Source organism: Oryctolagus cuniculus, chromosome 5 (assembly GCF_051225735.1).
Source record: "Oryctolagus cuniculus isolate XC-2025 breed Fujian yellow rabbit chromosome 5, ASM5122573v1, whole genome shotgun sequence".
NCBI classification, from domain to species: domain Eukaryota; kingdom Metazoa; phylum Chordata; class Mammalia; order Lagomorpha; family Leporidae; genus Oryctolagus; species Oryctolagus cuniculus.
Window position 1 is genome coordinate 47,289,951 of NC_142871.1, and position 144,179 is coordinate 47,434,129.

The 144,179-nt window shown below is 38.8% G+C and overlaps 1 protein-coding gene across 6 annotated transcripts; it reads right to left on the minus strand.

Moving 5' to 3' along the window:
* Positions 1-5,286: 5,286 nt before the first annotated feature.
* PKIB (cAMP-dependent protein kinase inhibitor beta) lies at positions 5,287-101,891 on the minus strand. Of its 6 annotated transcripts, none has more exons than XM_070073643.2 (5): positions 101,793-101,891; positions 59,499-59,568; positions 41,416-41,520; positions 13,248-13,424; positions 5,287-6,542 (listed from the first exon to the last, which is right to left on the minus strand). In XM_070073643.2, the coding sequence occupies exons 3-5, from the start codon at positions 41,498-41,500 to the stop codon at positions 6,475-6,477; spliced, it is 330 nt and encodes a 109-aa protein (XP_069929744.1). In that variant the 5' UTR covers positions 41,501-41,520; positions 59,499-59,568; positions 101,793-101,891; the 3' UTR covers positions 5,287-6,474. The 6 variants fall into 6 exon arrangements, with proteins under 6 accessions (XP_069929744.1, XP_017200831.1, XP_069929748.1 ...); XM_017345342.4 differs by having other exon boundaries at positions 41,356-41,520; XM_070073647.2 differs by lacking the exons at positions 41,416-41,520; positions 101,793-101,891 and adding exons at positions 59,193-59,248; positions 88,795-89,091.
* Positions 101,892-144,179: the final 42,288 nt, after the last annotated feature.

The window sequence follows — 144,179 nt, forward strand, 5'->3', positions numbered from 1 at the left end:
TACACCTGCTTTTTTTTTGGTTTTTGTTGGCATGGAATATCTTTTTCCAACCTTTCACTTTCAGTCTGCATGCATCTTTGTTAGAGAGATGTGTTTCTTGTAGGCAACAAATAGTTGGGTGTTGTTCCTTAAGCCAGTCAGCCAGTCTGTGTCTTTTAACTGGACAGTTCAGGCCATTCACCTTTAATGTGACTATTGATACATAGTGACTTTGCCCTGCCATTTTCCTGGAGATATTTTCTAGTATATGTTTTGAGCTTCCCATGCTCTTTTACTGGTAGGTGTTCTTCCTTTCCCTTCTTTCATATTTATGGCCGTGTTTCTGTGTTTCTGAGTGTAGTACATCTTTAAGTATCTTTTGCAGGGCCAGACGAGTGGCCACAAAATCTTTCAATTTCTGTTTGCTATGAAAGGTCTTTATTTCACCTTCATTCACAAATGAGAGCTTAGCAGGATATAATATTCTGGGCTGGCAATTTTTCTCTCTTAGTACCTGTGCTATGTCTCGCCATTCCCTCTTAGCCTGTAGTGTTTCTGATGAGAAGTCTGCTGTGAGTCTGATTGGAGATCCTCTGAGAGTAATCTGACGTTTCTCTCTTGCACATTTTAGGATCTTTTCTTTATGTTTCACTGTGGTGAGTTTAATTACAACGTGTCGTGGTGAGGATCTCTTTTGGTCATGTTTACTGGGTGTTCTGTGAGCTTCCTGTACAAGGATGTCTCTGTCCTTCTCCAGACCCGGAAAGTTCTCTGCTAGTATCTCACTAAAAAGGCCTTCTAATCCTTTCTCTCTCTCCATGCCTTCAGGAACTCCTAGAACCCGAATGTTGGTTTTTTTAATAGTATCCTGTAGATTCCCAACAATATTTTCTAGATTTCTAATTTCCTCTTCTTTTCTTTGGTGTGACTGTATCCTTTCCTGTTCTCTGTCTTCTAAGTCTGATATTCTCTCTTCTGCTTCACCCATTCTGTTTTTAAGGCTCTCTAATGTGTTTGTCATTTGATCTATTGAGCTCTTCATTTCATTTTGATTTCTCTTCACTATCACACTTTCCTGCTCTACTAGTTTCTGCGTTTCATTTTGATTCTTCCTTAAAATTTCATTTTCACGAGAGAGATTCTCAATCCTGTCCAATAAGGATTTCTGTAGTTCAAGGATTTGCTTTTGAAAACTTCTAAATGTTCTTATAAATTTTTTGAAATCCATATCTTGCATTTCTTCTATCTCATCATCTTCATAATCTTGGCTTGGGGTGTTTTGTTTATTTGGAGGCATCATAATGTCATCGTTGATCTTGTTCCCTCGATTTCTGTGTTTATTGCTTGGCATGGTTAATTCTGTTTCCCTCACTGTGAGTTTTTTTTTTTTTTTTTATTATACTATGTCCGTGTTAAGTGTACTGCCTGCTGATGGAGGAGCCTTGGAGGCTTGAGATGGGTGTGGCCTGAGAGCTCTACTTGGTTCTTCAGGGTTACAGGTGTGCAAAGGTGACACCCTCAGGTTATGCGTGGTAAATCTCTCTTTATTTATTTATTTATTCATTTATTTATTTTATTTTATTTTATTTTTTGTTCAGGAGGTAAGTAATACTGCAAGGCTGAGCAGAATGGATGGTATTTAGCTTCGCTGGCTTCTACCCAAAGAGTCCTGCGGACTCCCACTGGGTTGCCTAGGCTACTGAATTGTAGTCTTAACTCTCCCCTTTTATTATGTATATCCCAGCTCTTTGTCTCTTGCTTGCCTTTGCAAGGTTGGCGGAGAGTGGAACTTGTCTGTACCAGTGTGCCCCCACCTATTTATTTATTTATTTATTTATTTTTCCTTCTCTCCCGTAGTCTGTTGGACTTTCCCGCTTCAAAACCCGCGTCCCTCTAAAATTCTGTCCGCCGTTTCCCCGCCCATGTCTCCGGTTACTAAGCTCACCTCCGCTTCCAGCGCCGATGTGTGGACTCGGAGCCCTGGGCGTCTCTCCTCTCCCCGCTGGTGTCTTTGTCACGTAGACTCCCCTTCCCGCACTGGCACTCAGACTTTGAGGCTTCCTTGGTTCGGCTTCCACGTGGTGGGCGACCCTGCTCTCCCAGTAGGTCCTTTGACTCACAGCAAATAGCTCCGGAAGAGTTTCCTCTGCAATTTTTTGCTGATCCTTTTTCTGAGGCTACCGTAACTCCGCTTTTATTAAACTAAATTTTCCCGGACTATCGGTGCGCGCCCTCACTATTCCGCCATCTATGGAGACATTCTTTAATGAGACCCAACTACATATCTTGTTGAAAGTGTCTGCTTGATATAACAAAAATACCATAGGTTACCTAAAATAGCTGGATTTTTTTAAAAAGTTGGTAGGCAAATCCGGTTCTGCTTTTACTACTGATTCTGACCTCTCATTCTCCTTTGGGCTCCTCAGAAATAACTTTTTAATTACTTTGCTAGAAAATAGTTTATACTAAGTAAAGAGTTCAACAAATAGAATGAAAAAAAAAACCTGTTCCTCAACATTCGAAACAAGGGCTGTTTAAAGTCATTGCCTTCAAAGTGTCAATTTCATTTCTATAGATTAATATTTAGGTGCCCTATTAGTTGCCACAGATCAGGAAGAACATATGGCATTTGTTTTTTTGGAACTGGCTCTTAGTGTAATCTTATGTGTATAAAGTTAACTCTTAGTGTAATCTTATGTGTATAAAGTTAATTGAAAATAGATCTTAGTAAAAATGAATCTCAATGAAGAATGGGATGGGAGAGGGAGTAAGAGATAGGATGGTTTGTGGGTGGGATGGTGGTTATGGGGCAAAAAAACTCTACAATCCAAAAGTTGTACTTTTGAAATTTATATTTATTAAATAAACATTTTAAAAAAGAAAATAGATCTTAGTAAAAAATGAGAATGAGAAGAAGGAAGAAGGGTGGGAGTGCTGGTGGGAAGGCTGGTACAGTGGGAAGAATCACTCTGCTCCTAAAGTTGCATTTATGAAATGCATGAAGTTTGTCTATCTCGAATAAAGGGTTTCTGGGGGAAAAAGCAGAAAGAGAGAGAGAGAAAGGGAGGAAGGGAGGAAGGGAGGAAGGGAGGAAGGGAGGAAGGGAGGAAGGAAGGAAGGGGGAGGGAGGGAGGGAGGGAGGGAGGGAGGGAGGGAGGGAAGGAGGTAGAGAGAGAGGGAGGGAGAGAGAAAGGAAGAGAGAGAGAGAAAAGATGCCTACATCGCACAATGGAATGCCCTGTGTTTGATACTTGGCTGCTACTGCTGATTCCATTTTCTTGTTAATGAAGAACCGGGAGTTAGGAGTTAGCGGTGATAGTTCAATCAACTGGGCTCCTGCCACCCATAGGAGACCTAGATCGCCTTCCTGGCTCCTGGCTTTGGGGATGAGGATATCCTAAGGAAAGATTTAACTACTATGCCAAACCCTGGCCCAGAGGTACCTCAATTTAAAATTGTATATATAAATGTGCTCTCTGGATGCATCCAAATTATTCCTTTATGTGTGTAGCTAGTTGTTCTATGTGCAATTAGCTGTTCTTTGTGTGTAGTTAGTTATTCTTTGTGTGTATAGCTAGTTGCTCTTGTTTATTTGTTTTTATTCTTCTAGAGCCGAACTAAGAAGGGTAGGTAAAGAGGCATTTGTCTCCATGTTCATGTGGGGAGGAATTTTCATTAGAGGAGCAACTGAGCTTCTTGCTCCCTCCTCCACTGAGGAAGAAGAGTGACTCTGTAGAATTTGGAAGAAATAACTGGGGGCATGTGGATTAGTCATGCCTGTGCATTTTGGACCTGCCTGCTGGCGCAGAGGATCCTGTTATCAAGTCATTGCCATGCTGTGACCTTGAAGAACATGCTCTAGACTTGAGGGTGATGTCTGTACCTGTTTAGTGCTGGCCATGACTGGGGAGGTAAATCTAACTGGTTTAACAACTACTAGCAAGTCCACTTGGTTGTACATCTTTCAAATTAGCTTTGACCAGAAATAAAGAACATTTAAAAAAATAGTCAACAAATTTAATTTTTGTGTCATATAGAATACCTTTATTATATAAATCATTTTGTGCATTATGATGGATAAATGATTTAGGATAGACTTCATTCAGCATGTATGCCACTACCAGCAATAGAGGAAAGAAATAGCTTCACTTTTGTTCTTCTAAATGAGACAACATACCATGTAATACTATTGTCCAAGAGCTGTATTACAACTGACTCAGAATATGTTATGTTGCAGTAACTGTCATAAGACACATCTGTGAGATGACTCACTATTAAAAGGTAGTACTCATCACTTGTCAGCCACTTGTTAGCATTACTGATGTAGTGCTAATGTTGTAATGACCAAAAATTATCCCTTTCCATCAGTCTTTTCTCAGCATTAAGAATTAGTGATGGGGCTGGTGCTATGGCATAGCGGGTAAAGCTGCCACCTGCAATGCTGGCATCCCATTTGGGCACCAGTTCAAGTCCTGGCTGCAACACTTCCAATCCAGCTCTCTCTTATGGCCTGGGAAAGCAGTGGAAGATGGCCCAAGTCCTTGGGCCCCTGCACCTGTGTGGGAGACCCAGAAGAAGTTCCTGGCTCCTGCCTTCGGATTGGCGCAGCTCTGGCCATTGTGACCATTTGGGGAGTAAACCAGTGGATGGAAGACTTTCTTTCTCTCTCTCTCTCTCTCTGGCTCTGCTTTTCAAATAAATATTATTAAAAAAAAAAAGCAGAATTAATGATAGTTGTGCAATCATAGAAGAAGGCAAAAGACATCCAAATTAATAAAATCATCTGTCCACCACTTCTACTACCAGAGAAAAATGGTAAGAGTATCTAAAATAAAAAATTGTGATAAAAGCTTATATTTATTGGGTAATTATTTTGTAGGCTTTATTTAAATGTTTTACATGCATTGGCTCATTTATTACCTCCCCTCATCCTTATAAAGTATGTATGTACCATAATTAATACCATTCCACAGCATAGGAAAATGAAAATTACAGACATGATATAAAGATCATGATATAAAGACTACAGGGCTAGTGAGTAGAAGAGCTAGAATCCAGATTCAGTTCACTTGAATCCAAACTCAGTGACTTCAACAGCACAACCCTACCTGGGATTTCTTAACCCCAGCACTACTGACATACAGGTCAGGTTATTCTTTGTTGTGGGGCTACTTTATAGGGTTTATAGGATGCTTAGGAGCTTAGCAAAATCCCTGGTCTCTGTATAGATTGTTACCTTCATCTTTTAAAATATGTCACCATTTCTCACCTAATACATTTGAGAAGATAAAATGAAGGAGACTTGTATTGATAACAAATTTCTTTAATAGTGAATGACTTTACTTGGCTGCTGTATACAGACATGGCCTAAGTCAACAATTAAGTACAATATAACTTCATGCATATATCTGAAAATGAAAATAAATTCATGATTCAATTTTTAAAAAAATTTAGAATCCTATTATTTTCCTAAAATTTCTAATAAAACAAAATGTACTAAAGCTTTGGTTCTGTTTTTGTTCCTTTTAAAATATATACTTAAATATATATTAAAAGCATATATTTTGATATTTTTGTTGACTATTTGAATGCTTATAGCTGTTATTACTGTAGGAAAGATAAAAAAAAATTAAGATCTGCATTCCTGAGAAGATTATTTTAAAAACAAGTTGTACATACACAAGTGCCCTAAAAATAAGAAAAGACAGTGTAGAGCAGCTAGTAAAATATTTTGTATAATTCACATTAAGGTAAAACATACACACATACATACACACACCAAAGTTAAGGAAGATAGTGAAATTCATTTAATTGGTATGTCCCATATAAACACTTTTTCATAAATTTCACATTTAAGATTCCACAGGAAAAATCACATTATGCACAGACCAGAAGCAAAATATTTCACACAAAACATCCTACAGATTTTATGCTGTCCAAGTTACAACTTTTTCAAATCATTTTTAGGGCTTGGGAAAAAAAGCTAATGTATTTTTGGTTAAAAACAAACACATTACCCATGTAATTTTTCACTATATTACTATTCCTTCTCGCCAAATCTCAATATCCTACAAATTCTATAAAGTTTCAAATTAATGGTGTTTAGTTCACATTTACAAAAAAAAAAAAAAAATGGTTTGCTCGTCACCATAGAAATGGAATGACAAATACATCTAACTAAACAAATCTAAAAAAGAACAGTGGATTTTGTTGAGTGTATACACAATGATATGCATTTAAGTGACCACACATTCTTAACCTTTCTCTTGGATGCAGTTTGTGAGTAACCTTCCTTCTAATAGTCTACATAGGACATTGTGGTTACATTGTTGTTACCTTCCAATAGGTGGCTTTGCAACAAAATTATCCAGTACACCTATGTTGCTGAGGCTTCAATGTTACCATAGTTACCACCAAATCAAACATCTCAGGAAAGCAGAACCATTAGGTCATTTGCTGTGCATACATTCAGTACTCTAGATAAATTATGAATCTTCATTTTTCTTCATTTTGGGGGTTTTTCAGTTGGTCTTGTGTTGCTTCTTCATCTTTCTTTTTTACATCTGAAAAAAAAAACCAAAAATTTTCATTCCATTCATATGTGGAATATATTGAAATATATTTGCTACTACATTGGAATGAAACATTTGGGATTTTTCATTTATCCAACTCAGTCAATTTCTTCATAACTACAAGATAGCCCTCCGTTCAAATATGGAAACTATGCAAAGAAGAGAGAGATGATCAGGTCTAGAAAACTTCATTCTCCTGACCAACTTTCCTATGCTGCAGAGTTGCTAAGCGCCTGGTATTCTTCTGAGGTGCTGTTACAATCTCCAGTTAGAGATGAGTAAACTAAAGCACACACCAGTGAGTGACTGGCCCAAAGGCAGAGGGCTTGTCAGTGACAGGCAAGCCTGGACCCCAGCTGTCTGGGTTTCTTAACCATTTCCTATGCTGGGTCACACTCTCTTCAGATTCTACACCCTTTGTATGTCCTTTGCTGTGAGGCAATTATCTCACCTTCTACTTCACAGGGAAAAAAGTAAAGCTGTCAGATCGGAGTTCCCGCAACTTCCTGCCATTAAATGTCTAAATCCCGTGATCTGTGCTTATGCTTTTTGCCCTCCCGCCTATTACCATGGAAGATGTGTTCCTCAGCGCTGGCTACATAATTTGTTGGCAACCAGCAAAAAAATGAAAACGCAGCACCCTTTGTTCATAAATTATTTAAAGAGCTCAAGGTGGCTATTATCAAGCATTACACTAAGTGCGAGTCTTTTTTGAGCAGGAAGCCCCATGCACGTTTCCTGGTTGCACACCTTTGGAGCTGCACCTCCTGCTGCTCCTAAAACCAAGTCTAATGCTTTCATGATCCTAGATCTTAGCCATTTATATCACATCAGGAAGCTATCTCAACTGATCATCCCCCTTCTTTCTGTATTTCATCTGATTTTCCCTTTCTCCTGGCTCCTTCATTTCCTCAATCACTACCTTACTAACAACAACTCTCTTGCAATAGCAGTTCTACCAAAAACTATTCCCTATTTCATCCTTTAAAATGTACCATCATTAAATATCTGCACTTTTAAATAAAACTATTTAAGCCTCAATGGGTCTCACAAAATTCTTCCTATCCAAGTATCTCTCCTTGGATTCTACTCTTCAGTTTTTTTTTTCTTTTTTGTTGAATTATGATGTACAGTGCAACATTTTCAGAGTGCCTCACAGGAAAGTCATTCTTTAAGATACTTCTTCATCAAGTAAATGAAATAAAGAAATGCTGTATGTCCCATCCACAGAGGATTGTAGGCACAAAAGCATGTTAACATCTCTGTAATAAGGCTATGAGCCATCTTGGTTTGAAAAAAGAAAACTTATTATAAGAAGCATAAACAGCTGATTTAATTTAAATCACTAACTCTAAACTTACTTTATGACAGTGACCTTTTTGTATTGACACACACAAGACACATACACATACCACAAAAGTTGCTGTAGTGAGAAAGATGAAAGCATTGGACCTAGAGGTTCTATCATCAACTAATTTCGTGAGCTTAGGCAAGTCACATAACCTGCTTGAGGCTTAGTTATGATATATCATAAATAAACATCAAAAGCATGAACTTTCTAAGGTTCCTCTTCTGTTTATAATCTCTGCTTCCATGTGTACTGAATAGCTAATCTACTTATGTGGCTGAAAGATACAGTACAATTGCATTTGCACTGGTTTCTCCTTTATCATATAAAATACATTTTGAAAATATACATTCAAATATTCAGAATTATACATCTCTCAAAGTTTTTCCACCACTCTGGTCCCTCAGACCTATATATTGAACAGTTAAAAGAACATGCCCATTTAGATGCTTTGTGGGAATCTCAATGGAATATGGAGGAAACAGAAATCTTCACTCTCTCTTGAAGCTGGCGCTGTAACATAGTAGGTTAAGCCTTCACTTGCAGTGCCGGCATCCCATATGGGTGATGGTTCGAGTCCCGGCTGCTCCACTTCCAATCCAGCTCCCTGCTAATGGCCTGGGAAAGCAGTGGAAGATGGCCCAAGTGCTTGGGCCCCTGAACCCACGTAGGAGTCCCAGAAGGAGCTGCTGGCTCTTGGCTTCAATCAGTCCATTCCTAGTCCTTGCAACCATTTAGGGAGTGAACCAATGGATGGAAGATTTCTGTGTTTCTCTTTCCTTCTCTCTGTCTGTAACTCTGCCTCTCAAATAAGTAAGTAAGTAAATAAATAAATAAATAATTTTTTTAAAGATTTTAGTTATTTATTTGAAAGGTAGAGTTACAGACAGTGAGAGGGAGAGACAGAGAGAAAGGTTTTCCTTCTTTGGTTCACTCCCCAAATGACTGATCCGAAGCCAGGAGCTAGGTGCTTCTTCCTGGTCTCCCATGCCGGTGCAGGGGCCCAAGCATTTGGGCCATCTTCTACTGCTTTCCCAGGCCACAGCAGAAAGCTGGATTGGAAGAAGAGCAGCCAGATCTCAAACCAGTGCCCATATGGGATGCTGGCACTGTAGCCTGAGGATTACCTTAGTGCCACTGCACCAGCCCCTAAACATTTTTAAAAAAGAAAAGATATCTTCACTTTAACTCTCAAAATTACCCCTCCTTCAAGACTAGTCTTCCTTGGTTTTTGGCATCACCATCCACCCATTTGATATAAAAGATATAATCAGTCATTTCTCTTCTGTCTTACCACATCCAATTCATCAGCCAGCTCTATTGACTCTGCCTACAAAACATATCCATAATCCAACTACTTATTTGAAGAAACCATCACTCACTCCAGCACTCTCCACTGATAAAGGCTAACACCTTTCTCCTTCTATTAAGGCAAATTTGACTTGGGTTTAATTTTCCATTATTAGAAACTACATTAAAATGGAATGTTAGCCTAGTTCTAAGCTTATGGTAAATACAATCAAAATGGTAAAATACATCACTACTGACAGAAACTAGATATGAACTATAAATAATCTGTAGGAAACCATAGCATTGGACTTCCTTATAGACTATGAATCTTGTAACTGAACAAGTCTCACACAGGGAAGATAAGGGGCAGTGTCCAAGGACTTGTCACAAAGTATCAGGTCATCTAGGAGATGGGGCTTCTAACCTATTACCCTCATTGGTAAAACTCTTACTCTTTGTAGCTGGGTTCTCAATTGGTGGTGTGGGGAGAAGAGGAGCAACACAGAGACCAAGCCCCAGGTTTGCCATATAAGTTTCTATAAGGCTCTCAGAGATTATATGATGCTGCCCTCCTTGCCTGCTTTGCTTCATCGTGTGTATACTTCTGAGTAGACTGGAATCACATGCATTTTTGTGAGCCTGAATGCTTAATCTGGCTCCAAAAGATTTCCTAGTGATGGTCGTGCCTCCTAATCTATTTCCATTATTGCTCTCCTGAAATGCACTTTCCACATAACAGACTGTGAATGTTTTAAATATAAATGATATCTCACTACACTATCCTGCTGGAAATCCTCCCACTCAGAAGTCTATTTCTTCACCCCAGTTTCTGAAACCCACAAGATTTAGCTCTTGCTTACATCTCCAAAGTCATCTTGTGTCACTCTTCATCTCTCCCCATTGTCTTGAGTCCATGGGTGTCAGCATTTAAACTTCTTGACAGTGTCCCTTGTGTTCTACCCTAAGAATTTTTTACTAGCTGCTCCTTCTGCAAATATGCTCTTATATTTGAAGTAAAAAGTTGTGGCTGGAATATTTAGTTATTCAAAATATATGGTTGTCATTCATATTTCACTTAGAGTTTCCCTAATTTCACAACCTAAAATAGTCTTCGGTAAAATTATCTGATAAAACATACCACTACTGACTTACTTGTTTAGAATCTATCTCCTCCACTGCAGTATGAGATCCATGCAAACGGCAGTTTACATCTGCCTTAGGGGCCACTACATGGCTAGTTTTTAGACTGGTACCTAGCACTTGGTGTGCACTAAATTGAATGACAGATCACATAAGTGGTAATGATGAAGTTAAGAAAAGTCACTTTGTGACCTGTAGAATATTTGGGGATGCATTTTATTTGGCTCTTGCTGATACATGTTATAAGGCATCATGATCCTCCCTTTTACAGTTATCAATTTGTAAGGGACAAATTAATACCGACAATGAACTAGGCAAAACTCAGGTTAATTTCAACATGGCATACAAGATTATCTAAGATTTTACATTTGGTTTTACCTAAGTAGAAACATTTCATGGAAAATGTGTACTATGTATGTTGTGAATCAGTTTCAAAAAAAGTTTTGGACCAAGATAAGCATATTTTCACTAACTTTTTGAAGTATTTACACTTATCACTAAAGAAACTAAACTTAAAAACAAAGAGCTAGGCCTGAGGAAAAGCTGCAGATATTTGTGATAATTTGTTTCTTAATGTTTTAATTGAAAGGCATAGGGACTTATAGGCAAAAGGAGAAAGATCTCCTATCTATTAGTTCACTCTCCACATGCCCACAAAGCGAAGGCTGGGGCAGATAGAAGCCATACAGGGTGGAAGGGATCCAAGTACTTGAGCCCATCTGCTTCCTCCCAGGAAGAGGATCAGCAAGAAGTCTGGATTCAAACCAAGGTCCTGAATTCCAGTTTTGGATACCCCAAAGCAGCAATTTCATCATAGAGACAAATGCCAACTCCTAGAATTTGTATTTTTAAATGAAACCATAATTTATAAGACACACCCCAGCTTTCACTTTGTAGTTAACAATTGGTAACCATTCCTTTTTAAATTCTAAATAGTGCTTGTGCTTAGGGCTGGTGCTGTGACATAGAGGGTAAAGCCGCTGCCTGCAGTGCCAGCATCCCATATGGGCACCGGTTCGAGTCCCAGCTGCTTTACTTCTGATCCAGCTCTCTGCACTGGCCTGGGAAAGCAGCAGAAGATGGCCCCAGTCCTTGGGCCCCTGCACCCACATGGGAGACCCAGAAGAAGCTCTTGGCTCCTTGCTTTGGATTGGTGCAGCTCCAGCCGTTGTGGCCATTTGGGGAGTGAACCAGCAGATGGAAGACCCCCCTCCCGCATGTAACTCTGACTTTCAAAAAAATAAATAAATCTTTGAAAAAAAATGCTTGCCCTTAGCTAATAAGAAAAAAAGTAGACCTTAAAACAACTTATTTACAGTTATGCTAAGAAAGCACTACTTATGCCATTTACTTTCAGAGTTCTAAGTCCTTCTGTTTAGTCTTTAACAGCTACTGTCATATGTAGATTCCTTTTTAACATTTTGAATTTCTTAATTGATGCCTTTGACTTTATTTCAAAATTATGTAAAGAAAATGATTAAACAAAAGGAACAGTAGTCTTCCAGGAAAGGATCTCTCTAGTGAGCAAAAAAAAAAAAAAAAAAAAAGGACAGGACTACTAACTCTGTCACAGCAAACTTGTTCCTTTTTCTTTGACTACTGCAGTAAGCATAAAGTTTTGTGCGTGTGCTTCAAGTTATATAAACGCTAATTAGACTTGTTTTTTTTTATATAAAAATGGAATGATTATCTTCTCTACTTCCCTAATCTAATATGGGCCCTTCTACTACAGTATGGTGTTATGAGCATTGTATTATATTTTTCAACTTAAAAGTAAAAAAAACCCATATGTTTTATTAATTTTCTTCATTTTATATTTTTCTCTTTCTTTTCCTAATGCTTTATGTGTATGTGTGTGCTTTTCTATTTACTTGCAGTGTTCCAAATAAGAAACATAATGACCTTAGGAAAAATGTCAGGTAAGCATGTAGCTTCAAGATCTGTCCACAGTTTCTGGCCTAACAAGGATATAAATATTTCATAGAGATCAAACCAGGATTATTTGCAACTTTACCAGGTGGTGAATAACTTTCTGAGGCTAAAAACCAAAGTGTCTCTCTACTTGGATTCCCATGAATAGAGTCGACATGTAGCAACTTCTAGCATTCTCTTGTCTCAATGTCATCATTAATAAATTTCTAAGCAAACACACACACACACACACACAAAGTCTAGAGTAAAAAAACATAGCATAAGGCAAGGGCATTTTGGTAATGGCTTGGAATTAAAATTCCCTTTCATCTTTTCATGTGTTTTAAGGGAAAAACTCTTTTAGCACTTTATTCAATGTATCTTTGTATTTGTTCTCAGAAAACTGCACTCTGGCAGCTACCTAATTGTATGTAGGCAATGGTGAGAAAGACACAAGGCCTTCATTAGTTTGAAAAGTATCCTTTTTCTTATTTTGAATTAGTCTACTACTTGAAGAAGAATCACATTTCACACAATAAGCTACTTAAAAAGCCTCATCCATAATTGTAAAAATCTTCCTCAACACAAGTGGGAGGGCATGGCAGAATATGACTGTGAAGTAAAAGTTTCCAAGGCAAGTTGTCAGCGGATGGCAGTAGGAAAATTATTTCATTTCTGGGTGCTTCTCAAAAATTTCATACGCTCATTGAGGAAAGGATTATTTTTAGTCACCTTTATACTCTCGGTTACTCGTCCTGTGCATGATCGCACACATTTAGGAAATAAATAAAGCTTCAGTTTCCACATCCACTCTGCGACACAGATAGATAAATCATCGACTTCAGAAAGGCTGAAAAGGCTACTTAGCCTTAAGCAAGAGCTGAGCGGTTTTACTAAACAGGAAAAAAGAGCACTTAACTTTTACTTAAAAGAAAAACCGTTTCAGAGAAGAGGATTGATTAAGAAGAGAGAAACGCTGCTGATTTTCAGAGCATTTTGAGTATTACCTTCCTTCACAGAGAGGTCCGCCAGTTTGAGGGGTAATTCTGAGCTTCCCGCCGTAGCAGCTGAACTCTGGATGTCCGGTAAGGCATTCCGGCGGCCTGCTCTCGCTGAAGTTGCAAAATTAGTGACCATAGACTCCACATCAGTCATGCTTGATGAATCTGTCTTCATAGCAACATCTACAAATAGAACGCGCACATGAAGAAAAGGGTGAGCCTCATCAGAGGTAAAGAATCACCAATGGGCATGAGAATCTCTCAGTGACTACCATCTTCATCTCCGTCTACTGCAATGCTCCTGGACCTTCCATTTTCACATTTGCTGAATAGAACAGGAAGTCCTCTGCGGGAGCCAGATTGTTATAAATAACCCCTGAGCTGAACTAGCCACTCGGATGTTTTAGGAGGCAGTAGTCCCTTGCCTCTTGTTCTGCTTTTCTATGTATAAATCAGCCAAACCAGGGCTTGGAAGGAAATGAGCACTGACTTGCTTGACCACTCCTGTAGAGACTCTGCCTGCCAGAATTTGCTTATGGTGCTCGGTCAAGCTGCAATCAAATCACTGTAATTCGTAGGGACTACACAGATCAATCTCTGTTCTTATTCTTTAGAAATGAGAAATTCAACCTATCTCAAAGGCTTTTTCCCCATGGAAAGCTGCGTCTTTTGATCTGTTCTGGTCCCCAAAGCAATTTTCAGTAGATGCACGTTCATGTTAGGAAAGTTAAGACCCATTTTTATCTTTCCTTGCCTTTGAGTAGATGCGGTAAATAATGATGCTTTCTGAATCATCGCTGCTTTCCTAGCAATTGTCTCTCTAAGAAAGAATTCTCAAGAGATCAAGCACTGTCCTGGGGGGTAGGTAGCAGTTATTTATTCTAAAGCTGATCCTTCTTCTTCATATGATGTTTTCCAATGAATCTTTCCTAAGTTCAGTATTTTAAAAGCTTCAGTATTTTAAAAGCAGCTGCAGGAGCCAGTGTTGCCTCCACCTGAGGCAACCCATCTGATCCAACTCTCTGCTAAGGGTCTGGGACAGCAGTAGAAGATGGTCGAAGTGCTTGGGCCCCTGCACCCATGTGGGAGATCTGGAAGAAGCTCCTGGCTCTTGGCTTCTGATTGGCCCAGCTCCAACTGCTGCTGCCATTTGGGTAGTGAACCAGCAGATGGAAGACCTTTCTCTCTGTCTCTCCCTCTTTCTGTCTCTACCTCTCAAAATAAAATAAAATAAAATAAAATAAAATAAAATAAAATAAAATAAAAGAAGCTGCAGTGGTGGCAGCAGAAGCTGCAGCCAGCATTTATTCAAAAACTATTAGATGTCAGCCTCTCAGGCATTGAAAGTACAGCTGTAAGATACACCTAGAGTACTTGTATTCTCAAAGGGGAGACAAAGGTATTCATGAAAGGGGAGGAAACAGATAACACAGAATATGCTAAGGATCACCAAGGGATGGAAATAACAATTTGTGACACTTATAAGTACAGAAATATGTGAACCCTAGCTTATATACAAAGCCACCCAAATTTTTCATGGTTGTTACAATGTAGCCCTATCCAAATAGTTAATAAATTTTAAAAATGATAAAAATGAAGTGAAATTATAAATGTTACACACTTGATTCTAGAAAATCCTTCAGTCTATAGCATCCAAGAAATACATATTGAGCTTACTATGGTCCTTGGGAGTTCAGGAGTAGTCTGAAATTGACCAAGAAAGGAGGCACTCTTCTTCCAGATATTTTCATCTTTTCAAGAGTCACAGGAAATGTGAGCATTTAAACTTCCAAAACATTCTGTGAGGTAGTAAGGTATGACGCTCACTTTGTCAATGAGGATGGAAATTGGGACCCATAAAATTAAGTGACTCATTTAAAGTCGCACAGTTACTAATTTAATACCCAGGGGTACACAGTGTGTTGTGTGTGTGTGTGTGTGTGTGTGTGAGAGAGAGAGAGAGAGAGAGAGAGATTCTCCATCTTCTGATTCGCTCCCTAAATGGGCTCAACCTCAAAAACCAAGATTCAGGAACCCTATCTGGGTCTCCCATGTGGGTGGCAGCACTTGGGCATTCAACCAGTACTTTTCCAGGTGCATTAGCAAGAAGCTGGGTCAGAAGCAAAGAACTCTAATATGAGATGCCAGGGTCACAAGTTTTAGCTTAACCCACTGCACCATAATGCCAGTCCCAATGTTTGGTTCTTTTGTGAGCAATCCCACTATCCACGATATGCAACTTTCTTTTTTTTTTCTTTTCAACTTTTATTTAATAAATATAAATTTCAAAAGTACAACTTTTGAATTATAGCAACTTTTCCCCCCATAACCTCATTCCCACCTGCAACCATCCTATCTCCCACTCCCTCACTCATCCCATTCTTCATCACGATTCATTTTAAATTATCTTTATATACAGAAGATCAACTTAGTATATACTAAGTAAAGATTTCAATAGACTGCACCCACACAGACACACAAAGTATAGAGTACTGTTTGAGTAGTAGCTTTACTGTTAATTTGCATAGTACAACACATTAAAGACAGAGATCCTACAGGGGAGCAGGTGCACAGTGACTCTCATTGTTGATTTAACAATTGACACTCTTATTTATGATGTCAGTAATCACCCGAGGCTGTTATCATGAGCTGCCAAGGCTATGGAAGCCTCGTGAGTTCACCAAGGCCATATTCAAAGTGGAAGTTCTCTCTCCCTCCAGAGAAAGGTACTGCCTTCTTTGATGGCCAGTTCTTTCTGCTAGGATCTCACTCACAGAGATCTTTCATTTAGGTCATTTTTTTTTTAACAATGTCTTGGCTTCCCATGCCTGCGACCTGCGAAACTCTCATGGGCTTTTCAGCTGGATCCGAATGCCTTAAGGACTGATTCTGAGGCCAGAGCGCTGTTGAGGGCTTTTGCCATTCTAGGAGTCGGCTGTGTATCCTGCTTCCCATGTAGGATCATTCTCTCCTTTTTAATTCTATCAATTATTTACAGGAACTGGTCTTATTTATGTAATCTCTTTGACACTTAATCCTATCCTTCTGATGAATTATGAACTTAAACTGATCACTTTAGCTAGTAAGATGGCATTGGTACCTGCCACCTTGATGGGATTGAATTGGAATCCCCTGTCACATTTCTTTTTTTTTTTAATATTTTTTTAATTTGACATGTAGAGCTATAGACAGTGAGAGAGGAGAGAGAGAGAGAGAGAGAGAGAGAGAGCAAGGTCTTCCTTCTGCTGGTTCACTCCCCAAATAGGCTCTATGGCCAGCACTATGCCTATCTGAAGCCAGGAGCCAGGTGTTTCTTCCTGGTCTCCCATGTGGGTGCAGGGGCCCAAGAACTTGGGCCATCCTCCATTGCCTTCCTGGGCCACAGCAGAGAGTTGGAGTGGAAGAGGAGCAACTGGGACTAGAACGCAGCACCCATATGGGATGCCGGCGCTGCAGGCGGAGGATTAACCAAGTGACCCATGGCACCAGCCCCTCCCCTGGCATGTTTCTAGCTCTACCATTAGGAGTAAGTCCGAGTGAGCATGTGCTGAACTGTACATCTTCTCCCTCTCTTATTCCCACTCTTATATTTAACAGGGATCACTTTTCAGTTAAATTTAAATGACTAATAATAACTATAATTAAAGAGTTCAACCAATGGTATTAAGTAGAACAAAAAAAAAAAAAACACTAAAAGGAATAAAATAGTAAGTTGTTCCTCGACAGTCAGGGCAAGGGCTGATCAAGTCACTGTTTCTCATAGTGTCCATTTCACTTCAACAGGTTTCCTTTTAGGTGCTCAGTTAGTTGTCACCGATCAGGGAGAACATATGATATTTGTCTCTTTGGGACTGGCTTATTTTACTCAGCATGATGTCATCCACATTCCTCCATTTTGTTGCAAATGACCGGATTTCATTTTTTTTACTGCTGTATAGTATTCTATAGAATACATATCCCAAAATTTCTTTATCCAGTCTTCCACTGATGGGCATTTAGGATGATTCCATATCTTAGCTATTGTGAATTGAGCTGCAATAAACATTGAGGTATAGACAGCTCTTTTATTTGCCAATTTAATTTCCTTTGGGTAAATTCCAAGGAGTGGAATACCTAGGTTGTATGGTAGGTCTATATTCAGGTTTCTGAGCAATCATCTGCAAACTGACTTCCATAGTGGCTTTACCAGTTTGCATCCCCACAACTTTCAATTAAAGATCTGTTCTCTACAACTTGTGGAAGTGCTGACACAGTTTGTAACCACATCTTATTTCCAAGCCTTCATTCTGTCATTAATCATAACATCACATTAGAAGCAAGTGTTATGTATGGGATATGTCTTCCAGTGTAACTGCAAATTTAGTAGGCTAGGCTTTGAGGGGCAGTTTCACGAATACTTGCCTAGTAACCCAGAATCTTAAAATCAAAGATAAAAATACATATAAAATATTAAGATATATTATTTTAAGTATTTAAGTGCTATGCATGTTAAATAAAAAAGGTAAATTTCTTGAGCAAAATGGGATATGTTAAAAGAATACTTATATATTGAAAAAGAACTTCTAGGGGCCGGCGCTGTGGTGCAATGGGTTGAAGCACTGGCCTGAAGCACTGGCATCCCATATGGGTGCAGTCCTGGCTGCTCCTCTTCCAATCCAGCTCTCTGCTGTGTCCTGGGAAAGCAGTGGAAGATGGCCCAACTACGTGGGCCTCTGCACCCACGAGGGAGACCAGGAAGAAGCTCCTGGCTCCTGGCTTCGGATTGGCGCAGCTCCGGCCAGGAGTGAACGAGCAGAAGAAAGGCCTTTCTCTCTGTTTCTCCCTCTCACTGTCTGTTACCCTACCTCTCAAATAAATAAATAAAATCTTAAAAAAATAGAAAAAAGGAAAAGAACTTTTAAAAGGTGGCCTGAAGGAGCAGGCATTAAGCACAGCAGTTCAAATAGCTGCATCCCATATCAGAGCACTTAGGTTTGGTTCCTAGCTTATTACTGGCTTCAGCTCCTGACTCCAGCTTCCTGCTAATGCAGACTATGGGAGGCAGCACTGATGGCTCAAGTGGTTGGGTTGCTGCCTCCCACAGGGGAGATCTGGAATGAGTTTCTGGCTCCCCACTTTGGCCACTCAGAGTATTAAGGAGTGAAAGAGTAGATAGGCCTTTCTCTCCCTCTTTCTCTCTCTCTCCCTCTCTCTTTCTGGCTTTGCCTCTCAAATTAAAAAACAAATTCCATTAAATGTGGCTCACAGAATAGGCCATCAACATGAAAGAAAAAAATTCTGTGTCCTATCTTTATTTCAAAATTTATTTGTTTTATAAGTTTTTGATTTTGTCTATGTATTATTCTTTCAGGCATAGACTATAAATTAATCCTTTTGTAGACTGATGCTAGAAAATAAAATCATCACAAAACTTAAGTTTGTTGGTTATAATCATACTACTTAAACGGCAGAATTAGCTATACAAGGAGACTAAGCAGTAAGGCTGCTGTACTCTGAAGCTTTCCTGGTCATTTTTCAACTTGCACTCAGCTCCATTTCCCTTTAAGAACCCACCACTGATACTGAGTAGACAGGATGTAATGCTGCACCTCGGTAGACCAGATGCTTACCCAGCCCAGTCCTGCAGGGGTATGGGAAGATGGAGTTTTCTCAGTGAAAAGTCACCTTATCTTCCTGACTGAATGTGTTTACAGTTTACAGATGGTTGGCAGGAGCACTTGAATCCATAGGGGTGCTTCCTAACTGGGCTCTTTAACTTCCTGGCAAGACTTTTTTGCAGCATTGAAAACAATCTGAAACTCTAATCGAAAATGAATCTTGATGTGAATGGAAGGGGAGAGGGAGTGGGAAAGGGGAGGGTTGTGGGTGGGAGGGACGGTATTGGGGGGGAAGCCATTGTAACACATGAGTCGTACTTTGGAAATTTATATTCATTAAATAAAAGATAAAAAAAAAAAAAAAAAAGAAAACAATCTGAAACTCCATCAGGAAAAGAAAGTGACTCAAATATGTATAATATAGCATGAAATTTTACACAGTTTTTTTTTTAATTTCTGTATGTGAAATCATGTACATGATATATTGTGAAACAGACAAGTTTAATTTAAAAAAAAATTATTTATTTGAAAGGCAGCCTGTCAGATTTGGAGAGACAGAGATCTTCCTCTGGTTCATTCCCAGAATGACTACAACAACAAGGACTGAGCTGGGCTGCAGCCAGGAGCCAAGAACTACATCCAGGTCTCCTACATGAGTGTCAGAAGCCCAAGCATTTGGGCCATCATCTGCTACCTTCCCAGGCCACACTAGCAGGAAGCTGAATGGGAAGCAGGCTGGAACCATCACTCTTGGGATTGGAGCATCGCGAGTGGCAGCTTAACATACTGTGCCACAATACTTGCCTTTAAAGCAAGTTTTAAAAGTACTATCTACAGCATGGGGAAGAAAATGGGAACATCTAACATGATTTTGACTTTGTACAAAGAATAAAATTTCCATTATTAATAGTAAACAAAGATACTATTAACCTTTTTTCAGTACCTTTTTACATCTCTGACTTGTAATCATGGGCACATATTACCTTTTCAAAAAAGTAATTTCAAAAATTTGAAATTTCAAAAAATTGAAACATTTATCCAGGAAAATTATGAATAAACAGCTATTCTAACACATAGAGGCTCTAAAAGTAACAGTTTGACAATTTAACCAAACAATAGCATACATCTAGGTGAAAATTTCTCTCTTGCCCAAACAGCCACCTTGTTATTTTTCTATGTAACACTAATTATATATGCTTGATTTTTTAAAAGCAGTGACACATATATAAAGATAATTGCTCTCTAAAAGACTTTGTGATACTTTAGAATAATAACCCATAGAGAGATGAGAAAACATTATTAAGAAAAATGAAAGAGAATAATGTCAGGCTCTTAGAATTATCTATGTTTAAAAAACTAATTATATTTATGTTTCCTAACCAAAGTAGCTGAGTCATTATCAACTCTTCCCTTTTTTTCATATGGAATTAGCAGCAGAATCTGGATAAGTTCTGCTTTAACTGTAGTTTCAAGCAGGAGCTGAAACCATTTGGATATTGGAGATTCCAAGAAGTCCTTGCACTCCCACAGCAAAATAATGCAACTGGCATTTCCCAGGATCCACACAGGAAAATAGATGGTTTTCAGGATGCCTTAACAGAAGACTATTACCTAGATGAATATACACAAATGCCCAGCATTTGCACAATCTCCAAAATAACGAAGTTTCAAGACCATGCAACCCAAGAGAACAAAGATGTTCAACCTGGGTGACAGGCATTTGGCCTAATGGTGAAGATGCCAAATGGGATATCCCACATCCCATAAGGGTATACCTGAGCTTGCACTCAGCTCCCAATTCCTGTTTCCCGCTAATGCACACCTGGGGAAGCAGCCAGTGATGGTTCAAGTTCTTGGGTCCCTGTCACCTATGTGGAACGTCTGGTTTGAATTTGGGGTTCCTGGCTTTGGCCTGGCTCAGTCATGGTTGTTAAGGCATTTGGGAACCAGTGGATAGGATTTCTCTCTCTCAGACAAATATATATATATATTTTTTTATTTAAATATATATATTACATATATTATCTAATTATATATATATATATATATTATCTAAATCACGAGTCAGCTCCCAGTGGACTCAAAGGAACGTACTAAGAACACAGTATGCTAGTATGTTATAAGCCTAATTGTAAACAAAGAATGTTATAAGTATGACTGTAAACAAATACAGGATTTTGCAACCTCTTTCCCTCCTATGACAGGCCACCTCTTAGTTCACACACATTTCTTCAAACTTCCTTCCAGGAAAGACTGCTGGCAGATGGACACTTTCTTTTCTCATCTCTAGATTCATGTCACTCACCCCATCTTCCCCAGTGAAACCACGACTCATTCTGCATGCAAGACTTTAAATAAACTTCTTACTCACTAAATTAATTCTCTGGGGGTATGAGTCAGACTATCTAAAAAAGAAAAACACTTAGAATAACAAAACAAAGAAGGAAAAATACACACTTTGGAAAGTCAGAGTTTTTCCTACTTAAAAATAGAGAAAGAGACAGACAGACTCTGGTCTCAGCTTATAATCAAACGCTTTATCTCTCTCTAGTTCTCAACATCTTAATACTTTATGCTAGAATTCTTCAGTTCTCTGCTTACAGCTCATTATTTTGCAGAATTTTCTGCTTTGGAACATGCAAACCTCTATCAAACAATTGAAAGAACTAAAGCACTAAAGCAATTACCTCTTTACGTGCCAACAGAAACATAATTGTTTGTCCAGTCAACATTTAAATTATTGAGTCTAAGGCCCTGGGTTGGCCCACAAGCAAGAAAAAAAAAACACTATTTGGTGAGATGAGATACATACTCATCTTTCCAGATATCTTTTTGTTTTTTTTACTTCAAACCCTATTATTTGGAAATAAAGTAAAAGCATCCACATGTGAATCCTTTAACAAATCTATTCACCTAAGTATCAAAACCATTTCAGGTTAAAAGAGCTTATGTGAATTATATGCACATATAAATTTTTTAAGTTAGAAAAATTCCTTCTTTCAAAATTACTCCTCATGTGGTATTTCTGTGCCTCCCCCATAAGCCAAGGGAATTCTACATCATGTTTGTTGGCGCACATGATTTTTTTCATGCTTAAATGGTTGACAATAACTACACAATCTTTCAAGTGTACATTGGTAAGCACATAGAAGTTATTTTTACCACAGAGAATCTTTGACAGTTTAAACATGTAAAATCCAAAATGTAAAATCAAATTGATTTTTCTATAATATTCCAAATAAAACAATGCACGCATCTGAATACTTTTTAAGCACAGCAATACTTACTCAATTAAGATAGGGCTGCTTGAGAGAATAATACAGGCCGGCATGGATTAAGATAAACAAGATGAACTGCCATAAACCATGTAACCCTTTGTGTGTGTGTGTATGTGTGTGTGTGTGTGTGTGTATATGATGGGGGGTAGGGAATATCAAAATTTAATTGGTCATTTTATTCTTCTTAGTCTCTTACTACAAAAAAAATTTGCCCATAAAGGATTACAGAGGGTATTTGCAATGGGACTTTCCCCAATCCTTTGCAGCTTCCCAAATGACTACGAGAGCTCTTTAGTTACTTCAGGCTTTAAGAAAGGACAGTATGATCCAGCTTCCCAGATGCATTAAGTGATGCATCCACATAATACAGTCAGTCTGTATCAAAGTCCTTCCTTGGTTCCTACTTTACTCATAGTACCAATTACCAGAATTCCTCCTAGAAACATCACCTACTGGAGCAAAAATAAGAATGAGAATCACTGTGTGATATAAAGTCTTCCCCCTCCCACCAAAAAATAAGTCTCCTTTTTTAAAACAATCTATTTCTCAAGAGGCAGAAAGAGACAGGCAAACAGAGCTCCCATCAGCTGATTCACTCCTCAAATGCCTGCAAACAGCCAGAATGGACAGAAGCTGGCAGCTGGGAATCCACTCCATGCCACCTACATAGGTAGCAGGATGCCCAATTGAGGCATCACCAGTACTTCCTGAAGTGATCAACAGTGAGAAAACAAAAGTCAGGCTTCAGAGTGAGGGGAAGGAGTCCAGGCTTCTGATAGGAGGAAAGGGGAATTTTAACTGTTGGATCAAACAATTGCCCAGATTTCTTTTTAAATACTTTATCTTGAGTGGGTGTGTGTGTGTGTATGCGTGTGTGTTTGCGCATGATTTTCTTTATGTGCGTCATAAGTACGTAGTGGTTGGTATCCAGAACAAAGAATAATACTTTCACTTCTCTTTTATTTAAGTGTAGTTCTGGGTGGTTATAAACCACAGCAGAACATCTCTCCCATCTTACGTCTTACATAGTTGTGGACTTCCTCTCACCTTTTTATTTCTATATTTCTGAGTGATCAGAATTGAGAGGACTCAACATGGACTACAAGAAATTATTTTATTCATTTTTCCCCATCTTACCTCAAACCCTCCCATAATTTTCCACTTTCATTTATTTTGCATTATCCTTTATAACCAGATTAAATATATTATTAAGATTAATTATTAAGTATTATTGTGTTCCTGCTTTTTGAAGGGACTGGAGCCTGCTTAAAGAAGCATGGGTGTGTGGCGTTGTGCACAGTAGAGTCGGCCACGGCTTGCAATGCCAGCATCCCATATCAGAGGGCCACTTCGAGTTCTTCTGCTCTGCTTCCTATCCTCCTCCCTGCTAATGTGCTTGGGAAAGAAGCAAATGATGGCTCTGGGTCCCTGCCACCCATATGGGAGACCTAGATAGAGGTCCCAGCTCCTAACTTTGGTCTGGCCTAGCCTTGGTTGTTGAAGGCATTCAGAAAATGAACTCATTCTCTTTATCTCTCCCTTTCAACCTCTCTCTGTCACCCTGCCTTTCACATAAATGAATAAATCTTTACATAAAGTAGGATTTGGATTCAGTTCAAGATGTGTTTATTTACCACTAAGTGTATGCAAAGGGCTTAGGGATTTGGAGCAATGGGTAAGGACTTTCCAACTGGAGATATGAAGGCTGCATACAAAGTGGCTCCATCTGGTGGGCAAAGGAAAAGGAGTCAGCCTTCACAGGAAGCATAGCACTTGAATGGGGTCCCAGAAAATGAATAAACAAATTCCAGTGATAGGCTACCCTCACTCAACTGTCCATTTCTCATTTTTCCCTTTTGCAATTGCTTTTGGACAGAAAGTATTCCTAGACTTAAAAAAAAGAGAGAGCGCCAAAAGACATTCTGAGCACATAAAAGACCCAGAATTAAGTTTGCACTAATGAGAAAACAATACAATTTTTAAAGTTCTTGTGGTCTGCTTGCACTCCTGCCTCCTCAAAAGGAACATAGCCTGTCTGTATAGGGAAGTTTAAATGCAAGGACAGAAATCAGTTCCTCTTTTAATCAGATAGGTGGTTTTAAAATGTCAAATGACTGTGGATGACATCAGTAGCAAAGAAAGAAGAGGAAGTAAATTCTGATCAACATGGTCACAATATAAATGGCTTTATATCCCTCCACTTAGTACAGGGACAGGAACACAGTTGCTTAATGAGTTCAGTAAACAAACAGTGAATTAATAGCTGATACCTGACAATTATGAGTAAGCAAATATAATCAGTGAAGTTTCATTAATGTTTGTAATCATGACAAAAAATAAAAAAAAATCTGAAAGGTTAATTATTAAATTTTAAAATGGCTTTGTTACATTAACATGAAAATAGCTTTGGCTGTAAACTAATGGCAAATATGATGCCTTACAAGTATGGGTAGGAAACACGATTCACAGTCAGAGCAAAATTGTTAGAGCTTCAAATATTAAAACTGTCTAGGGTACCTCATAGTTACACTATTCTGAAAGAAGACCTTTGTGAAAGTGAATATAAATACGAAACTAAAAAAAAAATTGCCAACCTTAGGACAATTACACACAGTAAGTAAGCTTTTCCTGATTAGCTAGATGTCAGAAAGTTGGAAGAGTAGGGAGGGAGCTTACTGCTCTAGTCTAGGAGAATATAGTTTTTAAAAAGTGGAGAAAATGAAGTTTCAGGGAAGAGTTAAGGAGAAAATGGCATAGAAAACTCTATGCAAAATAGAGGGACACAGTGGACCTATGTGGAGAGTAGGAACACCCACATCTCAGGACCTCAGCAGCCAAGAGCCTCCACACCAGTGTTGGAGAGTGAGTAAGACCAGACTGCAGCAGCCCAAGCCACTGGCTATAAAGCTGCAGGAAGAGCCTAGCGGGACTCCTGCTCGTAGCCCCATGGGGGATAGTGTACCTGCCAAACTAGAGGAAAAAAAAAGGAGGGGCATGTTTCTCTCTCACCTGCATTGGCATCCTGTAACAAGCTGATAGAGAACGGGTGCCATTTTGGACATACGTACAGCTGAGCCAGCTCTTGTTGGTGCCAAGTTGAGACTCCCGAATCTGGTACAGAGAACTAACAGGGGCTTGGTGCTCTTGGTGCTCATGATTGTGAGAGGCTTGTGTGCTGGGACTGTGAAAAAACTGAGGATGTGTAGGAAGATTCATGGTGTGGCTGGGAATTTGGACAGTCACAGTGGAAGGGTCCATACCCTCAGGGCTTTCTGGTTGCCTGGTAAGGGACATTGCTGGGGAATCAGAGCTTACCCTGAAGACTGCACAGATCCTTTGTGTGGTCTTTGAGGCAGAGCAGATGAATATTATACCCACTGGGACTAGCGTTCAGGCACTGGTCTCCTTTGAGGAGAGGAGCTCAGCTGAGCAGAATAAACCTCACTTCTTATTAAAAAAAAAAAAAAATAAAGGAGATTTACCACACCAAACCTGGGTGTGTCACATTAGACATAAAATTCACCCTGGAGAACTGAACAGAGCTCCCTAGCCTCTAGATTTTCACTTAAAGCAGACACTCCACTAATCTACAGAGGCTTAGTACAAAGATAAAAGCTGCCACAAAGAAAAAACAAAGAAACCAATAAGTATCTCCACAAATGCCAAACAACAAATGCACCAATTCAAGAAACAATAAGGAAGAAAACATGACATCCCCAAAAGAACAAAACACATCAATACTAGATTGTAAAGATGATGAGATTGAAGAAATACCAGAAATGGAATTAAAAAAAAACTGATAAGATAGAAGTAATCAGAAGCAAATGCATTAACTAATGACATCCATACATGACATGAAAGAAAATTTCTCCCACAAAATTGAGATCTTAAAGAGAAATCAAACTGAAATGAAATGAGGAATTCATGGAACTAAATGGAAAAGAAAAATTCAATAAAACAAATAAAAAGGCAGTGGAAAGCTTTAACAACAGAATTGGTGAAACAGAAGAAGAAATATCTGATTAAGAAGACAAAGCACAGGAAATTATACAGTCAAACCAAAAAAAAAGAAGAGGAAATTAGAAAACTAAAAAACACTGATGGGAATCTACAGGATACTATCAAACGACCCAACATATGTTTTCTAGAAGTACCTAAAGGTGTGAAAGAGAGAAAAGATTAGAAGGCCTTTTTAGTGAAACAATAAAAGAAAACTTCCCTAATTTGGAGAAAGAAAGGGACATCCAAGCACAGGAAGCACACAGAACTCATAATAGACATGACCAGAAAAGATCTTCACCATGACACATTGTAATCAGACTCACCACAGTAAAACATAATGAAAATATTCTAAAATGTGCAGAAGAGAAATGCCAGATTATTTTCAGAGGATATCCAATTAAACTCACAGCAGACTTCTTATCAGAAATCCTGCAGGCTAGGAGAGAATGGTGAGATAAAGCCTAAGTCTTAAGAGGAAAAACTGTCAACCAAGAATACCATACCCTATAAAACTCTCATTTATGAATGAAGGTGAAATAAAGATCTTCCATAACAAACAGAAATGGAAAGAATTTGTCACCATCCATCCAGCCCTGCAAAAGATGCTTAATGATGTGCTGTACACAGAAACACAGAAACATGGTCATCACTATGAAAGAAGGTAAAGGAAGAAAATATCCCAGTAGAAGTACCAAGGAAATTCAAAGTAAAACATAGAAATACTTTCAGAAAAATGGCATCACAAAGTCATTTCTTATCAATAGTCACCTTGAATGTAAATGGCCTCGACTCTCCAGTTAAAAGACACAGAATGGCTAAATGGATTAAAAAATAAAACCCATATATTTGCTGCCTATAAGAAACACATCTCACCAACAAAGATGCATGCAAACTGAAAGTGAAAGGATGGAAAAAGATATTCCATACTAATAGAGCTGTTGTAGCCATCCTGTTATCAGACAAAATAGACTTTAACACAAAAACTCCTAAAAGAGACAAAGAAGGACACTATGTGATGATTAAGGGATCAATTCAACAGGAAGATATGACTATTATAAACATATATGCACCTAATTATAGGGCACCGAGCTATTTAAAAGATATGTTACTGAACTTAAAGGGAGACTCCAATACAATAGTAATGGGGGCCTTCAATACCCCACTTTTAGCAATGGACAGATGAACCAAACAAATCAGAAAGGAAACAGCAGAGTTAACCTACACTATAAACCAAATGGACTTAACAGATATCTACAGAACTTTTCACCCTATAATTGCAGAATACACATTCTTCTCACCAAGGCATGGAACTTTCACTAGGATTGACCACAAGCTAGGCAGTAAAGCAAGTCTCAGCAAATTCAAAACTATCGAAATCATACCAGGAAACTTCTCACACCACAATGGAATGAAGCTGGAAATCAGCAACTCAGGAATCTCTAGAACATATGCAAATACATGGAGACTGAACAACATGCTTCTGAATGAACAGTGGGTCATAGAAGAAATCAAAAGAGAAATAAAAAAAAATGTCCAGAAACAAATGAAGACAATAATACAACATATAAAAACTTATGGGATACAGCAAAAGCAGTGTTAAGAGGAAAGTTTACAACACCAAATAGAACTCCTGCACCCAGATATGGGTGCCTGGATTTGAATCCTGTCTCCATTCTCAGTCTAAGCTTCCTGCTGATGTGAACCCTGGGAGGCAGCAGTGATGACTCAAATGATTCCACTTATCACCCATGTCTTTGTATTATGAATGACTCCAAATTCTTTACAAATATTCCTTTGGTAATTTAAATTTGCACATAATCAAAAAATATACATGTCAAATGAAAATTTCAAAGCAAAGCTTTGATCAATAACAGCATTTCTTAACTACCTTAGCACAGCCTTGGGAGACTGCAGTTTAGTTAACATTTTTGTTTGCTAAGAAGTACGTACAGAGCCAGGGAAAGTTTGGTTGCCTAAAAGTGGACATTCCTGAAGTTGAATCCTGCATCCTTCTAAAAGACTTTTGGTTTCCACCTAGGCATTTAATTTCATTGTTAATTAACTTTGTACACTTACCAAAAGTGATATTAATATTACCTATTTTACTACCTTCAATCCAGACAACTGAATGGCTACAAATATGTTTGGTTAGGAACTACACAAGTGAAATTTGTTTTGTTATCAGTAATCTGAATTTATAGGTGCTATAATAGAGTATCCATTATATCAATTGTCCTGTTAAAACCATGTGTTGATGTGACTTTAGAGAGAGCCTCTGATTTTGTGAGTTATAAAGACAAAATAAGATCAACTCTGAGATGTTTCCAGAAACTTGGTGTTTAATAATAGGCATTAAAAATAATAATTTATATCTGTCCCTACCCCTACCAAACATACACACAATTTTCTCAAACTTGGCTGCATTTCTACATCATTTGAATGGGTAAAACACCTGTCACAAAAAACCACCTCTCTCTTAAACTGTCCATGAGAAGGTTTTTTTTTTCACTCAAAGTGAAATTCTGACATACTTTAAGCAACAAATTTGGCTTCTGTATTCTTCTCAATAACTAAAATAAAATCAAAATGCTCAATTTCCTTATGATGCCTGAAAAATAATTCCTATTCTGATATATATTATAGTGACATAATATTGTGGAAGAAGAGGGCTCAAAAATATGAGTATGTGAGAGGGCACTGCTTTCTCAGTGAGCTTGTCCTGTTCATGCATTTAAAACTGTATCTTTTCTCTGCAGCTCCTGGTACCCCTTAACTCGCTCTATTTCCCTCTAACACTTATTAGCTTCCAACATATTTTCTAGTCTACTTATAATTGCATTTGTTGTTTATTGTCTATCTCCCTCCACTAGAATGCAAAGCTACAGTTTGTTTCACTGATGTACTCATAGCACTAAAGGCCATGCCTAACATTAAGTACATAAATATTTGTTTATTAAAGAATGATTTATTCTGGTTTTTCAAAATAATTTTTATATATCACAAAAACATGTTCAGTATATGTTCATTAATGGGAAAAAGACAATTCTGAATGGCATAAAGAAGGATTAAACTAGATTGCCTTATATTCATTATCAAGTAATAGCCCTACTGTAATTTTAGTGTATAATCTTCCAGAATTTTTAAGTACTCACCATCACAAGCATATCACTTATATGTTACATACCATTTGGTTTAAAGCTAGATTATATGAATCAGATATCATCTTATTATATCAGCCCAACATAATTCTAAATTTTTGACAAAAAGTTTTGAAAAAAGGAAGTTTTCTTTGACATTAACATTTCAGGGCATATGCCAATTATGTAAAATAAACATATCCCAAAACTGGAATGTAGTATCAAAAGTAGGAGACATGGCTGAGGATTGAAATTATTCACAAACCTTTCCTTAGTTAAACTGGATAATGGTGATATATAAGGGTACTTCAAAAAATTTGTGGAAGGGAGAGTATTTGGCCTAGTGGCTAACTCACTCCCTGAGATACTGCATTCCATGTATAAGTATCTGGGTTGGAGTCCTGGCTCCACACCTGACTCCAGCTTCCCATTAATACACACACTATGGGACGTTAACAGGTGATAGCTCAACTAGTTGAGTGCTTGCTACCACTTTGGACCAAGATTGAGTTCTGTGCCCTTGGCCTCAACCTGGCCCAGCCCCTGCTGTTGTGGGCATTTGAGGAATGGATCAGCACGTGGATAATCTGTGTGTGTGTGTGTGTGTGTGTATGTGTTTGTATTCCTTCCTTTCAAACAAACAAAAATTAAAATGACTTGAAGGTTTTTTTTTTTTTTAATTTATTTGACAGGTAGAGTTATAGACAGTAAGAGAGAAAGACAGAGAGAAAGGTCTTCTTTCCGTTGGTTCACTCTTCACTCCCCAAATGGCCGCTATGGCCAGTGCTGCGCTGATCCAAAGCCAGGAGCCAGGTGCTTCTTCCGGGTCTCCTATGCGGGAGCAGGGGTCCAAGCACTTGGGCCATCCTCCACTGCCCTTCTGGACCACAGCAGACAGCTGGACTGGAAGAGGAGCAACCGGGACTAGAACCCGGTGCTCATATGGGATGCTGGTGCTGCAGATGGAGGATTAACCAAGTCAGCCATGGCACTGGCCCCAACTTGAAGATTGTTTTTTCAAATGTTCATGGAAAAATGGTATGAAGAGATTAGGTTTTTAGTACAAAAATACTGAAATCAATGCATATTTTTTCATAATACTCATTTCCATGAGCTTTTTTTTTAAAAAAAGATTTATTTATTTGAAACACAGAGTTACAGAGAGAGGCAGAGGCAGAGCGAGAGATCTTCCATCTACTGATTCACTCCCCAGATGGCCGCAACTGCTGGAGCTGTGCCGATCTGAAGCCAGAAGCCAGGAGCTTCTTCCAGGTCTCCCACGTGGGTACAGGGGCCCAAGGACTTGGGCCATCTTCTACTGCTTTCCCAGACAATAGCAGAGAGCTGGATCAGAAGAGGAGCAGCCGGGAGTAGAACCGGCACCCATATGGGATGCTGGCGCTTCAGGCCAGGGTTTTAACCTGCTACGCCACAGCGCCGGCCCCTCCATAAACTTTTAAAGATTTTTCCATTATAGTTTCTAAAAATTTTATACCACAAATAAATTTCTCTTTTAATTCCATTTTAAATGAACTTTTTGAAAGATGATTTTTTAAATGTAAAAACTTTAGAAATTCTAATAGTGATGCTTTATTCTATTTCATTAATTCAAGAAAAATATTTTGAGATGTCTCCTAGCACCTTTTTGAATAAATGTTTTCTTTATATTTCTTCCAACTGAGAAAAGCATAAAAATGATTGAACCTTTTCAAGTTCTGATTTGTTTTCTAAGTTCTTTTCAATACTTTGCTTTTCTTTATAGCAGAAGAAACCACTTTAGTGTTTCCTCAAGCAAAAAATCCAATCAAAATCACAGTAGCAAAAATTTAAAAGTTGTTTTGAGGATTTTCTAGGTCACAGAAGCATAAGAAAATCCCCAACTAAACAGTAAATAACTTCAGAATGAAAAATCATGCCACTGAAATTCCTCAAATTATAAATGTTTGTATTAATTAAAAAATAAAATAATAGAACCAAAATTACTTAAATGAATGTATTTAACTTGTTAAAAAACTGTTGGTAAAGGCAAAGTCAATTACTCTATGTTCTTAATATTATAGGGTATAATAGAAGCAAATAAGACTCCATAAAAATGAGACCTTAAATTTACTCAAAATGTGTAACAAAGAATAAGAAAGCTCAAAACCATTATATATAAATATTAATTAAAAACATATGTACAAAAAACACTGTAAGGGAAATACACTTAAATTATTAAAATAGTTCATCTGGATGGTGAATGAATTCTATGTTCTACTTTGAAGCTTACTGTTTTCTAAATTTTCCATAATGAATATTTTTAATATGAAAACAGGTATAAACTTGTGTTAAGCACACACACTGTTTTAGAACACTTCATTGAGAGTTCTCCTATATGATTCTTGCTGTGAGGTAGTCATTACTATTTGCATCTCAAAGGTATGAAAAATGAGGATCATAGACATGAATTGAGTTGTCTAAACATAGCAGGCACGTTACTGATAAAAGACCAGAACCTATTCCATCTGATACCTCATTCATTTCTCTTTCAGTTGTACTGCACATAAACATAAATATGGGTTAGTTTCTAGACACTCAATTCTATTCCACTGATCTTCTAATCGATCCTTAGCTAATGTCACACCATCTTAACAACTACATTTTTGTAGAAAGCTTTTCAATCAGAAAGTGTGAGTCTCCCAACATTATTCTTTCTCAAGATTGTTGTGATTGCTTTGTGATTCTACAAATCCAACTGAATGTTAGGATATATATGTCAATTTCTCAAAAAAGCAAGCATCTTAACCACATTAAGTCTTCAGATCCAATATCTATTTATAACCCCATCTTCCTTTCTTGAATGAACCTATTTTAAACTGAAGGAAAAACTCTAGTGATGTTCTTCTAGCACTCCTTTTAGTGGAGATCTCTTTAATACCAGAAAGCATTTCTGTCAACAGTGCTAATGACACAAGGCTGGAAAGGATAACATATGGTAGACTTGATACTTATCTCAGACCAGATGGATGAAATGAAAACAATATGAAATTTGTCAGCAATGAAAACAATATGAAATTTGTCAGCCTTAAAGATAAATTTAGGTTAAAAAGTTTAGCTGTTCTAGAATACTTTCCTTAAGGAGTTTTCAAAAATACCAAATCATCTATAGTCGATACTTATTTTATCTCTAGAAGGGAAGAAATAGGGTATGACAGCCAGTGTTTTAAATATTTGAAAATTCACCAATGGTTGATAAAGCAAAATGAATCAATGCAACAGGAAGATGTTGGGGCTGCCACATTCCCATATTGGAATGCTGCTTTGAGTCCCAGCTGCTCCATTCCAATTCAGCTCTTTGTTTATGTGCCTGGGAAAGCTGTGGATGGTGGCCCAAGTACTTGGATCTCAGCCTCCCATGTCAGACATTCAGATGGAGTTCTCAGTTCCTGGTTTCAACCTGACCCAGATCTGGCTGTAGCAGCCATTTGGGGAGCACAGAAGATGGAAGATGTCTCTCTCTCTCTCTCTCTCTCTCTCTCCCCCTCTCTCTCTGTTACTCCATCTCTCTATTACACTGCTTTTACATAAATATTTATCACTTTTCAGTTAAATTTAAACACCTAAGAATAATTGTGCGTTAATTAAATAGTTCAACCAATAGTATTAAGTGGAACAAAAAAACTACTAAAAGGAATAAAGTAGTAGTAAATTTAACTGAAAATTGATCCCTATTAAATATAAGAATGGGAATACGAGAGGGAGGAGATGTACAGTTCAGCACATGCTCACTTGGACTTACCCCTAATGGTAGAGCTAGAAATGTGCCAGGGGATTCCAATTAAATACTATCAAGGTGGCATGTACCAATGCCATCTCACTAGTCAAAGTGGTCAGTTTCAGTTCATAATTGATCATAATGATAGGATTAAGAGTCAAAGGGATCACATAAACAAGACTAGTGTCTGCTAATAATAAGTGATAGAATTAAAAAGGAGAGAAAGATGCAACATGGGAAGCTGGATACACAGCAGACTCATAGAATGGCAGATGTCCTAAACAGCACTCTGGCCTCAGAATCAGCCCTTAATGCATTTGGATCCGGCTGAAAAGCCCATGAGAGTATTTCAGGCATGGAAACCCAAGACACTGTGGCAAAAAAAAAAAAAAAAAAAAAAAAAAAAAAAAAAAACCACCACCTAAATGTAAGATCTCTGCGAGTGAGATCCCAGTGGAAAGAACGGGTCATCAAAGAAGGAGGTACCTTTCTCTGAAGGGAGGAGAGAACTTCCAATTTGACTATGGCCTTGTCTAAATAAGATTGGAGTTGGCGAACTCAAGAGGCTTCCATAGCCTTGGCAGCTCATCACAAGAGCCTCGGGTGATTAGTGACATCATAAATAAGAGTGTCAATTGTTAAATCAACAACAAACAGGAGTCACTGTGCACTTTCTCCCCATGTAGGATCTCTGTCCTTAATGTGTTGTACTATGTGAATCAATGGAATAACTAGTAATCAAACAGTACTTTACAATTTGTATGTCTGTGTGGGTGAAAACTGTTGAAATCATTACTTAATATATACTAAATTGATCTTCTGCATATAAAGATAATTGAAAATGAACCTTGATGTGAATGGGGTGGGAGACGGAACAGGAGATGGGATGGCTGCAGGTGGGAGGGAGATTATGGGGGAAAAAGCCACTATAATCCAAAAGTTGTACTTTGGAAATTTATATTTATTAAATAAAATTTAAAAAATAAATAAAATCTGTAAAAAACAGTTTTAATTAAAAAAATAGGAAGATGTTATAACAAGATAGATCTAGTACTATAAGCATGCCATATACATTGTAAAAGACTAGTATGATATACTTATTAAAGTATACTAAAATAATATCTTACTATTTGATGTTTAAAGATGGTGTAAAAATGGAAAAAGGCTTAATGATAAAAGATACAATATCTTCTACTTACCAAGCAAGTGAAATAAAACATTTAGATATATTCTTTTTTTTAATTTTTATTTATTTTTTTTTGACAGGCAGAGTGGACAGTGAGAGAGAGAGAGAGAGAGAAAGGTCTTCCTTTGCCGTTGGTTCACACTCCAATGGCCGCTGTGGCCAGCGAGCTGCGGCCAGCGCACCGCGCTGATCCAATGGCAGGAGCCAGGTACTTCTCCTGGTCTCCCATGGGGTGCAGGGCCCAAGCAATTGGGCCATCCTCCACTGTACTCCCTGGCCACAGCAGAGAGCTGGCCTGGAAGAGGGGCAACTGGGACAGAATCCGGTGCCCCGACCGGGACTAGAACCCGGTGTGCCAGTGCCACAAGGCGGAGGATTAGCCTAGTGAGCCATGGTGCCGGCCTAGATATATTCTTAAAAACAAAGTTTGCAATGGTTTTACTCTTTGCACTAGAGTAAAACTGTCCTATTATATATGGTCCATATGAAGGTATGGAAGTAATTTTTATGGTATTCATTATGGGTATTTTTTAAGAGTTCATCCATTTTGCAGTTAGCAAAGTTCACAAAAAGGAAATGCCAGAAAAGAAGAAATGGATAGAAAAATTGTTGATCATGAAAACAATAGATGGTGGGGCTGGCGCTGTGGCGCAGTGGGTTAATGCCCTGGCCTGAAGCTCTGTCATCCCATGTGGGTGCCAGTTCGAGATCCAGCTGCTCCACTTCTGATCCAGCTCTCTGCTATGGCCTGGGAAAGCAGAGGAAGATAGCCCAAGTCCTTGGGACCCTGCACCCATGTGGTAGACCCAGAGGAAGCTCCTGGCTTCTGGCTTTGGATCAGCCAACCTCCGGACATCGTGGCCAAATGGGGAGTGAGCCAATGGATGGAAGACCTCTCTCTCTCTTTCTGCCTCTCTTCTCTCTGTGTAACTTTGAATTTCAAATAAATAAATCAAAAAAAGAAAACAATAGATGGTGCTTATAAAAATTTATGACAAAATTCTATGATCATTGATCAGATAACTTCTAGTTTTACTGTTTTGTGGTAGATTTTTATCATTATTTTCTTTTTTTTAACTTTTATTTAATGAATATAAATTTCCAAAGTACAGCTTATGGATTACAATGGCTTCCCCCCCATAACATCCCTCCCACCCGCAACCCTCCCCTTTCCCATTCCCTCTCCCCTTCCATTCACATCAAGATTCATTTTCGATTCTCTTTATATACAGAAGATCAGTTTAGCATACATTAAGTAAAGATTTCAACAGTTTGCTCCCACACAGAAACATAAAGTGAAAAATGCTGTTTGAGTACTAGTTATAGCATTAAATCTCAATGTACAGCACACTAAGGACAGAGATCCTACATGAGGAGTAAGTGCATAGTGACTCCTGCTGTTGACTTAACAAATTGACACTTTTGTTTATGGCCTCAGTAATCAGCCTAGGCTCTTGTCATGAGCTGCCAAGGCTATGGAAGCCCCCTGAGTTCACTGACTCTGATCATTTTTAGACAAGGCCATAGTCAAAGTGGAAGTTCTCTCCTCCCTTCAGAGAAAGGTACCTCCTTCTTTGATGACCCGTTCTTTCCACTGGGATCTCACTCGCGGAGATCTTTCATTTAGGTTTTTTTTTTTTTTTTTCCCTAGAGTGTCTTGGCTTTCCATGCCTGAAATACTCTCATGGGCTTTTCAGCCAGATCCGCATGCCTTAAGGGCTGATTCTGAGGCCAGAGTGCTGTTAGGACATCTGCCCTTCTATGGGTCTGCTGTGTATCTCACGTCCCATGTTGGATCATTCTCTCCCTTTTTTATTCTATCAGCTAGTATTTGCAGACACTATTCTTGTTTATGCGATCCCTTTGGTTCTTAGTCCTATCATTATGATCAATTGTGAACAGAAATTGATCACTGGGAGTAGTGAGATGGCATTGGTACATGCCACCTTGAAGGGATTGAATTGGAATCCCCTGGTATGTTTCTAATTCTACCGTTTGAGGTAAGTCAGCTTGAGCATGTCCCGAATTGCACATCTCTTGCCTCTCTTATTCCCACTCTTGTATTTAACAGCGATCACTTTTCAGTTAAGTTTCAGCACTTAAGAAGAATTGTATATTGATTACAGTATTCAACCAAAAGTATTAAGTAGAACAAACAAAAAAAAATACTAAGAGGGATAACGTATTAAGTTGCTCATCAACAGTCAGGGTGAGGGCTGATCAAGTCACCGTTTCTCCTAGTGTTCATTTCACTTTAACAGGTTTCCTTTTTGGTGCTCAGTTATTTATTTTCATAGAGAGATTGAAAGAAGAATGTATAACTTTACATGTTTCAACAATTAATCGTTTGCTATGTTTAATCTCTCTAACACACACACTCACTTTTTGTTCCACTATTTGAAAACAATGTGTCTGTACCATAACATTGCATATGTAAATAGTTAAGCACAGATCTAAGTATTTAAGGATTATATTATACATATTCATAATACCATTGTATTTCTACAACACTCTTTTTTGCATGTTGCAATTTCTCTGAGATAATTCATCTATTTCCCAGATATACAGCCTTTGGGAATTCCTTTGATGACTACTGGTTTTTGGAAAAGATCTATGTTTATCTTTATCCTTACAAGAAAAATCCTTCTAGGCTGAAATTATTTTCTGCAAGTACCTTACATTTTAACCCACTTTAGTCCTTTTTTGCTGTTAAGAAGCTAACTTTGATAATTTTGATATTTGACAATTTGACTGAGCCACAAAGTGACCAGGTATTTGGTTAAAAATTACTCTGGAAGTGTATGTGAAAATGTTTCTAGATGAGATTAACATCTGAATTAGCAGACTGAGTAAAGCACATGGTCTTCCCTGATGCTGGGGGGCTTCAGGCAATTCAGTGAAGGTTTCACTAGAATGAAAAGATGGAATAAGGGAGAATTCCTTCTCTCTGCCTTTCAGATCTGACATCAATTTTTCTCTGCATTTGGATTCAGACTTGAAATGAAACTTCCAATATTGCCTCTTCTGCTTCTTGGACTAGGACTGGGGCTGCCATCATACTATTGGTTCTCCTGGGCTCTCAGTCTTAGGACTTCTTGTCTTCTGTATTTGTAAAATTTATATATTTATATATGTACAAATATATAGATAGATAGATAGATTATATCCATATATATCCTTATTGATTCTGACAAATACATTGTGGTGAAACCGTTATTCTTTGAGAAAAGGCTTTTCTTCTGGCTTACTTTGAGATTTATGTGTTTAATGTTATGTCATTATAAATGGCTTGGGTAAATTTTGTTTATTCTTAGGATTTAGGATTTATTAGGATTCTTTTCAGATTTTCATCAATTCTGGAAAATGATAACATATTATATCTTTCAATATTGCTTTTCATCCTTTATCATTTCCTTGAAGTCCAGTAACACACTGGAGACAGACACACTCATACCTTTTAGCCTTTCCTTCATATTTTCTATCTCTGTATTTCTGTGCTACATGCTGGATAATACCTTAAATCTATCTTCCTATTCTTCAGTTCTCTCTTCAGCTGTGTCTAATCTGGTGCATAAAATATTTACTGAATTTTTTTTCCAATGATTGTTTTCATTTGTAAACATTCTACTTAGATCTTTTTCAGTTTTGTTTGATTGTATTATAATCTTATTAGTAATTTACACTTATGTATTACTTTTTTCTCATAGCTGTGGGGAGCAACTCGGACTATACTGTTACTGGAATTAAGACTTATTCTATGCATCTGCTCTCCCACAATATGGCGCTGGGAGAGGAGAAAACAGCTTCTACACAGCTGCCTCCAGTTCAGCCAATAAACTGTAGGACTTGCTCCTGATTGGAGAGCAGCGTACTCGGCGTGTGGGCAGCCGAGTTAGGATTGGCGGAGGAGGACTATAAAGGAGGAGAGAGACGGCATGCACCAGGAACATCTAAGGGGAACATCTAAGGGGAACACCTGTGCAGCCCCCGAGAGAGCCGGCCGGCGGTGTGCCGCTCCCCTGCGGAAGTGGGGAATGTGGCCAGGGGGAACTGCCCTTCCACGGAGGTGGAAGGGACAGTAGCCAACCCGGGAAGAACCAGCAGCAAACCCGGGGAGGGCCGAGCAGACGAAAGAACAGCGCAGGGTCCTGTGTCGTTCCTCCATGAAGAGGGGGAGCGACATAATGGTGCCGTGACTCAGATAGGAAGCCTAGGCAGGGCTTAGTGTCGTTCCTCCATGAAGAGGGGGAGCAACACATAGCAAAAAAAAAAAAAGGTAACTGGACTAGTGCTGTGGCAAAGCAGGTAAAGCCACTGACTGAAGTGCTGGCACCCCATATGGGTGCCAGTTGGAGTCCTGGCAGCTTTACTTCTGATCCAGCTCTCTGCTATGGCCTGGGAAAGCAGCAGAAGATGGTCCAAGTCCTTGGGCCCCTGTATCCACGTGGGAGACCTGGAAGAAGCTTCTGGCTCGGATTGGCACAGCTCTGGCCATTGCAGCCTTTTGGGGAGTGAACCAATTGATGGAAAACCTCTCTCTCTCTCTTTCTGCATCTGCGTCTCTGTAACTCTGCCTTTCAAATAAATAAATAAATCTTTTTTAAAAAAAAGGAATGTAGCCCTAATTAATACAAAGCTATAATCCCATCTTATAAAAGAAATTGTTTATTTCCAGGTTTTTCTGTGGTATTTTTATTTTCATCATACTATAGTGTTGTCTGCTATTTGCTCAATATATGACAGAATTTTTCTCACTAAAATTCTGTGCACTGAAAGGAGATTTTTATACTATTTATTTATTTTTATTTTTTAAAATATTTATTTTTTATTTATTTGAAACACAGAGTTACAGAGAGAGGCAGAGACAGAGAGAGAGATCTTTCATCTGTTGATTCACTGCCCAGATGGCCGCAACAGCAGGAGCTGCGCCTGTCCAAGCCAGGAGCTTCTTCCAGGTCTCCCACGTGGGTGCAGGGGCCCAAGGACTAGGGCCATCTTCTACTGTTATCCCAGGCCAGAAGAGAGCTGGATCAGAAGAGAGGCAGCCAGGACTAGAACCGGCGCCCATATGTGATGCCAGCACTTCAGGCAAGGCCTTTAACCTGCTGTGCCACAGCACAGGCCCCAAGAGATTTTTTTTTTTTTTTTTCAAAAAAGCCCAAATTTATTCCTTTATATTTAGCCTTTTGAAAAATTCTCTGTTAATAATTCCATTATCTAAATTCTTTATAGTTTCTCTTGTTTATTGTTTTTATGGGATCTCTCGTGGTGGCTTATTTCTCTGCATGCACCGTGATTTAGAGTTCTGAGATCATAGTTTTAAAATTTTATTTCAAATTACTTCATACCCAGGTTAAATTGTTCTCCTCTACATAGATTCCGAATTTGCCTCTGCTGAGTGTCTGAGGACACTACCAAATTGGTTAGCTTTATATTCTCAGCTTGGCTTTTTTGAGACTACACAGTTGCAAATCTGTAAACCCGTGTGATTTTGTGCTTTTGTTGATAAATTAACAAGATACCTTTCTACCTCTTTCCATCCAAGGGAAGTCAGCCAAGAGAGGAAATGTTCCTCTCTGTCTTCCTTTGCAGGTTAGAGTTTTAGCATATTACTTTGTACTGATCATGTCACCCTTTTCCAGTCTGAGCTTATTCAGAGGACACAATCTAATCTCCCAATTTGAGTGAGCTCAACATTTTTTCCTTGTTTCTAGAACATTGTTCATTAGAACAGAAGTTCTGAGTCATCATGGAACCCAGGTCAGCCTTCAGATGTAGCACTAACCTGCCCCTCCTGCTTTGGATTTCTCATTGTTTTGGGCTTGTGAAAAATTCTCTTACTTATTTGCTAATACAGATATTAATTTAAAAATAATTTTGAAGTATTTATCCCACATTTTATAAGGTTGTATATAAGGGGAGTGTTCATTTGTTTGGATATTAAGACTCCTATACTGCTTAAGTTTCAATTTTTTCTTATCCAAGTAATGGCAATGCATTCATTCTGTTAGGTCACAAAATAGCAGATGTGCTAATATAACTGCACATTTAACAGAACTTATTTTAACTCACATGTTCCCATTTTACCTTCATAGTAGAAAAAGACATTGTAATTCAAAGTAACATCATTCTACATTAAAATTTGTTTACTCTGGGACAAATTTTCAAAGCAATTTGTGATCATCCTCAGGATCTATCCCCTCATGTAGTATAAGGCCTAAAATTAATGCTCAATATTAAGTGCTACCCTGGCATCTATTAAAATAGGGAGAGTCTTGATTGGTCTAATCACATCCCTCACTTGGCTTCAGTAAATAAGGTTTCCTGTCAAGCAACTCCTCTTATCAAAGGGAGCAGGCACAGTTCCCACTTAACCCTGCACAGCAGATTTCAAACAAGTCAATCACTCAGGTGCTCCATACCTTCTTGTTAATAACCTTTCACTCCTTGGTTGGTTGTTCTGTTCTTGATTACAAACCACATAACCATGCATGGGCTGCAATATTCTCCTTGGGCTCTGAGCATATGTGACAAACTGCTGTAGATCTCACCTGTCCAGTGTTGAGTGTTGTCTGTTTAGCCATATCTGAATCCCTAGGGCAGGAATCTCTCCTTCACCAATAGGATAAGTAAGGAGCAATAACAACCAATGGTGTCATAAACTATATGAAATGCCCAGCCATAACTGAGGACACCTGGTCAGGTAAAATTAAAGTCTTTGGTAACTGGTTCTGAGAATGGTGAAGGTTACCTGGGAAACAGCAGTTCAATGTTAAGCAGCTTGAGCTAAGATCTGTGCAGTACTGTGTTGTCTTTGTCAGGCACTGCCATCTCTTGCCATCCTATAATACTCTTGCTCCAAAATGAAAATTGATAACTATACCCTGGGGTGACATTCTGTCAGGCTGTCAGGTTCAGCCTGTTTGGCCAGTGGTCTATGATACTCTTGCCTATAAAGGTGGTGATGAAACAGTGCGTTAACCAGCCAGTACTTCCGTCCTGCTTACCACAAGTAAGCCCATAGCTCTCTGGCCTCTGTGTCTATTCTGGTGAGCATTACTGACTGTTTGGGGCAACTATCCATACAATGTAATCATGCATCTACAGCACAGGCCTAAGGATAGCGCTTTGTAGAATTTAGAAAGGAAATAAACCACTACCCTGCGGAGAATTAAGCATGGCATCCTGGTTGTCATTTTTGTTCATGCAAGGGTAGTGACCTTGCTGGTTTCCTGTGTTGTTGCTTGCCTTGCAGTTGCTGCTTGCGCTCTCCTTACCCCCAAGGGTATCAGGATGCACATCCATCGTGGCCCGTGGCCCAGGTGCTGACAAAAAAAAAAAAGAGGATGGAAGAGGAAGGACTATTTGGTTCTCAACTGATCTCCCAATACAAAACCCACAGCACTGCTGTCTATTAACATACCAAAGGGCTAATCTCAAATCATCAACCCCTCTCTGAGCCATAGAAAAATGATGTTATGGGACGTAGACTTCCACCCCAAGGACACTCACTATCTGGTATTCGCTGGAGGAATTGGCAGCCACTTACAAGGAAGGCCACCAAGCTCCCAAACATTTCCCTGGAACCACCCCTAAAGTATGAAGCACAAGAGATTACATGGAGACACAAACCAAAAGCTGTACCTTTACATGGCTAGAAACCCAAAACATTCTTATGGAATTTGTACAGAAAAAAAAAAAAAAAGAAAGGAAGAAAGAACAATGAAAAGAAAGAAGCTAAAGAGAGAGAGTGTAACTAAAAAAGTGAGACAATGGCAGAGGATGATCTGCCGTGACCCACGAAGTCTCAGTTGTTGGCCTGGCATTCTCCTCCTGCATCAGTCTGCTGACTGTGTCTGTGCTGCAAGAGAGATTTTAATCCCCACAGTTTTAGTGAAACACCCATGGCACCCTTGTGACACAGTGAGGAGGTTAGTTCAAACCCAACCTATGCCCAGGGTCTGTAACAACATAAATCAATCATTGCCACAGGGGAGACCCTCTGACCTTGATGAATGATTAGAGAATCTCAAAAAGAAAAAAACAGACATTATCAGGGTAAAGAGAACCCTCCACTACTACCACCAAACATGTTTAGTGACCACCACCAACAACAATAAAATAAACAGAAGAGAGGGTGATTTTTGTCCACAATAATCCATTAAACATTTTCTGAGCAAAAAAAATAGGAAAAGAGAGGAAAATGTTAATTACCCTGATTTGATCAGTATACATATACTGAAATATCATACTGTATTCCATAAACATTTACAATTACTGTTAACCACAAAGCTTTTTCAATGCTTTAAAAAGTAAATGAAGAAAAAAAAAAAACAGGAAAGAAAAAAACCTGAATAAAAAGAAAGGAAACCAGGGCCAGCTTTGTTGGCACAGTGGATTAAGCTGCTGTCGGTGACACAAGCATCCCATACAGGCACTGGTTTGAGTCCCAGCTGCTCTAGTTCCTATCTAGCTCCCTATTGATGTATCTGGAAAAGCAACAGAAAACGATCCAAGTGCATGGGCCCCTGTACCCATGTGGGAGACTTGAAAGAAGCTCCTGGCTTCTGGCTTTGGTATGGCTAAGCCCTAGCTATTGTGGCCATTTGGGGAGTGAACCAGTGAATGAAAAAAAATCTCCTCCTCTCCTCCCCCCCATCCCTTCCCCTCCCCTCCCCTCCCCTCTCCTCTCCTCTATAATTCTGCCTTTCAAATAAATAAATATTTTTTAAAAAAAGAAATCAATTAAAAAAAAAAAAAACAAAGGTTCAAAATTTGATACCACTAGAAATCCAGAATTTACTTAAAGAATTTACATAATAGATAACAGGGCTCTGATTGGCTTTTGTGCTTCTATAACATAGGTCCTGGGTCAAATTTGATATCTACTGAAAAATACCAATTGACAAACCTTCAAAGCTTTAGCCAATATTAAGGCTCAAATTACAATTATAGCTGAAGATTATCCTAAAGTAAATCATGGAACCCCCCCATAGTCTTAGAAAAGGAATAGATTCATATGTCTGAGCTTGACCATCAGAACTACTGTCTTACCTAAATTTCCCATGAGCATAACACATCTTGTCCTAAAATATCCCATGGTGTACCTCGATATTCTGACTCAATGAAAAATACATGAAAATTAAATTAACTCTTTGACACTTACAAATGACTTGACAAAATGGAAATCCATGATTTCTCTCCTCCCACTCCAAGTTAAAATAATTAACATAGTTCAATGTTATTTAAAACAGTGCTTTCAAGGATTAAAACTTGTTATATGATAGTTTATGAGTGAATGAGGTGATTATCCCCACTGCTTCTTCACTGAATAGCCCAGTTTGGCCTGTTTAGCTGGCTCTTAAACCTGAAGCAAAAGAATAGTGTTCCATAGTGGATTGCTGCAATTTTAATATCATGGTCCTCCACTATAAAGGTCCTTTACCCAACAAACCGATTACTGAAATTAAAGGCTTGATCCAATCAGCAACTGGTAGTTTTCTATGACAAATTTGGCTAATATGATCTGCTCAGTGCCCATTTTAACAGACTCTCAGTCACAGTGTGCTCTCACCTCCTGGTTTCCCAGGCTACCTGTGGAATACCTCAGCAGCTTTGACATCACACATTCTTTACAGGTAAGACCTTCACTACTTCAGCTTCTCTCTCGGAGTATAGGCATGACATTTGATGATATCCTCCTTTAGGGAGATCTATCTGGCACATTTATTAAGGATATAGGAAGGCACACTTCAAAAAATTCATGGAAAATATGATTAAAAGACAATTATATGCTGCCACCAAAAATTTTTTTTGAAATCCATGCATATGAAAGATCTTCAGAAAGTCCATCAAAAATGCATATTATGAAAAAAGTTTTCATAGATTTCAAAAGTTTTGCACCAAAATAAACTTATATTTGAATTCCAATTTTTAACAAACTTTTTCAAATGCCCTCATACAAATACTCACAAAACAGCTACAAAAAGGAAATGAATGGGCCATTACCTCATCCATAGTACAAAATATTGCCACCTCTACTAAATTCTTGAATACTACTTAGCAAACCAAGGGCTGCTCCATCCCTGACACTCAAGAAATAGATATTGACTCTCAGCATCCACAAGGCTAATGTAAATCCAATATCTTTTAGTCACTTTAGGGGACTAGGGGCAACATATTCATTTGCAAATTTTACTGAATTTTACTAATGCCATCAGTTACAAATGGGCCCATTTTGAAACAGAATCCCTCCAACACAAGGCAATAGATTCTGTCAAAATTGAAAGCAAGAGGCACCCCAGATAGTGCCCTCAAAGGCTTCAGTTACCTTACTTGATGTTTCCTGAAATCTCTGGGCCACCAATGACTGTTATAAGTTGCCTATGGGCTTCTCCTTCAAGAAATTGCCTCTCTTGGCCTTACACTGCACATCATTACAGCAGCAATCACTACCTACATAATGGGCTCTTCCAGAAATATGGGGTTCTGCAGATCTTGAGCCTGTGATGCTCTCTGTATCCAGCTACCCATTATGCGTTGGGCCACTAAAGCATCATACCCCTGACCTTGGCACAGCTACTGAGATCCTCTCACTGAAGGATGGAGTGAAACCTGGACCTTCTGGCATACTTCGTCAGCAGAAAGGCATGGCCTCCTATATCCTCATGCCTTTCTGTACATCACAGTGCTGAAGTCCCTCTCTTCAAAAGTCCCATATCCTTATAAACTTAGAAAAGATAAAAAAAAATAGAAATACTTCAAGTTTAAAGAAACTGCCTTTCTGAGAAGCAAAACTCACTGAGTACAGTGATCTACCACCACATACATGAAGCATTTCAACAGGACTATTTCCTGTTCTGAACCATATATCCTCCATACTATTTCACCGGACCCAAAATATTGAATATTGTTAAAGCAACTGATCTGATTTGAAAACTTTAGTTCATTTTTGAACCTTAGAAACTTAGGTCATGTGCTTGAGAAATATATATATAATTTTGAGTAAAAATTACTTTCATTCTCTATACTCATTAATTACTACATAATATATACAGTATAATATATCTATTGTAAAATTACATATAAAATATAATTATATATGGAAATATATATAGTGTAGATAGATTATAGATAATCTGAGAACACACATTCAGATGTCTTAATATTCTTTTCAGAATAAAATGGAAGCAAATTCTTATTTCTGGTTGTATAATCCTATCTATGATTCAACTGTTCTGTTGTGTTCAGTTGTGCTAAGTATTACCTTCCAATTTATCTTCCATGTCACCAGAACAATTGGCAGACTTAACTGAAAATAAGAGGTCAAAGAGCTTTTAAAAACAATCCCAAGATTTTTAAAAAATTTTTAATTTGTCATGTCATCTGTACAATTTTTTGGTAAAAGATGAAAAAAGAGTTCACATCTTTTGGAGAAATATTTTCTGGTTACAAAGGAGAGAAGGCCCAAAAGAATGAAGCAAAGGAAACTCCTATTAGATTCACTGAGGGTAATGACAATTGACTGCACTCTATTTACCAGTCCATTTTAGTAATTTCTACACAGTAAGACAAGTCAATATGCATCTTATGTAGAATCCTGACATTTCCCCTTGAAAGCTATATTAAACTTTGATGACCTTCTCCAAGAAATGTACACCTCAGTCTGCATATTCTTTTGGCTCAAAAGCTGCTAAAGATTAGGTACTCCACTGGTTCTTTTTTAAGCTTAGGATATTTGCTTTTTATAGCTTTGCCAACATAATCATATTACATCCTGATACCAGGCAGTGTGAATTAATTCCTCTACTTTCTCATGCAACATTCCACAAAGAACGAGATTTTCACTTTAACACCTGATTAAATTGTGGAAAGGCAAAGACATAACAAATGAGGTGTCTGGGAAAATTTCGTCTCACCTGTGCCAGCCTGGAGACTGATAGGGTGAATTTAAAGAAAATTAGCTCTTCTCAGGATTGTCTTAAAAACTTAATAGAGGAGACAATGAGAAATACAGGATAAGAGGAGGAGTAAGAATGGCTAAAAAACCTACTTATCAAAAATTAGTCTTATACCAGATGAACCAAGGTACTGTTTCTCAAACTTATGTGTCCACAAAACTCAGCTGAGAAGTCTATTAACTATTCAGGTTCCCAGTGCCTTCCCTAGAGTTTTCAATCCAATGTCTGACATCATACGCACTGCAAGCACCCTGGGCAACTGTGGCCGCGCAAGTTTGAGAATAGCTGAGTTGGAATAAAGGTTAGATCACATTCTGCTCCAAATTTCTCTGGTAATACATTGGAAAAATAAGTAAATCCATAGATTATGTTGCCTTAGGGGCTAACAGACGAAACTATAATATTTACTTTATTCTGTGTATATTGTATACATATAGCCTTGAAGACGTATGTATCAAATTCCATACCTTACTAAAAATTTCCTTGGAGTAAATTAAAAACTAAATGACATCACAAAACTACCTTTCTCTAGACCTGCTCTAGACAAACACGATGACCTTGGATATATTGGTTATCCCCTTAGCTCTTCTATCTTCCACTCTGATGACTAACCCTGAAGTTCACCACTAAATTAGCTTACTATGATGTGCAAGTTAAACATTCTGTGTGAGTGACTTGGTTTTCCCCCAGAAAACCATATCATGCTGAGAGGAAAGAACAAGGAGTATACAATGGATAGTTAGTGTTCAGCAGATGCTTTCTGATGAACTTCACCATGCCCTGATGCTGTTGTAGTCTGCATCATTTTCAGATCCCATCTGTGTGGGATAGTATGCTAAAGAACTTAGTTATTTTAAACATTGCCACATTTATATCCTACACAGCATGCTTGAGCCAAGAAACTCTTCTCAAGTCATCCTACCATTCCACTCATTTTACATCAGATTTTCATTGCTATCATTTAGCATTTGATTAAGGGTCCTGAAGAACTTTAGGACAAGAAAATTCCCTCAAATCCATAATAATTAAGAAAATATCCAAAAATTATCTCAATTTGTAGTAATCTGAAAATCAATGTAATTACAAACAGTTCTCACTGGCTAGGGAAAAGGAGAGGAAAGAAAACAGGATAGACTGAAAACAGCAATAAGAATTGCTCAGTGAATACATTTTGCCCTGAAGGGTCAGCCTGAACACTCTGGATGCTATTGACTAAGATTTCTCTGCATCTTGAGGAAGATTTCACTTAATTCAACCTTCTTAATAATTAAAAAAAAATTGTCAGAAGCAATCTGTGGAAATGTGGTGAATGTGAACAACCATAGGATAAGCAATGAGAAGAGATAGGTACAGTGGGTGAAGTAAGCAAGATGCTGGATGATCATTTCAGGACACGTTAGAACACAGTCTCACCCCGATCCATCATGATCACCATGCTTTACCAGTCACCAAACAACTGCTTTGCACCCCTTCATGATCTTCCTTCATTAATCTCCTCTGGCCTTGCATAGTGTCGGATCCTAACAGAGTACCACAATGTTCTCTTCACCCTAACTCAAATCAGCTCTTGGGAAGTATTGTGTGGTTCTAAGTGTGGTTCCCAACAAGGGAAACCCCAACAAAGCCTTAGACCAAAGAACCAAATCATTAATTGTAGCACTGCCACAGATTAGCTAATGGAAAAGCAGTATTGTTTTTGGGAAACAGGGAGGAAAGAACTTGCCTGAATTACCAGCATTTTATCCTCTGCCTATATATAAGGTTGGTGAGGGTTTTCTAGTCAACTGTGTTCTCATCACCATCAATTGCTTATGTTAAGCAGGCTTCTTAATCTCTTTAAACCTCAGTCTCCCTAGGCCCTGTCTTGTGACTTTCCCTCAGTAATTACAATATCCCTTTATTTTCTATTTGCACTATAGACAGGAGAATCTAATTCTTTTGTTTTGTTTTGTTTCTAGTAATTCAGTATTAGCTGTCAGGTCACCAACTCCTCTTATTTTACCCACAAACTTGGTTCAGTCAAACCAACCTAAACATCCTGACCATTCATCCAAAATACCTAAAAATTTTAGAGAAGCAGTGATTAAAGTATATTCTAATTTACTTCTAAGCATTTGGAAACTAATTTGTTTCATTTTTAAGACCCAGAGACAAGGTATAGTAATTGCAGTAACCTGAAAATTTGGAATTTTCTTTGAAGGATGAAATTTACTAAAAATATTTTTTTGGCTTGCACAAAATAGTGTGTTTAAAGTCAATCCAAATCAGTATGCATATTACAGCTGTTGCTTCATTTCAAAGAAGAGTGATCAGTCCAAGCTACTCTTATGCCACCAGGCAGCTGTCTCTAGGTATTTTGAGCTCAGAGATATTGACTCTTAAGTTCCAAGCTACAAACTCCACCCTAGGGTATAAAGGTTTTGGAGAAGCTTGAAGCTTTGCATGCTGGGATCTGCCAGACTCTGACAATAATCCTACATCACAGGGTTCAGAGAGAGGAATATTCTGGCATTTTCAGAAGCATATGTTGCAGGTGTGGAAATAATGAAAATCAATGTAAATTTTCATGGTTTTTGTTTTGTTTTACATACTTGGATATGTAACTTTCACCAGTAACTCTTCCATAAAGTAAGCAGAGGTATCTGCCTTCTGTTATTTTGAATAGTCATTGTAATTTAAAATATTGTTAATTGAAGGTGGAAATTCAACACCTGTTTCTTTGATGTATTTTGAATCTAAAACAATGTAGCCAGTTCATAGCAGGAACTCTCATTGAGGTTTTTTACAAGGCATCTTCTCAAAAGAGGCCAAGTAGGAGAGATATTTGTTGTGTTTATGTGTGATGTAAACTCTTTTGAAACTCTTCCTGTTAATCTTTTCAAAATCTGCCTCCAGATTTATCTGGAAAACGTAAATGGGTCATTCTTATCTCTATTCTCACATATACAGTAGTAATCACAAGTGTAAATATAATTTTTAGTCTTTATAAAACTGTAGTTTTTTTGTATGACCTTCACCTTTGCACAATCTCTCCCCTTTAATTTATTTCAATGTGACTGACTCCCATTTCTTAAATAAAGGAGAGAGATGGAAACATATGCTCCAGCTCCTAATTTGTCACTGTCTGTGACTGATGGCAAGCGGCTACCTTTTCATAACACATTTTTAATGACCTGTGATATTCAGCAGCTGAGGGAAGATTAATGTGGTGTGTTTTCTTAACTAGGAAATAAATAGAAATGTTTTAATAGGCTAATTTTGGGGATTGAGATGTACATTCTGTAAAAAAAGACTCACAAGTATATCTAATTTTGATCACATTTAGTTTTCTGCTTTACAATTTATGGAATTGATGCAAAGCCAAACCAATCAATGCTGTTAAACAGCAAAATAAAACAAAAAGAGAATCTATGACTAACTTGTAAATATCTGAGAGTTTTGGACCTAAGAAGGATTTTACTCCTTAAAAATAAAAACAAAACAAGAAGCCCACGAAAACTGCAACCCTGATTGCAATAATAAGGAAAGGAGAGCAGATGGCTGTTATGATCGAACGGCTGGTTAATTTCACAATCTAGTCTAAACTTCAGGTCATGAGATATTTGTGCCAGATTTATCCCATAGATTAGCAGTACTTTCTAATTTTTTAAAGAATAAAGACCAAAAGAAGAAGAAAAATTTGAACCACTTTTTAATATCTGATCACTTTTTAATATCTGATCTGCGTGTGGTGGGTGGAATTACAAAGGGAAGAGGTTCTGCCTCTGGAATGGGAGTTGGAGGTGGGGGTGGGGGCTAGAGAGGACATTTCCACAACTCTTCTTTGAAGAACAGGTCCTTATATGCTCAGGGGAACAGCTTCTCTTCCTTTTTTTTTTTTTTTTCAAATTTTACTTTATTGTGATAAAAACACAATATGAGACCTATGCTCTTAAATTTTTAAGTGCAAAACAGCATTGTTGATCACAGTTAAAACATTGCACAGCATATTTCTAGAACTTACATTGCTTGACTGACACTTTATGTCAGATTATTGTTAACTCCCCATTCCCCTTTCTCCCCAGACCCTGACAACTACCATTCCGCTCTTTGCTTCTAGGAATGTATTTTAGATACCTCATATAAGTAAAGTTATAAAGCATTTTTGTCTCTTGTTGACTAGTTTGTTTCACTTAGCATAACATTTTCAAGGTTTATCCATGTTGTCCCATATTGCATAATTGCCCTCTTTTTTGAAGGCTGAATAGCATTCCATTCTACATATATACATTTTATTTTCTTTATCCATTTGCAATGTCAATGGACAATTAGGACAATATGTTGGCTATTATGAATAGTACTACAATAAGCCAGGGAGTGCTAATACTTCTTTGATGTCCTGATTTCAGTTCTTTAGAATGAACATGTGGGAGTAGGATGACTGTATCATATAGTAGTCCTATTTTTAATTTAGGATAAATTTTTCTATTGTAATGTCTATTAGGGAGAGAGATATATTGCTTTCTTGACCTTGATTCTTGCCTAGAATTCAATCTGCTTTCTTCTAAAGCTGTATGAAAAAAACTTATCCACCTCACCCCTTCTGATTGGAAAAGCCTTCTTGCTTTGTTGGAATGGAAGAGACTCAATTAATGAGAATGGCACTCTGGAACAATGAAGTTCAGAACAACAAAACCTGTTGCTTGATGTGATTAGAAGTTATGTTCATGGGGCCTGTGTGTGGTGAAGTAGTCTAAGCCTCCACTTGCAGTGCCAGCATCCTATAAGGGAGCCGGTTCTTGTACTGGCTGCTCTTGTTCCAATCCAGCTCTTTGCTGTGGCCTGGGAAAGCAGTAGAAGATGGGCCAAGTGCTTGGGCCCCTGCACCACACAGGAGACCCAGAAGAAGCTCCTGGTTCCTGGCTTCAGATTAGTCCAGCTCTGGCCATTGAGGCCATCTGGGTTAACCAGCAGATGGAAGACCTTTCTGCTTCTCCCTCTCTCTGTCTGTAACTCTCTCTCTCAAATAAATAAATAAAATCTTTTAAAGAAAATTTATGTTCATTAGAATCTGAGTTGCAGAGCTACCAGAACATAACAGTATGTGCAGAGAGGAATTCCAGACTAGATTCCAGAGAGGCAGGTCATGATTGAAGGACTCTTGTTTATGGAATGCGGGCAGATACCCGAAACTGGTGAAAAGCTTAGAAAAAGGCTAACCAATGGAGATAACTAAGAACAGGCACAACTAATAAACTCTGGTAGTAATGATGCCAAGTATCCAATTCTATATTTTCTGCACTGTAATTCTGTCCTGTTATCTTCAAGGCTTTGGTAAAGTCTATGATGAACCATAAAGGTCCAAGTGATATCTATGCTTTGGGCCATAAAATGAGAACACTATGGCAATCCTAAAATGATGTAAACTTGATGCACCAGCATCAAAAAGCTTCATAAGGCAGTAGGATGTGGTGAACAGAGACCAGAGCAGCAAATCAAAAGTAATGGGCTGGGGCCGACACAGTGGCATAGCAGGTAAAGCTGCCATTTGCAGTGCTGGCATCCCACATGGGCACCAGTTCAAGTCCCGACTGCTCCACTTCCGATCTGGGTCTCTGCTATGGCCGGGGAAAGCAGTAGAAGATGGCCCAGGTCCTTGGGTCTCTGGGAGACCCAGAGGAAGCTCCTGGCTCCTGGCTCCAGATCGGCGCAGCTCTGGCTATTGCCGCCAATTGGAGAATGAACCAGCGGATGGAAGACCTCTACCTCTCTTCTCTCTGCCTCTGCCTCTCTGTCACTCTGAATTTCAGATAAATAAATGTATTTTTTTTAAAAAAAGTAATGGGCTGCCCCCTGGACAGATTCATGGAACTGAGGACTTTCAGAAATACCCAATGTGGGTAATTTAAAAAAAATAAGATTGTACATACTGGAATACAGGAGCTACAATTATGTTTATTTATCTGTAATAGCAAGATGACCCCTTAAGTTTGAACAATCCAAATTTTTTAGATGATCTGATGATTGAGAAAATAAGTAACAGAAGAAAAAGTACTTTTATACATTAAAAGCTTTAAAGAAATTCATATTTTTATAATAATGCATACAGTTGAAAAAGGGTACTATATAAGGGTGAAAATATCTAGACATAAATACATGGTTTTGTGGACCCCTCTAATAACTCTGTAGAATTTTAAGACATCAGGATGCTCATGTTGGCAAACACTGGCCTATATCATAAATCATTATTCTATTGGCCAGTATTGTGTCGCTTACAAGAGCCATAACTTTAAGGTCTAACTCACATGCTTTCCTCCATGTAGCTTTAATTCCCATTTCTTCCTGTTAGAATTATAGACGATTCAAGCTTAAAGAATTGTTTATTAGCTTTTTATTCCTCACATTTGGCTCTTAAATATTGTCAACATTCAGCACACAACTCTAGGTAGTCTCAGCAACACACCTCTCGAACTGGCGTCCATCCTGCAGTCCTATCAATTGTTAAGGTCAGATTGCTGGGAGTCTATTCTGAGCACTGAGAGCCTGCCACCACTTGAGAACTACAGTCTAACACATTAGTGGCATTCTTTCCCAGGGCTTATCAAAGCTTCTTCTGTTCTCTTGTAAGGAAAAGTTATAGAGAGTCATTCTTGAGAGAAGAAATAAAACATCCTTTGTGATGGTTAGTTTTAGGTGTCACTATGACTGAATAAAAACCAGGTAAAAACCAGATAAAGCATCACTCTGAGTGTGACTGTGAGGGTGCTTCCAGAGCAGACAGTGAGTCTGAAGGGAGCAGGTGGGAAGAGTCAACCTCAATGTGGGTGGGTACCGTCGAATTGGCTGGGGGTCCAGAGACAGCAAAAAACAGTGAAGAGTTGAATGTATTAATTGATCTCCCAGATCCAGAATACACTCTTTCTTGCCTTTCCTTGGTCAACAGAACCCCACTTCCCCCAACCTTGGAACTACAGGTATTACACCAACAGCCTCTCTGTTTCTAAGCCCTTTGGTCTCAGACTGAGAATTACTTTATTAGCTTCCTCCATTGTAGGGCCTTTAGACTTCGGACTGAGTCATGCTACTGGCACCCCAGAGTCCCAGCTGGTAGCCTGCCTGTCAGGGACTGCTCAGCCTGCATAATCAGGTGATTCAATTCCCCTAATAAATCCCCTCTTGTATATCTCTATGTGTTCTATTGAATCTGTCCTCTAGAGAACCCTGACAGATACACTGATTCTAAAATTCTGTATTATTTTCAGTGGGACAGGGATGAGAAAGCCTCATTTAATTAGCAAATGCAATAAAGATGTGACATTTTTAAAAACAAATTATGATACATTCCCATCCTTCACTAGTACACTGAATGGTAATATATTGTTGTTTTATAGTTGCCATTTCCAAGTTTTAATTGCTTTGGTTTAATTGGCCTAATCCAAAAATGTCAATTTTGTAATTATCCCTATGATGTTTCATTTATTGAGCAAAAGAAAACTGACTTCAGAAAGGGAAAAGCAATTATAATATAATACCAGGGGAAATCTTATATCACTTGGGTATTAAAAAACAATATTGCATATGACTGAAATCCAATTTATAGGAGTAAACAAGATGTTCTTTTTATTTTTAATTTCAAATAGTAATCTACCAAAAAATTATCAAATATAAATTGGTTAATCCAGAATCATTTCATTTATGAATTTATTAATTTCCTGGAAAATATCTACTGTGCACTAATGATATGTCTAGCTAAACAGTTTTATAATTGCTTTATGGAATCTAATGATTAATAAAAATATTATAAGAACAATCAATAAAAACTCATATGATTACTGATAAATCTTATATGAAAAATTACAAAGTGTTCTCAAGACAGGAAGATATGTAGGAAGGAAGTTGCTAGCTGGCATAGAAATTGGAAAAGAAGTATTTCATGCCAAAAAGAAAAACTGAACCCTTTTCACCAACTGAAGTAAGGCCAATGTGGCCAGAGCACAGTGAGGAAGGGAGAATATGGCACAAGATGAAGAGGGTCAGTTAACAGGGACCACATCATTCACAGATAATAGGGATTTAATCTGTCCTAGTAGAAATGAGAAGTAACTGAAAGATTTAATTGATAATAAAAATCGAATTTTAGAAAGGTGACTTTGGCTGCAATATATTAGAAAACAAGAAAAGCAGAATTCAAAGTGGGAGATGATGGAGACTTAGAATTATATGACTTTATGAATTATATTCAGAAATACATAAATCTCAAGTTATTTATGTTCTGCAATTGACCTATTTTCACGGCACTATATGTAAGGTACATGTGCTTTGGAATGAAACACACATGGATTAGAACTCTGGTGTGAACTTTTGGCTTCAGTAATTACTCATTAAATAAGACACCTTATGCAAGGCACTCTACGTTCTCTGAACCTCAACTTCCACATCTTTAGAGTTCACAAAATAATATGTTGAACAGGTTAGAAGAGTAAGCAAGACAGTGTATGTACTATTCTCAGCCTGTGAAAGGCCCGTTAATAATAAAGAGCAAGAGGACAGGTCAGCTGATTTCATTCCCTACTCCTAGAGAGCTTCATCCCTTTTTGAAATCTGTTCCTCCGCCTAGATTTTCTTTTTCAGTGAATTGTAATCCACCCAGTTGCATAAATCCAAAAATCCAGGAGGCATCCCCCTCCCTCACATTCTTCCTCACACTCCTTCACATACATCAAGTCATAAACTCTAGTCTCTAAACAGATCTTTAACCAACAGACTGTTCTCTTCATCTTCTTTCAACACCCTAGTTTGCATCCATTCTGGAGGCTCCAGTGGATAATTTATTTCCTTCACTTTTCCAATTTATAGAGGCTGACAGCACTGCAGATAACCTTATTTTAGCCTCATAACAACCATGCAAGGTTTCTGACTTATAGGCCTATAAAATAAATTTGCATAGTCTTAAAATTTAAAAAAATTACTCTAGTAAAGATCACTAATCTCTCTGGCTTGGATTACTCTCTTCACTGATTCATCTTTTCTCTGTTGTGTTACCCTTCAGTCCATTCTTTTTTTTTTTTTTATTTTTTTTTTTATTTTTTTTTATTTTTTTTTTTGACAGGCAGAGTGGACAGTGTGAGAGAGAGACAGAGAGAAAGGTCTTCCTTTGCCGTTGGTTCACCCTCCAATGGCCGCCGCGGCCAGCGCGATGTGGCCGGCGCACCGCGCTGATCCGATGGCAGGAGCCAGGAGCCAGGTGCTTTTCCTGGTCTCCCATGGGGTGCAGGGCCCAAGCACCTGGGCCATCCTCCACTGCACTCCCGGGCCACAGCAGAGGGCTGGCCTGGAAGAGGGGCAACCGGGACAGAATCCGGTGCCCCGACCGGGACTAGAACCCGGTGTGCCGGCGCCGCTAGGCGGAGGATTAGCCTAGTGAGCCGCGGCGCCGGCCCAGTCCATTCTTGACACTAATCGAGCAAATCTTAGCCACCTCAGCTATCATCATCCTTTACACCAGGACAAACTCGCCCCATTCTAAGGATGGCTTACAATACCCTTCATGATCTATCTTCTCCTTACTTCCCTTCATTTTTTTATTTCTTGTTGCCCTCCCTGCCTCTGGTCCAGCAGTTGAAAGAAACTGCTCCCCATTAAGGATCTGTAACTCATAGTCTGTTTCCTTTCACCTCCAGATTTAGGCCACTGATATATACAGCTCCTCCACCGAGTCACCACTACTCAAGCTGAGGCCTTAGCTCTTTACCTGTGAATTATGAGTTCTTCATTCCTTCATCTGACTGTATGTCAAGTGTGTATAACAGTCTATAACATGCACAAAGGTCATGCAAAAAGTCCCTGGAAAAGGAGTAGGCATTTAGCAGAGTGGATGCCCACATCTCACATTGGAATACCTTGGTTAAATTCTCAGCTCTGGCTTTCTGACTCCAGTTTCTTGCCAATGCAGACAGTGGGAAGCAATGGTAATGGCTCATGTAATTAGGTTCCTTCCACTTGTTTGGGCGACCTCAACTGAGTTCCTGGCTCCTGGTTCTTATCCTAGCTATTGTGTGCATTTGGGGAATGAACAAGCAAATGAAAGCTCTCTCTCTCTTCTGTTTCTTTCTCTGTCTCTCAAATAAATTAATTAGATGTTTTTAAAGTGTATGGAATTTAAAGATAAGTTTATTTTGGTGCAAAAAAATTGAAATCCATGCACAGTCATGTTTTTAGAATATACATTTTTCATGAAGTTTTTGAAGACCCCTTGAATGCATGAATTTCAAAAATGTTTACTCTAAAATAAACATATTTAAATTCTATTTCCCATGAAAAATTAAAGTAGCCTTTTATTTTATTATCTCAGTGAACTGAAAGGGGGAATGGTCAGGCCTATATCCTAAGATTGCCTAGGTTCACACAGGATGGAGGTGGTGGTATGAGAAGATGGTGCAGGTCTCTTGCCATGTGTTGTGGTGCCCCTCCCCATGACAGCAACAACTATCTCATTAATTTGAGTTTGCTGTGATAAGTCTTATTAACACTATTGTCTTCAGGTGGTTTCAATATGTTGTATATTTATACAATGGCTATCATTTTTGTCCCTAAAACTAACCAGTAAGACCTACTCTCCACAGTGTTCTTTGACTTTCCTAGCAAGTGGATGCTACAGCCCTTGTGCTCTTGTGAAACTCACTAATGCATTCCTCAACATTTATCACGCCAGTCTCCTTCCTCATGATACTGTGAATTCTTCTGCAACTAAGACTATACTGGATATATTTTACATTGTGTATACCTAGGATTGTCCTTGGGATAAAGTAATATTTATTGGCACAACAGAGCCAAAAGTAATATTTTATGTCACAACAGAGCCAAACAGTGTCCAAATAAGGACAATTGAAGTGATGTAAGGAATGCCCAGGAAAAAAATGATGCAAACATAAGACAGACTAAAATGAGAATGACTCTGCAAGATAAAGGTATGGAGTTTGAGAGCAGGCATGGTTCTGACCAAGGTAAAGAGTCAAGAAGGCAATGCAGAAGACAGAAAAACTAGAACAGCTGCGGCTGCTGGTACTGCTAACCCCTCAGCAGACTGCCTGCTTGCTTGCTTCTTTTTCTTCAGGATGAAAAACTAGAGTTGGAAAGGAAGACACTTGCCCTTTCAAACAGCTAGACAGGTAAGATGACTCACAGAGTACTTTCTGCAGGCTCTGAAACCTACAGTCAGCTAGAGAGAGGTTGGTTTCAAGGTGTTACATGTAACTGAAATGGAAAATGTCATCTAATTATGATGGAAATGGAACTGAGCATGGAGCAACAATCCAATTGTTATTCCTTGTTTTATCTTGTGGTCTTGGACAAATTTCTGAGTCTACAATCCTCTTTGAAATAACAGGTTTGAACTAGAAAACCTACAATATTCTTTTCTGGCTAAGAAAATCTGCCTCTTAAGGGGTTGACACATAAATTTAGTTAGCAGCTATACAACCAAGAGTGAGAAGAAGGTCAATGTTAATGTATGTGATATAGATGCCCAAACTCATCCTTTTCCTTCGCACAACTTGATCTGGACTAGCTAAAGCACATACGCGTAACTCAATGCCCTCATCCACATATGCAAAGCACAGCCAAATCACTTCATCAGGAAAATGTTAAGGGCACAGAGAAGCTGTAAAGCAGTGGTTTTCAAACACCAAACTCAGCAAGGCAATTCTTTGAAAACTCAAGTTGCAAGGCTTCGCTCTAGATCTGCCAAATCAGAACACTTATAATTTTTTTTTTCAAAGATGCACTTGGTTTTTATAATCATCTAGTTTGGAGACCATTATTAGAGGAAAATGTATGTGTCCCGAATAATTGCCTTTTGTGTGAATTATTTAAGTTGCTTGTTAAAAACAACTGGAATTATGGAGTAGAATACATTTTAACAGTTCTTTTAGTGATTTTTATAAATACTGACTTCATCCATAAAATAGCTTATATAAACTGAGAAACAAAATCTTTATGTGGATAAAACCTCCAGGTCTACAAAACAATAAAGATAGGCTTATTCCATTAATTACTTACATTGCATTCGTTTATCATTTTATTTAATTTCCATAACAAATCTATGATATAAGAATTATTATCCTCATTTAATTAACAAATAAAGTATTTAAGACTTCAGGTAACTTGCCCATGATCATAAGATTAATAATTGTATGCCCTGTAACTGAAAACTAATTTCATATACCTAGTAAATAAGCTATATTGACATAAAATATGTAGTTAAGAGTTTAGCACATCTTTTAATTAAATAATTTGTTGAGATATCTTATCTGATGGAGCAAATTGGAAATATATATATATCAGTTCCTGTTAGCTGATTTTATTAGCTACTACACAAATGTTAATAACGTCATTATAATCATCATAGATTAACCAAGAAAAAATGACTGAACTACCAAGCAATACTGTTTCAGGAATCTCCCAGAATCATAAAATGACCTGAGCTAGTCATCATTTCTAGTCATCAAGCTTTCAACAAAAATATTTACAGTTGAGAAACCTAGAAGTATGCAGCTGAAGGGCTCATACAGCAAGTGAAGAGCCCACTCAGCTCCAGAATTTAGTTACTTGAATTTGCTTTCCTGATCTGCCTTTAAACCCGGGACCTTAACTCAGTGCTCTTAAACTCAAAATGCTGCTAATCTGCTTTAGCGTTCTAATGGAACTTCAATAGCCCAGGAAGTTTTCTTTCAGGGAATTAAATATAAAATGTTATCACTGGAAATACATTTTTAAAACAAGTTTTTTGTTTTTGTTTTTTCCCTTACTGATTCCTCTAAATTCACTCAATAAAGTATGTATTTGTTAAGTGTTCTGAGGCATTGTATCAGTATTTCCAGCCCCTGATAAAAGACATTTCCTAAATATGATGAAACTGAATTGATCTTAGGTATATAACCTTAGCTGTGATTTTTTTAAATCACTAAAAGTGTTAGTAGAAAATACTACACAAAGCAGTACAAAGCCATAAAACCTTTAACAGAACACAAATTCATAACACTCCTGTGTTCATGCCCTACCCTTTGTTTCTTCCTTCCCATTGATGGTACAAATATTCTGAAATACGTAGAAGCACCTATTTTCACAAAGGAAAAAAGATAATGAAAATGACATGAAAGATAACCCGTCAAATAAGTATTTACAAGCTATAGATGGATTTTATGAAGGTTTTCTGATTGAGGTTGTGGTTTCTTGTTTGATTTATTGAGAAATGCAGAATTTTCAAATATTCCATGCCAGCTGGGATTGTACAGGGATATCCTGTGAAGTATTTTACTGAGAGCTATTTCTTTCATAAAATAAATAAAAACGATAAGGATACTTACAAATCTCTGATTAAAGTACGATGTTATTTCTAACACAAGTTTATGAAGAAACTCTGATAAGCTCTCTTTCCTGCGAATAAAAAAAATGTGAAGAATCAGAAAAGGTTACAATCCAGTTAGATCATCAAATTTTACATATTTTTGCTTTTTGAAATTAAGCTAATATTGGTAAATACCACAATTTAACCAACTTTCTTCATAAAAAACATCAGATAAAAGGGGCTCGCTCTGTATGTAGTGGGTAAACCCATTGCTTTCAGTGCCAGCATCCTATATGGGTGCCAGTTTGAGAACCGGCTGCTTCACTTCCAATCCAGCTCTCTGCTATGGCATGGGAAAGCAGTGGAGGATGGCCCAGGTCCTTGGGTTCCTGCACCCACACGGGAGACCCGGAAGAAGCTCCTGGCTCCTGGCTTCGGATTGGCGTAGCTCCAGCATTGCAACCATCTGGGGAGTGAACCAGCAGATGGAAGACCTCTCTCTCTGTCTCCATCTCTGCCTCTGCCTCTCAAATAAATAAATAAGTCTTAAAAAAAAAAAAAATCAGGGGCCGGCGCTGTGGTGTAGCAGGTAAAGCCACCACCCGCAGTGCTGGCATCCCATGTAGGCACCGGTTGGAGTCCTGGCCGCTCCACTTCTGATCCAGCTCTCTGCTATGGCCTGGGGAAGCAGTAGAAGATGGTCCAAGTCCTTAGGCCCCTGCACCCATGTGGGAGACCCAGGAGAAGCTTCTGGCTCCTGGCTTCAGATTGCGCAGCTCTGGCCATTGCAGCCATCTGGGGAGTGAACCAGCAAATGGAAGATATCTCTCTGTCTCTGTCTCCCCTTCTCTCTCTGTGTAACTCTGATTTTCAAGCAAATAAATAAATCTTTAAAAAAATCAGACATTAGCACCTAAGATCACCAGCCATAATATACAGTTGGATGATTATTGCATAAGTGCTATTAGGAATAAATGGTAAATTGAGAAAAAGACAATATAACAAAAATGGATTGTTACAGCTAACATTTGTGGGCACAGAAAAATGTCAGTAAGAAAGTACTTGGCATGAATGCACCTTTAGGGGACTGTAAAGACATCATTTTTAAGCTGTGACTTTATAAGCAGAGAATCTTTTGCACTTTCATTAAATGTCCTGGCATCCACTTGGGGACCATGTAGAAGGAATCTCACCAATGTGCTTTTAGAAATCAAAATAAACTGCATAAGTATAATTCCTGTCCACAGAATGAGCCCTATTATCTTGGAGCTTAGTACCTGACATTTCTTGAGTGAACATAGGGCTGGCATTGTGGCTCAGTAGGTTAAGCCACTGCTTGCAACAATAGCATCTGGTATGGGAGTGCCAATTCCAATCCCCCAATCCAGCTTCTTGATAATTCTACCTTCTTCCTGGGAAGGTAGCAGAGAGAGGCCCCTGTTACCCACAAGGAGGCTAGAATAGAGTTCCTGATTCTTGGCCTTGTTTTGGCCCAGACCTGGCTGTTGTGGCCATTTGGGGAGTGAACCAATGGATGGAAGATCTCCCCTCCTCTCTCTGTCACTCTACTTTTCAGACGAATTAAAAAATAAATCTTCAGGGCTGGCGCTGTGGCCCAGTGGGTTAATCCAATGCTTGTCATGCCAGCATACCATATAGGCGCCATTTCTAGTCCCAGCTGCTCCTTTTCTGATCCAGCTCTCTGCTGTGGCCTGAGAAAGAAGTGGAGGATGGTCCAAGTCCTTGGACCCCTGCACCCTTGTTGAAGACCCAGAAGAAGCTCTTGGCTCCTGGCTTTGGATTGGCACAGCTCCAGCTGTTGCAACCATTTGGGAAGTGAAACAGCAGGTGGAAGACCTTTCTCTCTGTCTCTCCCTCTCACTGTCTGTAACTCTATCTCTCAAATAAATAAGTAAAATCTTTTACAAAAATAAAAATAAATCTTCAAATAAAAAGAAAAGTGGAAAATAACAGGAGTATGAGTCATCAGTATTCACATTAAGCACTCATAGTGGTTAAGGCACTTTTCAGATTCACTCTACCAGATTCCAACTGCACTAGTTCAGCCTTCTAGTCATTCTACTACTGCAACATTTTCCTAAATGACTTTCTTGCACACATTCTTGCTTCTTACAAATACATTCTTTACAGAGATGTCAGTTGGAATTCTTTCTTTAAAAAAAAAAAAAAAAGTTGTCTATTTGAAAGGCATAGTGACAGAGAAGCAGAAGCAGAGAAAGAGAGGTCTTCTATCCGCTGGTTCACTCTCCACCCTGAAGGCTGCAACAGCTGGAGTTGAGCTGATCTGAAGTCAGGAGCCAGGAGCTTCTTCTGGGTCTCCCACACAGGCACAGGGGCCCAAGAACTTGGGCCACCTTCTGCTGTTTTCCCAGGTCACAGCAGAGAGCTGGATCAGAAGTGAAGCAACCAGGACTTGAACATGCTCCCACATGGGATGCTGGCACTGCAGGTGGCGGCTTTTACTCGCTATGCCACAGTGCCAGCCCTGGAATTATTTCAATATAAATCTCCTCAGGAGATTAATCTTCAGCATACGCATCAACTACAGGTCAAGTCCAAGTCCTTTCATGTGGTACATGGTGCCCTCCGGGAGCTGACCACATTCTACCTTCCTTTTGACTCATGTCTCACCTGTACAAATCCTAGTGCCCTGTGGTCACACGCAGGCAATGAAATCCTTATGCTTTGTATCATCCGTGTGGCTGAATTTCTTTGCCCTGTTCAACACCCTCCGCATCACCTCAGTAACATCCATTCAGGTACTCTGGGTCAACTTGTGTAGTCCTTTCACAGAATCCTTCTCTACCCATCTTGAGCTAAGTAGATACCCTTCTCTGCATTCTAAAACAGTGATATATCTCCCTGATTGCAATTATCAAGTGCATTATAAAGTTCTCATTAGTGTCTGCCTTCCTGCCTCACCTTTAAAAAAAAAAACTTTTTGAGGGCATATGACTCACTCAACTTGTCCCTAGCACAGTGTTTCACAGATGGTAGGAGTAATGTGATAAATATCTGTTGAATGCCAAGGTGCATGAGGTGCTTTGCAGACTTACAGTTGTCTGGGTGCATGCTTTATCACCTTAGAAGAATTTTAAGATCAAAGCAGACAACTTTTAATCTTGTTCCTATACTCAGTTTCCCATATGATTTTATGTTCTTCCTCTCACTCTTAATCTGGGATTATTTCTGTTTGATTGGATCCTATAACTGCAGACTGAATATAAGGAATTGAAAGAGGAAGAGAAAAATAAATGAATAATCATATAAGAAACAGTTTTAAAAATTTATAAAATTTAAAATTGACTTTGCACTTCTAAAAACAAAGATTAAGAAAAAGTTTCATAGTTCTAATTCTTTCAGTCTTTTGCTTACAACTCCTAACAAAGATCTAGTAGAAATTACAAATGGTAATCCAGTATAATCAGTTAATTAGACTAAACATTGATATTTGCATCTTTAAAATGAATGTTTTTTAAAAAAATATTTTTAATTTTTGTACCCTTTCCATGATTAATTTTTTCCTTCATGAATTTCCACTTATCCTTGCCCATTTGCAATAGAACCAAAAAAGGAAAGGAAAAATGAAATAGTTATTTTTTCCTATCCACTTCTTTGCAATTATTACATTTGAATTTTATATTATTAAGCAACAGACTTTGAAAATAGCATTTCTATCCCAACTTTTGATTATTCATATACAGCAAGTTTTAGATCTACCAGGGATATATTAAACACAAATGTTCTGAAGTTAAGAGACTGAGAGAATCTCCACTATTTATTAGTTATCAAAATATTTTACTGGGGCTGGCAGGTGGCACAGTGGGTTTGACCACTGCCTGTCACATTGGCATCCCATATGGACACTGGTTTGAGTCCCTGGCTCCTCCACTTCTGATCCAGCTCCCTACTAATGCACCTAGGAGGGCAGTGCAACATGTTCCAAGTGCTTGGGCCTCTACACCTACATGGGAGACCTGAAATAGAGCTCCAGGCTCCTGACATCTGCTGACCCAGCCCTGAGCTGTTGCAATCATTTGGGGAGTAAACCAGCAGATGAAAGATTGATCTCTCTCTCCTTCTTTCTGTCTCTCCCTCTCTTCAACAATAGCTCTCTCCCTCTCTGTCTGTCTCTGTATTTGAAAAAAATTTTACTAACAAAAATGCAGTAATTCCTTAAAAAGTTTCAAGAACAGTGGCAAGGGGGAAGTATTTGGAGCAGCAGTTAGTACACCACTTGGGTGTACTGTATTCCATATTGGAGTGTCTAGTTGGGGTCCTGATTCACCGACCTGTGATTCAGCTTTGTGGTGATGTTTATCTTAGAGGCAGCAAATGATGGCTCAAATACTTGAGCCCTTGTTACCCATATCAGAGATTTAGGTTGAATTCCAGCTGGCTCCTGGCGCCAGGGTACTGGTTTTACTTGGCCCACGCCTTGACTGCTACAGGCATTCGGGAAGTGAACCAGCAGATGAAAGATCCCTCTCTCTATCTGTCCATCTCTATCTCTATGTCTTTCAAATAAAGTAAAAATAAAATAATTTTAAGTAATTTTAAAAGAAATTACATGCACCAAATACAAAAACTCTGCACACATCTCCTACATATGAATATTTATTTTTATAAATTATAACTAGTATGATACTAACAGACTAATATAAGATATTGGCAGGCCAGCGCCGTGGCTCACTTGGCTAATCCTCCACCTGCGGCGGCGCCAGCATCCCATATGGGCGCCGGGTACTAGTCCCAGTTGCTCCTCTTCCAGTCCAGCTCTCTGCTGTGGCCCGGGAAGGCAGTGGAGGATGGCCCAAGTGCTTGGGCCCCTGCACCCGCATGGGAGACCAGGAGGAAGCACCTGGCTCCTGGCTTCGGACTGGCACAGCGCTGGCTGTAGCAGCTATTTGGGGAGTGAACCAACGGAAAAGGAAGACCTTTCTTTCTGTCTCTCACTGTCTATAACTCTACCTGTCTAATAAATAAATAAAAGATATTGGCTAAGTTAATTTTATGTATGTTAAATACATTAACAGAAATTTAAAATAAAATAAAAATAAATAGAACTTGTTGCTCTAACATATTCTTCCTGAACTTCAATATAGGATGAAAAATTTACAAGGCATTACTACCACATAGCTACCATTCTCTCTCTATTATCACTCCTGGAACTGTAATTACGTCCAAAGAAAATCTGGTGATATTTATTACAGCTAGATACACCAAAGGCCACAAAGCCAGTGGTCTCCCCAAGGCATACAGCACCCTTTGCAAGGGGGCAGGTCAAGATGTGGGTCAATCAGCAGAAATCGATTCATTAGAAATAGGCAAACTCAAAATTGTGAGTTAGCAGAGATCTTTAATTATCATCTAGTCCAGTGATTTTCAAACTGTAATTTTTAGCTGAGGAATATTTTGTTCTCAAATAAACTCATTAGCAGATTGCCAATATGCAGGATGGATATGGTAGTACTGCTCTGGGTACGAAGGGCTTCAAAATCTGAGGATCTTCCCACTGTCCTCCCCTCCTGCCTCCCTCCAAGGATGGAGTTTGAGAATGACATGGCCACAATGCAGTTCAGAGATGCAGCCACAGAGTTGGAGATGAAACAAGAACAGTCATTTCAAGACAGGATGCAGTAAAGTAGCTGAAAGCATACAGCCTGGGTACTTGTGCCTCTTGCCTTTTGGTGCTCCTGACTTATTTTCACGGACTGGCTTCCCAGAACAGCCCCATCTGATCTAAGTTGTATGTAAACACTCAAAACATTAACTTCTATGGGTTTGATGAAAATAATCAATACTTTTCTCTTCCAAATATTTTTTTGAACTTGAATGTTTTTTCTTATGCAAGTAGTCAACCATGTCAATATAATATATATATATAAATAAATATAAATAATATACATAAAGAAGAAGGACCCAATGGGTTTCAAACAGAATTTTAGGGGAAGCCCAAAACCTCAAAAATTCAAGGCAAATAATATTAGTCTTACAGTACAGTGTTTTAAAAGTTGAAATTTGTGCAAAAACTCCATTATAAACAAAATATCAAAATGCTAAATTTTAACTCTGAACTTATATACCAAAGTCTTGCATATCTCACTTAGTTCATTGAATCCTCTGCAAATGGAAGTACAAATACAAAAACCAAGCAGATTATGTTTTTGCTTCATGACATCTAGGATTGATGAAAGAGGGAAGTATAGTGTGGAGGACAAAGCCCAGTCAATGGCATGTTCTCTTTTTTTAAAAAAAATATTTATTTATTTGAAAGGCAGAGCTAGAGAGGCAAAGGCAGACAGATAGAGAGATCTTCCATCTGCTGATTCACTCCCCAAATGGCCACAATTGTTGGAGCTATCTGATCCAAAGCCAGGAACCAGGAGATTCTTCCAGGTCTCTCACATGGATACTCTTTATATGGGATATGGGCATACCAAGAAGGATCTTTTATTTTTTTTTTTCAGGATTTATTTTATTTATTTGAAAGACAGAGTTACAGAGAGAGATAGAGACAGAGAGGCTTCCATTGGCTGGTTCACTCCACAAGTGGCCGCAGTGACCAGAGCTGAGCTGTTCTGAATCCAGAAGCCAGGAGCTTCTCCTGGGTCTCCCACCTGGGTGCAGGGCCATCCTCCACTGCCTTCTCAGGCACATTAGGAGAAAGCTAGATCGGAAGCAGAGCACCCGGGACTCATACTAGCTCCCAAATGGGATGCTGATGCTACAGGCAAGGGCTTTAACCCATTGTGCCACAGGGCCAGCCACCCAAGCAGGATCTTAACCACAGTGCCAAATTCCTGTCTCACAAGACCTAGTTTTAAGATGTTATTCTTAAGAAGATGCATTTAACCTCTCAAACACTTAAAATAGTAAAAATACCGAATCATGGTAACATCAGAACATGCACATTCATGTCTTCTAGCCAGCGAATCCAAATGCTCTAGCTTTGAAAATGCACGACACTATATCTGACACACAGTAGGCTCACAATACAGCTACTGAGTAAATAAGGAGGTGAATGCATGACTAAACATGGGGGGAAAAAAGGCTGGAAACAGGTAGAGCAGGAACAGATTACAAAGAGCTTTGAAAGACAGACTTTATGCTGTGTGCTACCGAACAGAGGCTTAACAAGGTTTAACAAAACAAACAAACAAAACTGCAAAAAAATAAAACAAAAAACTAAACATGACATTTGGGATTTGACATTCCCTCATTTTTTCTCATAATGACCAGACATTGCTTTTCATTCTTCCAAGTTGATCATGGTGGGAAGGCCTGTCCCAAAATAACCTTTCTTTTTTAAATTGCTACAGGATATTTGAACAAAGATTGCTGTACACCATATAATTAACTTAGAGGAAAAAAAAGAAGAAAATGAGAAAATATCTCTTTTTTTAATTTGAGTTGGTATAAGGGAGCAGTGTACATCAGGAGTGTAAGTGGGTTGAGATAGTGGGAGGGTTGTGTTTTCATGATATTCAGCATTCAACAGGCAGAATTATCATTTCTTCACTCCAATCTATCTGTATATCTCCTCAGGTATGGCTTATGTGGTTCTAGAATTCCTTGTATTGGAATAGAACCTGAAATCCATTCAGATCATAGGTCATTCAGGAAAGCCCCCTCCTACCCTTTTCCCATGTACCACAAAAAAAAAAAAAAAAAAAAAAAAAACACAGCACTAAAGCCACAGATTCACATTTATTATAAACTACTCACTGCTTCTTAATGTTTGCCTGCAACACTTCAAAAAAGTTTTTAAAATATCCACCAATATTAAACTAAGCATGTATTACTTTTGTACCCAAATTATAACCCTCAAAATCCAGGATATCAGTTCATTAGTCTGTTACATGATCCATATAAATTATAAATTTTTTTTTGACAGGCAGAGTTAGACAGTGTGAGAGAGAGAAAGAGAGAAAGGTCTTCCTTTTTCCGTTGGTTCACCCCCCAAATGGCCGCCATGGCTGGCGCGCTGCAGCCGGCATGCTGCTCCGATCTAAACCCAGGAGCCAGGTGCTTCCTCCCCGTCTCCCATGCGGGTGCAGGAGCCCAAGCACTTGGGCCATCCTCCACTGCCTTCCCGGGCCACAGCAGAGAGCTGGACTGGAAGAGGAGCAACCGGGACAGAATCTGGTGCCCCAACTGGGACTAGAACCCTGGGTGCTGGCGCCGCATGCAGAGGATTAGCCTAGTGGTATATCAGGGGTTAAAGAGGAAATTGTTAGGTATTATAGGTTGTAAGTGACAAAATAAATTTAAAATCTAGCCCCCGGAATGTTAGATCCACACAGATTCATAACTCACATGCAAACATTTATGCTCATGAATAAAAGCCAATGAAAACTATGTTAGATGTAAAAGTAAGTATTTCAACTTCTTGGGAGAGAAAGGAGCAATTGTTGAGTGTCTATGATTTTATAGATGCTTGAAACATTCTCATGGAATCCTTTCAAGAGAACTCAGAAACAAATATTAAAACCATTAAATGACCCCAGAAAACCTGAGCAAGCGCCAAACAGAGCTAAGATTTGAACCCAAGTCTGCCTGACTTAATAATAGCAGTGGTGGCCGGCACTGTGGCTCACTAGGCTAATCCTCCGCCTTGTGGTGCCGGCATACCGGGTTCTAGTCCCGGTCGGGGCGCCGGATTCTGTCCCGGTTGCCCCTCTTCCAGGCCAGCTCTCTGCTGTGGTCAGGGAGTGCAGTGGAGGATGGCCCAAGTGCTTGGGCCCTGCACCCCATGGGAGACCAGGAGAAGTACCTGGCTCCTGCCATCGGATCAGCGCGGTGCGCCGGCCGCAGTGCGCCGGCCACAGCGGCCATTGGAGGGTGAACCAACGGCAAAAGGCAGACCTTTCTCTCTGTCTCTCTCTCTCACTGTCCACTCTGCCTGTCAAAATAATAATAATAATAATAATAATAATAATAGCAGTGGTGATTGACAAGGTCAACCCACAGGCACAGAGATAAGTAAGTACCTGGGAAGGTAGGGTTCTTGAATTCTAGTTTAGAGATCACTTTGGATATGTCTCATTATTTCAAAGTGATTTTCATAAGACATTCTATAGGCATTATATCTTTGTTTTTTATTTTTTGACAGGCAGAGTGGACAGTGAGAGAGAGAGAGAGAGACATAGAGAAAGGTCTTCCTTTGCCGTTGGTTCACCCTCCAATGGCCTCCGGGGCCAGCGCGCTGCAGCTGGCGCACCACGCTGATCCGATGGCAGGAGCCAGGTACTTATCCTGGTCTCCCATGGGGTGCAGGGCCCAAGGACTTGGGCCATCCTCCACTGCACTCCCTGGCCACAGCAGAGAGCTGGCCTGGAAGAGGGGCAACCAGGATAGAATCCGGCGCCCCGATGGGGACTAGAACCCGGTGTGCCGGCGCCACAAGGCGGAGGATTAGCCTAGTGAGCCGCGGTGCCAGCCAGCATTATATCTTAACACCAGATATTCCATATTTACTTGATATGATTGGTAACCTGTTCAAGGAAGCTTGATCTGTTTTAAAGAGAGTTCAGAAGTGTGTTCATGAAGGAAACTCAAGACTACCAGCAAATGTGTTGACATTTGGCACATCTACAGAAGGTGATTTAACCAGATTCCTAGGGATAGGAGGAGGGGGAGGTGTACAGCAAACCAGAATATATCCCAAATGTTTCAAATGTTTCAAAATTGTTTTTGAAATAAATATTCTAATTTGATGCCCTTTTGGGTAAGTCAAGATGCTCTTAGGAAATGGATATAATTTTAGTGAGAAAAGAACCCTTCAGACTTTAGTTTCTTATCTGCATAAGTACCTATTGGAACTTTACAGTCTTTTGCAAGATTAACCTTCATGAGTCTGATTGAGAAGCAGAGGCACTGGGGAGAACACTGGGCAAAGGAAGCCAGATGGTCATAAAGCCTTGGTCATGAAAGGATAGAAAAGATTTAACGTTAAAGAAAGTACAATGAAAGTACAATGTGATGCCCACATGCATTAGAGTCAAGCTAGCTCTAAATCATAATAGCTATGATACTTGGGCAACTTCAGCCCAAATTTCTCATCTAAAATGTAGAAATAAAACATCTGCCTCACAGGATACTATGAATATTAAATGAAACAACTTCTGGTAAGTACTTATCATAATATGCCTGGGTTGGCATTTGGCATGAGACACCATTTGGGATGTCTGCATTCAATATGGGGATGCCTGAGTTTGAGTCCTACCCCACTTCTAATTCCAGCTTCTTGCTAATGCATACTCTAGGAGGCAGCGGATGATAATTCAAGTAACTGAGTCCCTGTTACCAACACGGAAGACCAAGGTTGTTTCTGGATCCTGGCTTCAGCCTGGCCTACCCCTGGCTATAATGGACATTTGAGGAGTAAATCAACAGATGGGAGGAATTTCTCTCTCTGTGTCTCTGTCTCTCCCTTTCAGATAAACAAGATTTTTTTAAATATCCTGCTTAACACATAGAAAGTACTTAATAAACAGAAGTCATTTTTATCACCATTCTTTGTACCAAAAGCACAAATTAGGAAATTAAATGTCTAGCCCAAAGTAATAGGGCATTCTTTTTTTTTTTAAGGATTAAACAGATAGAACAAATGACTTGTTAATTAAGGACTTTCTTTAAAAAGTTATTTATTTATTTATTTATTTATTTATTTATTTGAAAGAGTTATAGAGTGAGAGGGAGAGCCTGGGGTGAGGGTGAGGGGAGGGGATCTTCCATCCGCTGGTTCAGTCTTCAGATGGTTGCAAAAGCTGGGGCTGGGCCAGGCCAAAGCTAGGAACCTGGAGCTTCTTCCAGTTCTCCCACATGGGTGCAGGGGCACAAGCACTTGGGCCGTTGTCCACCGCTTTCCCAGGCATATTAGCAGGGAGATGGGTCAGAAGTGGAGCAGCCTCCTGGCATCGCAGGTGGCAGCATTTACCTGATACACCACAATGCCAGCCCCAGGGCATTCTTTTTCAAAAGTTCTTTAAAAAAAAAAAAGTCATTTACTTTTACTAATTTGAAAGGCAGAACAAGAGTGAGAGTGAGAGTGGGGGTAGGGGAGAGGAAAAGATTCTATTCCCTGGTTCACTCCTCAAATGCCTGCAGTTGCCCAAGGCTCGGCCAAGCAGAAGCTGAGTCTGGAACTCCATCCTGGTGTCACATATGGATGACAGGGACTCAGTCACTTGAGCCATCACCTGCTACATTCTAGAACTACATTAGCAGGAAGCTGGATCAGAAGCAAAACAGCTGGGACTCTATCCAGGTTCTCAAATATGGGATTCAGATATCCCAAGTGGCAGTTTAACCCATTATGTCACAACACCTGCCCCATGGGCCATTTCTTTATGGGGTGGAGGGAGTACAAATTCAGCTTGATTTAAAATCATATTGTCTCTAAATAAGCAATTAGTAACACAGGAGCAGAAAATGTCTCTGAAAATTTCAATTGCATTTTATCTACTTGTTCATGAATAAAACTGAATCTATAACCAGCATTTTCTTGTTTCTCCCTGAAGTCCATTGCCTTTCAAAACTAACTCTAATTCCTGTCCGATTATGATTACGTTACTTCTTGCTGAAGGCCTCCCTCTTGAACCTAGTTTGCCCTGTAGTCTCGGTCATTGCTACAAGTGTTTTATTTTCCTCTAGTCCAGTGAGAGCACAGAAGCAGAGAAATGCACTGGAGCAGTCTTATTCACATTTCTTTCTAACTAGTTAGCACGTGGCAGATCTAGATGCTTCTATCTAAATAAGCTATAGAGTGTTAGTTTTAGATTTTAGAATAACAATAATCTCAAGTGTCATTTTGCAATGAATATTTTTAAAAGCTCTTTTGAAGTGTGGGCCCTGCTTATAAGACTAGCCTCTGAAAAATAAATTGATGAAATTAAGATTTCATGTTGACCTTATCAAGAAGGATATTTTGACTGAAATATTCATTTCTGGTAATCCTACTTCTTTCCTAACTGACACAACCTTTTATCACATTTTTTCATCATTGTTCTTACCAGCTTGACTAGTTTTTTAAGTCAGGTATATGGACCAAATTAAGAAAAAAACTAGAGAGGGCATTTAACACCAGCCACTGGAAAAAACTATGCACTCCATAGCTTCCACTTTCTATAGTCCAAGGAACATTCACAGCTAATTCTGAAAACTGTCATTAAAGCACAAATTTAAACTTTAAAAATGTCTTACTATGCTTTTTACAGTGGTGGATTTTTTTTTCCTGTAGTGGTGTTTAGGAACACTTAATGTTAAATATTACATTAAATACATTTGTTTTCAGAAGATAAATTAACTTAGATATCTTCACTTTAAAACATTCAATTCAATAACATTTAAAGAACTGAATTATGGAAAATCAAAAAAGAAAAATTTCAACAAATCGGATTTATCTTCTTCCCCTAATTTCAGAATGACGACAATCCTCATAGTTAGGTCAGTGATCAAAAAGGGCTGAATTGACACGTCCTGTAACAGCACCTGGTCCACGTCAGGATTTATCTGGCTTAGGGAAAAATGGCAGCTGCAGTGGTGATTCATTAAGAGCAATTTTGAAGTAGCAGCAGCTGCTGCTGCTGCTGAAAACCGTGCTTCAAACATCAATCATTCTCTGATTGTCGCAGCTAGCTGACACCATCAGCCCAGTCTATTGATTTTGTTGCTTGTTGATATTGTCATTGCCATGCAGTATTCGTTAGAAGATACTGCTCTAGTTCAAATTACATCATTTTGTGGGCCTTCAAATACCAGAATATATAGTCATGAAAATACACCCACTTTGTAAAATGGTAGTGGGAGGAACATCCCAAATATTAAAGACACATCAATATTCAGCAGGATAATTCCAGCTACATCCATGTTTCTCTAAGGGTTTGGTCCCAGTTAACCATACACAGTATTACCACGAATACCAGATTTGGCATTATGTGATAAAATCTTAATCCCCTGGACCTGTAAATGTGATCTTATTTTGAAATAGGGTCTTTGCAGATGTAACCAAGTTAAGATGAGGTCACACTGGAGTATGGTATGTCTTTATATAAAAGGTAGGATACACAAACACAGAAAGAGAACATCATGTGAAGAGAGAGAGTGATGCATCTATAAGCCAAGGAATGCCAGGAGCTACCTGAAGCTGGAAGAAGTAAGGAAAGCCCCCCCTCCACACAAACACACCCCTTTCATATAGGCTTTGAAAGAAGCATAGCCTTGCCAACACTTTGATTTCAGCTTCTGGGTTCCACAACTGTTAGCAAATAAATTCTTGTCTTCAGCCACCAGCTGGTGTTATTTTGTTGCAGCAGCCCTTTGTGGGTCTCCATTTGGAAATGGTGATGGACTATCAGCAGCTACAAGAGGGTATAAATATAAACAGTGTTGAACCAAGGAGCCACAGTGATTTAACAGACCATTCTTTAAAGCCATGTTTTCTCAGATGAGAGACATTTCTCAAATTGGAACATTGGTTGATATATAACTAATTCCTATGGCAAGCAAAATCAAGATCAAGGTCTTAGAATAAAGAATACATAAACATGGCTGAAAATGAGCCATGTATTCTACAATGTCTTGCATTTTTGGTGCTTTCAGGTGTCATCTCAGAACCTATGGGTATTAACAAATGCCAAGCGTCTCCCCAGTTATTCATGCCCTGAAGTCCCAACACACACAGAAGTACAGAGCTGCATTAGAATCTCAAGGGTACAATTTCCATGAAATTTTTCAGTGAAGAAAATGTAGAAGAAATGATCCAAGAAGGATAAGGAAACAACAGAAATAGGCTTAAGGAATTGTAACATTTAACTGAACATTCATAAATCTTTGTTTAATTGTCCCTCTTGGAAGGCAGCATAACGTACAACTATGACACACGAGAGTTGTGCTAGCTCCATCAATGAATAGCATTGATCTTTGAGCAAGTTATCTCTCCCTCTAAACTTCAGTTTACTCATTAGATAAAATGAAACTAGTAATTGCACCAACTTCATAAAGGAAGCATTCAGTAATTACAAGCAACATTATTACTTATGTCAACAATTGATTAAGTGGCTATTTCATTCATGAAAGGAAGAGATGTTCTTCTATGCCTCTGCTTTCTATTTTGAAACCAGAAATAAGGCCAACTGCAAAATGGGTTGGCATTGAAAAATATCCATATTGCCATAATTACTTCATAACCTCACTTGGACTATATGCAATTGGACTATTTTACTATACTCCAAAGAGTGAAGCTTTGTGAACTTTATTGTTAAGAATCTATATAAAATGTTCTAATTACTTTCTCTTGTTTAGTAAACAGAAGGTATTGAATGAGGTAATTATTTTGTTCATTAAACTTCTTGAAGTGTTGATGGTCATTATAATATCAACTAATTTTAAGATGTTATTTTACATTATACTTCAAAATATTAAATATAAAATAATGACTTCTTACAATGTACATTTTATTGTAATATGTGAAGCAAAATATAAACATAAAAACATGTATAACAATCTTGAAAAAGAACAAAATTGGGAAACTAATGCTTTCCAATTGCAAAACTTACTACAAAACTATAGTTATCAATATAGTGTGATACTGGCATAGAAGAGGCATGCTCATAGTGCTGATTCAAACTTCTTATAATATCATACATTATTTTGTTTCATCTTCCATTTGTAGAGTTCAAAATATATAAAAAGTTAGCTATTATGCAAGATTTCTTTTAAATATAAATAAAATATACATTATTTAATATGCTTGAAAACTCCTACAAATGGTTTGTTAGCAGTTATTTTTTAAAAATTACTTTTAAGGCTGATGAGTTTCATATTGTTTCATCAATCTAGTCTGAGATAAGCATGAAGTTACCGTAAGTTACCCTTCTAAGCCATGTATCATGAACACAGTTGACAGAAATGCCTTCTAATATTAAAAACAGCTGCACCAAGAAGAGTGCTAGGAGATTGCCACTAGAGACTTTCCTCCACCTTGAAATAGGTTCATTCAGTGAAGAAAAATAGGGTTCATAAATAGATGTTGCCTATGATAGTAATACTCTCCAAATTGATTCAACCATAAGACCCATTGAAATACAGCTTCCTGGGGCTGGCACCGGGGCTCACTTGACTAATCCTCCACCTGTGGTGCCGGCACCCCGGGTTCTACTCCCGGTTGGGGTGCCCGGTTCTAGTTCCGGTTGCTCCTCTTCCAGGCCAGCTCTCTGCTGTGGCCCGGAAGGGCAGTGGAGGATGGCCCAAGTGCTTGGGCCCCTGCACCCACATGGGAGACCGGGAGGAAGCACCTGGCTCCTGGCTTCGGATCGGGGCAGCTCTGGCTGTGGCGGCCATTTGGGGGGTGAACCAACAGAAGGAAGACCTTTCTCTCTGTCTCTCTCTCTCACTATCTATAACTCTACCTGCCAAATAAAAAAAAATACAGCTTCATTTTTTACATAAATTGATACATCTATTCAAAATTCAATTGGAATTCAAGAAATGCAAAACAGCCAAAACCATCTTGGAAAAGAACAAAGTTGGAGGACTCACGCTTTCTGATTGCAAAACTTACTACAAAGCCATAGTTTTCAAAAACAGTGACACTGGCACAGGATAGGCATGTAGACCAAACAGAATGGAATTCAAAGTCCAGAAGTAAATCTATATATTTGTGGTCAATTGGTTTTTCAACAAAAGTGACAAGACCAATGGGGAAAAAAGAGTCTTTTGAACAAATTATCCTGGGACAACTGGATATACTGATACAGAGGAATGAAGTTGGACCCATGCCTCATACCACACACAAAAATTAACTCACAATGGATCATAAATCTAAATGGAAACACTAGCACTAAAACTTTTAGAAAAAAAATGTACAAGTAAATCTTTGTGACCTTGGGTTAGCCAACAGTTTATTAAATATAATACCATAACTAAAATAAAATAAAAATTGATAATTTGGGCTTTATGAAAGCGCAAAACTTTTGTGCATCAAAGCACCTCATTAAAAAGTGAAAAAAAAACCCTCAGAATTGGTGAAATTATTTGCCAGTCATATAATAATAAGAAACATGTTTCTCTAGCATATAAATAACTATTAGAAGTAAACAATAAAAAGATAAGTAACCCAATTTAGAACATGGAAAAGGACATGAATATTTTTCTCCAAGAAGGTATACAAATGGCCAAAAAAGACATAAAATTACATGCAACATCATTAGCCATTAGTGACATGCAAATTAAAATCATAACAAAATACCACTTCACATCCATTGACTGTAACAAAAAAGACAATGATAGTTGTTGCAGAGTGTGGAGAGGGGCTGGCCCTGTGGTGCAGCAGGTTAAAGCCCCGGCCTGCAATGCCAGCATCTCATACGGGCGCCAGTTTGAGTCCTGGCTGCTCAGCTTCCAATCCAGCTCCTTGCTAATGTCCTTGGGAAAGCAGTGGATGATGGCCCAAATCTTTGGGCCCCTGCAACTGTGTGGGAGACCCGGAAGAAGCTCACAGCTCCAGGCTTTGGATCAACTCAGCTCCAGCCATCGCGGTCATTTGGGGAGTGAACCAGTAGGTGGAAGACCTCTCTCTTTGTCTCTACGTTTCTCAGTAACTCTTTGTTTCAAATAAATAAAATAAATCTTTTGAAAAAAAAAAAAAAAGGATGTGGAGAAACTGCGAGTATCATTCATTGCAAGTTGAAATGTAAACTGGCACAGCCTCTTTGGAAAATAGTTTGGCAATTACACAAATTGCTAAACACAGGCCATATGACCCCATTTCATTCCTAGATATACTATTTTAATAGAGGAAAATTAAAGTATATGTCCACAAAAACTAACTGTAAAGGATGTTCATAGTAATGTTATTCATAATAGACAAAAAGTAGAAATAACACATTCGTCCATGAACTGAATGCATAAATAAAATGTAATGTATCCATATAATCTATCACTTGATAATATAAAGGAATGAAGTTTTGATACATGCTACAAAACACATTAAACTGGAAAACAGACTAAAGGAAAAAAAAGCACATGTTGTGTGATTCCATTTATATCAAACATTCAAAATATGAAAATTTATAGAGACATAGGTGTTTCATGTTAACCTAAGGCAATTTGGAAGAAGCAAGGAGTCTCAGTTAATGACTACAGGATTTATTTCTGGGGTGATAAAAATGATATAAAGTTGCTTGTGGTGATGGTATATGAATATAAATCATAGATTGAACTGTACACATTCAATGGATGAATTTTATGGTATGTGAATTATGTAAAAAACACTATAATTTTTAGCAAGGTACATAAATTTACAGCAAAATATCCTCAGAAGATGTTAATGTTCAAGATGAATCTCTGAGAAGGAATTAGGCTGTGCAGTGTGCCAATCATGTTTATCTATACAGCCATTTATTCTTTTAGCATTTTGTGAAACACATTGATCATAGATCCAAACTTTAGTTTATTTCTTATTTTTTGTTAGTATAAAATGTAGAAGTAGGATGCTAGTTAGTTATGTTTTACATATATTGTATACTTTGGTTATTCTTCTAACTTAGTGAGCAATGCTTATGTATGAATATTCTATCTGTAAATGTATGCGTTTTGTCAACTCTTATAGAAAGGCATATCAGATGAATGATAGTATTGATTGTAGGAATATGTCAGTCATTGGGGTTTTCTATCTACAACTCAGTATCCAATCAGAATTCTTAAGAAACCACACATTTTCATATGAGAATGTACTCCCATTAGCTTCTAAAGACAGACACAATCTTTAGACTATAAAATGGCATGAAGAAGGAACTGTCCCTTTTTTCTTTTTTTTTAGATTTATTTATTTATTTATTTGAGAGGTAGAGTTACAGACAGTGAGAGGGAGAGACAGAGAAAGGTTTCCCATCTGCTGGTTCACTCCTTAAATGGCTGCAATGACCAGAGCTGTGATGATCCGAAGCCAGAAGCCAGGATCTTCTGAGTCTCTCACACAGGCGTAGGGGCCCAAGCACTTGGGCCATCTTCTACTGCTTTCCACAGCAGAGAGCTGGATGGGAAGAGGAGTAGCCGGGACTAGAACCAGCGCCCATATGGGATGCCGGTGCTGCAGGCAGAGGATTAATCTACTGCGCCACAGCACCAGCCCTGGAACTGTCTCTTCTTATTCATATAAAGAATCTGTGCTTAATGGAAAAGAAACTTTTTTAGTGTAAATAATCATGTGCTTATTTAATTTCAAGTTATTCATGCCCTGCATATTTTTAGAAGCTCTGACGTCTAAGCAAGGTGAACATAACTATCTTTGGTTTAGCTTACAGCAGCAACATATCCTGTGTTACACAGTATTGGAAATTGGGAGAGACTCTAGAGAAAAATGTATTTAATTTCAATCTTCTAACTCAAGAGTTGAGGTCCTGTATGCCATGGTCTCTCTGAATGAGTTTCTTTTTTTTTTTTTTTTTTGACAGGCAGAGTTGGACAGTGAGTGAGACAGAGAGAAAGGTCTTCCTTCTCTGTTGGTTCACTCCCCAAATGGCTACTACAGCCGGCGCGCTGTGCCAATCCAAAGCCAGGAGCCAGGTGCTTCCTCCTGGTCTCCCATGCGGGTGCAGGGCCCAAGCACTTGGGCCATCCTCCACTGCCTTCCTGGGCCACAGCAGAGAACTGGACTGGAAGAGGAGCAACCAGGACAGAATCTGGTGCCCCAACCGGGAGTAGAACCCGGGGTGCCGGCACCACAGGTGGAGGATTAGTCAAGTGAGCCACAGTGCCAGCCATCTCTGAATGAGTTTCTGAGACAAAGTAAAGGAAGAATTAGAGTGCTGGTCTCCTTGATCCAGTCCAGTGTTCTTTCCAAACATCAAGTCTTTCAGGACAGAAGACAACTTAGGCTTCTTTGTTCTGACCATGTCATCGACAACAATTAAAGTGCACAGGAGTATAATAAACCCACCATGTTTTATGGGGGCTGTTATGCAAATCAAAACCCTCCAGGCTCTGTTGTGTTCAGAAAACACCTGCAACTGATTCAGTGCTTTCTCATTCTTCCCCAGATTTGTTTGACATTTTCCAACTCATTTGTAAAGGAAAACTGAAGTAGATAATTAATTTTCATACTCTTTCAGAATATTTTAATATCATGTAGCACAAAATAAATGTTTCCATTTTTTTCTTTGTGCAGTTCTATTGTTGACTGTCATTTTCTGTGTATGTTCACACAGAAGTTTCTTTTCTTTATTTCTGTCCCTTAAAGATAGCATGAGCAACCTCTTAGCTAATAGATTTTCAAATTATTTAATTTTTGCATTTGCAGATTACCCTTTTGCTACTTTACTAAATCAATTCTAGTGATGCACACAAGCAACTTTACCCAAAAAGATAATTATATTCTCTTTTACCAAGTTAAGCTTACTCAATGCTGTGTGGAGAGGAAAAAAAGTATCTTTAGCTAAATCATAAAAAGGAGCCAAATGGTCTGCAGAATGATGTAATATTTAGTTTTATTTATTGGTAGATTGACCATTCCCTAAGGAGGTTCACACCTCCCTTATGATGTCTCTTTCATTACCCCATGTGGAGAGATAGGTCTGGACCTCATGTATAGCTGGCCAGGCCTTAGCCCACCTGATTGTCATCAGGTCCCTCCTGTCAGTTTCTGTTTGCCTCTCTATGGGAAAACTTGCTCGTGGTTTAGAAGGCACCTTTCTTAGGTCCTCTAGTAATGGCTCCATTCTTTGTTTTAGACCCTGTGAGTTTAAATTGCTTGTTGGATTTATTTTCTCCAGATTTAGAACAGTGAAATTCTAGATGGCCATGCATATGAAACCTGGGATGGAAGCAGTTTCTGCAAGCTGGTACTGAGTCCCCCTTGAGAAGCCACCACCTGCTGAGAAGCCACCTCCCGCTGGAACCCTGTCTTGATACCCCTTTCATTAGGACGAAGCAGCCAGAGCAGTCTTCACCCAGTTCCCCTAACAGAATGTGAGGAGTCAGATGGTTAATACAGTCAGGTGGTCTCTGTGGAAACTGAGGGTGCAAAATCTTTAGCAAGGTCAAAAGTGCAGGCCTGCCCATTCCTGGAAAGCTTCAATCTTATCAGGAGAATCGCAAGGGAGTGGCAATTCCTTTTGAGCACTCAGTTTACTGTAAAACGAATTAGGTATCCCACCCTTCTAATGGCTCTTTTTGTTTTATCATGAGCAAGCCAGTCAGGGTAAAAGATTGCAAATCAGTTCATTTGTTGGGTTTTGTCCCCGCCTGAATGCCAATCTGATTGTCAAGTTTTTTTCTCCAAAATTGTGCTTAAAATTCCCACTACCACCAGCGCCTTCGGGTTTTGCCTCTCTTGGAGCCCCACTCCATGCCACTCTGGCTGGAGGTCTTTGTCTCTAGTGGATCTTGCTTTTAAATCCTCCCCCCTCCCCAAAAGGATCCATCCATTTCCATGTAAATAATGGGCAAACAAAACATGTTTAATCACTTAGAAATCACATATGACTTCCATTTGGCAAAGTCAATTTGAAGTAGGCAGGCATATAGGTTAAAATCCATTAGGTTTGTGAGCTGGAAGATCACTCTTTGCCACGCCCCTGTGTGACCTCACGCCCTACCTGATACCTTCACCACACCCCTGAGTGACCTCATCCCCCTACCTGGCCACACCTGAGTGCCCAGCCAATCAGGTTAATTAACCACTCCTCTTTGGAAGTGGTTTAAAAACCTGGGACATGGTGTGTCTGGCCTTCTCTTCTTCCCTGTTCTCTTGCCAGGAGGGGGCTTGCTGTAGCTCTGCGCCACCAGGGTGAGTGGCCTTCGGGCCATGTGCTCTAGGCTTCCTGGCCTAGATGCTCCTCCACGTGGCTGGTTCCTGGTGCTCGGTATGAACCCAGATTTACCTCTCTTTTAATAAAGCTCTCACTCTCCTATGCATCTTTCACACTAAATAAAAGCTTAAAATGTACATGCTGCCTCATTTATCTGTGCCGGTATTTAGAATTCTTCTCTAAGTATTAGGCAAGAACCCTGTTGGGCTTATTAATATTGGGGGATTTATACATAAGCATATGGTGAAATCGTATGGCACCCCAAATACCGATAACATATGTGACACCTCAGATAGCACTTCTGGGGAACTCTAAAGGGCCACATTTTCGTGTAAATTTTAGGGGGTCATGTCAAATTCTTATTCCTTATGAAAAAAAGATTCCTTTTGATATCGGAATGCTACCGGAATTTGGGCTGCCATATGATATCACCATGTGCTTATTAATAAATCCCCAATATTAATAAGTCCATGAGGGTTCTTGCCTAATATTTAAAGAATTCTAAATACTGGCATCCATAAACGAGGCAGCATGGTACATTTTAGGCTCTTATTTAGTGTGAAAGGTGCACAGGAAAGTGAGGGCTTTAGTTCAGTTTAAAGAGAGGGAAAAATCTGTTAACTAGGGTAGCATCCATACCAAGCAGAGAGCAGGCCAAAAGCCACGTGCAGCAAGTGCCTTGAGCTGCTATCCACTGCTTATCACCGGCAGCAAAGTAGAGGCAGAGAGCCTTTTGGGATGCTTCTTGCCTTTTATATATTTTCCACAGGGGAGTGGCTTGTGCGCAGGTGGGTGCTCAGGTATGGTCAGGTAGAGCATGATGTCACATGGGGGCGTGGTGAGGGTATCAGGTAGAGCGTGAGGTCACACAGGGGTGTGGCGAAGGCGTGGTCTTCCAGCTCACAAACATAATCAGTTTTAGCCTGTCTACTTCACTTTGATTAAAAATATTAAAAAACTCAAACCAAGTGTTTAATACAATTACAAAAGAAAAGCTCCATTAGACTATGGTTCTTCTCTGTTCACAATATATATCACTATGTCATCAGTATATAAAAAGTTGTTCAATGAATTTTGCTAAATAAATTCATAAATATAATTATTATTTTTTCATTCACTTTTTTCTAAAGACTGCTTATTTTCATTTGAACCGAAAGGCAGAGAGATGGAGAAACAGACACACAGAGAACCTCTGCTTGGTGGTTTACTCTCCAAATGGCTGCAAGGGTTAGGCAGGGATAAAATAGGTGGAAGCTAGAAATCTGAAATTGTATCGCATCTCCCACATGAGTGGCAAGGACCTGGTATCTGACCCATCATGTGGTATCTCCCAGGGTACACATTAGCAAGAAGCTGGGACTCCTACCCAAGCACTCTGATATGGAATGTGGGTGTCCCAAGTGGTATTTTAACTGCTGCTTAAAATGCTTACCTCAGTTGTCATTATTAATAGAAACATCTAATATTATCAAGTGTTTTGAATCTGCCAAGAGTTATGCTACATTGTATGTATTCTTTGTTGCTTTTCATCCTCAGGCAGCCCTATTGGATAGGAAGGACTGTCATTTCATTTTATACATGAGAACTAAGATCAGACAGATAAAAAATACACAAGGATCTCCATTTATAAAGTTTATAAATTTAAACTTATGTTTAAAAACATAATATATGTAGGATTCAGTACTTAGTTCTCCCTGACTGCAGAGCCTTAGGTTAATCCTCACTCCAAGTAGCAGCAATAGTATTAAAAATACTAGCAATGATATAAATAATCATTGTGCAGGGCAATGCCTATGTGCTACACATGGTTTTAAACCTTCATATAACGTTAATTAATCTAATCCTTACAACAACCTTATAAACCAGATACTATTGTCCCCAACTTACAGATGAGCACTCAGAATATGTTTTCTGGTTTCCCTTTACAATTATTTCTGATCATTAGGTTTGTTTTTATGATTGTCCTTCATGAGTATTAAGCCAAGAAGAAAAGTAGACCACACAGACTTCCCTCTAAACTGCTCCAAGCTCTGCTTTTGTTAGAAACCTGGCTAAAGTATAAACAAATAATAAAAATAGTTTCCATCTAGCTATTAAAACACACTAGGCAAATAATATGTGTCATTATCATTCTTCTCCTCACAATTTCAATTCATTTCCAGTTCATTAATTAGAAAAGTAAGACTGGGAGAGATTACCCAAGCTACAAGCTGATAAGTGCCAGGGTCAGTTCTTGAGTCAAATCCAAACAAACTAACCAAGCATTACATTAACTGTCTAGGAAAAAACATAGCATATGTAGGATTCAGTATTAGTCATGGTTTCAGATATTCTCTGGGGACTTGGAAAATATTCCCCATGAACATGGGGAATACTATATATTCTAATTAACTTTCTGTGAAGAGCTTAATCCAGTGATCCAGACAAAAGCAGAGATACTGAGATATACTCAGAGATTTCTGAGTGTTTCTTTATAGTTGTCACACTCACCACAACATATCTAGTATTTAACAAAGCCCTTATCTTTAGTGATGTCTCTTAATGATCCAAGCAAGGGCTATTTGAGTCCTGCATCTATGAAGCTGAATTGAGAAATTTGAGTACATTGAGATGTGGCTGAAAGCCAAGGTTTCAAGCTAGAACACTTTCTAATCATTTAAAGATTAGAAACACACAGCTGAAAAAAAGAGCTGAATAAGCATCAATACAGTTTGCTGGAAACATCAGTGTAAGAAAAATTGCAAGAAACGTTTGTCAAGGTATGAAGAAAAGGAAAGCAGCATGTAGATAGCCCAACCAAGAGGCAATCCACATACATCTGCAGTCATTCACTCTTAAAATGTCTCACCATCAAATTCTACATAATACACTAAAGATGTGAGAAAAATTAACTCTAAAATATCATCCTAACAATAGTCACTGGTATCAGTAAAGAATAATTCAATCACCAGTTTTAATAACTTAGGATGGGGGTAGCTGATCTTCTACATCTATTGCAAATCAACTGAATAACTAACTCTGAAAAGAACATACACATTTCCAAGCATTTTGGCGATGTTCATGAGAGCTCTCATTAACTATGTAGCCACAAGAAGCAGTTTTAGACTGAAATTCTATTAGATATAAGGGAACATCGAAGAGCCACTGATTTAAATCTTTGATCATTATCTATTTAATAAATTGTTCCACATAAGCAAGTCACCTGAGCTCTGCTGAAGTCTCCTGCAAAACAACCGTCCAAGAAGCCCTGTTGCCTTGTTTTGTGATGACTAATCAAATCAAATATGCACTCAAAATATGCCCCTTCCACTCAGTGGACATATCACTGTAGTCACATGTTAACCTAATTTCTTTTTTGATAGTACATTTTAAACATGTCAGGAAAGTTCAGTTATCCAAGCACCAGCTTTCTGTAATTTTCAAACTTTAGAATTCTTCCTGACTAACCAAATGAAATTACATTCCAAATCCATGAGCAGAATCAGCCCGTCTGTAGGCAGCAATAAAGAGAACAGTAGAGAAGACTCTTGGACCCACAGACCATGACTGACTCACTTCATTATGGAATTTTTAACAGTGTGTCAATTCAAACATTCTAGTAGCAACATACAAGATAAGGTGATTTTTTTTCTTTTGGAGAGCAAGAAAATCTGCTGAGAAAAGGCCACTTCAGTTAACTCTTTTTGCAAAACAAAAACAAAAGCTGTATTACATTACCAAAAAGTATAGTGTAGCTGCAATACTTTATTCTATTTTAAGAGAAAAAGAAACAAATAAAAAGCTAATTGTTACCTAGAACTCCTTCAAGAAAACAAGTTCTAGAGGTTGTGTGTATATGTAGACCATATCTTTGTGGATACATCATCAACATCTGCCAATATCTGTGATGACTCGGTCACCAAGAACAAAGTTAAACTACTGAGATGGTCAATGTTATGCCCATGGGCTATAGTCACCAGGTATTTAATTAAACACTACTCTAGGTGGTGTGGTAAAGGAATTTTGTAGATGTGATCAATACCTCAGTTGATTTACATAAAGGAAATTATTGTCAATAATCTTTATGGCTGGACTCAATCAGTTGAAAGAACAGATTGGTGGCTTCCCTGAAGAAGCAATTCCACCTATGGACTGCATTTGGCATTAGCTTCTGATATATAGTTGCCTTAAGAGTTTGGATTTGACTGGCTAGCCTCCATAATCACATAAATCAATTCATTGCCATCTTTCCCCATTCCCATCCTTGACTTACAATGGTTCAACTTTCAACTTTTTGACTTCATGATGATAGGACAGGGATACACTCTCAATAGACTCTACTCCTCTATTTTGAATTTTGACCTTTTCCCTAGCTAGTGATATGGGATACAATACTCTCTCATGATGCTGTGCAGTTCCTAGTCAGCCATGAAAGGCAAACAATCCATACTCTACAGAGTGCTGTATTGTTAGGCTATGATGCTTTTCTAGGTTATATGTATGAAATGCATTTTGACATATGATGCTTTCAATTTATCCTGAGCTTATCAGGATGTAACCCTATTGTAAATTTATATATATACACATATATGTATGTATGTATATAACTAGATTGTACTTAAAATTCTGTGAGAGTAACTTCATTTTGCTGATTGATCCCTGACTAACTGGAACAAATGTTTGTACTAATAGTGGTTCTAGAAGAACAGAATTTTAAGGAGTTATCTGAAATTGATTTTGGGATTTCTGGGATAAATTCTCCAATCTGATTTGATTTAAAGGCACAAATGACTGTTTCCAGGGATTAAAAGAGTTCTAGTAGTCTTGGCATGATGTGGCAACAGTAATACACAGATATCACCACTGGATACTCCTAATCAGATACCTGAAAACAGAAAGGTCCTGAGTGACCATAAATTTGATAAATGAGAACATTTACTCAAACTAAAGAACATAATGAGATTGGCTGCTTGCTACTAACTGTATTATAAAAAAAAAAAAAAGGAAAGAAAAAAATAAGCTCAAGGTTTGAAGTTCTCAGTTCAAGCTCTGAATAAATAACATGAAAACTTCTATGTCTGCCTCAAACCAAACCTTATCTTTTGTAGCTTAAGGGCTAAGATTTCAAACCCAGACTCTCATCCTATTAGTTGCTGAATTACAGCACAAATTGAATTTCCAACCTCACAGAATTTTTCCTGTTAACCTGGGGTATTGATTGGGAAGGCATGAGATCTTGAAAATTAGAGTAGAGATTATAGGAAATCCTGAAGAAGCTTGGGACATTAATCCCATACATTCTGATGAGTCTTTTTTTGCCAGTGGAAACATCCCTTGCAACCCCGTCTGAGGTGGTTAACCCTGTTTTGCCTGAAGCACCTGTAATGGCCTCCCCTTAGAGGCGTGCTTTACAAAACAATCCTGATTCTCCTGAGGACCATAACTCCAAACCTCATTTTGCTTTGATATTTGCAACAGACTTGAGTTCCGACAATCCCCAAGATTAAGGTAAAAACTGTGGTCCAAGAGGAAGTGTTCTACACACTGAAAGAACTCTATGATTTTTTCAGTTTATATAGATATAAATCTGGATAACATGTGTGATTGGACATTAAGCATATTGGATCGTTATCAAAGAAACACAATTGGATAAGGATAAATTTGTTTATATGATTCCTCTAAGCAGAGAGTCCAGATTCAGTAGATTAAATCTATGCTAATTTTTTAATTTTGTAGGTTTTCTTGTAATAATATTTTCTATGTTAATGTTTGAGTTCAAGAGGTTATAAAAGTCTCATTTTGTTTGGCTACTTGGAATATAAACCCAAAGTGGCCTATATTAAGTGAAATCAAAGTGGTAAAGTAGATGGCTTTTATATACTCGAGAGGAAAGTGTACAACCATTTGAGAAGGTTGAAATGCTAGAATAGATATATCACATAAGACTTGACCACCTGAGGCCAGTGCTGTGGTGCAGTGGGTTAAAGCCCTCATCTACAGAGCCAGCATCCCATATGGGTGCTGTTTCAAGTCCCGGCTGCTCCACTTCTGATCTAGCTCCCCATTAATGCACCTGGGAAAACAACAGAGGATGGCACAAGTGCTTGGGTTCCCACACTCATGAGGGAGACCCAGAAGAAGCTCCTGGCTCCTGGCTTCAGATTGGCTCAGCTCCAACGGTTGCATTCATTTGGTGAGTGAACCTGTGGATGGAAGACCTCTCTCTTTCTTTCTCTCTCTCTCTCTTTGTCTCTTCTCTCTGTAACGCTTTCAAGTGGATAGGACATATCTTAAAAGAGAGAGAGAGAGAGAGAGAGACCTGATTACCTACTCTAGGAGGGCCAGACAACGTATCTTTCATGGTGATTATAAGAAATAATTTTGTGAGGAGGGCCCTGCCATCCTTTAAGAGCACTGCGGTCACTCTTTTCTTTAGCTCAGAAGTTATAGTGGAACTAAACTAAACTTGAATCTCTAAATTCGATAGGGATAATTGTATTCCAGGTTGGCAAGGCATGTAGTAGCACTTAATCACCAAAGACAAGGTTGTTAGGAAAGTAAAAGCAGTAATCAAAATAATCTGACTTACAGAGACCTATAGCATCAGCTAATTGCTCATGGAGTCCTTAGAAAATAAAGATAGGTAATCACCTAAATTTTAATTTAATATAAGTAAACATGAGATTTCTAGAACTAAGAAACTGGTCTATCTTGAATCACCAAAGTACATTCACAGATCATCCATCAATTCCAAGACTTGAGTCCATTTACAGACCCAGAATCCCCTGAATGGAGAGGAGTCTGGGTCCCCTTGAAAGAATCTTGCAATACTGCCAAAAATTATATTGCTGATCTTTCTTCCAGCACTCCCCAGAGCCACTTACTTCCTACAGCAATTTACTACGCTGATTGTGCAGGAAAATAATTGGAACCTTCATAAATTACTGGACATTGACTTTAAAGTGACACTGGTACCAACCAGAGAAGGGACTTCTGGCAGTCACGGGATCAACAAAGTTTTAGCTCAAGCTAGTCTCCCAATGGGTTCAGTATATCCCAACCACTTTTCTAGTTTCAGAATACATAAATAAAATGGATATACTCAGCAAATGGTAGAATCCTCACTCTGGTTCTCTGTCTAATGAAGTGAGGACTATTATGGCAGGAACCATCAAGTGATAATCACTAAGACTGTCTCTACTTAGAAAACTTGTTTAAACCAAAAATCTAAACTGTATTCTTAGAGGGACTGCAGAGGTTATACCACCACCAAGAACTTGAAGGATGCAGGGATGATCATTCCCACCCTCAGCCTCAATTAACTCACATATTTGGCCTGTGCAGTGTGTTCCATGTCTGTAAACATCCTAGGGATCCATCAGCAGGTACTATGCATTCTAAGATAAAGGAAAACCTGTATTTGCCCCCGTCTATAAGCACAATTTCTAGGGGGCCTCTTCGCATGTTGGAAGCAACATATTCTTCACTTGGGGGTGACATTCTTCCCCAATTACTAAGAGGCCTAAAAAGCTAAGAGTTTGAGCAAGGCCCTGAATAATAGAAGGCTTTACAACAGCACAGGCTGCAGTGCAAGCTGCTCTGTCATTTGGGGCATATGATTCATCAGAGCAATTGCCTGTGCAGACAGAGATGTTGTTTGAAGTCCTGGCAGGCCCCTTTAGGTGAATCACAGCATAAACCCTGAGGATTTGGGGACAAAACTGCCACCCTGTGTAGGTAACTAATCTTATATTTGTAAAGAGCCTTTGGCTTGTTACTAGGTCTTAACAGAAACTGGACATCTCACTGTGGACCACCAACCTACCATGAAATCTGTGCTGCCTATTGTAAACCAATTGTCTAAACCACTAAGTCCCACAGTTGGGCATGTCCAGAAGCACTCCAAAATCAAATGGAAGTATTATATACAAGCCTGATATCAAGTAGACCTTGAAGGTATAAGAAATTTATATAAGGAAGTGGACCAAAATAGCCATGGTCTCCACTCCTGCATTATTTTATCTCCACTAGTGAATAACTATGCGTTACAGGGAGTTCTCTATAACCAGTCAACTTAGGAAGAGAAATTTGAGTTTGGTTTACAGATGGTAACACACAAATGCAAATACTGCCTGAAAGCAAACAGTTATAGCACTACAGCTACTTTAAAATATATCTCTGAAGAACAAGGGTAAAGAGAAATCCTTCAATATGGCATAACTTTGAGCAGCTAAGACAGGTGTTCAATTCACTTGAAAGGAGAAATAGCCAGAGGGACAGTGCTATATTGACTTGTGGACTGTGCTCAGCAGTTTACATGGTCATCAACTTGGAAGCACCATGATTGGAAAACTGATGACAAGAATGTCTGCAGAAGAGATACATAAATAGACTTCTATTAACAAAGAAGTGAAGATATTCATTTTCCATGTCAATGCTCACCAAAAGGTGACCCCAGCAGAGAGGAACATTAATAATCAAGAGGATAGGATAGGCCGGCACCTCAGATCACTAGGCTAATCTTCCGCCTGCAGCACCAGCACCCCGGGTTCTAGTTCTGGTTGTGGCACCGGATTCTGTCCTGGTTGCTCCTCTTCCACTCCAGCTTTCTGCTGTGGCCCGGGAAGGCAGTGGAGGATGGCCCAAGTGCTTGGGCCCTGCACCCGCTTGGGAAACCAGGAGGAAGCACCTGGCTCCTGGCTTTGGATCAGCGTAGCGCACCGACCGCAGCAGCCATTTGGGGGGTGAACCAGTGGAAGGAAGATCTTTCTCTCTGTCACTCTCTCTCTCTGTCTAACTCTGCCTGAAAAAAAAAAAAAAAAAAGAGGATAGGATGATGCATTCTGTATATAATATAGCTCTTTTCCCCAGTGACTCCTGTCTAAACCCTAAGTGGTTCATGAACAGTGGCTACGGCGGCAGGAAAGATGATTATTCACAGGCTCAGTAATAGGGGCTTCCACTTACAAAGGACAACCTAGCTAAAGCCATTGCCCAACCTGCCAGTATCAGAGACCGTCACTGAGTTCAGATATGGCACTGTATGACTATATCCATCATACAAGGGATGACACTTTGTAACTACTGAAATAGACACTTGCTCTAAATATAAATTTTCTCTCCCTGCAAGCAATGTTTCTACCAAAACTACTCCATTAATTTCAGAATATTTCATCTACATTGCATTATTTCTGATGAAGAGCTTACTTTAGAGCAAATGAAGCACAGAAATTCTCATTCACTGGTCTTATAGTTCACCATCCTGAAGTAAATAGCGTAGTAGAACAGTTCAGTGACATTTGAAAACTCAGTTGCAGTGCCAAGTAGCTGGTAGGACCCTGCTGGGCTCGGGCATTATTCTCCAGGAGGCTTGTATGTTCTAAACCTAAATCTGTGTATGTTTAATATAGTAATGACACCATTCATTAATACCTTTCACAATCTGCTGGAAAAATATTTCTTCATGTCCCTGCAATCTTTCATTTTGCTGGTTGAGAGGTCTTTGCTTCCAAAGGAGGAATACTTTCACTAGGAAAAACAGTAACTATTTTATTGACCTCAGAGTTAAAACTACCACCAGCCACTTTGTATTTTCGGTCCCTCTGAATCAGCAGGCAAAGAAGCAAAGATATTGACTGGGGAGACTGATCCTCTTAACCAAGGAGAAATTGGGATGTCTCCCACAATGGAAGCAAAGAATATGTCCAGAATAAAGGAGATCCTTTAGGACATCCTCTTGAGTTTGAATATTGTTTGTTCCCTCCTAAACCCATGTTGGAATTTAATTCACATTTTGAGGTATTAAGTGAATAAAAATTTAATTGGTCTATGGTATTTAGAGGTGTGGCCTTTGGAAGGGTATTTGTATTTGACAAGGTCATTAGAGTGGAGCCCAAGTGACTGAATATATTATTTATAAGATGAGGAGGAGAGATCAGGACATAAATGCATTCACCGTTTCTTGCCTTACTACTCTGAGGCTCTGACAGCAAAAAGAGCCATCAGCAGATGTAACCCCATGACCTTGGACCAGAACTGTGAGCCAAAATAAACCTCTTTCTTTATAACTTACCCAGTCTGTGGCATTGCATTATTAGAAACAGAAAACAGGCTAAGACAGTATCTTTTATTCTCACCACATTCTGTGAGTTAATTCAATGGAAAAACCACAATCATTCAATTCAGAGAGATTGCTAATGCCCCAGGCCCTTTGGGAACAACCTCTTAGGTCACCAGGGCAGGCAAAAAAACATGAAGAGCTGAACTATGTACTTAAGAGTACAGGGGATATGGAAGAAGGGAGTTAGAAATATCAGCTCTGACCACATGACCAGTTGCAGAAACAAGTACTTTAATTAAGGATATTCCATATTTTGACACACGCATGAGTATAAAATATTTTTATTTTCTTCCCTCCTTTAAACCCTTACCTAAGATATATTAATAACATCTAACTTTACAGCACAGCATTTAAAATGTCAAGGAGAATAATAAAAATTGTTGAAACTGAACCCTCTTTGGAGGAAGGGTCAAGCATGTGGTTGGCTGTAAAACGTGTTTTGTGATAGCTGTATTGTATCAAGCAGAAAAATTACTTTTTATAGTTATTATTTTTAGATTATATATGGTTAATGACATTTATAGATGCAAAGTTGACCAAGGGTGGACTGTGATGTAAGCTTTATGGATCAATTTGACAAGGCCCAGTTAGTCAAACTCTGATGGAGGCTCTACAGTGAAGGAATTTTGTAGATGCATTAATATCTGCCATCAGCTGACTTGAAGTAAAGGTTATCCCCAACAGTTTGGGTAGGCCTTAAGAGCAGAACAGAGAATGAAATTCTACTTGTGGACTGAAGCTTCAACTCTTATCCCAGAGTTTGCGGCCTATCTTCTGCCAGCCAATTACTGGTGATATCTTCTTTAAAAAAGAATTTATTTGTTTGAAAGGCAGAGAGAGAGAGAGAGAGAGAGAGAGAGAATCTTCCATTCTTTGGTTCACTCCCCAGAGTCTGCAACCACCAGGGCTGGACCAGGCAAAAGTCAGGAGTCTGGAACTCCATTCAGAATCTCCCACATGGGTAGTAATGTTCCAAGCAGTTAGCCATCTTCCAGTGCTTTCCCAGGCACATCAGCAGGAAGCTGGAGTAGAGCAGCTAGCACTTGAACTGGCACCCATATGGGATGCAGCATTGCAGGCAGTGGCTTAAACTGCTGTGCCATAACACTGGTCCCATGATAAGGTTCTTAATTCATAACTTCTATTGGTTCTGTTTCTCTGTTTCTTTTCTCTCTGGTGAACCTGACTGATTCAATTATGTTCATGTGAGAACATAAGGAGTAGAATATATACAAATGATTTTCAATAAAAAATTCCACTAAAAAGAAGAAAAGCTTTGTCATCTATTGTGATTCCCAAATGTATTCCAGAAATAGAATATTTCTGTGAAAATTGAGATACAACACTGTTATCTAGAATGGTAAATTCCTTGGCCAAAGCCACATTGAAGGTCAGAATTTGAAAACAGATTTGATGAAGGCCAAGTTTATCTAATCTTAATTACCTGCATTAACTGTCATTTGATAAATAAATGCATAGTTTCTCCAGACAAAACTCATTATTATAAAGACAGTCTGTTAGAAAGAACTATGGGATTTCCCTTCATTGAAAAATATTACTTGAAGACAATTATGAAGTTTTCAAACTTCATAGTAACCTAGAAAAAATTTAAGTGGCTATAGACTTAAGATTTCATTAAAATTCTCAAATATGGGAATGCTTGTATTTTGTTTGGAAATTTTTTCTTTGATTATAAATAAGCCTGTGTATGTAAGGTCTATGACCAACAACAGAAGAGTATTAAAAGATAAAGATTCAGGCAAAAGAATCAATGTTCAATATTCTCTTAGTCCTGAGAGATGGAGGCCCTGATTTGAGTATTTCCAAGTTACGTAGTCAGGCCTGTGGGAGGGAGGATGGAAGAATGGCACAGAGGTGCAGTTGGACAGGAGGAATTACTTCTAATGTTCTGTAGTTCATAGAATAACTATGATTGGCCATAGTTAACTGATTTTTTCAAAGTAGCTAGTAGGGAGAATTTTGAATCTTTCTAAGACAAAGAAATGATAAATGTCTGAAGTGATTGACAGCTGTGCCAGTTAACTCTGACCTGATCATTACATACTGTATACATTTATTGGAATGTCACATAGTACCCCATAAATATGTATAATTTCTATGTGTCAATTCAAAATTAAAAATATATTTTTAGAATCATAATTGGTCTCAGAATCCCAATAATGATTGCCAGGAAATGAGGCAATTAATATTTATGTAATTGAAAGGAAATTAATTCCAGTGATTTCTATACTATTTTCTGTCCCAAGTAAGCCTCAGCCAGATACAATCTTCTACTTAGTCCTCTTAATTTATCCCTTCTCTGACAGAGGACCTCTTCCTAAGGAAAAATGCAAGAAGAATGGGAAACAATAATACTTCCACATTGTATGCTCCACTCACCCTGGGCCTCATGTGAGCACTTCCAACTGTAGGAATTTCAGTTTGATCTGAAGGATATGGAAAGTTTTATCAGAAAGGGAGAAAAAAAGGCAAGGGTGCTTACATCAGTTTTTAATGCTCACCATTACTGATAAAGCATAGTTTTCAATTTTTAAAAGGTAGTCAAATGAGTCTATACTAGGGAATATCAGAGTTAACATCTATAAAAACCTGCATCGCTCCCTGCTTCAGCATTCCTCCAATTCACACAAGCCCCAATCTGAGGTGTCACAAGTCTCCGTTAACTTGTAGACTCATATGGCAGTGTCTGCTTTAATCATTACTCACTCCAAAGCAGACCACTGTATCTATCCAGTTTTCCCAGAGCCTGAATTTCAGGCCTCACTTCCAGCTTCAGCCCTGGAGATTCATTCTCTGTGATCAGACATCTCTGCCTATTTGCCTAGAGATCACCTCCCTCCAGACTATGCGTCACCTCAACCTGCCCACCTGCCGGCACACCATCTGCTACACTGTGCTGGTCCTCATGACTTCTGTTGCCATCATCTTTCTCTCTAGATCATGAGCCCACTGACTTGGTTGGACTTTTGCCCATTGGTTGACACATACTCCAACTCTAGCTACCTCTTTCACTGTGGTGAATGTGCCTTTAAAAAACAAACTAATTCATCCCTCTACCCAGCTCTTAATTGTGACAATAATAAGTTGCGCTTTGCTCTACAAAATATTCTAATTTAATACGTTTCAAACAAAATTAAAACAGACTGTGGGCCAGTGCCGTGGCTCAATAGGCTAATCCTCTGCCTGCAGTGCCGGCACCCTAGGTTCTAGTCCCTGTCGGGGCACCGGATTCTGTCCCGGTTGCTCCTCCTCCAGTCCAGCTCTCTGCTGTGGCCCGGGAGTGCAGTGGAGGATGGCCCAAGTGCTTGGGCACTGCACCTGTAAGAGAGACCAGGAGAAACACCTGGCTCCTGGCTACGGATCAGCACGGTGCACCGGCCACAGCGCGCTGGCCGCAACGGCCATTGTGGGGTGAACCAACGGCAAAGGAAGACCTTTCTCTCTGTCTCTCTCTCTCACTGTCCACTCTGCCTGTCAAAAAATAAAAAAATAAAATAAAATAAAAAACAGACTGTGGATCATCTAACAGAGTTAAGGGTATGTGCTAAGCATAAAAATGATAAAAGCCATTCACCAAGGTGTTTAAAGAAACCTGATAAACAGTGGAATATTTTCATCAACAACACAGAGGTTAAAGGCAATCATCAATTTCAGTTTCCAAACAGCTTGCCTTCTAAAAGCACATTTAGAAAGAAAGAAATTGAAAAATAAAATGACATTAGCCCTTTAGGAGGAAACAATATGGCAATGCAGACATAAGTTCCAACCTAGTTACAGGAGTTGTCACAGTTGGTACAGCTGTGAGATATGAATATTTTACCTCACTTCTAAGACAGTTCCTTAGTTCTGCAAATGTGCCTTGATTGAAAACAAAAGGAACAGATTTTTTTCATACTATTTGTTGAACTCTTTACTTAGTACAGAGTTAATCTTATATATTTAAAGTTAATTGAAAATAGATCTTAGTAAAAAATAAGAATCGGAATAGGAGAGGGAGGAAGAAGAAGGGTGAGGAGCATGAGTGGGAAGAATCATTATATTCCTAAAGTTGATTTTATGAAATGCATGAAGTTTGTATAACTTTTTTTTTAACTTTTATTTAATGAATATAAATTAAAGTTTGTATAACTTAAATAAAAGGTTTCTTGGGAAAAATACACAAATGACAAAAAATGGAATCATCAGTGTTAGTCTATATAACCAATAATGCTCTGCATAAACAATGTTTTTGCCAGCATTATTTTAATGTCTAAGATATATTAAAGCAAAGGAAATAAGCAAATTTAAAAAAGAATATTCTTTAAAAAAATCAAATTAAATGACTTTGAATCACACTAATTTTTATTAAACAATTGGTTGTATAGGCAGTATTCTAAGTATGCAAACAGCACTTTCTTATCTTTTTAATAATCCTCTGAGAACCCTATTTTTCAATTTCTTTTTTTCTAAATGTGCTATTACCAGGTCTATTTTACAAACAAAAACACTGGGTCAGGGAAGTTAGGCAATTTGCCTGAGGTTACACAGCTAATAAATGGAACAAGTGATAATCAAATTCAGCAATCAGTGATTTGATCCACTGTCACATGCTGTATCTCTGAATGGTTTCTGAGACTCATGCTGTCAGACAATTGCAAAACAGAGTATAGAAGGGAGATTTGAATTTCAATGTTCAGTGCTCTTTCTACTAAATCTGCTTGTTAGAGATTTCTGTTAATGCCCACTCTGGGAGGCAACAGGTCATAGATCAAGTAGTTAGGTCCTTGCAACCCACATGGAAGACCCAGATTGAATTCCTGGCTCCCAGCTTTGGCCTGACCCAGCCATGGCTAACTGTGTATTTGAAGAGTGAACCAGTGCATGGGGACTTTCTGTCTGTCAAATAAATAATAAATAAATCAGCCATGTAAACCAATTTTAAAAGAAAAACTTTAAACAAAATATATTTAACAAAGTTTATTTGAGCAAATAATTAATGAATCAACTGGCATTTAAATCCAGAAGAGACTCAAATAGCCTGAGCAGTGGGCTTTCAAAGAATGAACAATGAACATGGAAGCCAATAAAAAAATTACTTCATTCACTACAGCTAGGGATTTGCCTTATTTCGGTGTGGTTAATGGGTGGTACCTACTTATATAACCAGTCAGCTAGTTGGCTCTTTCTGATTAGCTGAAGTTCAATTCAAAATTAATCGGTTATAAGTAATACCTCTAAGTAAACTTCCAGTTTGCTTGCATAATTGTTCCTGGTACAGGAACAACCCTAGGTGGATAGCCTGCTCTTTATTTTTTCTTTATTTTTTAAAGATTATTTAATTTATTTGAGATATAAAGCTATAGACAGTGAGAGGGAGAGACAGAGAGAAAGGTCTTCCTTCCATTGGTTCACTCCCCAAATGGCCACAACAGTGGGAGCTGCACCAATCCGAAGCCAGGAGCCAGGAGCTTCTTCCAGTCCTCACAAGGGTGCAGGGGCCCAAGGACTTGGGCCATCTTCTACTGCTTTCCCAGGCCATAGCAGAGAGCTGAATTGGAAGAGGAGCAGACGGGGCCAGAACTGGCGCCCATATGGGATGCCGACGCCACAGGCAGAGGATTAACCTACTGCGTCACAGCGCCAGCCCCTTGTTTTTTCTTTACCACCGTAAAGTTTCTTCACCTCTCTCTAGCCTTATTTTGTTCATATGTAGTCACAACTTATTTACATTTTCTTGAATTTCCATATTGTTTAGCTTGTCATTTTCAAATGGGGCCAATATTGATCATATAGAAAGACATAAGTTAGAATGATGTTTTCTCTTAACTCTTCCAGCAATTATATTCTGTCATCCATAGGTCCCATTTAAGAGCAAGAAAGACCTAAAGATGTGAATAACAACTGAAGTCCTTAATTTATTGAATGAAACAAATTATGCAAGGGAAAACAGAGGTGGAATTATATAAACCTGTTTAAATATCAAAAACAAGACTAAATATTGGAACGGTTCCATTAATACATGAGTGAAAATATAAAGTGGATTGGAATAATGTACACTAATTCATAAAGTCTTCTAAGGAATAGACTTGACTAACCATAGCATTTATTTCTTTAAAAAGGAAAGTGTTGGGGGTGGACATTTAGCATACTGGATAAGATGTCTGCATGCTATATCAGAGTAACTGGTTTTGATGCCTGGCTCTACCTTCCGACTCCAGCTTCCTATTAATGCAGCCCGGGGAAGCAGTAGTGGTAGTGGCTCAAGTAATTGGGTCTCTACCACTCACTTGGGGTACCTGGACTGAATTCCTTGCTCTCAGTTTTGGCCTCAGCCCAGCCCTTGCCATTATGGGCATTTGGGGACCAACATTGTGGTGCAGTGACTTAAGAAGCTGCATACAATGCCCAGCATTCCATATCACAGTGCAGGTTCAGTATTTGCTACTCTGCTTCCAATACAGCTTCCAGCTAATGCACCTGGAAAGACAGTGGATGATGGCCAGAATACTTGGGCCTCTGCCATCCATGTGGAAAACCCAGATGGTCCAGACCTGGGTGTTACAGCCGTTTGGAGAGTGAACCAATGGATAGAAGATATCTGTTTCTTCCTCACTCTCTGTAAATCTGTGTTTCAAATACATACATACATATATACATGATACATACATACATAACTCATACATGCATTTGGGGAATGGACCATTAGATGAGAGTTCACTCTTAAATAATAAACATTTTTAAAATTTAAATTAAGAAATAAAAAGACATAAATATTACAAAATGAAGGGAATCAATTTTAAGAGGTGTAAATTAATTTTGTTCTTTTGTTCTTTACATTGTTTAAATGCCTCCATATGTAAATAATGGATGTATCTTGATGACATAATATCCCCCCTAAAGCCATTGTAAATTAAAAAATCCTAAATGAAAAATTCATTTAAGGGGTAGGCATTCTGGTACAGTGGGTTGAGCCACTGATTGGGATACCTGCACACTGTATCAGAGCGCCTGGGAAGGAGTCCCACCTCTGCTTATAATCCAACTTCTTGTTAATGTACCTGGGAGGCAGCAGATGATGGTCCAGGTACTTGGTTTCCTGCCACCCATGTGGGAAAAAAGATGGATTTCCCGGTTTCTGGTTTCAGCCTGGTTCAGCCTCAGCTGTTGTGGGCATTTGAGGAGTGAACCAGTGGGTGGAAGATTCACTCTCTCTCTCTCTCTCCTCTTTCTCCTTCTCTTTCTCTCTCTCTGTGTATGTGTGTGTGTATGAGTGTGTGATTCTTTCAAATCTCAAATTTTTTTTTAAAAAATGAATTTAATTTATTCTATCTACCTCATATCATAGCTAGCATCACAGCACACTGTAAAGTATCGGTTGTTTACTCTTGTGATCACATGACTGGCTGGGAGCTGTGGATCACTGCTGCCTAGCGTCACAGGAAAGTATTATTTATATATAGCTAAACTGAGAAAGGAAAAATTCAAAGTATAGTATCTACTGCATGTATATAACTTTCATGTCATATAAAGTAAAGAAAAATACTGTAAATGGAACTACCACAAGTCAAAGACTGAATACTAATTAAAAAGTGGAATACAAAGAGAGGGTGCAGCTTATCCAAAATAGACTTATAACAGTGAACACAGAGTATTTAATTGGTTCATTTATGGTAGCTGGTAAGCCTGTTCAATGTCAACTACAGTCCACTGAATTAAAGTTGTTATGAACAGTCTAATTGCTTTATTTGGCTTATCTTTGAATAATCTAGCTGTATATCAACCACCTTAATCATTTTGGTTTTTAAATTTTTTTATTTGAGAAGAAGAAGAAAAGACAGATTGTTCATTTGTTCTTTCCCCAGATGGCCACAACATTGGGGCTGGGCCAGGGCTAGAGTCAGGATCCAGGAATGCAATACAGTTCTCCCACCTGGTGGCAGGAACCTAACTACTTGAGCCATCACCACTGTCTCCCAGGATGCACACTGGCAGAAAACTGGAGTCAGGAGCCAGGGTGGGAAACTAAACCCAGATACTCTGATGTGAGACAGAGCATTCTAACAACTAGGCTCCCCACCTGCTATTCCTTTTGTATTTCTTCATCATTATTGCTATTATTATTATTGATTTTCATTTTATTTGAAAAGCAGAGAGACAGATGGAGAGAGATCTTCTATTCACTGATTCACTCCTCAAATGCCAACAAGATCCAGGGCTGGACCAGGCTGAATTCAGCAGCCTGGAACTCCATCTGGGTCTCCCACATGTATGGCCAGACCCAAGTACTTGTTCCATCATCTGCTACTTCCCAGGATGTGAATTAGCAGAAATCTGGAGCAGAAGGAGAGTAACCAGCACTCAAATCAGGCATTCCAACATGGGAGGTGGATGTTCTACGGGGTGATTTTAATCACTACATCATGCACTTTCCTCCCTTTTGGATTTCTTAATGGCTAATTTAGTCAGTGGTCAGTACCAACAACATGACTGCAAAACAGAAATTGATTGTGACACAGATACTTACTTATAATCAAACCATATTAACTTTCAAACTCATCCAACATGTAGGAGAAGGTTCTCTTTGAACAGATCTTAACACATTGTATATGATCTCTTTTGATCTAACAACTTATGGTTGACAATATAGGTCCCTTAGCATGATACAAAGAGGTGAAGGTTGAGTTAAAAATGAAATATTCCCAGTAACTTAGAACAGAAAAGTAATAAACAAATGCCAGCAAAATGGACTTGTTTAAGACAAAATGCCACTCTTGCTTTTGTGAGGGTGTCTTTCAAATGTTCATGGAAAATATATTTTGAAAAAAAAAAAACTATGTATGAACTTCAAATTTTATGCACTACAATTAACTTATCTTTTAATTTCATTTTCCATGAATTTTTTGAGATTCCATTATATCCAGTAGAAGAAGAGAACTATATATAGTTCTTCTGGTTATTTCAGGCCTTTTCCTTAGGGTGATGAAAAATATATACACTAAGTGTATATCCATGAACAAATGAACAAGATATATGTTTGAAAACCAGTGTTTGTTTAGCAGGGTATTAGAACTAAAGTTTGTATTGTATTTCTTTTTCAGTCACTCATTGCCAGGCATGTCTCATGAGCCGCAAGATGGATCTGCCAGGAATATAATTTAATGAGTACCTCCAACTCATTACAGGAAAGACACTGAGGTTGGCTGTTGGCCAAACCTCAGGCCCAAAACCCACTGAGGAAAAAGCCATTTAGTATTCTTGGGCTTTGTTTCATGGAAAGTAGAAATTCTTTGGGGTTGATGAATAGAACTAACATAACAAACTTGATTCAAAGACACTGGTCAAGGGTTAGAAAGGAAGAGAAGGATAATTGAAAGCAGAACCTTGGGCAATATTATTGACTTGTGGTTCTTTGGCTCTCTAGCAAATAAAAATTGACAAGAGGTCAATGGTGCAACCCTGTCAATGCTTACTGGGGGCTTTTCCTCAAATACAAGTAAAAGATCATAACAAAAAGGTTCTGTTGAATGCCTCTCTGACAGGTGCTAAACGGGTGCTTTTTTTTTTCTTAAGAATTGTATTTACTTATTTGAGAGGTAGAGTTACAGACAGAGAGAGGGAGAGACAAAAAGAAAGGTCTTCTATTCACTGGTTCACTACCCAGATGGTCTCAAAGGCCAGAGCTGGGCCTATCCGAAGCCTTGAGCCAAGAGCTTCTTCCAGGTCTCCCGCATGGGTGCAGGAACCCAAGCACTTGGGCTATCTTCTGCTGCTTTCTCAGGTCATAGCAGAGACTGGATCAGAAGAGGAGCAGCCAGGACTTGAACTGGCACCCATATGGTATGCCAGTGCTGCAGGCGGAAGCTTAGCCTATCATGCCACAGAGCAGGCCCCTGAACAGCTGCTTTTATGGAATTGGGGAAGCATAGTGCTACCCTCTAGGCACGCTGGCACTTAAATCTGTACCCATCCCAGAGTTCTGGCTCATCGTACTCAGCCCTCAACACTTTGGTTAGCACCAGGCTTGGTATTCTGCAGGGGCCTTCGGTATATTTTTTTGCACAAAATGTTGGTTTTGCTCACTACTTCCACCCCAAAAAGGCCACATATTAGTAACATCGGGCTATTCTGGGCATGCATGCATTTTGTGAAGGGCAGTAGGTCGTCTTTTTCTGTTAGGTTCTGTATACTGCTTGCTGCTGGTTGGTTTGGCACTACAGAAGCATACAAAGGTTGTGAAATGGATACCTGTCAGGTCAAGGTGGGACTGGATTTAGTGAATCTTGTTTCTACCCTGGATCAAATGTGAGCCTGGAAACAAAAGGGTAACACTGGTAGGGTTTGTGGTCAGCTGAGAGACTATTGGCAGAAAGGTATGAAATACAGTGAATAACCTAAGAAAGAGTAGCAGTGCTGGCCATTGCAGGTTCTTGAGCAGAGGGGCAGCAGATGGGTTCATTCTCTCTTTCTCCCTCCCTCTCTTTCTCTGTCTCCTCCCTCTCTCCCTCCCTCACACAAATAATAAGTAAAGCAATTTTTAGTCATAATTTGGAGTTCATGTCCACCGATCAATGTCATCAAAATATTTCCTTATATATACTGATTATAAATCAATTACAATTGTCTGAATAATAGTTATGAGAAGAGTAGTATGTTTATAAGAACTGATAGTCAATATTATGATCTCACCTGTTTTAAAGGCAATACATTTTAAGATATTCTTTGGAAAGGTGAGCTATCTCTATTGAAAGCAATTTAAATTGGCACAGATAAAGATGGAAAAAACAAACAGAGCTCAGTCTCTAATAATCCCTCATCCCTAGTAGAGAACGGAACTGTATAGTAGTTCTGCTCACGTAGTCAGAATGTAGCTTTTTGGGGCCAGTGCTGTGGTGTAGCGGTAAAGCCGCTGCCTGCAGTGCTGGCATTCCATCTGGACACCGGTTGGAGTCCTGGCTGCTCCACTTCATATCTAGCTGCTATGGCCTGGGAAAGCAGTAGAAGATGGCCCAAGCCCTTGAGCCCCTGAACCCATATAGGAGACCTGGAAGAAGCTCCTGTCTTCTGGCTTCAGATCATCTCAGCTCCAATTGTTGTAGCCATTTGGGGAATGAACCAGCAGATGAAAGACCTCTCTCTCTCTGCTTCTGACTCTCTGTAACTCTGCCACTCAAATAAATAAATATTTTTAAAAAGTAGTATTTCTATTAATTTGATATTAGCCATAGATCCTGCCAACTTTTGATTAAACTATTTTGATTTATTTTCTAAAATAAAGACATCCAAGTCTACTTTTCTTTGCTATCTTCTGGCTTTGCAGCAACAAAAATATTTTCAAGGACATCCTCAATACCAAGATTAATGGAACAAATAGTGAACCTACCTCTATCTTTTTCTCCCACTGCGTGACCTCAAAACCGTTCAGTTTCCCGCTTCCCCCAGATTTCTGTTGATTGAATGCCTGTTCAGCATACCATGACCCCTGAAGGAAACAAGAGAAAAATTTATTATGATAGACATCTCTAGTCTCTTGCAGAAACATCTAATTTAGTGACCAAATCCTCCACAAGTTTTAAGAAATGCTCATGGTTATTATTTCATTCCTTATCTTTTTTTTTCTTTTATACTTCCCTGATAGCAAGAGTAGGACACATTTTCTTATGTAAGCATCTCCCTATGCCTTTATAAATGATGAATGTTTTTCCTTTCATTAGTTTGTTCACCATTCAAAGCCATCAATTGTATCCTGATAAACCTTTCTCATATTTTGTTCTAAAATTGTGCAACAAGAACAGTCAAGGACATTCTCACTATGCAGTAAAATGAACAATATAGCAATAAACTTAGGTTTTCTCTTCAAATTTTTAACATTCCATTAAAAACAAATTTACAAGGGGACTGATATTCATTTTCAAATGTGTGATATAAGAAGCAATATATCTCTGTAGTAGTTCATCTTGAATTCAAATGCCAAGGAGCAACATAGGGTTTTCCTCAATTACATGATGGTGGCTGGAATTCTTGAAGTGAAAATGAACCCAATAAAACCTAGTTCACACATAATGCCTCAGCATCAAGAAAGTAACCTGAAAGTTTGCCATAAATAGGTAGCCAATCTACTTGCACATTTTTTCCTACTCCTATTCTTTTAAATATTTATATATTAAAAGCCCCCATTTAAAAACCAAAAATACAGAAAACAACTTCATTATTTTCATTTCCATCTTCCACTTTTGCCAGAGACAGTCACAGCTGATTTCTGGGTAAAGCAGTCCCATTTTCAGGCAAGTAGTCTATGTACTGGAGTGACATATAGTAAATGCTCAGATGATGAAAATGAAAATGTGCATTGAGATTTAATGCTATAACAGTACTCAAACAATATATTTCACTTTGTGTTTCTATGGGGGTGCAAACTGTTGAAATCTTTACTTAATGTATACTAAACTGATCCTCTGTAAAAAAAAAAAAAAAAAAAAAGAAACTATCAACTCCCAACTTGACTCTCACTGGGATTAAACATGACAATAGGTCTGATCTGATTTCATCATCATTTAAAAAAAAATCATCTATTATTTTTCACTTTATGTTTCTGTGTGGGAGCAAACTGTTGAAATCCTTACTTAATGTATACTAAGCTGATCTTCTGTATATTAAGATAATCGAAAATGAATCTTGATGTGAATGGAAGGGGAGAGGGAGTGGGAAAGGGGAGGGTTGTGGGTGGGAGGGACGGTATCGGGGGGAAGCCATTGTAATCCATAAATCGTACTTTGGAAATTTATATTCATTAAATAAAAGTTAAAAAAAAAGAAAAGAAAATGAAAATGAAAGAGCTATATTTCGTTCTTTGTATAGAAACAAGGTTTTCTTTTTCCTCCTAACTGTAAGACCAGTAATGCCAATATTCCTCTTCTTGCATGTATTGTCTAACTTTCCTCAGGTTATTCATAGTAAGAAAGAGTCTACTTTTGTATTATGTATCAGGAATCAGTACTGTCTGCTGTCTCCACTCTCCTCTTCTAATAAATCATGTTTCTCCAGGCTCATAATGTTCCTCACTTTATTCTGCCAACTGCATTTGCACAGGCACCATCCAGTGACACTGTCTTCTATTCCATACATTCTTACAAAGATTATAACATCCCTCACTAGTCTCCCAGGTCTGAGGAATCCCCTTCCACTCTAGCCTCCACTGACCATTCACACTGGTGTAGTAAATGAAGTTTCAATTTTTATAAAACCCACAAATTACATATACTTGAAATAATGTATGTTTTCCCCTAAAAGCTCAACAAAATTATGCTAACCACTCTTTAAGCTTTCAAATTAATTTTCATCTCCTATGTGTCTCACATTTTCTCATAGCTTACAAATTAGCCATTTAAAAAAAGTGGGAGCCAGTGTTGTGCTATAATGGGTAAAACCTATGCAAGTGATGCCGGCACCCCTTGTGGGTGTCAGTTTATGGTCAATCTGGTCCACTTCCAATCCAGGTCCTTACTAGTGGCTTCAGAAAAGCGGTGGAAGATGGCCCAAGTGTTTGGGCCCTTGCTACTTATGTGGGAGATCCAGATGAAGCTCCTGGCTTTTGCTTGACCCAGCACTGGCTGTTGCATCCATCTTGGGAGTAAACTAGTAGATGGAAGATCTCTCTCTTTGTCTCTGTCAGTAACTCTAACTTTCAAAATAAATAAATAAATGTTTGAAAGCAAGTAAGCAGGCAAGCCCTCAGGGTATTGTGGAGCAAAAGTACTGAACTTAGTTCTAGTTCCAACTCATTCATTTATCAGTTGTCGAATTGAGTCATCTCCTTTCCTTCAAGTAAATAAATGACAGAGCCATGACTGTATAGTAAGTTCTGAATATGGAGTTGCTGCTTTCCTTGCAAAAGTAAAACTTACTTCTTCTGTTTAACATAGATTCAGATTGGGAACTTAGAAAGATAGCTGTTATCAAATCCCTAAGTCTTAACATCTGCCTATTGGGAATGTGATGTGCTTTGGCTTCTAAAAAAAATGAACACCAAATAAATTATTTTCTAATATATTTGGACTTCAATGATACGTTGACTCTAAATGAGAAAAGACAGTACCACATGATCACACTGATGTGGAATCTCAAAGAATTGATCTTATTGAATTTGAGAGCACAATAGTGATTATCAGAGGTTGGACTTGTATGGGAAAGGGGACTGGGGAAAAGTTAATCAACAGATACAAGGTTACAGTTAGATAGAAGGAATAAATTTTGCTATTATATTGCATAGAAAAGTGTCTCTAATTAACAATAATGAACCATTTATTTCAAAATAGCTAAAGTGTATTTATCCCAAAGAATTGATAAATATTTGAGATGGTGGATATACTAATAAGCCTGATTTAATCATTGTGCGTACATTATGTATGCATCTTTTAAAACATTATATTGCACTCCATAAATATGCACATATATTATGTCAATTAAAGATAAAAGGGAAATAAAAGAAAAAAGGGCTCAAAACAGTGACATAATTGACTGAAACTACCATTTAATTTTTAAAAATCCAATTGTCATTTGTGGCACAAATATTAATGTAATTTCCTTAGAACCCCACTAATAACTCCAGAAATTACTTAAAACTTTCAAATAGAAAATATATTCTTATTCTGTCATTGCATTGTAAGTTTTTAATCAAATAAATGCAGAATTGTGTAATTTGGTGTTTGTTTATTTCTCTTCTATAAAGGAAATAAAAGACACCAACCCAAATATCACCAGATATATAATTAGCACTGTGGCCCTAGCTCAAGGAAGTTTTTATTTTATATTAAATATTTTTCTAGACTTTTAAATGACCATTGGTGGCAAGTGGTTTTGGAAGATACTGATTGTTCTAGTCTTTTAACTTGTATTGTTTTATATCACTCGATAATTATCCTTCAAACAATGTAATGGGGATATTGGGTCTCATGTTTCTGATGACCTTGACAGCTTTGAAAAATACTTATCAGATATTGCAAAGAATCTTCTTTTATTAGGTATGATTTGTCTGTTTTTCTCATGATTAGACTGGGGATATGGGATTTGGGGAGAAAGAGCAAAGATGTTAAATGACATGTTTACCACATAGTATCAAGGGTACATAGCATGAACATGACATCACTATTGACCTTGCTGACGTAATGTTTGTCCAAATAGGACACCGTGAATTTGCTCTTCTTCTCCTCTCACCCTAGTTCCTCTGCTTTCTAGCATACATTTTGGAGAAAAGTCACTGTGTATAGCCCACAACTAAGGAGTAAGGTGGTATTTCTACTTTTGTAAGAGTGTATTATCTGTATTAATTATTTAGAATTCTTCTGCACAAGAGATTACATTTCTTTCTTAATAATAGTATTGACTCAAATATTTTATACTTTGGCTTATAATCCAAGAGTACTTTATTATGTTTTTCAAACTGTTCCAGATTTGGCCATAAGGAACTCTTTCATTTGGCTCCTGTAGTACTTTTCCATTTTTTCTTTTAAGACAATACATAAAACACTATATATCATCACTCAATATTTCACCCTTGACAGAAACTGGTATATGGCTGCATGTGGGTAATACAGGGTAAGAAAGGATTACTTGGGTACAACAGAAGGAAGAGAGAAGTATGAGACAGGTATAATAAGCATTGTGATCCCATCAGGACTGAGGTACTCATTACCCAGGTTGTTGGGAATATTAGTGGCTGAAGGTCCTCAGCTGAGTTTTGCTCCAAGAATTGCCTACAGACCCAAAGAGATCACACCCACAAGTCATCGGCTTATACAGAACTTTTCTGTGTCAGTTACCATTTTGACCAATTCTGAAGATGCAACCTGGCTGCTGACTTCCCCTTGGGATCCGGTTTCTTCTTTACCCAGGACTGTTTCCTCATACACAACTGCCACCAGGTAGCCTCAAGGAAGAGAGGTAAGGCGAAAAGATAATGTACACAAGCATGACAGAATTGATTACACAGAGAAGAGAATTTAGATTGTGAGAAACGGGGCTGATCAGGTCAGACCAGGTTATAAGGAATCCAGAAAGCTAAGCAGAAAGGGTTAATTAAGACTGATTTTGGTAAACAATGAATCTACATTGGAATGTCGCCCAATAAAGTATGGTGTATCCTTACAAAAAAAACAAAAACGTAATTTAGCCATGAGAAACCAGAAAAAATTTAGTAGCTAACATTTATACTAGCTATTAATTTATAAGGCATATGTTAAATACTTTGTCATTAAATCTTTACTATAACTCCATTTACAAATGAAGAAAAGAAGTTAAGCTTGGAAATCTTCAATAACTTGTCCAAGATCACACAGCTAGCTAGTGAACCACTGGAGGGATTCAACTATCACTCAGAATTACTCTTTTTTTTTAAGATTTTATTTATTTATTTGAGAGGTAGAGTTACAAACACTGAGAGGTAGAGACAGAGAGAAAGGACTTCTTTCTGTAGGTTCACTCCCCAAATGGCCGGCCGGGCTACGCAGGTCCGAAGCCAGGAGCCAGGAGCTTCCTCCAGGTCTGCCAGGTGGGTGTGGGGCTCAAGGACTTGGACCATCTTCTACTGCTTTCCCAGGCCATAGCAGAAAGCTGGATTGGAAGAGGAGCAGCCAGGACTAGAACCGGCACCCATATGGGATGCCAGCATCACAGGCAGAGGATTAACCTACTGTGCCACGGCACCAGCCCCCGGAATTACTCTTAAATTCCATGCTATTCAATTCACTGAGAATAAGTCTTAAAGAATACATGGAAAATTTTTTCATGAAATTTTTAATGAAAGAACTCTATATACTTTAAATAGAAAATAATCACAATTTCATTTTTAAATGTATATGCTAATCCCACACATAACCAAATACTAAGAAATTATTTCTAGGTAAGTTTATTTATGATATTAACTATTTTTATGTTTGTAAATTAAATTGTGTTCTTTTCTAATAAGGAAGAAATTAATGACATTTTGTGAAAATGTTTAGTTTCTTGGTCAGTAAAGGATTATCATCATAATAACATCTTAGGATGTAGGACAACTTTTCAAGATTAAAGAAAAATTAATGAATAACATTTGGGATAATAGCCATATCTTATAATTTGTAACATAAGTGCGACAAATGAGAAAGATGTTAAAAGACTACTACTCCAAGGGATTGGTGCTGTGGTGCAGCAGGCTATCTGCCATCTGCAACATCAGCATCCCACATGGGTGCCAGTTGGAGTCAGACAGCTCCATTTCCAAGATAGCTCTCTGCTATGGCCTGGGAAAGCAGTGGAAGATGGTTCAAGTCCTTGGGCCTCTGAACCTGCATGGGCAACCTGGAGGAAGCTCCTGACTCCTGGCTTCAAACTGGCACAACTCTGGCCATTGTAGCCAACTGGGGAATAAATCAGCATATGGAGGACCTTTTTCTCTGACTCTCCCTCTCTGTAACTCTGCCTTTCAAGTAAATAATCTTTATTTTAAAAAAAGGAGAGGAAGATGGTCCAAGTGCTTGGGATCCTTCACACATGTGGGAGACCCAGATGAAGCTCCAAGCTTCTGACTTCAGCCTAGTACAGCCCTGGCATTGTGCCATTTTGGGGAGTGAACCAGGATACTAAAGATAGATCTCTCTCTCTCTCTCTGAAACTCTTTTTAAAAAAAATAAATAAATCTTAAGAAAAATACCTGGAAAACATTATGCTGAGTGAATTAAGCCAGTTCCAAAGGGACAAATATCATATGCTCTCATGATTGGTGACAACTAACTGAGCACCAAAGGGGAAAACTGTTGAAGTGAAATGGACACTATGAGAAACAGTGACTTGATCAGCTCTTGTGCTGAAAGATGATGTACAATGTAATACTTTATCCATTTTAGTATTTTTTCTTTGTTCTAGTACTATTGGCTGAACTCTGTAATTAACACACAATTATTCTTAGGTGTTTAAATTTTAACTGAAAAGTGATCCCTGTTAAATATAAGAGTGGGAATAAGAGAGAGAGGAGATGTACAATTTGGGACATGTTCAATCGGACTTGCCCCAAATGGTGGAGTTAGAATCGTGCCAGGGGATTCCCATACAATCCCATCAAGGTGGCATGTACCAATGCCATCTCACTAGTCCAAGTGATAAATTTCAGTTCACAATTGATCACACTGATAGGTCTAAGAGTCAAAGGGATCACACAAACAAGACTAGTGTCTGCTAATACTAACTGATAGAATCAAAAAGGGAGAGAACGATCCATCATGGGAAGCAGGATACACAGCAGACTCATAGAATGGCAGATGTCCTAAATAGCAGTCTGGCCTCAGAATCAGGCCTTAAGGCATTTGGATCTGGCTGAAGAGCCCATGAGGGTATTTTAGGCATGGAAAGCCAAGTCACTCTGGAAAAAAAAAAAAAAAAAAAAAAAGAAGAAGAAGAAGAAGAAGAAGAAGAAGAAGACCTAAATGGAAGATCTCTGCGAGTGAGATCCTAGTGGAAAGAACGGGGCCATCAAAGAAGGAGGTACCTTTCTCTGAAGGGAGGAGAGAGCTTCCACTTTGACTATGACCCTGTCGGAATAAGATCGAAGGGGGTGAACTCAAAAGGCTTCCATAGCCTTGGTAACTCATGACTAGAGCCTAGGGAGATTACTGACGCCATAAACAAGAGTGTCACATTGTTAAGTCAACAACAGGAGTCACTGTGTACTTACTTCTCATGTGGGATCTGTCCTTAATGTGTTGTCCAATGTGAAGTAATGCTATAACTAGTACTGAAACAGTATTTTACACTTTGTGTTTCTGTGTGGGTGCAAACTGATGAAATCTTTACTTAATATGTACTAAATCCATCTTTTGTATATAAAGATAATTGAAAATGAATCTTGATGTGAATGGAATGGGAGAGGGAGCAGGAGATGGGAGGGGTGCGGGTGGGAGGGAAGTTATGGTGGGGAAAAAGCCATTGCAATCCATAAACTGTACTTTGGAAATTTATATTTACTAAATAAAAAAATTTAAAAAAGAACTACAGATGTAGTACTGAAAATAAACACAGGGAAAGGGAAGATTAAAAAAATAAATAAAATAAAATAAAATAAGGAAATCAAATTACCTGAATTTGAATTACCTAAATTTTGCAGTTTTCACTCTCTTGCATTCTCTCATTATATAATTATAACCTAAAAACAAGTTTGTTGAGAAATACAGCTGAATGGCTCTCATGAAATATGGTACTTATGGTATATGGTAACACCTGAGAACATACTTTCTGAACATGGGCTTTCTATCTCAGAACATTTGTACAAGTTACTTAACATTTCTGGGTAGTTGTAGGCTTCCCTGTAAATCAAATATCTTTGGTAACAAGGCCACACAAGAGTTGTTAGGAGGCTTAAATGACATACTAAATTTAAATCACATAGACCAATGCCTGGCCCATATTTGTGTTTAATATATTTTAGAATTATTAATCTATAACAAAGATAGAATGTTCCTATCAATATATATGGTAGAAATAATGAAGGATCATTCTTTTTTTAATTTTTTTTCTTTTGACAGGCAGAGTGGACAGTGAGAGAGAGAGAGACAGAGAGAAAGGTCTTCCTTTGCCGTTGGTTCCCCTCCAATGGCCGCCACAGCCGGCACGCTGTGGCTGGTGCGCTGATCCGATGGCAGGAGCCAGGTACTTATCCTGGTCTCCCATGGGGTGCAGGGCCCAAGGACTTGGGCCATCCTCCACTGCCCTCCCAGGCTTAGCAGAGAGCTGGCCTGGAAGAGGGGCAACCGGGACAGAATCCAGCGCCCCGACCAGGACTAGAACTCGGTGTGCCGGCGCCGCAAGGCAGAGGATTAGCCTAGTGAGCTGCGGCGCCAGCCGAAGGATCATTCTTAAAGAAAGAATATACAAACTAGAAGCCAAACCTTTGGAAATCCTACAGTCAGATCCAAAACAACAATAACAACAAGAAAACAGAAAACTTAAAAAAGTTTTTGGAAATCTATGGGGTACTATGAAATGACCCAACATATGGGTCTTAGGAGTTTCTGAAGGCATGGAAAGAAAGAATGGACTAGAAAGCCTATTTAGTGAAATAATTATAGAAAACTCCCCAATTTGGAGAAAGAAAGGGACGTCCAAAGCACATAAGAATTCCTTACAGATATGACCAGAAAAGATATTCACTATAATACATTGAAGTCAAACTTCCCACAGTAAAACACAAAGAAAAGATTCTAAAATGTGCACAAGAGAAATGCCATATGACTTTCAGAAGTTCTCCAATTAGATTCACAGTTGAATCCTCATCAGAAACCCTACAGGTTAGAAGGGAATGGTGAGATACAGTCCAAGTCTTAAAAGAAAAAAGACTGTCAACCCAGAATACTGAAGCCTGCAAAACTCTCATTTATGAATGAAAGTGAAATAAAAATCTTCCATTACAAACAGAAATTGAATTTTCACCACTCATCCAGCCTTACAAAAGATGCATAAGGGTGTGCTACACAAAGAAACATAGAAAGATAGCAATCATTAAGAAAGAATGATCAGCGTGGTGCACCGGCTGCAGCGTGTCAGCTGCAGCAGCCATTGGAGGGTGAACCAACAGTAAAGCAAGACTTTTCTCTCTGTCTCCTCTCTCACTGTCCACCCTGCCTGTCAAAAAAAAAAAAAAAAAAAAAAAAAAAGAAAGAAAGAAAGAAAGAAAGAAAGAAAGAAAGATAAACCTCATTTGCTACGATACTGCAGTAAATACTAAGTAGATCTTCTATATATAAAGATAATTTAAAATGAATCTTGATGAAGAATGGGATAGGAGAGGAAGTGGGAGATGGGATGGTTGCGGGTGGGAGGGAGATTAGGGGGGGAAAAGCTGCTATAATATAAAAGTTGTACTTTGGAAATTTACATTTATTAAAAAAAGTTTAAAAAAAGAAAAGAATGATAAGGCAGAAAGTCCCCCAGTAGAAGGACAAAAGAAATTCAAAGTAAACAATAGGAATATTTCTGAAAAACTGTCAAGGCCAAGTAGTTACTTATCAATAGTCACCTTGAATGTAAATGGCCTCAACTCTCCACTTAAAAGATATGGACTGGCTGAATGGATTAAAAAACAAGACCCATCTATTTGCTGCCTACAAGAAACACATCTCACCAACACAGGTATACACAGACTGAAAGTGAAAGTATGGAAAAGAAATTCCATGCCAACAGAAACCAAAAAAAGAGCTAGTGTTGCCATCCTAAAATCAGGCAAAATAAAAACTGTTCAACATAAAAACTGTTCAAAGAGACAAAGAAAGGTACTATGTAATGATTAAGGGATCAATTCATCAGGAAGATGTGACTATAATAATGTATACACACTCAATTACAGAGTGTTGGGCTATTTAAAAGAAATGTTAATGTATCTAAAAGGACACATAGGCTCAAATACAATAGTAATGGGTAACTTCAATACCCTACTTTTGTGGCCGGCACTGTGGCATAGCAGGTGGGGCCACAGACTGCAGTGCCAGCATCCCATGTGGGCGCCAGTTTGACTCCTGGCTGCTACATTTCCAATCCAACTCTCTACTGTGGCCTGCGAAGGCAGTGGAGGATGGCCCAAGTCCTTGGCCCCATGCCGTGTGGGAGACCCGGGGGAGGCTCCTGGCTCCTGGCTCCTGGCTTTGGATCAGCATAGCTCTGACTGTTGCAGCCAATTGGGGAGTGAGCCAGTGGATGGAGGACCTCGCTCTCTCTCTCTCTCTCTCTCTCTGCCTCTCCTTCTCTCTTTGTAACTCTGACTTTCAAATAAATAAGCATTTAAAAAATGCCCCACTTTCAGCAACTGACAGATCAATTAGACAGAAAAACAGCAAGGAAACAACAGAGCTAATCTACACTATACACCAAAATGGATATGTATAGAAACTTTCACCATACAGTTGCAGGATATACATTCTTCTCAGTGCATGAAACTTTCTCTAGGATAAACCATATGCTAGGCCATAAATCATGTCTCAACAAGTCAAAAATATCAAAATCATACCATGCATCTTCTCTGACCATAATGGGATAAAACCGGAAATCAACAACTCAAGAACCTCTAGATCATATATAAACTCATGGAGACTGAAAAACATTCTCCTGAATGAATAGTGCATCATAGAAGAAATCAAAAGAGAAATAAAAAATTTCTGGAAACAAATGAAGATGACAAATCATCGTATCAAAACTGATCAGATACAGCAAAAGTATTATTAAGAGGGAAGTTTATAGCAATTGGTGGCTATATGATAAATTGGAAAAGTACCAAATAAATGAATGTTCAATGCATCTCAAGGACCTAAAAAAACAACAAACCAAGCCCCAAATTAGTAGGGGAAAAGAAATAATTAAAATTATAAAATAAACAAAATTTTAAAAAAATACAAATCAGTGAAATGAAGGGCTGATTTTTTTGAAAAAATAAACAAAATTGATACACCACTGGTGAAACTATCCAAAAAAGATGGAAAAAACCCAAATTAATAAAATCAGAGATGAAAAAGGAATGTAACAACAGATACACCGGAAATAAAAAGAATCATCAGAAATTACTACAAAGAGCTATATGCCAACAAATTGGGAAGATATAAGAAATGGATAGATTCCTAGAAACATACAATCTACCAAAATTGAGTCATGAATATACAGAGAAACTAAACAGCTGAATAGCCAAGATGGAAACTAAATCAGTAATACAGACCCTGCCAATAAAGAAAAGCCCAGGACAAGATGGCTTCACTACTGAATTCTATCAGGCATTTAAAGAAGAACTAATTCTGATTATTCTTAAGCAACTCAAAACAATTCAAAGGGAGGGAATCCTCCCAAACTCCTTCTATGAAGCCTGCATCATCTTATTACCAAAAGCTGAAAAAGATACACAGAGAAAGAGAACTATCATCCCTGATATCATCCCTAATGAACATAGATGCAAAAATCCTCAACAAAATCTTAGCTAATCAAATCCAGCAACACATCAGAAGGTTTATTCACTGGGACCAAGTGGGATTTATCACTGGTGTGCAAGAATGTTTCAACATAAGCAAATCCATCAATGTGACACACCACATTAACAAATTGAAGAGCAAAAACCGTAGGGTTATCTCAATAGAGGCATAGAAAGCATTTGATAAAATACAACATCCTTTCATGATTAAAACCTTAAGCAAGCTGGTTATAGAATGAACATTCCTCATTATAATCAAGGCAATATATGAAAAAACCCATGGCCAGTATCCTATTGAATGAGGAAAAGCTGTAACCATTCTCCCTAATATCCAGAGCACAACAAAGATGCCCACTTTCATCACTGGTATTTGATCTAGTCCTGGAAGCTTTAGCCAGAGCCATTAGGCAGGAAAAATAAATCAAATGGATACAAATTGGGAAGGAAGAAGTCAGACTATACCTATTTGCAGATGACATGATCCTATATATGGGGGATTCAAAAGACTCCCACTGAGAACCTATTGGAACTCATAAAAGAGTTTCTTAAATTGGCAGGACATAAAATCAACAGAGAAAAATCAATAACCTTCGTATAAACAGACAATGTCATGGCTGGGAAAGAACGTTTAAGATCAGTTCCATTCACAACAGCTCCAAAAAGAATCAAATACCTTGGAATAAATTTAACCAAGGATATAAAAAATCTCTACAATGATAAGTACAAAACACTGAAGAAATAAATAGAAGAAGACAACTTTTGCCCATTCAATAAATAGCTAGCTGTGGGTTTGCCATATACTGCCTTTATTGAGTTGAAGAATGTTCCTTCTATACCCAATTTTCTTAAAGTTTTTTTTATCATGAAAGGGTGTTGTATTTTATTAAAAGCTTCTTCTCATCCATTGATATAATCACATGGCTTTTTATTATTTTATAACACTTATTGATTTGTGTATGTTGAACCATCCCTGCTTAACAAGGATAAATCCCGGTTGGTACAAGTGAGATAAAAAAGGACAGGCGAATGATCTTTCTGATGTGTTGTTGTATTGGATTAGGTAGTATTTTTGAGGACTTCTGCACTTATGCTCATCAGGAGTATTGGTCTATAGTTCTCTTTCTTTTTTTCCCCTTTTATAAAATTTTATTTGAGTTATGCAAGTTTTATATATTTCATATATACAGGTTTAGTAACATAGTGGCACTTCCTCTCTCCCATCCCTCCTGCCCACGCTCCAATACTTCCTCCCACTCCCTCTTGAATTCTCACTCTTAATTTTTACAATGATGTATTTTCAGTATACTGAATGTTCATATAGTTAACCCTACTCTTAAGTAAAAGAGTTCAACAAACAATATGGAAAGAAAGAAAACAAAACAAAGCACTGTTCCTCAATGGAAGAGACATGGGCTATAAGCAATCATCGATTCTCAAAATGTCTATTTCACTCCAATAAATTATACTTCAGGTACTCTATTAAATAGTTAACTCAGATCATGGAAAACGTGATATCTGCTGCTGTTAGAGACATGCTAATATGCCTTCATCTTCACCACCTTCCAGTTATCTGTTGGAAAGCCTGGATGTGCACCTGCAAGGGAGCATTTCCTTAGTGCAGTTCCTTACCTGACTGCAATGGGGGAGATGCAGAGGAAAAAGAAACCGACTTTGGAGAGCCCTGATCTACTGAGGAAACAAAGGATGTGTATAAGACTGAGATACAAAATGACAAGTTTATAGCATCACCAGGGGCCAACAGTCTGGAACCTGAAACTCACACTCTTAAGTAAAACCTTCAAAGCCTCTCAGCCTGTGTTCAGCCTCAGAGTTCTTGCTGAGGACTGAGAAGTTCCTCTCTCATGTTACAGCTTCTTCTCATTTGAACCCTAATGGCCCATCCTGAAACACTCTGTCATTGGAGTAACTCACCACTTGGCTTCAAATCCGCCCTTCCTCAAATACTAAGGACATTCTGCTTATATCTAAAAAAAATGACGGTAAAATTAATATGGAAACTCAAGAGGCTCCAAATAGATAAAGCCATCTAAAACAACAACAACAACAAAAAGCAGGAAGCAACAGAATATCATATTTTAAGACATACTACAATGCAGTTAAACAAAACAGCTTGGTACTGGCACAAAAATAGACATATATACCAATGGAACACAATAGAAATCCTAGAAGTTAATGCAAACATCTACAACCAACTAATTTTTGGCAAATGAGCTAAAATCAATGTCTAGAGAAGGGGCAGTGTCTCCAACGAATGGTGCTGCGAAAATTGGATCTCCACATACAGAAGTATGAAACAAGATCCCTAACTTATACCTTATACAAAATTCATCTCAAATGAACCAGTGATTTAAATCCACTACCTGATACCATCAAATTACTAGAGGAAATCATTGGGAAACTCTGAAACACATTGTCATAGGCAAAGGCTTCTTAGATAAAACCCCAGAAGCATAGGTAATAAAAGCAAACATGGACCATGGGATTACATAAAGCTAAGAAGATTCTGCACTGCAAAGGAAACACTCAATAATGCCAAAGAGGCAATCAACAGAATGAGAGAAAATATTTGCAACTATGTAACTTACAAAGATTAATATCCAGGATCTACAAAGAGCTCAATAAGATCAACAACAAAACAATCCAGTTAACAAGTGGGCAAAGGACATGAACAGGTATTTCCCAAAGGATGAAAATCAAATGGCCCCAAGACACATGTAGAAATATCAGGATTACTAGTTATCAGGCAACTGCAAATAAAAAGTACAATGAGGCTTCACCTTATCCCAATTAGAATGAGTATCATCCCAAAATCAAAAAAATAAATAAATAAATAGCTAGATAAATAAATAAGTAAATAAATCCTGGCAAGGATGTGGGGGAAATGGCATGCTAATCCACTGTTGGTGTGAATGTAAACTAGTATAACCATTATGAAAGACAATATGGAGATTCCTCAGAAATCTGAAAATAGATCTACCTTATGATCCAGCCATCCCACTCCTGGGAATTTACCCAAATTAAATGAAATCAGCACATTAAAGAGTTCTCTTTACCCCTATGCTCACTGCAGCTCAATTCACAATAACTAAGATGTGGAATCAACCCAAATGTCCACCAACTGATGCCTGGATAAAGAAAATGTGGTATATATGCATTGTGGAATACCACTGATCCATAAAAAAAGAATGATATCCTGTCTCCTGTAACAGAATGGATGCAAAAGGAAATGATTATGCTTTCAGAAATGAGCCAGTCCCAAAAAGACAAACAACATATAGTTTCTCTGATATATGGTAGTTAATACAGAATAAAAATGAGTAAGAATGAGACAGACATTTTGTGATATGATTGTTGTTTTCAACCCTTGTTTACACTCCGGTGGAACTGTAGTCTTCCTATTTTTCACTTGTTGAATATTATGGTTAGTGGAAAATTAAGCCTATGATTATAGAGGAGATTGAAACTGTGTCTTTGCAAAAATTAAAGAAAAATAAGAAAGCAATAAGGATTCAGGGAGGAAAAGCAGAAGAGAGAGAAGTATGATTATCATTGTAGAACTACACCTATGAAATACATGAAATCTGTTCTTTTTATGTTACTAAAATTTAAAAAATTGAAAAACTGTCTTACTACTATTAATAGAATACTTCAGTAGTACTCTAACTGAATGTACACATACGCATGTATAAGTGTGTAAGACTTGTGAAAAACTTTTAAGTTACTTAAGTTTTAAGTTTGTGTGCTTAAACAATATAGGTATCTCAGAGGGTATAGACTCAAAATCAACAAAATGGATCTCCTTCCCGGAGAAAGCCCTGCCTCCTCAACCCTGTGTTTCAGTGAGCAAACAGTACCAGCCTTCTTGGAAAAGCTTTTTTTTTTTTTTTAGCATTTTATCAACTCCTTTAAATCATTATTTATATACATCATGGAATATTAAAAACAGAACAAGACCTTGTCCTAATGAATTGTTATTTTTTGACCTTTCTATACAGAAAGAAAACTCCAGGGTTTATTTCGAATATTAGTGGAAATTCTTGTGTTGATATTAAATCAAATACTTTACCATCCATGTTCACTTGACTAAAATGGAATTAGCTTATTGGTTTTTCTCAAATGTCAATATTTGCTTTGGCTAAATAATGTTAATAGGGAACATTACATATTCCATGCAGCACAGAGAAAAATTACTTCTCATTGACCCAGAAAATGTCCCTTGCAATTGAGCCTGAAGGAGAAAGAAAATGGAATGAAAGTCTTTGAAATGAAAACCCTGTCCTTTTCTCAAATCCATGTTTAATTAAAATTACATCAATAATTCTGAAAATGACTTGCATGTTCATAGAACATAGTTACCTTCTTTGATTCTAAGGTCAAATACTTACTGCTAACAACCTGGTGCCTCTGAGGGAGGCTTGGCCCCCCTGCCAAACTGTACTGCTTCTCCCATGGGGGTGGATCCATCACTACTGTAAAACTCCTAGGGGAGGATGCACCACCACAGAGCCACTGGTTGCTCAGCAACAGCCCCTTATGACTGCTCCGTGGGACTGCTAGGCAACAGGGCTGAGTCTGACCCAGCTGTTCCCTGCATACTCCCAGTTCAATGCCTCTCAAGAAGCCAGGTTAACAGGAGGTGAGGAGGCCTAAGTGACTACTTACATAATCTATATACACACTGCTCAAAATGCTCTCCAATTATCACTAAATAAAAATCAGAGAAAAGCTAGTTCCTACCTTGAAGGATACCCTTGAATAAATCCTTGATTTAAACTCTATCTGTGGAGCTTTAGAGAGGCTGACACAAAAACTAAAACATCAGAACCAAAATCTGTGAGAAAAAGAAGCCTAAGTACTAACAAAATAAAATAAAATAAAATGAAGAAGGCCATTCTATTTTAAACCACACTTACAGTATGAATTTCAAAGCTCTTTCACAATTTCAAAGAATTTTGCTATTTAAATATTTTCATACATGAAAAAGTGAACTTAAGAGTTTAAGAGTTATGCCGGTGCTGTGGCTCACTAGGCTAATCCTCCGCCTTGCGGTGCCGGCACACCAGGTTCTAGTCCCGGTCGGGGCGCCGGATTCTTTCCCAGTTGCCCCTCTTCCAGGCCAGCTCTCTGCTGTGGCCTGGGAGTGCAGTGGAGGATGGCCCAAGTGCTTGGGCCCTGCACCCCATGGGAGACCAGGATAAGTACCTGGCTCCTGCCATCAGATCAGTGCGGTGCGCCAGCCACAGCGCGCCGGCTGCAGCAGCCATTGGAGGGTGAACCAACGGCAAAGGAAGACCTTTCTCTCTGTCTCTCTCTCTCTCTCACTGTCCACTCTGCCTGTCAAAAAAAAAAAGAGTTTAAGAGTTAAATCATATTACTCTTATGGCAAATGTTTTCCTACAGTATTTGAACACACAACTCTATTTAAATACAGCAATTTCTAGGTAGGACCTGCAGCTGTTATCTACAGTGAAAGTCACATTTACATCTTCGGTCTCAGTGTCTCCTTAGTTCTAAACCCTAAATGTCAACAAATTAAATTAGTCATATTTTCCCATTCTTATCTGATCTACCTCTTAGAAGGTAACCATCCAGGCAACCAATCTAAAAATTTACTCAAAACAGGAGTCCAGCCCCACCTGCATTTACCCTAATGCCCCTTATCTCTACTGTAAAAGAAACATATGCTGCAAAATACATGGGTTTCCAGCCTGTACTCCACAATAAAAGGGCAATTCCATTACTCCCCAAACAGAAATCCTTTGGTCATGGCCAAGCTTCTCATATTTAGCATGATATTTAAGGCACTTTTGAATCTATTTCCTGTCCAACTTCCAGCCACATCTGCTGCTGTCCCAAATTGTACACTCAATGATGTTGGATTCACTGTACTTCCCTGAACACATCATGCACTTTAAGTCTCTTTCTTCTTCCTGGGATCCATCAACTTTTGCCTGGAAAACTTTTGGTTATCTTTCAAGATCTCGTAACAGCATCACCTCCTCTGAGGAAACCATTCTAGATTCTAGAATTATGTATAACAATGTCTGAGCAAGTTTATACATAATTCATACTGAGATAGTAACTTCAGTCACACTGTTTTGCAATTACTTATCTACCCAACATTAATCTTATGCTCTTTAAGGGCTAAGACCTTACTCTCTTCAACCTGGCCTCCTACATACCAGGCATATTTCTTAGCATTAAGGAGGTATTTATACTATGATTTATTATGATAATAGAACAATTCTCTTAGGAAAAATAATAAAGTATATGAGGATTGGGCATTTTTCCATTTTTAACCTCCAGTGTCCCAAGAGTCCAACAACCTATATCAGGAATGGGTCTTAAAGTAATCCAAATAAATAAATAAAATACTACATCTCCTGCCTTCTGGGTCTGTCTTCTCCTAAACTACGATGAATCATCATGAAATGTATAATCAGATACTCCAGCAGTTATCTAATCCACCTACTAATATGGCTACAATAATCAGATACCCTGTTCCCCTTAAACTACAATCATGGCAATAAACTCAAAGGAGCTACATTGGTAAACAAATCACCAAAAATTGAGCTGGAGCTTGTCTCAGGGAAAATATTTTCCGATTCAGAACAGCTCTTAAAGTATTAATGCAGTAATGCTTAGAGCAATTAAAGTAGGAAAATAGTTACATTAGTATTTTAAAACTTAAATTAAATTAAAAATGAGTTTAGAGCTCGGTAAAAAACAGGGAAAAATTATCCTAATTTTAAAACCTCCTAAAAATTCAAAAGCAGTGTTTATTCAACATCTGCCTCCCTCAAAGTACTAATTAAAAAATTAAATACAAACATGAGCAAACAATACACAAAAGCCCATGAATGCAGCAGCCAAGTATAATATTATAAAGTCACTCAACCTCTCATGTCACAAATTCAAGCACTACAGATATATATAGTACTCAATTTTTATGCATTTTCAAAACTTCTAATTTTATGCATATACTTGTGCAACCATTGAAGTGTTGTCAAATATTTTTATATTGGTGATTATCTAAATTAAACCAGGCAACACAAATTCTAATCAATGAAAATTGGAATTATTTGTCTTTGTGTTGAGAAATTCAGAGGAAATTCTTCATTTATTATGAGTTTGTGGGTTCTACCTACAACTGGGACTGTATTTCTTCAATGAGAAAACCAGTACTTTGGGGAATCTTTGGGTATATGACAGAAAGTATTCACAACCATATGATAAATTTTATATAACTAGGGAATTTTTCTTGATACAATACATCTTACAACATTGCTTATACATTAAAATATATCATAAAGTAGAGCCGGTGCCGCGGCTCACTAGGCTAATCCTCCACCTTGTGGTGCCGGCACACCGGGTTCTAGTCCTGGTCGGGGCGCTGGATTCTGTCCCGGTTGCCCCTCTTCCAGGCCAGCTCTCTGCTGTGGCCCGGGAGGGCAGTTTAGGATGGCCCAAGTGCTTGGGCCCTGCACCCGCATGGGAGACCAGGAGGAAACACCTGGTTCCTGGCTTCGGATCAGCGCAGCGCGCCGGCTGTGGCAGCCATTTGTGGGGTGAACCAACAGAAGGAAGACATTTCTCTCTGTCTCTCTCTCACTGTCTAACTCTGCCTGTAAAAAAAAAAAAAAAAAAAGTATATGACTCCTATATTCAGATGTAAGCAACTTGTCAAAATAATTTTTGATTGACTATATGACTTGTTACTGAAAAACTTTCAAAGATGCCCATTAGCTACAAATACAAAGTTTTCATTCAAGCACTTAAAGTTCTCTACTAAATTCCCAATCTATTTTTCTACCTTTATCTTTTCCCTTTCCCTAAAATTCTATACAGCTCTGTCTGATTCTTTGCTATATTTGTATTTTTCTCATGGTGTTTGCTAAATTAAGAATGTTCCTCCCACTCATTGAAATTCCATCACTCCTACAAGGGCCACTTCAATTACTACATCCTCTATGAAGTATTTCTGATTAACCTCGAAATTTATTTTTCTCATCTTTGAAACACCTTAACACTTCTTTCTTTCATAACACCTATTACACCATGACTCAAAGGACAGTTGTGTGTATCATCCTCCCTAACTTCACCAAACAGAATGCTATGCTTTTTGTAGAAAAGATGCAGTCTCATTCATTCCATTATATATGCACTACATCACTAAAAACAAATACCTGGGAACTGGGCGTTTAACCTAGTAGTATAGTCCAGCAGTTAAGATGCCTGTGTCCCACACTGTAGTAACTGGTTTTGTTTCTCAGTTCTGTCTCCTGACTCCAGCTTCCTGTCAATGCAGACAGCTCAAGTAGTTGGATCCCTGCCGCACATTAGGGAGAACTGGAGGGAGTCACTGGCTCCCAGCTTCAACCCTGGCCTAGCTCCAGCCATTTGCAGGCATGCGAGGAGTGAACCAGTGTATAAATCAGAATTTTCTCTCTTTCCCTCTCTCTCTCCTGCTTCAATTAGATAATTAAAAAAAAACTGCATTCAGGGAAATGTTTTCTAATAAGCACTCATTTATTTGGATTTAGTTAACTACTCATCTTAAAAGTGTATGTACTGAATTCCAGAATTCACTGAATATTTAAATAGAATACTTCTATAACCATCCTCAGACATGAACCTGAATAATAATGGGCACATGTATAATAAAAATATGGAATTTTAGACCCTAGGTAGAAAAATATATGTGATTTTTAACATATTGAAGTCATAATGAAGAACTGAAGTTTTATTATTCATATTGATATAATCATATTCATAAAACCTGAAGTCTCAAGAAGCAAAGAGACTTCTCTAGGGTCACATGCATAGTTAAAAGCTGTTTTGATGGCACAAAAAGCTTTATAATTTCTAGCTTAGTGATTTTTTCCACTATTTATCTCTCAAATTATACATCAGTATGTTTTGTCAATTGTTACCTACAAAAATAATACACAGGAAAGAATGACTCTCTTCTTTATTACCTTTTTTTTCTCTTCAAAACATTATTTGAATGTGGAGAACTTAAAAAAAATCCATTAGTGATGATTAAACTGGATTACATTGAACATTATTTATACAAAGTATATTACAAAAAGCAAAGAATAAAGGTATTAAAAACTGATGTTCAGTCAAAATAAATGTCATAAAGCATTATACACTAATAGCATTAACAGCTTTTATAATTAAGGCAATCCTACAGATTTAAACAGAGCCTATTTATGCTTTTTTTTCCCTTTCAACCTATTTGCCACCAGTTTAGAGAATAGTAGTTGATATTCTGGCTGCTCACCATCTATTCCCCCTTTTAAATAGCCTTCACTTCTCTAATCTCCATATGATTCAGTTGCTTCTAAGAGCGAAGACTAAGACCTAAAAATACAAATCTCCAAATGCCCTTAGTCTCAGAAATGTTGTAAGTCAAATCTGCCCAACAGGCTTATTATATTTCCACAGCCATAGCAACTGGTTCAAGAATGGGATTATGATGTAAGTTGCTCCAATACAAGGTTGATTCCAGAGATAATAAATAGACATCAGTTTTAGCCCAGTAATATATGCTTGAAAAGTTAGTCCTGGACCTGTTAATAGCTGTTTTGTCACCAAGCAGACCCTTAGAATGAAACCAGGTCATAGGAGCATAGAATCAAGAACTGGCAAGAATCCTGGTCCTTATAAACTAAGTCACACTCCAGATCAAGCATTTACTGAAGCTTGGGTTTTTTTTAAGTCACATAAATCTAATAGATTCCTCCTTTCTTCTTATACTAATTTAACATGGTGCTTTAGTCGTGGATAAGTGTAATATTCCCAATGAATTAGCTTACTTATTTGAGCTTCTCAATCCACAATAGATTAAAGGGATTATATATAAAGAGAAGAAACAGAAAAAACTGGCAAATACTCTAGGCAAAATAATAGCTTATAGTCTAAAACTGAATATAAAGAAAGGTGACTTCAAACAACAGAATTCAAAAATTTCATAAGTATATATAGTGTTTAAGTAACTAGTTTACGCCAGGTAGAATCCTAGGAAACATCTAAATACCAGGATAACCAGCAGTGTCAGTCAGGCTACTTAAAAGTATAGCGATCATCTCAGTGATTCACATAAAGGAGAAGGGGGCAGTTGTTCCATCATGGAGAACTCAAGCAGGCGATGATGACACTCTGAGCTATGGCTGTAGGTTAAGAGGATGGTAAGGGACTTGTCAGAAGCACACAGAAATCTTAAATTCTATGATGTACGCTGTTGCAAACATGAAACATATAAGAAACCCTAAGCACTGAGAGCACAGAGAGTGCAAATAGATGGGCCAAGGAATTAGTCACCCCAGTGGTGCTAAGGAAAAATGTCGGCATGAATCCTAGGACTGGTGTACAAGATGAATATAGGATGCCAAGTCCAGAGCTTCCTGAATTAGAGATTTTAGGAAAGGAAAAGTTTCATAAGATAACAAGTCAAAGGTATGGCTACAGAAATAGACTGTCATTGGAGTTGGAAAATTCAGAAGAATGAGTCTGTGGTACTGGATATCTATATGACAGCACCAGATTGAAAACAGAAGTGTGAGAGAACATGACTGTACATCTGTTGGTGGAACATTCAGTGAAGGAGAGGTTTGTTCAGGTAGTAAGCAAATGTTAAAAATAAAAAATATCAGCCGGCACTGCAGCTCAATAGGCTAATCCTCCACCTGTGGCGCTGGCACCCCGGGGTCTAGTCCCGGTCGGGGTGCCGGATTCTGTCCCGGTCACTCCTCTTCCAGTCCAGCTCTCTGCTGTGGCCCGGGAAGGCAGTGGAGGATGGCCCAAGTCCTTGGGCCCTGCACCTGCATGGGAGACCAGGAGAAGCAACTGGCTTCTGGCTTCAGTGCGCCGGCCGCAGCACCCATTGGGGGGTGAACCAACGGATAAGGAAGACCTTTCTCTCTGTCTCTCTCTCTCACTGTCCACTCTGTCTGTCAAAAAAAATTTTTTAAAAATTTTAAAAATGAAAAATATTAGAGAATGGTATAGGCTTATGGCTCAAAGGAGCAGGTGTGAGTACAAGACAATGGGATAATACTGGTCTAGAGGTGGTACATGTTTTATGGAGGGCAAATGCTCCCTTCCATACCCTGATATTCATTAAATATGGAATAATCTATCTCCAATTTTTCTATTGGGTAAAGGGGAAGTGGAATGAATATACAGGTTATCAAGTTTCAGAGTCAGAGGGACAAGTGGAACTTAATAATACAGAGGAATTTATTATGATTGAATAGGTATTCTGGAGGGTCTGACAGAATAGTTTTTAAAGAATTAAAAGAAGAAATTGGGTCAGGGAAGAGGCTTCAAACAGTATAACCAATTTTCAAGACAAAGAGAAGGGAAAAATGAGCAAATGATAAAAACAGAGATTTGAAGCATTAGAAATTAGCTGCTTCACAAAACTAACAAAATTATATGCTCCAAATCTGGTAATGGGGAATTTAGGAAAACTAGTGGCTATGATATAGGGCATGGACCTTTCTTTTCCTTTGGGGGCTCAGGTGGTGAATGGCAGATGTGGATTAAGTTTGCTTAGGGAAGCAATTGAGTCTGCAGTCAAGGGCAGGAATGGTAGCAAGAAAGCACATGGGTGGATTGCCTAGCAATGATGAAAACAATTTTGAGGAGGGTGAGCTCCGAAACAGTGCAAGAGTGAGGGAGCATTGAATGCTATTTCAAATCGATAAGAAAGAAACCACTTACAGAACAAATGGATTTAAGACAAGACTAGACATTAAAAAATAATAAAATTATATCTCTACTTGACTCCTTACTAAAATAACTAACAAAGGATTTAAAACTTTCTTTAGAAACAATAGGCATCAAAAGTACAATGAGCAAATGTGGGTCAATAACTTTGTAAATGGGAATGACCTTCTTAAACTTAACATAGTCAGACTATGTGAGAATAAATTAATAAATCTGTCATCAAAGAAAATTATTGATTCTACAAAGCAATGTGCCCCTAAACAAGGGAAAAAGAAAACAGATTTAAAAATTGCAGCATAAGACACACACAGAGTTAATAGCCTTCATTCTTTGTTTGCTATGATAAACAATGGAATTGAACAAATGGACAAATAATTAAAATAATAATTCATAAATAAATCCAATAAACATATTGGTAGCTAAAAATCTTTAGCCTTGCTACCAAGGAATTATAAATATGGTGTATATTTACACACTGATTTCTAAACCCTAAAATTTTGAAACTGAATTGGTATGCAAATAAGATTTTTTGATTGCAATTGCATAAGCTTTCTGAAAAATAATTTGCTAACTATATAAAAAATTTTTAAAACAAAAACCTTTGACCCAGTAATTCTGTCTAAAGAATTATTAAAAGAATTAATCAGATAGGTGTATACAGTATAAAAAAGTTATGAATAGAGTCATCTACATTTATAAAACAAAATTTAGCAACATTCTGTAAACTACCAATCGGGGATTATTTAAATATTTCAAAGAAACATTGTGTAGCCATTAAAAAATTGTAATTTGTTTCCTGGGAAAGATGATTCATTAGAGGAGAAAGAGGGCATATGATATGATCACTTTTGTTTTCTAAAAAACAAATTTCTGGCTTTCAATTTTCATTGCAATGTATATTAAACCTAAAACAAATAATTACGGCAGGCGCCGCGGCTTACTAGGCTAATCCTCCGCCTTGCGGTGCCGGCACACCAGGTTCTAGTCCTGGTCGGGGTGCCGGATTCTGTCCCGGTTGCCCCTCTTCCAGGCCAGCTCGCTGCTGTGGTCAGGGAGTGCAGTGGAGGATGGCCCAAGTGCTTGGGCCCTGCACCCCATGGGAGACCAGGATAAGTACCTGGCTCCTGCCATCGGATCAGCGCGGTGAGCCAGCCACAGCGCACCAGCCGCAGCGGCCATTGGAGGGTGAACCAATGGCAAAGGAAGACCTTTCTCTCTGTCTCTCTCTCACTGCCCACTCCGCCTGTCAAAAAAAAAAATAATAATTACAAATAATATTAAATTACAAATAATATTAAATGCAAATATTACTTGTTCAGAAATAACATGTGGAATAACTCCTTGTAATACAATGATGAAAAGCTGACAAAAGTATGAGTATAAAAGAAGAAAAATTGGTATTTTCACATCTGCAGCTCAGTAAAGAATTTACAATACTAAGCAAATGTTGTCCTTGGAAAAACTGAATTCTACATTTAAACATTACTAAGAGTTAAAGCAAGGTGTTTTAATGGTTTGGACATGTTCATTTCTTTATTTTCCTTTTCTTTTTCTCTGTTAAATCAATAATTATCATGGGGAAAATGAAATCGGAAGCTGGCCTTTCAGCAAACTGGAAAATGCTATATTTCATATCCTTAAGATGTGAAATGTTACCTAACCAAAACCTCTTTAATATGGCACTTGTATAATAATGAACAATCTCATTTGTTTTCTTTTTAATTTTATGTTTATATTTATTTTTATTCTCGTAAGAATAATTTTAAGAGAAAAAAGTACTATCAAACTGCAAACCATTATTACAATAATGTAAAACTAAATCATTACAAAGGTATAATGACTAGAAGATACTTACTATTGAAATAATTATGAAAACATAGAATTTAAATAAAAATATTTTATAAAATATAGTTTTTTGATAAAAAGTTTAGAATAAGCAGATAAGGTTTTTAACAACACCTACATAAAGCAATTCAAGGTATCCTAAGATACAATTTAAACTGTTTTCATTAGACTTAATCTATATTTCAGGTGGATCATATTGAAATAAAATCTACATAAAAGAAACAAATCAATTGATAGTTAAGTTCAATAATGATCATTGACAGGGGCCAGCATTGTGGCACAGAGGTTTGCGACACCCACATCTGAAAACAGTGCAGTTTTAGTTCTGGCTGCTCAGCTTCCCATCCATCTCCCTCTAATACACCTAGAAAAGCAGCAAAGGATGGCTTAAGTGCTTTGGACAGGGCCACCCATGTGGGAGACCCAGATGGAAAACTTGGCTGCTGACTTCAGCATACCACAGCCCTGGCTGTTGCAGCCATTTGGGCATTTGGGGAGTGAACCAACAAATGGGAAATCTGTGTGTGTGTGTGTGTGTGTGTGTGTGTGACTTTCTGTCACTCTGCCTTTCAAATAAATAAATTAATATTTTTAAAAATAATTATTGACATAAAGGAGAAGTTTTCAATAAGTTGGAATAAAATACATTTTTTAAGAGTTGGTAAAAATAAGGGGGCCAGTGCTGTGGAATAGCAGGCTAAACCTCTGCCTGTGGCACCAGCATCCCATTTGGATGCCGGTTCATGTCCCAGCTGCTCCTCTTCTGATCTAACTCTCTGCTTATTGCCTGGGAAAGTAATGGAAAATGGCCCAAGTGCTTGGGCCCCTGCACCCACATGAGAGATGGGAAGAAACTCCTGGATCCTGGCTTCGGATCAGTCCGGCTCTGGCCAGTGCTGGCCATTTGGGGATTGAACCAGCAGATAGAAGACCTATCTCTCTGTCTCTCTCTCTCTCTCTGTAACTCTATCTCTCAAATAAATAAAAATCTTTTAAAAACAAGTGTTGATAAAAATAAAAATTTTTCCTTTCAAAGCACTCAAACTTGGAACTGAAAACATGGACTTCTGAGAGTTGGAATGAACTATCCTGGATTTTATTTGAAGTTTACTTTGGCAAGAAGTCCGCAAAGATCTCAGAGAGTTGATCCAGATCTACCCTACAAGGAGAATACTCCTCACTTCCTCTGAAAACTCTCTCTTTACCTTTCCTGAGGCAAATGAAAAACCTGAAACGGCCTGGTTTACCACAGTGGTATAGGACTTTGACTATGTCAGGATACAGTAAATGTACTGCCAAATTTATCATGTTGCCTTTATTGCAACCACCTTTAAAAATGACCAGAGGACAAGAGTTTGGTGCATCCCATGCTCTGTGGTGACTATGAAGAATATCCAGTAACAGTGAATGTGTTGGGAATTTTGTTCACTTTGAGTTAGAATAGAAGAATATTACAGATTTAAGGACCATTCTAACCTGGCTTTTAATTTCAGCTTTGCCACTTTCTATTAAATGACTTTGGATAGATATTCATCACCTACCTATCTGGAATGCAGAGCCATAACACCAACTCCACAGGTTGGTGAATTAATGAAACACATGTGAGTACCTCATCTGAGGCCTGGCAGGTTGCTCAATACACAGTAGTTTCCCTTCTCTTGACAGACATTGCTATTTCCATGGAAATAAAAATACAAATTTTTCTCCCTTAGAAAAAGTTTAAGCTTCTATTACAGGTTGGCAAACATACTTATGTTTAAGGTCTTCATTTTTGCCCTTAATCAAACTTTGTCGTTTGGTAAACAGCCCCATGAATTATCTTTCTATACCTTTAGCCTCTCCCACACTGATGATTCCTATGGCAACTGAAAATTTGACCCTGTGTCCTGAGTCAATCTACCTACCCAACTTTCTTTATTTTTCACCTATTATCCTGGGATGAGTACCCAACATTGGATGACCCCATTTTCTTACTTTCTACTTCCTTTTTCCACCTCCTAATCACAATGCCATTGCTCTTACTTTCTACTTGTCAAAAATGCTAGGCCTTTTTAAGACTATAACTTGTTCCATTGATGTTACACATTTGTAAGTTCCACAAACTCTTGTTAGGGCAGTGCCCTTTCCAGTTGTTTCTCTTCAACTCCCAAGGGAACTCATTTTCCAGGCTTCCTGTTTCCCTTCTCATTCTATGTTATTGTTATATGAAGTCTCATCATTAGACTTACCTCCTGCATGCCGATGTCAATTGTTTCAATATCTCCTGGGTTTGTTATACAACAACTTCTTGGATATCTTCACCTCTGATTTATCTTTTGTTCATTATCTTCCTTGACATTCACTGTATTCTTTTCTTAGAGCTCTTATATATAACAAATTAAAGCAGAGTGCCTTCATGCACAGGAATTTATCCTCACACAGTTCAGGAGGCCAGCAGTCCAAAAGCAAGGTTTCAGCAAGTTTGGTTCCTTCTTGGGGGCTCACAGACAATCTGATCCATGCCATTCTCTCTGCTTCTGGTGGTTGCTAGCAAACCTTGGCATCTCTTGACTTGCAATCACATACCTTCCATGTCCACCTCCATTGTTACATACTCATCTCCTCTTTATGTGTTTCTGTCTCTGTGTCTCTTCTCCTCTTCTTATAAGGAAACCAGTAATATTTGTTTATGAGTCCATGTTATTCCAGTATGACCTCATTCTACCTAATCTTATCTACAATGACTCTATTTCCAAATAAGGTCATCTTCTGAGGTTCCAGGGAGGACATGAATTTGGAGAGACACTATCTAACCCAGTACACCCACCAAAACTATCTGCACTCCTATCTTCCCATGTTTATAAATAGTGCCATCCCTCAACCTCAAACCAAGAATCTGAGAAGCACATTTCATTCCCATCTACCCCTAATGTTGTATCCCAACTCTCCTAAGAGTTAATCAGTTTCAGCTCCTAATATTTCTAGAATCTGAATACTCTTCTTTTTTTAAGATTTTATTTATTTGAGAGGTAGAGTTACAGACAATGAGAGGGAGAGACAGAAAGAAAGGTCTTCCTTCCATTGGTTCACTCCCAAAATGGCCGCAACGGCCAGAGCTGTGCTGATCCGAAGCCAGGAGCCAGGTGCTTCTTCCTGGTCTCCCATGCGGGTGCAGGGGCCCAAGGACTTGAGCCATCTTTTCCTGTTTTCCCAGGTGATAGCAGAGAGCTGGATCTGAAGAGGAGCAGCAGGGGCTAGAACCGGCGTCCATATGGGAAGCCGACACCGCAGGCAGAGGATTAACCTACTGCGCCACGCCGTGGGCCCCTGAATACTCTTCTTCATTTCTAATTCTGCTGCCTTGATTTGATTCACTCTTTGGCATGTCATGCTTAGACAACTGTTAGCAGTTTATATAATACCCATTAAATCCAACATCCTCAGAGCTAATACAGATAGATAAATAGGTATCTACAACTTCATGGCATGTTAAAAAGACATAGAGGCACGGTTTGTTGTTCTAACTGTTCCCTACTGTGAAAATTCCTGCTTCTTTGCTGCAATAAATAGACTTTTTTGGACTGGAAGAACTGAGAGGCAGAGTGATTTCTGTGGAAGCCCTGGCCTTTGTAGCTTCCTTTGACCTGTATAAGCCTTTAGAGTATGACAAAATCCATTATAACATTTACCTGACTTTTTATTGCTATCAAGGCCTCTTTGGGAAAGGTACACAAGAGGTGTTTACTTCAGCATTTTTAAGAATTTTATATATTTGGTATACAGAGTGAGAGAGGGAGAAAGAGTGATAGAGACACAGAGAGAGAGAGAGAGAGACAGGCAGATACACAAGACAGCAAGGTCCCATCCACAGGTTCATTCCCCAAATGCCCACAGTGGCCAGGGTTAGCTTGGGTTAAAGCTGAGAGCTAGGAACTCAACTCAAGTTTCCCACATGGTTGGCAGGGATCGAACTATTAGAGGCATCACTTACTGCCTCCCAGGTTCTACGTTGTCAGGAAGCTGGAGTTGGGAGCTGGAACCAGGAATCAAACCCAGGCACTTCAATATGGGACAAATGGCCTGCCCCAATTTCAGAATTTTGAGAGTTATGATAACTGGTCCTAAAAGTCCCATGACTAGAAAACTTGTTCTAGGGCTGGCATTGTGATATAGCTGATAAAGCCTCCACCTGCAATGCCAGCATTCCATATGGGACCCAGATTGAGTCCCAGCTTTTCCACTTCCAATCCAGCTCCCTGCTAATGGCCTGGGGAAAGCAACAGAAGATGGCCCAAGTGTTTGGTCCCCTGTTATCCACTTGGGAGGCTCAAATGAGTTCTTGGCTCCTGACTTTGACCTGGCCTAGAGTTGGCCATTGCAGCCATCTGGGGAGGGAACCAGTGGATGGAAGATTTCTCTCCCCTCTCTCTCTCCCTCTCTCTCTCCTCTGTGTGTGTGTGTGTGTGTGTCCCTCTCTCTCTAACTCTTTCAACTAAATAAATAAATCCTTAAAAAAGAAAAACTTATTCTTAAGAAATAAAGTAATGTAACTGCATGGGTTGTAAGCCATCCTTATTTACACACATACATGCCGGCATTCCATATGGGAGCTGGTTCTAGTCCCGGTTGCTCCTCTTTCAGTCCAGCTTTCTGTTGTGGCCTGGGAGGGCAGTGGAGGATGGCCCAAGTGCTTGGGCCCCTGTACCCACATGGGAAACCAGGAGGAAGCACCTGGATCCTGGCTTTGGATCGGCACAGCTCTGGCCATAGCAGCCATTTGGGGGATGAACCAACGGAAGGAAGACCTTTCTCTCTGTCTCTCTCTCTCACTGTCTATAACTCTACCTGTCAAATAAACAAAAAAAATTAGTCTAGAAGCAAATAAGTTTATGATAATTAAAATATAAACATCCTTCGGAAAACTACTTAATTCTTTCCTATCTTCTATGGTTTCATTCCTGACACTGGTTCTCAGTTTCTCCCTTTATTTCCACCCAAAAATGAAAGTTTACAGTTAACCATGCTGATTCCTATATTGTCATGAGGATGAGAATTCTCTTTCATCATGCTTGCAGCTCTTGGGGCTTAGAAGGAAGCAGGGCTGGAAGAAGGGAGAATCTAGGAGGTATAGGAGGTACAGGACACTGTCTAACTCCATCTACATTGCTATTAATGTTTCTGTTGCTATTCTCTGAGACAAGTGTGAAATCTTTCTGGAGTAAAGACTACATGTCTGTGGCCGGTGCTGTGGCGCAGCAGGTTTATGCCCTGGTCTAAAGCGCTGGCATCACATACGGGCGCTGGTTCGAGACCCAGATGCTCCACTTCCAATCCAGCTCTCTGCTATGGTCTGAGAAAGCGGTAAGAAGATGGCCCAAGTCCTTGGGCCCCCGCACCCGCGTGGGAGACCCAGAAGAAGCTCCTAGCTCCTGGCTCCTGGCTTTGGATTGGCGCAGTTCCAGCCCTTGCAGCCAACTGGGGAGTGAACCATCGGATGGAAGACCTCTCTCTCTCCCCCTGCTTCTCCTCTCCCTGTGTAACTCTGACTTTCAAATAAATAAATAAATCTTTTTTTTTAAAAAAAAAAAGACTATATGTCTGAAAGCATCTGCATTTCTTTGTCACATTTCCAGGCTGAGATATCCTGTTTCTAATCAATTCAAGGTTCAGTTAATCAATTCTAGGTGAGATTAATTCTTCCTGTTCAGGAATATATGCAAATTTGGAACATTTCATTCTTCTCTAGACATCTCTGAACCCTCTTCTCCAACTTAACAACCAACTTTTGGACATCATCACATTTTTAACAGCCTACGTGTTGGAGAATACAAATCCATCCTGCTTTATAAAGTCAGTAATAGAAGGAGTGAGAAACCACTGACTTCACTGACAAGCCATTTGGGGCTGAATCTCATCAATACCCTAAAATATAATTTTCAAGCTGCTTTCATTTTCATTTTCAATGTACATTGATAGTCATTTATCCTTGATGAGGCCCTATTCACTCTCATTTAAGGTTTTAAAAAGCAGTATCTTTTTTCTAAGAAATACTACATTTTCCTAAAATTGTTGGATGTATTTGAGCTCTAAATTTAAAAGGAAGCCAAAGTATTTACTTTCTCTACATACATATTAAGTCATATATGATCTGGAAGTAAACATTTATTTCTCCAGAATTTTCTGCATTTTATAAATATAATTAAAATTTCATAATATTCTTTAAAAGTTAGACACAAATTTATCATAAGAACAATAATAAAACCTCTTCTGCTAAGTATCTACCCTAGAGAAATGCAAATGAAATGTACTAACAAAGACCCACAGGTGAATGTTCTTAGCAGCACCATGATTCATAATAGATTCAAATTTGAAACAACCCAAATGTCCATCAACTGTTAAATGAATAAATTATGGTATATACATATAATGGAAAAATCAAATATAAAGCAAGAAAAATAAGTGAAATGTACTGATATACCACAACATGGATGAATCTCAAAATCATGAAGCTAAAAGAAGACATAAATTAAAAAATATAGTATGACTTTCCAGTTATATGAAATGATCAGAAAAGGCCAAATACAGACATTGATTAATGGTTGCCTCGAGGTAAAGTGGTAGCAAAGATTAATTACAAATGGGCATGAGGGATTCTACAAGATGATGAAAATGTTCTACAACTAGACTACAATAGTAGTTTTACAATTTGGTAAACTTTCTAAAAGCTATTGAAAAGTCATCGAAAGGAGTAAGTTTCTAAAAATCATTCACCCTCAAAAGGGATGGATTTTATGATATGTAAATTGTCTCAATAAATTTGTAAAACCACATTCTTTAATTAAACCTGCCTAGGAATTTAAGTAATTAGAAAAAATATGAAAAAATTCAAATCATCCAACATTAATCTAAACATAAGCTTAAAATTGACTAAAGAAGAGGAAAAAATCTTTAACAGAAATGAAATTTGACACATTTTAAATATTCTGTATAAGGTATAAGGCAGTCTATTAGCTTCTGATAATTTGTAGAAGGAAGTTGCAGTAAAGATTAAAAGGTCAATTACTAATCATTTAGCATCCAAAACACCTTTTTATTTTTTTTTATTTTATTTATTTATTTATTTTTTCTTTTTTGACAGGCAGAGTGGACAGTGAGAGAGAGAGAGAGAGACAGAGAGAAAGGTCTTCCTTTGCCGTTGGTTCACCCTCCAATGGCCGCCGAGGCCGGCGCAGCGCGCTGATCCAATGGCAGGAGCCAGGAGCCAGGTGCTTTTCCTGGTCTCCGAAGTGAACTCTCTTAAGTTATTGTCTGTGGGAGGGCACTACTGTTTACACTAACAGTAAACAAAGGTTTTTTAAAATGCTGGTCTAACCAACCTTAATTCAAAACCTACTTCATTTCAGTGCCTGCTGTGGGCTTTGTGGTCATCACTTTTCATCTTATAATCCAAATTCTGCACTTTCTGAATAGTAAATTATAGACAGTTTTTTTTTTAATATGCGGCAATGTCAGTAAGAAGGAATGCATTTTGTGAAGAGATAAAGTGGACAGATGGATTTCGAATCTATAGGTACGCAAAGAGAAATGCAGTACTCAGAGTGATACCAGTGCAATACCAAACCATGGTAAGTGTAGCTTTTGCATTTTTCTGGCTGAATGTGTAAGCAGCGGTCATCGACCTCGAATCCACCTTGACGTCCTGCACAGACTCCAGCTGATAACACCACCTGCGGGGTGTTTGTCTCAGTGCTTCCCAGGTGTCTACCTTTTGCCAGCAGCTTTTCTGAAGGACCTGATCTTCAGGCTACACTCCCTGAGAGGAACGCCATAAAGAAGGGACGGATCCGAAAGACTCAGGTTCACACGGAGAGGCATCTGCCCCGGGGTAGTGGGTGAGGCAGAGTCACCTCCTCCCTCACCCCCGGGGGGAGCTCCATCACAAGCTTTCCCAAGGGGTTACAGCTTCAGCAGTAGCCAGCAGCTGAGACCCTGGCTCTTGGCTCCCTCAGCCCCTGTCACCACCTTGTCCCTGAGTCCCACCGCTACTGTCTGCTGGGGTCTAGGAGCAAGGAAAATCCCAATCTGATAAAATAAGCGGCTGCGTTGCACGTTTCTTCTCTTTCTGTTTAAATACTCTGTTCATAAATGCGAAGGCTCAGATTCCCGGTGCGGACCGAAAAAAAAAAAAAATGTGCGCCTTGCTACCTTCTCCCTTATTTTATCAAATGTACCCAGACCGGTGAAGTGACAAAGCCCGACGCCGGCCAAGAGCGGGTTAGAACTCGGGTCCTTGTTGACCCCGTGGCGGCCCGCTTGCTGTTTGGGGTTCGGAGGCGCCACCCAACGAAAACGACACGGCATTGCTGGCGCGAGGGCAAAGGGCTCAGCAACTTGTGACAGGTCACCAGGGCAGAGTTGGCCAAAAGCAGGCGGGCAAACCTCGCGGTTTCCCTGTTACCGGAGCTTCCCCTCTCCCTCCAGAAGCACCCCGGTTTGCATGTGGAATGGTGTGGTCGCCCTAGCCAGAGCGGCATCACCTTTGAATTCTCCCGGTGCCTGGGCAAGCAGAGCAGAAAAGGCGAAAGTTACACTTAGTACATCTTCGCTCGCTCAGTGTCTCCCGACCCCACAAGCCTTGCCCCCCTGCGCCGCGCTGACTCCAGCTCGAGCCCGTCAGGGACTTACCTGAGGCGCGCAGAGCTGCCCCCTGTGCTGGGGCCGGGTGCCCTCTGGCGCGGGCTCGCCCAGCCCGAGGCCCGGAGCTGCGACGCGGCTGTCGCTCGCTGACGCCTCCACGGTCTGCGGGGCTGCGGCCGCGTCTGAGCGGCTGGGCTGGAGCGCAGCCAGGGGGTGGCAGCAACTCCGAGGGCCGAGGGAGCGGCCCCGGGTCCCGCCCCCTCCTCCGCCGGGAAGCCGCGGAGCTTCGCTGGAGGCCTCAGGCGGTCGGTGTAAACCCGGCCGCCGCCGCCGAGGGACCCTGAGGAGGGGAGCGCAGCGGCGGCACTTCCCTGCTCGTGCCGTGTGCGGACAGCTTTTTCCTGCGTGCGTGTTAACAGACACCCAGTCCTCGGCGATCGTCACAGAACCCGTGTCCCTCTGGCCGGCCGCTCCCAGTTCCCCTAGGTGACTGCTGAGGTGAAGAATTCGCTTGATGTGATTGCGTGCATTTCGCTCCGCGCCCTACTCCCTGACGCGGCATCACGTTTTCCGCCCTGAGGGCTTATGTGCACCTGATGGCTCCAGCTCCAGGTGTTTGGAAAGCGTAGGAAGGTACACAGGTTTTCTTGTCTGCGCGGGGAATCTGGGTCTTCCCATTTATGAACAGATTATTTAAGCTGATAGGGAAGAAATGTGCAAAGCAGAAAACTTTTTGCGCAAAGAAAAGCTGAAAGCAGTGTATATCAAGTTTCACTGTTAAGTTCCAAGGAAAATGAAGTCCTTACTGTTAAGGTTTCATTGTGCCCTTTCAAAGCCATGTTAAATGGATGATGATGCTACTGATAAAATTAAGGATCTCTTCTCTACTTCCCGCAAAGGTGATTTTTCGCTGAAGCCCCGAGGTCTCCTCTGCTTTCCTAAAAGTGGTAATTAATGTTCAAAATCGTCTCAACACTTCTCTGCTCATTCTCACTGTGCTCTGCGACACCTCCCACTTCATTGCTATTTCCACATTCCCTTCTTTAAGCAAAATCTATGTGAGATATGAAAATATAACCATTTGGTGTTTGCTCATAATACTACAATCTGTTGCTTTAAATTAGCTAATATTCATATCCTCACGATGCAGTATAATTATTTGTATTTTCAGACAATACACTGAGTATCAGCAAGGTTAGACTATTACAATAAGGTTAAATAGCTAGGATGAGTCCAAACCAGCTTTGAACTAAGATCTTTCTTCTTTCTGCCTTAAAGATTGATTGACATTCTTTTTTTTTTTTTTTTTTTTTTTTTTTTTTTTTTTTTTTTTGGACAGGCAGAGTGGACAGTGAGAGAGAGAGACAGAGAGAAAGGTCTTCCTTTTGCCGTTGGTTCACCCTTCAGTGGCCGCCGCGGCCAGCACGCTGCGGCCGCTGCACCGCGCTGATCCGATGGCAGGAGCCAGGAGCCAGGTGCTTTTCCTGGTCTCCCATGGGGTGCAGGGCCCAAGCACCTGGGCCATCCTCCACTGCACTCCCTGGCCACAGCAGAGAGCTGGCCTGGAAGAGGGGCAACCGGGACAGAATCCAGCGCCCCAACCGGGACTAGAACCTGGTGTGCCGGCGCCGCTAGGCAGAGGATTAGCCTAGTGAGCCGCGGCGCCAGCCGATTGACATTCTTTTTTTAAAAAAAAAAGATTTATTTATGGGGCCTGTCGCTGTGGCATAGCAGGTAAAGCAACTGCCTGCAGTGCCTGCATCCCAAATGTGCGCTGGCTTGGGTCCCAGCTGCTCCACTTCCAATCCAGCTCTCTGTTACGGCCCGGGAACGCAGTAGAAGATGGCCCAGGTTCTTGGGTCCCAGTACCCATGTGGGAGACTGAGAGGAAGCTCCTGGCTCCTGGCTTCTGATCAGTGCAGCTCTGGCAATTGTAGCCATCTGGGGAGTGAACCAGCAGATGGAAGACCTCTCTTGCTCTCTTTGCATCTTCCTCTCTGTATCTCTGCCTCTCAAATATTATTTATTTTATTTTATAAATAAATTTATTTTATAAATAATTTTATTTTATAAATAAATTTATTTTATAAATAATTTTATTTTATAAAAATATTGTTTATTATTTATTTCTTTGAGAGACAGAGTTACAGGCAGAGAGAAAGAGAGAGATAAACAGAAAGGTCTTCCATCCACTGGTTCACTCCCCAGGAGGCTGCAAGGGCTGGAGCTGGGCCAATCTAAAGCCAGGAGCCTGGAGCTTCTTCCGGGTCTCCCAAACAGGTGCAGAGGCCCAGGGCAGAGGCTTAGCCTACTACACCACAACATTGGTTACTGATTGACATTCTTTTAAGTTACATTCTGTTAATAATTTTTGAGTTTTCTAAATGGCTGTATATTTTGCTTCCCAAAAAACAGTTACTTAGTGATCATAGAAATATTAATAAAATAATGAGAGTTAATTTATCTTTAGTATAACTGAAAAACTATTACTTAGCATATTTCTAAGGCATTATATTATATAATATTATTATCCAAGGCAAATTATTTTAAGACCTATTTATTTTAGGAATATTATGACAAAGAGTGATGTTAAAATGTTTGAACTTATGAGTTACACTACCATGACTGGATTTTTATGATTCTGCACTTGTAATCTTTATAATTACAAAATTTGTTTAGTATAATCCATATGTTTAGATAAATTTGATACAGCCATGAGCCCTCATTGATATGATTTTAAGGCATGTATTTGAAATCATTAAGATCACTGTTGAGAGGTATGTCCTTAATACTTAGAATATATTACTTGTATAAAACAGATGTTGAATAAGTAGTTTTTAAATGAATTAATATTAATATTAAAATCATTTTCTCTACTTAAGACAATATGTTGACTTAGGAAGATTTTTGTGACCTCTCATTCCTACTAGGAAAGTAAGGAGGTGATGCAGTAAGGTAGATACCCTGAAGACTTAGCTGTAGCTACTGTTGAGTGGTAGTCAGAGCTTGAACACAGGTCCAAAGAAGTGATTTTGAGACCAAGAAATGATGGTAGCAGTAGTTTCATAAAATTGTGTGAATCTATTTCAAATGTGTGACTCTAAGTGCAGAAAGTTCAGCCAACTCAACTTTGTGGCTATGACAACTTTTTTTAAATTTTTTTTTGACAGGCAGCATGGACAGTGAGAGAGAGAGACAGAGAGAAAGGTCTTCCTTTGCCGTTGGTTCACCCTCCAATGGCCGCCGCGGCCAGCACGCTGCGGCCGGCGCACCGCGCTGATCCAATGGCAGGAGCCAGGTACTTATCCTGGTCTCCCATGGGGTGCAGGGCCCAAGCACTTGGGCCATCCTCCACTGTACTCCCTGGCCACAGCAGAGAGCTGGCCTGGAAGAGGGGCAACCGGGACAGAATCCAGCGCCCCGACCAGGACTAGTACCCGGTGTGCCAGCGCCGCAAGGCGGAAGATTAGCCTAATGAGCCGCGGCGCTGGCCGGCTATGAAAATTAATGCTGATGGAAAGACAAGGAAAAAGTCTGTGCCTACTTTTAAGAGAGTGATAGAAGAACTGAGGCTAATTTAAGACTTGGGGAAATAAATGAGGACAAAGGGGAGAGAAAAAGAAGAAGCGAAGGAACTACAAATCTCAATCAAGTAAGTGATAATAAAGGATAAGTTATTTCAAGAGTTATGACCATTTTCTTTGAAGTTTTAGTAATATAATGATGCATGGACTATAGAAGAACTGTGAGTGGAATTTGTTGAATTAAAGATCAAGAAACTGGGGATGAAGGACTGAAGAAATTATTCACATGGACATTGACAACACCATCAATGATGTCATTGGGTAGAAAAGAAGGGACTCCAATACCAAAGATTTCCATAAATGTGACAGAATGATATGAAACTGAGTGGGTGATCATACAAAGAAGGTACATATCCAGGGAGGAAGAGGCTAAGTGGATCAAGAGCTGGTATAAGAGGTGGTTAACAGTTCAGAAGAAATATTGAAAAACTACAAAGATGCCAGTGCTACCTCTATGACCTTAGGGTGTGAAACAATCAGTAATCTCAGTGGAAGGAATATCCAGGAAAAACCATATTCAAAGAAAGTTAATTTTCATTTGAAGTCAGAATATGGAGAAAGCATTGTGTGTATTGTTTATAAAAGTAATGAGAGTTTTCAATACTAAAAGAGAACTGTGTACGATAAGAACAGTGAGGTGCAGGATATGCAACCTGTTCAGTTAAATAAGACCCTACTTTTAAGAAGGACCCATGCTTTCATTAGCACTTTGTTGCCCTGTCTTGAGGTGCTTAACAAGTGTTTTTTAACAAGGGAAGCAGCATTTTTATCTTGCGTTAGTCTCTGCAAATCATCTAGCAAAAACTTGGAAGAGTAGAGAAAAGGGAGCAAGGGGAGCATGGGCCAAGCAAAAAGCAGAATGAACCTTCTGGGGATTAAACTTCAGGAGTGACTTAACTCTGAAGGTTGTTTTTGAGAAGGGAAATGAAGAATTGCAATGAGAATCATGTAGTTGCAAAATTTCAAGTGAGATCAAATTTTCACAAAGAGACCTGGCTAGCTGAGATCTGAGCAGGAGAGATGGACAGTATTTCCATATGTTGTTTTTTTTGTTTGTTTGTTTGTTTGTTTGACAGGCAGAGTGGACAGTGAGAGAGAGAGACAGAGAGAGAAAAGTCTTCCTTTGCCGTTGGTTCACCCTCCAATGGCCGCCACAGCCGGCGGCTGGCGCGCCACGCTGATTGGAAGCCAGGAGCCAGGTGCTTCTCCTGGTCTCCCATGTAGGTGCAGGGCCCAAGCACTTGGGCTATCCTCCACTGCACTCCCTGGCCACAGCAGAGAGCTGGCCTGGAAGAGGGGCAACCGGGATAGAATCTAGCGCCCCGACCGGGACTAGAACCCGGTGTGTCGGCGCTGCAGGCAGAGGATTAGTCTATTGAGTCACGGCGCCGGCCTCTATATGTTTTTAGTTTTCTAAGGAGCAGGATTTTATTCTGTCACAATTCTGGAAACGCAAGGTCCACAATCAAGGTGTTGGAGGCCAAACTTGCCTCTAGTGACTAAAAGGGAGAATTCTTTTGTCCATTTTTTCCGTATGTTAGTTATTATAGCTACAGCAATAGTTATGAGCACAAATAATTCCATATATTTTTATCATGTCTGAAGAAATAGATTCCTAATTTGCCTTTTGGTTATCTTTTATATATTATTTATATTCTTAAATTGTCTTGAATACATGTTCTTACATTTTCCTGAATATTTTTTAAAATTTTATTCAGGGAATGCAAACTTCATGGATTTAATATATATAAATTTAGGAGCCGGCGCCGTGGCTCAATAGGCTAATCCTCCGCCTGCAGCGCCGGCACCCCGGGTTCTAGTCCTGGTCGGGATGCCGGATTCTGTCCCGGTCGCTCCTCTTCCTGTCCAGCTCTCTGCTGTGGCCTGGGAAGACAGTGGAGGATGGCCCAAGTACTTGGGCCCTGCACCCGCATGGGAGACCAGGAGAAGCACCTGGCTCCTGGCTTCAGATCAGCGCGGTACACCGGCCACAGCACGGCGGCTGCAGTGGCCACTGGAAGGTGAACCAACAGCAAAGGAAGACCTTTCTCTCTGTCTCTCTCTCTCACTGTCCATGCTGCCTGTCAAAAAAATAAAAAATAAATTAGGAACATAATTATTCTTCCCACCGTATCCTCCCTCACACCCAAACTCCCATAATTCTTCCTCCTCTCATATTTCCATAATTACTTTTACAAATATCTATTTTCAGTTAACTTTACACTCTTAAGATTAATCTCACATTAAGTAAAGAGTTCAACAAATAGTATGAAGAAAATTAAAAAAAAAAAACACTGTACTCAACAGTCAAGGCAAGGGTTGTTCAAAATCATCACATCTCAAAGTGTCAATTTCACTCCTATGTATTACCTTTTAGTTACTCTACTAGTTACCACAGACCAGAAAGACCATATGGTTTTTGTCTATTGGGGGTGGGCTTATTTCACTAAGTATAATGGATTCCAGTTGCATCCATTTTGTTGAAAATGACAGGATTTTTACCACTGTGTAGTATTCCATAGTGTATATATACCATAATTTCTTTACCATGTCTTCAGATGATGAACTTCTGGGTTGATTCCACCATTTAGCTATTGTGAATTGAGATGCAGTAAACATGGGTATACAGATCATTCTTTCATATGCTGATTTTTTAAAGGATTTCTTTATTTATTTGAAAGAGTTACAGAGAGAGGAGAGGCAGAGAGGGAGAAAGAGAGAGAGTGGTCTTCTATCTGTTGGTTCACTCCGTAATTGGCTGCAATTGCTGGAGCTGTGTTGATCCAAAACCAAGAGCCAGGAGCTTCTTCCAGGTCTCCCATACAGGTGCAGGGGCCCAAAGACTTGGGCCATCTTCCACAGCTATCCCACACCATAGCAGAGAGCATGATCAGAAGTGGAGCAGCCAGGACTTGAACTGCCACCTATATGGGATGCCAGCACTGCAGGCAGTAGCTTTACCTGTTATGGCACAGTGCTGGCCCCCCATGCTGATTTCTTTAAGTTTGGGTAAATTCCTAGGAGTGTGATAGCTAGGTCATGTGGTAGGTCTATATTCAGATTTCCAAGGTATCTCCATGCTGTTTTCCACAGGGGCTGAATAATTTTACATTCCCACCAATAGTGGATTAGAGTACCTTATTCCCCACATTCTTATCAGATTTTGTTGTTTGTTGATTTCTATAACAGAGCCATTCTAACTGGGTTAGGTGAAATGTCGTTGTGATTTTGATTTGCATTTCCCTGATGGCTAGTGATCCTGACCATTTTTTCATGTGTTTGTTGGCCATTTGAATTTCCTCTCTTGAAAAATGCCTGTTTAAGTCATTTGCCCATTTCTAAATTGGATTATTTGTTTTGTTGTTGAGTTTCTTGGCTGCTTTATAGATTCTGTATATCAATCCTTTATCAGTTGCATAGTTTGCAAAATATGTTATCCCATAGTATCAGTTGCTTTTCACTTTGCTGAGTATTTCTTTTGCAGTGCAGAAGCTTCTCAATTTAATGTAATCTCATCGTCAATTTTGGCTTTGATTGCCTGTGCTTCTGGGGTCTTTTCCAAGAAGTGTTTGCCTGTGCCAATGGTCATGCAGAGTTTCCCAATGTTCTCCAGTAATCTGATAGCAGCAGGTTATAGATTTATGTCTTTGATCCATTTGAAGTGGATTTTTGTGTAAGATGTAAGGTGTAAGGTATATGCTGTAGGTAGGGGTCTTGATTCAAACATCTGCATGCAGAGATCCAGTTTCCCCAGGACCATTTGTTGAGGAGATTGTCCTTGGTCCAGGGATAGATTTTAGATATTTTGTCAAAGATAACTTGGTTGTAGATGCATAGAGTGATTTCTGGAGTTTCTATTTTGTTCCATTGGTCTATATGTCTATTTTTTTGTCAGTTTCAGGTTGTTTTGATTATAACTGCCATTGAAATCTGGTGTTGTAATGCCTTAGACTTTCTTTTTGTTGCATAAGATTGGTTTAGCTATTCAGGGTCTCTTGAGTTTCCATGTGAAGTTTTTTTCTACATCTGAGAAGAATATCATTCGTATTTTGATTGGGATCACATTTAATGTGTAACTTGCTTTCAGTAGTATGGACAGGACATTTTGATGATATAGATTCTTTCATTCTATGAACATGGAAGATTTTTCCATTTTGTGTCTTCTTCTATTTTTTCTTTAATATTTTTAATTTTTCACATAGTGATCTGTGACCTTCTTGGTTAAATTTATTCCAATGTATTTAACTTTTTGTAGCTATTGTGAATGAGATTGATCTTAGAAGTTCTTTCTCAGCCATGGCATTGTCTGTGTATATAAAGACTATTGATTTTTGTATGTTAATTTTATAACCTGCCACTTTACCAAACTCTTTTATGAGTTCCAATAGTCTCTTACTGGAGTTGTTTGGATCCCCTATATACAGAATCACATCATCTGCAAATAGGGATAGTTTGACTCCCTCCTTCTAATTTGCATCACTTTGATTTATTTTTCTTGCCTAATGGCTCTGGCTAAAACTTCCAGGACTATATTGAATAGCAATGGTGAGAGTAGACATCCTTGTCTGATTTTGAATCCTAGTGGGAATGCTTCCCATTCAGTAAGAAGCTAGTTGTGGGTTTGTCATAAATTAATTTGATTGTGTTGGAGAATATTCCTTCTACACACAATTTGTTTAAGGTTTTTATGATGATAGGATGTTGTATTTTATCAAATGCTTTTTGGCTTCTATTGAAATAATCATATGGTTTTTGTTCTTCTGTTTGTTAATGTGATGTGTCACATTTATTGATTTGCAAATGTTAAATCATCCCTGAATACCAGGGATAAATCTCACTTGGTCTGGGTGCATGATCTTTCTGTTGTGTTTTTGGATTATATTAGGTAGTATTTTGTTGAGGATTTTTGCATCTATGTTCATTAGGTGTATTGGTTTATAGTTCTCTTTCTCTGTTTCTTTTTCTGGTTTAGGAATTACGGAGATGCTGGCTTCATAGA

Bases quoted from the DNA above. Each gene is read 5' to 3' on its own strand.
- PKIB (XM_017345342.4), bottom strand. From the start codon at position 41,500: ATGGATGTGCATCCTGATACCCTTGGGGGTAAGGAGAGCGCAAGCAGC. The intron at 13,425-41,355 runs GTAGTGGTTTAT...TTCTATTTGTAG, and splicing joins CATGCTTAATTCTCCGCAGG to ATGTTGCTATGAAGACAGAT. The intron at 6,543-13,247 runs GTAATACTCAAA...TTTTTTTTTCAG, and splicing joins GGACCTCTCTGTGAAGGAAG to ATGTAAAAAAGAAAGATGAA.